General features: G+C 33.6%; 1 protein-coding gene across 5 annotated transcripts; it reads right to left on the minus strand.

Moving 5' to 3' along the window:
* Positions 1-6,753: 6,753 nt before the first annotated feature.
* Positions 6,754-117,449, minus strand: LOC111517846 (hydroxysteroid dehydrogenase-like protein 1). Of its 5 annotated transcripts, XM_023174130.2 has the most exons (8): positions 117,318-117,449; positions 101,561-101,882; positions 39,397-39,571; positions 22,399-22,521; positions 20,423-20,533; positions 12,929-13,149; positions 10,262-10,489; positions 6,755-6,979 (listed from the first exon to the last, which is right to left on the minus strand). In XM_023174130.2, the coding sequence occupies exons 3-8, from the start codon at positions 39,563-39,565 to the stop codon at positions 6,842-6,844; spliced, it is 990 nt and encodes a 329-aa protein (XP_023029898.2). In that variant the 5' UTR covers positions 39,566-39,571; positions 101,561-101,882; positions 117,318-117,449; the 3' UTR covers positions 6,755-6,841. The 5 variants fall into 5 exon arrangements, 4 of the variants coding, with proteins under 4 accessions (XP_023029896.2, XP_023029897.2, XP_023029900.2 ...); XM_023174128.2 differs by lacking the exons at positions 101,561-101,882; positions 117,318-117,449 and adding an exon at positions 45,991-46,283 and having other exon boundaries at positions 6,754-6,979; XM_023174129.2 differs by lacking the exons at positions 101,561-101,882; positions 117,318-117,449 and adding an exon at positions 42,391-42,413 and having other exon boundaries at positions 6,754-6,979.
* Positions 117,450-144,179: the final 26,730 nt, after the last annotated feature.

Genomic DNA, 144,179 nt, shown 5'->3' on the forward strand with positions numbered 1-144,179 from the left:
GGCTGCCTCTTAGCAGTTCTGATGGACTCAGGCCCAGGCGATCAAGCAATAAACCCATGATGGTAATTACTTCACCCTTGTCCCTGGCCATCAGGCTGTCACGCAGTTCCTCCATTCTGCTGTCGAAAAACTCACACCCTTTGATATCCCAAGGGTAGGCGATGAACAGTTCCGTGAAAGTGATAGTTTGAACGCACTCACCAGAAGTCTGGAGGGTCCTTGCGCACTACAACCAAAGCATTTACTAATAGGAGATATGTAACTACTGGTGAATGGCTGATCATCCACCAGAAATAGTCGTATTTGTGGAAAAAACTTCGAAATTGTCGCAGCAAAAAATATTCTGTATGTCAGTTTGACAGCTAACGTCACTATTCACTTATAACATGGTGTGAGGAGTTGTGGTTGATGATGCTGGTGCGCCCTCTCAAATGTATCGGGTCTCGAGGACAGAACACAGCCAGCTGAAACTTCCATAAAAATAAATAATAATAATAATAATCGATCATCTGATAAATTTGTGATCTTTTTTCGATGCCTTCTCAGAAATTTTCGCAAAATCTATAAGCTCGTGTTGATATATTGTTTCATTTCATATTCATCAGCGATAGTTGAAAATAGTGAATTAACCACACTGGCCCGGTCCTGTATAGAATCATACGACTAACTTTAATTTCATTTCCACTCTAGTTGTGATTTTATTTTTTTATTGGTATAATATTGTCTTTGATTTTCAAATATTTCTCAAGTTCATTTATGAAGTCATTTCAATTCAGGGAAGGGTATTTCTATGTAGGGAGAATTCATTTTACTCCTTATTCCGGCAATGAAACATTACAGATTTAGTATATTCGTTATACCTATCTGGCTTAAAAGTTCATCATTCTTTCATTATACCGGTAAATATTTCATATATCCTGGAATGGGAACAATATCATTATTCTTTTATATTCATTATTCTGAAAGAATAATAACATCAAAAGTATAGTCAAATATATTTAAGATAACCTCCAAAAATGTTAAAATATTGTTATGTAATACTGAAGTAGAGGAGTCTGATAGACTTTCTCTCAGAGATGATGAATTATATCTAATTGATTCAGTTTGATTGCTGTATTCAAGAGGAATTACATTTCTTTGTATGTTGATTTTATTTTTTAATTGAATTAGATTCTCTGTTTTTTGTATTACATATATTTTTTTCATAGAAAGAGGAAAACCATTTTCACACTAAAAATTTAATTCAAGAAGCGTTTCACAGTTGGACTCGTCTTACTGTGTAGTGAATCGCGTGAAATTTGTGTAATTATTATCAGGGATAGTTTTATTGATTTTTATCAGGGCATAGTATAAAGATTCTTATTATCTTTATACTATGATCAGGGGAAATAGTTCCCAATCTGTGATTCTGAAAGGCAGACCGTCCTTAATATTTTCGTCTGTATGGCTAGTTGCATATGTAGTAGAGCGATAATTTGCCCTTTGAACTATTAACTTCGATTTCAAACCCTCGAAACTATTTTTTGTACATTCAGGAAAATATTTTTGTTCTTTGCTGGTGGAAGTTGGAACAATCTAATCCTTGCTTTACCGAGCATCAGTTTTATCGCCTTTAATGAATTTAATCTACTTGCATAAATTGTTCGCCCATACGGAAGCGCAGAAGGCCACATATTTTTATAATTTGTTTATTGAAAATGACGACTATGAAACTCGAAATTTCGAGTTCAATCTCGTAATTTTTAGAAGTTGAAATTTTGAGACTAAAGTCGAAATTCCGAGTTTAAATTCATAATTTCGAAATTACGAGATTAAAATTGTAATTTCGAGTAAGGGATATGACTGGAAAAATGTACAGCAAAATGGATTAACGGGGTCTCTCAGTCAAAAAATCAAAAATCAAATCTCTATTCTGTTGCTAAGCTTTCGCTTCTAATGGGAAGCTTCTTCAGGGCCTATGATTTATTGAGTTGTTGGTTTTTTTGCCATCGAAAAACATTAAAATTCATACTTACAGTAAAAATGAGTTAAAAACAATAAATTGAACATATAAACTGACGGAGAAGGTTGAACATGTATAAGATTTTTTGGTTTTGACAAATGTCATACCTTCACATAAATGTCATTTTTCAATGGGTATGATGATTTCATAATCTTTGACTTTAAGAAAGAGTTATTGATTGATACAATTTTCATTATTATCATGTTTTTGATGTAGTTCCAGTAAGTTACTGTATATATTGCTGAGATTATCAATGTCAGTTTTCTTATTCATACAAACAGAAGACTTATTAATTTCAACCATTTCAAGAAAAAGGCATTTAGAAATATTTTTTTCTGTATGTAAAACTTTGATATTAGAGTAATTTGGTTTATGTCCTGTTTCTATAGAATGTTGTGCTAATGCAAAATATATGATAAAAAGTTACAATTCACTATCGAAATAGAAAATAATCAGACCCTTCCTTTTCTTGATACAAGAGTTATCCGTAAAACTGATAATTCCTTGTTTACTGATTGGTTTGCATTAGCACAACATTCTATAGAAACAGGACATGAACCAAATTACTCTAATATCAAAGTTTTACATACAGAAAAAATATTTCTAAACGCCTTTTTCTTGAAATGGTTTAAATTAATAAGTCTTCTGTTTGTATGAATAAGAAAACTGACATTGATAATCTCAGCAATATATACAGTAACTTACTGGAACTACATCAAAAACATGATAATAATGAAAATTGTATCAATCAATAACTCTTTCTTAGAGTCAAAGATTATGAAATCATCATAACCATTGAAAAATGACATTTATGTGAAGGTATGACATTTGTCAAAACCAAAAAATCTTATACATGTTCAACCATCTCCGTCAGTTTATATGTTCAATTTATTGTTTTTAACTCATTTTTACTGTAAGTATGAATTTTAATGATTTTTGATGGCAAAAAACCAACAACTCAATAAATTATAGGCCCTGAAGAAGCACAATTGCCGGAACATCACTTGGATTCTGAAACGAAAGAAGAAATCATCACATCATCCATAGCCATTATTTCAAATATCTAAAAAGGTAAAACTATGAAAACAGCTGCCACTTTATCAAAAAAAAAGATCTTTTTTTAATAAAAACTGTATGAGTATTGGTTTATTCCGTTAACCAATCCAATTGTTGTCTGCATACAAACGACAACCCTCAAAATTTTAAACTTGTCTGAGGTCTTATTGTTTAACATACGATTCCTATCAAGTTGAAAGGTGCTTAAACATTGCTTTATCAGAAATAAATAATCAATTCAAGAGATGTACCTCAAATCCCTTTGAAGTGGACAGAAGTCTTTACAGGAAAATTGTCTTTCAAAATAATAATTTTGGAACCGTTATAGGAATTCAAAGTATTGTGTGAGTATTATTAGAGGATCAATGGACAATATAAAATGTTTCATTTAAAAAATTTGACTCATGATCATACAAACATACTTAAAGGTATATGATTCACTATTTGAATAAAAACATTCACTGTTTTCACGTTTTTGGAAATTCTGTGAGTTTAGTAATATTTCTACTAATTCCTAACATTCCTAAAGGAAATATATTGAATAATTTCAAGCTGAGTAGGGTATATTCAATTTGTTCCCAATGAATAAAAACTTTTCTGAAGTAATTACTGAAAGTAAAGACATTTCGGAATTCAACAAACATTTACATGTTGAGATCAGAAAGTGGCTATCATATGTAGGTGCTTTTTATACCTACTTGTGTCTATTTTGATATTTTTTGTATTATAATTTATTGTCGAAACTATAAGTAACTCTCTCGTTCAATAAAAAATGCATTCGGTCTAAGAAAAAATCAAATTTCATTTAGAGAAAAAGCACTTGTTTAAAACAAGATAAAAGATATGTTCAGAATTTGAATCAACGTGGAGGATTTTTCAGTTCAAATTAATATACACTTGCAGAGCTCGGCAAATGTAATAATGCATGTGTGAAAAATTATGAAGCATTGATATAATGAGGGCAAAATTGAGAGTTGCTGTCAAAGTTTACCACTTTCTGTTCGGTACTAGGTATACAACGCAGTACTTACTGATATAGCGGAGTTTCTTTCTCAAGTAACCCAAACACCTCAATTTTATCCAATTGTAATACTTACCAATGAAAATATCTTCCAACTGTGTAAGACCCCAGTCGTGTAAAATCTGTTCCATTATGGTAGATACAAAATAATCGGAAATAATTGCACTACCTACAGACACCTAACTTCCTCCTTTAAATCACAACACACCAACGTCCTTTTCCAAACAATACTGGCGCGTTCGCGAACACTGTTCTATATTATCAGTTTCTCATAATACTAAATTTAAATTATTTCTGTAATATCTATGTTCAAATAAAACAGTTTTTCTCAAACTGAAATTAATGAAATACTTCTTTAAAAGAAATCCTGTTCATGTTCATTCTATACAAAATTCCTGTTATGTTCAGTCGATCAAATATAGTTTTGTATATAGATTCACAAAACTCTTGTTATAAACGAATTGAGTTATTTGAAGGGATGCAGTTTTGAATTCAAACAAACAATATGTTTTCAGATCAAGCTGATATTGCTCTCTATTTGAAACAGTTTATTTTTCTCTTTGAATAGTAGGTAGATTTTGAGATGATATTATATTTTCTTGATTCGAAATAGTTCATCTTCGCAATAATATAATTAAACGAATGATGTCGTTGAATGGCCAAGAAATTTGATTTCTTCGTTAAAAAAATTGTTTCTCTTGTGGAACATGACGAACATAATTTCTCCAATAGAGATAAATCTAGTTCACACAATCATCGATAATTTGTATTGTCTTTTTTCCACGTTTTGTTTACTTCTTGTGCTTCACACTCTCTCTGTTTCCTGAAACATCTCTTTCGAAAAATCTGGAACCGTATATTCATTGTATCAGGCTGAGAGCATCTTCTGTAACATGTTATATAACGGAATGTAGATCATTTCAGTTCTACTAAATCACCCTTGGAACATTAACAGGAATTGTCAACAAACTTGACATTTGATTATTGAGAAGGTGATTTTATAATTAGTATTTAGGCACTATTTTTTTTCTCGAAATGAGACTGACAGAAATGTGACAAAAATCATTTTGGATGGTTGAAGGATCAAAAATGAATTTCATCCATACCGAATTGAATTACTTCTAGAACTCTCTGAAACGGATTATGGTACCAGAATTCGGTATTGCGAAAATTTATTGAATTCAATTAGCGAAGAACTGAATATTTTGAAATATGTTTAATTTTCTGACTCCACATTAAAAAGTGATTGCATAGTAAATATGCAGTACTACTCAACAAAGAACTCCCATTGGATGAGAGAAGTCGATGACCAAAACAGATAGTCGAAAAATGTTTGGGGACATAAGTGGTCATAGGACCATATTTCTTTGATGACCCTTACAATGGAGAAGTTTATAGAGATTTCCTCTAAAATGATTTATCAAATTTGTTGTAGGCTATACCGATTGATACAAGGTATAGTTTATATTACCAACATTATGGATCGCTTCCCCAAAATTGAAATCGGGTAGGGAGGTTTTTGAATAGGTGACGTTGGAATGAATAGATTGGAAGAAATGGCCAGCACTGTCCCCAGACCTCACGCTCCTAGATTTCTATCTATGGGGATATGCTTAAGAATAGGATTAGAGAAGTGTTTTGATCAATAACATGATCAACTGAAATAGAAGTTCGAAGGAAAACTGTTGATAAACTATATTAATGCATAGCTCAAAATGGGAGATTGTTCGAACATATATTGTGAATTCGAACGTTTTAAAATGATTTGTTTTCATTTTGTTACTTGTTTCTTCCAGCACTGTATTGCTTCTATTCAATGAATTTTCTATACTTTCCTCAAGAATTAGATACATTTCTGGTGGAAATAAAGTAGTCAATCTCTACATTTTCTGAAAGCTTATAGTGTGAACTATTCTGGGATGACTCTATGAACAGTGTTTTCCACTTGAGAAAACTGAAAAAAAAAATTACCCTCAGTTTTGTTCACCCCTTATAGAATGTATGGTTGAAACATGTCGTTTCATTTGATGGAGTAAGAGATATTTGGTGTTTTTGCAATAAATTTCACTATAACTTCTGCACCATCCGTTATAAACCCCAACAACCCCGTATTTTAAGAAGCACTGTGCCCAAGAAATTCAATCGAGTTAAAATATCTGAAGTAAGTATTCTATTAAAAAAAAACTATAAGTTTGGTCTGTCACACAGTTATCGAACACCCTGCATAATAATAATAATTATTGGAATATTCTCTACAACTTTTTTCCGAAAAAGTTTTTGTATGTCTAAATAGGGAATCATCTATCGTCCACCCTCCTATCTCTAAGAAGTATCTGTGAGAAAACAAATAAATTAAGGTGGTTTCGGTTTAAAATAAGGATTTTGTTTCACAGAAATAATCCTTATTATCTTTATTGTCTATGAGTTGAACGTACCTACTTCTTTATAGATATATACATTACATTTGGCACAAAACATATTTTGGACCTCAAACATGATTTTTATAATTATCTATTATCAAAATTTATTTACAAATCATATTTACAAAAAATATCGGCAAATGAAAGAATTTAATCCAAAAAATCTTGTCCATTCATTTTCTGGATCTCAAACATGATTTTTATAATTATCTATTATCAAAATTTATTTACAAATCATATTTACAAAAAATATCGGCAAATGAAAGAATTTAATCCAAAAAATCATGTCCATTCATTTTCTGGATCTCCTTTTTAAGTCTTTCAGTCAACTCTTTGAATTATTCATTCAACTTCAATCTTCTTGATGGAATTGTTATTTGTAGATGCCTTCTCCTCAAAATAATCCTTTCTAAATGAGAGATTCATATGTGCTCCAATATACATTCTTATCCATGCCGGAAGGAACTTGGTGAAGAAGGTCTGAAAGAAGAAAAATATAATAATCACCTTCACAGAAATAATATACTGAAAATATACATATGCATTTGAAAGGTTTTTGATCAAGAATATATTTTGAACGGATACTAATTGGATTCCTCTGAAATTTTGAGTTTGATGCCAAAGACCGTATGCAGACCGTATGCAATTAATCATACATCCGTTCTATTTTTATTTTATGCTATTTGAGAATAAAACCTTCAAGATACATCAGCGATATAGATAAAATCAGGGATGTTTGGAGGTCAGAGAATTCATCAATTAATTGAATATTCGTTGTTATTCAAATTGATAATAACTAGAAAAAATGCAAAATTGACAGACTTTTGGGTTTAGTTGATTGTGGAAAAATATTTGATGTATGGAACAACTTCTTTCCTTTCTTAATTTTTGAGAATATTTTCGAAAGCCTTGGAAGAAACCCTATCACGATATTCAGAACAAATCAAATTTCTGTGTGATGAAGTCAAATAAATATAGATGTCGCAAATATTATTATTTGCGTAAACTGTCGATACCTTTTGCAATATTTTCGACACTTTTATAATGAAATCCCTATTTTCACGGCTATTCCCTATTTTTCGAAAACTAAATTTAAATATATTCAAATTATTCAATACAACTTTCTTTTTTGATATGTACTCTCCATTATTCGAATTGTGTTTGGGGCACTACAATAAAATCTGTTGATATCATCAAAATTATATATCAAAATGAAACAATGAAGTGCATTACCATATACAGGGTGTTTATTAAACATGCGGAAAAAATTTAAAGGACTATTCCTTGCAATTAGGCTATTTTGTACCATGATGATTTTTGATAGGGCGCTTTGTTTCGAAGATACGGAGCGAAGAATAATTTCGACAATAGCAATTCATTATAAGAAATTACATGTAATATTTCTTAATCTACAATTGAACACAGAAAATGCACGTCAAATAGACAAAGTCAGTCAGTTTCAACCTATTCGACTCATACAAATGATCACTTATGAGACATACTATTCAAATTGAATGTCTGCAGCCGTTTGTAGTAATCGGAATTTTGTTGATAGATTCCAACGGAACTGTTATATTTTTTATTACTTGGTAGGCCCAGTGTAGTACGCTATACTTTTATTTCGGCCACGTTAATAATTTTTAAATAACCAAAATTGTTATTGTCGAAATTCTTTTTTGCCCTATCAAAAATCATCAAATGACAGAATATCCTTAGTCCAAGGAATAGTCCCTTAATTTTTGGTCGCATGTTTAATGAATACTCTGAGTTATTGTTCATAATGAAGATCAAGAAAAAAATAGAGATAAAATGAATATTCGAATACTTCGTAAATAATAGTTGGTACTGAAATATTTTTCTCAACTATTAGTTCAGAAATTAACAATTTCAACTGTATTTTTTTGAACTATTTTTCTTTGTCACATGTGATTTCTACACAAAGAAATAGTGATACATTTGAAAATTATTTGAATAAATAATAAACATCAAATTCGAATTTCAACTCATCTACAGAAAAAAGAAACGAAATAGAAAACATGGTTTTGAATGATGTTTCGATGAAGTTGTTTTATTCTCCAGAATGACAATTCAAGTTACAGATAACAATAAGATTATGAAAATCAATTTCTCAAGCTAGATAATTCAGATATTCTAAAAAATATCCAGTGTGTACCAAATCTTCAATGACTTAGAACTTCAAATGCAACTCAGATGCGTGCAAAATACTGTAATGAATTCATGAATAAAACGGAATGTTTTCAAATCTGCATCTTGGCAACACTCCCTCAGTGATACTTAGCTACTGCAGGGGAGCCGAGCTCCCTTACCCTTTTAGCTGATTTTTGTCGAAGAAGGACAAATGGGTTCATGACTGAGGGGATATTGGCGGTATGAAGTCCTCAGACATCAGTACCGCCCTTCACGGGGTACCCAGGGCCGTAGTGAAAAGAAATACCAGGGGGGGGAATCCAAATTTTCCCAACCCCACCAGCAAAACTTTCCAACTTTCGAAAAAATTAAAGCCGAGGGATTAGTTACTACTATAATATATTGATTTTCTTACTTAGCTAACCAAAGGTTGGCTGAATGCTTATGCCATTTAGGGTATGCACAAACAAAAATAAATTTTGGTAATTATAAAAATAATAATTGGAAATATTCTACTTTGAACCAATGTCCTTGATCTTCCACCATATCCACCATGTATAGGAATATTCAATACAAATGAAAGAAAAAAACACATTAATAATATTGTGTTTATTGTTTTCTTCTATTATTTTTTCTATTTTCACGGCACGAAATGTCACAAATTTTCCAAATCTCAAAAACAGCTAAAAGTTGGGAATTTTGTAAAATTGTCACTTCAAAATTCGTAGACTGTTCAGGACTGTTCTCTTACTTGGGAGAAAATAAAACTTTTTTGAAGATTTCAAACAACTCAGAATTTCAAAGTATGAGATCTTCAAGTTATGCATGTTGGCAAATCCCAACCCTCTCCCGGTTCTTTCTCTTTTCTTATTACCTCTCTCTTTCTTTTCTCTCATTTTAATTTTTTTAATTTTCATTCATTTTTTTAGTATTATTTTTTTCTATCTTCACGGCCCAAAATTTTCCAACTTTTCCCCAAGTCGAAAAAGCAGGGGGAGCCAATCCCCCCAAAACCCTCCTCATGACGACGGCCCTGGGGGTACCCCTACGTGGCTGGGGTGGGATGGATCAAAAAATCTGTTCGTCCGTTAACGGGGGACATGAGGGCCTACAGTATAATCTAGCTTCCCTAACTAAATATACTTAGCTAGTGATGAAACCCTGTATTTTCATGATGTTTATCTACCTGTAAATAAATTTTTTATGAAAATAACATAGAGCGCCATCTGCTTCATACAATAATAAGTAAAAAAGGATGAATTGGAATGCAATTTTCTGCAGGCAGTCTCAGCGACTAGATACATTGAGTTCAAGTTGTGCTCATAGATGGCAGCTTTCATCATTAACTTGGCGATATAACAATTATTTGAAATACAGGTGAATGCATTCAAGACATACACCATTTTCAGTAAATTCATTTCCTTGAAGAATATAACACATTCTCTTCGTATAATTTTTCGAAATAATACCTAATAGTAACCTAACACATTGTATTGATAAATCCATTTTTAATCTTAAATAATTTTTTTATTGATGACAACAAAGATTTTTTACACATACTTGAATATAATTGGAAGCGATTACTTGTACGTGGATAATCAAAATAATACCTACTTGTATACCGTGTGTCCAGTACCCAGATGATTCGTCAATTTTTCCCAAAGTCATTACAGCATATCTGGCATATTCCTCAGCATCAGGTACAAAGAAATTGTTTTTCTGAAGTCTCTTGCTGAAGGAATTCATTTTGGTGTTGATAAACATTGGAGCTAGGTGCTGGATCGTTATTCCATGGCCACCGTATTCATATCTGAGAGCTGCTGTGAAACTCTTAACGTAGGCCTGAAAATAAACTGGTTATATTATAAAATTAGGTTCAGATGTCTTGAGTAGTACAAATGAAAATCTTTCTTATTACCAATGTTTTAATTTCACTCAAGGTAGTTCAAAATGAGAAACTTTCACAAAAGAATACTGGTTTATGAATCGAATGAACGATATTTTTCAATTGCAAAGAGTTGTAGAAAAATATTTAAAAAGACACTGAAATTCATATAAAAAAACTACAATTAGCAACAACGTCGTTGTTTTCCAAATATGATTGGTTGAAAAGTGGTCTTGGTATAAAATAGGCTCATTTTGCTTCAGAAAACATCCTCGAAGAAACGGTTCAGCTAAAGAGTACGTGATGTCACCAGATATACAAAATGCGTGATGAAAGTTCAATTACTTATTGGTTGTTTGTATTCATCTATGTCTAAGTATGGAGGACAAAAAGTGTCCAGAAAGTAAATGATACATGGGTGTAATTGATCAATAAGACATGTAACTTTTTCCAGAAATTAAAGAGTTAACAAGGCCTTGCAAATAGCTATGCCAAGAAAGGAGTTCGTTGATAGAACTTATTTTTTGGTGCGAAGAAAAAAAATGAACAGGGTGGACAGATTTCAAACTATGTATGACATACTCCATGAAGAAGCTAAGGGACAGACATTGAATCTGCTGGAGTCGTTGGAGATATATGAGGGTGAACGTTCGGGTTCCCTGCTGAACGACCAACAGGAGGTTGACCATGCACTCACCATCGCCAAAGTTTTCAAATAATACCAAGAAGATTATTCATATTCAAAATTTACCTGATGCATTCGAATATTAAAACACAGATATTATGTTTCAATATATATAAGGATCTACATCTCAAGTTTGGTTTCGAGGAAAACAAATATTAGACGCACAGGTTTGACCGAAATTCCTTTCTCAACTGTACGTGAAATATTCAAAAACAAACCTTATGGATGCAAGACGCGATGTGATACGGGATAACCAAAACCTTTAGGTGTTTATCTAATTAAATAATTAAAAAAAATAATATACTACTAAGGAATATACTACATAAGAAAGAAATTGAATACTTCCGACCATAACGTGAGTTAACAAAAGTCTATAGAATTGGATAAAGAAACTAGGATTTAGATTTAAAATAATGAACAAACGTCAAACAGTTATGAAAAGCAGAAGAATAGTGGAATAGCGTAAAAAATGCTTAGAACAAATAATAAAGAAGAAAAACGGCAAATTTTCTACTTGGACGAAACTTGGTATTCTTTAGTGTTCAGAACTGCCATGGTATTACCTTTATTCGCATATAGTATGACAATCTTCTTGTCAGCATTTAACTATTGAGAGCTGCATTGGTCTACTGCGCCGAAGGGAAGCAAAGACCATAAAAAAAGAGAAGAAGAAGAAGAGAGTTGCACGTTTTATGGCACTGATGTTCGATTTCGGGGGCTTAGCGATGCGATTTGAATTATTGACTACAATGAGCTTTCTGTCCAACGTTTGTGGTGAATCCGACGAGAAGAGACGGTCAAATTTCTTCTTCCGACATTCGGTGTGGCAGACGCTCGGTCTGTGTCAGAATTGAAAGTGATAGGGTCTACCATATCCCAGTCCTTTATGTTCAATGGGTTGCCGAAAAACAGGTAGAGAGACCTATCGAGAAAGTTTCTTAACAGTGCGTCGGTAAATCTGGATTGTATTCTCTTCAATCGTGATTTCGGCTGTGAAAGTATCCATTACTTCTCCATTTTTTTTATTCAATCTTTTGGATTGCGAACACTTTTGAAAACCACTTTAATGTTTGATTTTTCACAAATTTGTACGATCTTATTTTGTTTATTTTGGTTCTGTGGAAGAACTATAACGTTTAATTATAGACTTTTGAAAAAAAACGGGAGTTTACGAAGACACTTTCTGAGTTTTTTGTTTCTTGATGAATTTTTCGTAACTTTCTGTTACTTTCATTTATTTTTTTGTCGTATCTTTCTTTTCTTATATATATATATATATATATATATATATATATATATATATATATATATAATATATATATATATATATATATATATATAATATATATTTATATATATATAATATATATATATATATATATATATATATATATATATATATATATATGTATATATATATATATATATATATATATATATATATATATATATATATGTATATATCTCAAATTCTAAATTCAGGACATTTCTGAAGTGTAAACTTTTTTCTTAGGATATTATATTCATATTAACAAAGTAACTCATCGAAATTTACTCTAGAAGGTTACTCTTTTTAGGCTGATATGGACTTCTTTATTTCCATTTTTTTTAAATTTTGTGAAAAATATCAATCATCAATCACTATCAATCACTAATCACAATCGGTATCAGTAGAATGAAACGTGAATCAAAATAGCTACAAGAAGCATACCTTGGTTGCAGCATAAACAGTCATGAGTGGTAGAGGCTGCAACTCCGATCCAGAAGATACGTTAACTATGGCTCCTCGACCTCTATCCCTCATGTCATTTATAAAGGCACGACACATCAATGTTACAGCACAAATGTTTATGTTGATAATATCGAAGATTTCCTTTTCAGCCACCTCTGTTAGGTACATCGGATACTCGTATTGTTTACCGACGTTGTTGACTGGAAAGAAAAATGTGGATAGATGTATACTTTGTGAATAAAACAGTGAATAAAATGATGATATTTACAATTTTTAGAAATGACAAGGTAATAAACTGATGAAAACACACAAGATAATGAAAATTGGTTCGAAGTGTATCCTGAAGAGATATTTCTATTTTTTCAAGTACTCCTCAGTTTTTTCATAGCTTCATTATATTGAGCGAAACAAATACTTGGGTATGTACAGAAAAAAAAACTTTGAAAAATAATTGTTACGTTAAACGAATTGCAAATAAAATCAAACCCTTTTTGATATATGTTTATTGGAAATTAGATACATTCTATTTCTTCTATTATTCCATAACTCAGAATCAGTCGCAGAAAGCAATAATAGAAAGAATGATGATACCACTACTTATATTTTTCGATATTCTTTGAGAGATGGAAGTAAAATACATTGTATATACAAATGCCACAATTTATTATATTAGTTTGGAAATTTTCTCATAAGACGAAACCGCAGTAACGTTAGTTACAAATAAAAGTGGTGAAAAAAACTTAGAAAGTTTCATTTCTCATTTGTTGTAAGGCAACTGAAGAAAATCACCAACTTCAAGCCTCTACTAGGTTGAAACCTTTGCATTTATGTTATATTAGACGGGTCACTTCTGACAATTGTGTGAAAACTGAATAGTGAATATGATGAACAGTGGAGAAAGAGCGTGATTTTGTATGTTCCCTAGAAATTGAGTTGTATATGAAATAATATGTTTTATAAGTATCTAGTGCAACTTGAACTTTGATTGTTTTTCTTTATTATTATACTTTCTCTTAGAATTGAAATTCTTTGAAATTTTATATTGTGGTTGTGTGTTTCCAAATTTTGTGAAAATGGAATTATCTTCTGCATTTTTTTGTATGAGATCATTCAGTATCATAATTTTATATTGTTTATCGAACCATTCATAGTATTTGTTTTGCATTGCATGCGGCATAAACGTTGGTAAGATATTTTCCATATAAAAGAAATTTATTGTTCTTCCCTTTTTTTTGGAAGTGTCACACAATTTCTGTTTGAAGATGGAGAATCAGAAGGCCATAACCTTTTCCAAAATTATTCTCTCCTGAAAATATTCCCATTTCAAGATGAACCAAGTTGAAGAAAATATTGATTTAAATTTGGATTCATGAAATATATACTGGTGATTGATTCTGAAAATGATATCTCAGATTTATTTTTATTTATGTTGAATTAATTTTAGAATTGAAGTTTATGTTAACTGTCGAATTTTTATGAATTTGTACTAATACACAGTTTTATTAAATTTGTTAACACTTCCAAAATACAAATCATGAAATTATAAAACAACAACAAAAATTAATTGGCGACTTCATTGATTCAAGTGGTGCATTTGCTTTTTCAGCTGCAGAAAAACTCGGAAAAACCTGCAGCACCACATCATCTGAAGATCTTCATCCGCCAATGTCCTCTGTCTCATAAAACAAAATGTATGGTGTCTCCAAAGGCTCTAATGAATTCAAAACATCGCCAGATTACTTGGTGACACAACTATCGTAAAACTTAAACCAGCCCGTTTCGTCTTTGGCTAAGGCGTAATAATGACCAGATTCAACACCAGAACCACTGTGAACAATGACTGCACGAAGATTATATTAGTGATCTGCTAGTTTGAAGTGTTCATCAATTTCGAACCTTCCTAAAAGTTTGGTGCTTCCGTCAGAAGTTGAGTCATATTTGAAGATCATCAGTGTTATCATTAGATTGACTGGTGCCTCAGTTATACTTGTTTTCTTATAACAGTCAGTTAGTTTGACGCATGTTTGGCAATATAGTCGATCATCACCTGTTAAAAGTTCCATTTTTAAATGATTTAACAATAAGCTTTACACGGACTGGTTATTAGTCATATTAGGAGACGCTAGTTGAAGTTCCAGAAATTCACATACGTTTTCTCTACCTATTGAACATTTACTACAAAGTAAACAAGTAAGGATTTTTCCAGCAAAAGATTAACAAACACAAGTCGAGATAAACTGTACGGAATCATTCAATCCCGAGCGGCCAGAAGTATTGATTCTGCTATTGTTTTGCTCACGAAGAGTATTCAACAAGAACCCCAAGAATTCGGAACAATTCTCTTGTTGTCCAAACCAATATCTAGTGGACTTCAAAGATTCCAGGAAATCGGTTGGAGGAAAATATAATACATTCTTATGAAAGTGCATAAGTAGGGAACATTTTCTTTCTCGTTCATCATTAAAACCTCGTTCTTGAAATTCTTAGTCATGAACAACACTTGTAAAATGCTATTCATGTAGGAAGTGTTTCCTAAGTTATCTAATCTAATTTTGTTCTCAAGTTTTTCAGGACAACTTTCTACTGATTCGTAAGGAAGAACATGCCTCACAGAATCTGCATAAAACCATTTCTCAAGCTGCAATCGATCTTTCTTAGAGGGATCGATTCGGCTCTTGCTTCATGAAGCTTTCCCACTATAGTTGATGATTTGTGATTTTTTCCAAACATGAAAGAATACTTCATCGGATACTCCTTGATAGCTAAAAATTTTGTGACCGAGAAAAAGAAATTCTTGTAATTTAATGTAAAACATTATATTTCAGAATATTTTGAACGGTTTCTTGAGATGATAAAGATTCAGATTCAAGAACCAAATAAATAAGAAAAAAAAATACTATCGAGAATTAACTTGGAATAGTACAAACAGTGCAGACTATCATTCAGAGATGCATAATTTATGTATAATGATGATAATTTTCCACAAGTAGCCTCTGACTTTTGACTGTCTTATAAAAATGTTCTTGTAGTATTCATTTTGACAATTTTTCAGTCTGATTTTCATTGTCAATTGAAAATCCCTTATTTAACAGCCTTTTTATGAAAATTCAAACAATTTCATTATTTATTTTTCTGGCCACACTCTGAATCACGATTCGTTCGTTTAAATTGATCATGTGCTGACTAGTTAATAAAATTCCAGTTTGCGTTGTTGAAAAATTATGAATTGTCATTCTACTTGTAGTTTCACACCGAGTAATTTACGATTTGAGAAAAGTTACGCGCCAATAAATAGTTTTAAAGTTATAAATAAACTAGTGAAACAAAGAAAGAGCCATTATTTTGCAAATATTTCAAAAATGATGGTAGATCTTCAAAATTTGAAGTGGAGATCTTCGAAAGAGCAGAAAATTTACTAAGAATAATGTCAACCTCTCGAAACTGTAGCGCGTGAAAATACTTGTTGAATAATCAAACATTTCAATTGTTTTCTTTTCTCTTCGATTAAAAATAATCGATAAGTATATTTTTAATTTCTCATTCTTATTATGTTTATGAGATGAATGATTTTTTGGGAATATTTCAATCTGATAAATAATCAAATGACGATTCGAAAAGTTGACTTTAAAAAGTTTTTATTATACAAAAACGCATATATTGATTATTTATCAATTAATTTTTACGGTAATTATCAATACTGGGAGAAACTTTTTTCCAAAAATCATTATTTCCAGTATTCTTTTGTATTTTTTACAGTATATCAAAGTTGATAAAATCAATTTGTTACTTTGAAACAGAAGTGAATAATAAATAAGTAATGGAATAAATGAGTAATTCAGTACAGGATCCGAGAATACAGTGACTGGAAGTGTTGGTGTAATTCAAACATATTAAAAGAGTTATTTATTATTTAGGTAAACGTACAAACTGTTCGTTTCTCAATATTTGATTATTTAGGTAATCGAAATAGCGTTGATACTTTTTTAACGTAATCACAAACCCATGGAACAAGGACACGTCTGAAGTGATTGGTTCTTATTTCGTTTGTTTGGTATCTAATCTTTTCGATGATTTTCTCACATCTCTGAATGGTTCAGTTCACTCAAAACCCCATAATATCATTTGTTGTTGGTCTGAAACATTTTGATAGCTTCTGTCTCCATCATGCGTACATGTAGATATCATTGAATAATTTTTATATGTAGAGTTTCAAAGCCTACAATATTTTGATTTTTGTGGTGGAAGTTTTGTGATTCAATTGGTAGTTTGTATAGTCGAAGTAATCGATATTGTGCACTCCATAAGTTGGCGGCACTCTTAAACACGAAAAAACCAATACCGGCAGCGAACTATTCCACGTGGACTGTAGACTTGGCAGTTCGTATTGGATAATTTTTACTAACCGAGTTTTATGATTAACTGAAAAGTCATAAAATTAAATTTGAAGCCATGTTACGGTGACGAACAGAAATTGGGGAATATGGGGATGGTTGTCACCGTCGTGTTCAGTACAGGAACTGATCGCGATATGAGTGTTGAAATTCGATATTGGTGCAGTTGTAATTAAAACTTGAAATTTTTGTTATCTGTTTAAAATGTGGCGTCCTTGGACAAGTACTAATAGTAATAACGAGTGTGATAACAACGCAGACTTTTTCCAGTGCAGTGATTCCAATAGCGATGATGAACAATGTGAAAAAGTGAATAAGATTCGGATGCATTTGAATATTGTATTGTATTGTATCTATATTATATAAGTATCTACATCTCAAGTTTGGTTTCGAGGAAAAGAAACTATTACAAGCAACATCAGATTTGACAGAATTTCTTTTCTCAACTGTACATAAAATAGTCAAAAACAAACCTTATGAACGCAAGACGCGATGTGATACAGGATTACCAAAACCTTTAGATGTTCATCTAATAAATTCATTGAAAAAAACGATATACGACTGTTACAAAAGCAATGAGATTCCTACAACTGAAATCATTAGGAAGAAATTGAATACTTCCGGCCATAACGTGAGCTGCTGTGACAAAACCCATGAGAATTGGATGAAGAAACTGGGATTTAGATTTAAAATAACGTCAAACACTTATGGAAAGCAGAAGAATAGTGAAACTTAGAATACTTAGAACAAATAACTAAATATAAATTAGACAACGGCAAATTTTCTATTTGGACGAAACTTGCTATTACACTCACGACAGAGTTACGAAAGGGTGGACTGATAGATTGAGAATGTGTACGCCTGACATGCCTGCAAACAAAGGATCGCGAATAATCATTGTACATTGCGGAGAAAGTAAAAGATGGGTTTCGAATTCTTTGAAATTATGTGAAAAAAACTTGGGGACTGCAATGTTGACTATCATAAGAACATGGAAGATAATATTTTCGAGGAATGGTTTGAGAACACGTTGTTCCCAAATTTGCATGAAAATAGTGTAATAGTTCTTGACAACGCCTCCTATCATTCGCGACAGCTCATCAAAGTACCGAATAAAAATTCGAGGAAAGATGAAATATAAATTTTTTTAATGGATAACAATTTGTATGTTGTAGATTTCTTTACCAAAAATCAACTACTTGAAGTTTTACAGACAAAAACATTTGAAAAAGTGTATGTCCTTGAGAGTATTGTTGAAAAGTATGGACACACCATACTGAGACTTCCCCTCTATTTTTGTGTGTTCAATCCCATCGAGTTGATTTGGGGAAAATTGAAAGAAAGCATCGGACGTAAAAATGATGTTTCAAAATTTGATAAGAAGGTAACAGAGCTATTTGAAGAAGAAGTATGTATTATTACCCAAGAAACTTGGCAGAAAAGGATTAAAAAAGTAATTTTGGTTGAAAAAGACTAACGAATAATGAATAACGAAATTAGTTAGCTCTCTAACTATATTATTGAAAGGGAGCTGTTGGAAGGTATGTTGCACTATATCGTTTACTTCAACTATACATGAAGGCAAGGGTCACACATGTTTGTGAATAGTTCAGTTTCAACTCAAATGCCTTCTTCCTTTTTTCGTGAGTTTCCCATATTTTTTAAATGAAAATCTGTCGAAAGTAATTCTGTTTTTCCGTTAACTAGCTGTCGTCATTCTACAAATATCAACCTTCAAAGGTCAAAACTTGTGCGAGCTAAGGACTAACGAGGTCTTACCTTTTAACATTTGATTCCTAACACAGAAGCAGCATTCCAAATACTTTTCTTCCCAAAAATTAATCTCTTCTAATCATAAAACCCCTTTCCATTTAGTGAGGGTGAATATTATTAAAAGACGTGATGATCATATATTCGTCCATTTTTCCAGTTGCATTTTCGAATGAAAAACGAAAGCAAGAGACATTCCATTTCATAAACTTTTTAAACGAACTGGAGTTTAAAATCCGATAAAATATAAAATATGCATTATGAGAGAAACTTGCATATTTTTGAAAATAACAAGTTAGGAAATAGATGAAGAAACGATTAAATATTTGAGCCGGCGATTAATAAAGATTTGAAAACTAACCGAAACAAATATTCATCCACCGACCCACAACGTGTTTCTTCCGAAACACTGTAATTTATCGGTAGATTGATTTATTAATTCCTACTTCACGGAACTCTGCAATTTCATTCTCGTTATACTTTAATTGTAATATTATGTAAGAGCCAGCACTTTTCTTCTTTCAGCAATATTTTTGACGTTGTCACACCAGGAACTTTTATAACTTTCAATAGGTCTGGCATATTTCATTCGTTTTAAATTTTACGAGTTTTGTAGATGAGTTCTGTATTCGGAATAATAAGATAATAGTCTGTATTTGAAGACAACAAGAATTTTGTCTTTCAAAATAATCTTTAGCATTTCCACACCTTTCAAAAATTGAGATGGATTCATGGATTAGGTTGTATCATTGATTTTCATTAGAAACATTCTCATGTTTTTCAATCTAACACATATTGGCCAACATGAATTATTAAAACTCAAAATTATCAATGTTCAATGATCCATTTTCAGTCACATGAATTCAATTCATCAAGTAAAAAATCCTAGAAATTTCAAATTATCGTAAAATTACTATTTGGAAAAGCAAATTAGTGACTCTTTCCCGAAAATTTGCTGCTCTGAGAAAAATGAATGGAGAGAGAGGATATAGGCAAATCAAGATCTTCAGATGATGTGGTGCTGCAGGTTTTTCCGGGTTTTCTTGCAACTGGAATCAATGAAGTCGCTCCGGAGCGCCAATTAATTTTTGTTGGTAAATACTTCTGAATTCGTTGAGTGATTTAGCTTCGCGTGAAAATACAAATTATAATTTATCTACGAAAGTAATAATTTGAACTTATTGAAGTTTTGAAATTATTTCCTGACCTGGTCGATTAAAAAAAATTGTGAACTTTCAAAATAGAACATTGAAATCATAAAGGTAATACTAGCGAAATGGCACATAGTCATGAAAAACTTACTCAAACTCACCTAGAATATTGATTGGTAAAATACCAACGGCATCTTTTACTGTATCTACTGCTTTCTTGCCCAAAGAGAAGTCAGCAACAATTATTTTTGTTTTAACGAAATATTTCTCTTCTGAAAAATATAAAGACGATTCATTGATTGGTAAATCGGTAAGTAGGACTGAAATGATTTATGAATATAATATGAATTCATAATAACATTAATAGTGGTCAAAAATGTTTCCGAAGATGTAGAGATACGAGGATGGACTGAAAATTTTTTGACCTCAGCGTTTTTCTCTGCAAAGTAATTGTTCACGAAGGTGATTGCCTCTTCATTTGACGAAAATCTCTGTCCTCCTAGCCCAATTTTTAGATGAGGAAACAAAAAGAAAATCGCTTGGGACTAGATCTGGTGTGAGAGGCGGATCGTCAAGCAGTTTTTTTTCTGCGAATGTGGCTGTTTTCCGCCTTCAGCTTGTCAAGTCATGATGCGTACAATGCTCCCGTAATGAATTTTCTTTTTTGAATGCAATTGAATGAAATAACTCCCATGACTATCCCAAAAAAACCGTCGCCTTCATTTTCTCAGCCAAAACAACAGTTTTTAATTTTTTCGGTAACTGTTTCCCCCTTTCTAGTCCACTGTTTGGACTGTTTGTTTAGGGCGTATCACGGTATATCCAAGTTTCATCTACAGAAATTAATCGGCGTCAAATCTCGGATTTATAGCGCCTAAACTGTGCCAACACAGCTTTGGAAATATTCATTCGAACACGTTATTGGTCTAACGTGGGCAAGCGCGGCACCTAACGCGCGGACAACTTCCTCATGCCTGAATGTTAATTCAATAAGTGCCAAAAACTTTCTATTGAAATGTTCATAACCTCTGCTATCTCTCTCAATTTAATTCGGTGGTCGTCTAGCACCATTGGGTGAAAATTGGCGGTGTTTTCGTCGGTAGTTGCAATTTTTGAACGTCCCAAATGTTCATCGTCTCCCAAACTCTTACGGCCATATTCAAATTCAGCTGTCCAAAATTTCACTGCATAAAATGATGGTGCAGAGTCTCCATACACAGGATTCAACTTATCTTTGATTTGCGTAGGCGTATTACCTTTCAAAAACAAATGTTTAATGACAGCTCGATACTCGGTTTAGTCCATTTTCATAAAATCACTCATATCAACTCACTCGAATAATTGTTACATAACAACTGCGCGTCCAAAATAGCTGAAACTTTGATGGGTAACTGTCAACAAAGGAACAACAACAGTGCTGCTATCTTCATGTCGAGGTTGAACACTTTTCAGGCCATCCTCGTACAAAGGCCGGAGCAATTGATATTATTTCAAAAGTTCAAACTGAAACCGACTATATCCATATACATGGTTGAAATGAAAAATCCAGCTTCTAACCGATTCAATGAAAATACTTTTTCGTGCATCAGAAACGTTTTGGCAATCATTATCAAACAGTGATCATTATAATATCTCTTGTTGATGTCAAAATTCGTGTGGGTGGGAAATGTTTTTGACTCCTTTCATTATATTATAATTCATCTGCAATATATCTACCTAACTTGATTCATATTATTGAAAACTATTCACAGGAAAAATCTCATTTCATCAAACCGTCTGCAGACCTAAAATATGTGCGTAAAGCATACATCGGCCTTGTGAAATATTAGACTCTCAGATAGGAAAGTAGATCTGGTTAAAATGTTAATGTAATTAGAGAGTTCTAATCAACATAAATTATTGTTGTACAATATACTTAATTTCAAGATTCTTACTTCAATCATTACAATTTTGGTTTATTCATCACGCCTGAATCACAAATTTACATAGTTGATCAAAGGAGTGAGGTGTATTTTTCAGCAAATAATTAACTGAATGTTAAACAAAATGATTCATTCGTTTTGTGAAATATCAAATCTGAACTTCATTTTGGCCTTAGAGTTTCCATTTCTTCAATACGTAGTTGAGATTTCTGTACCTATTTCTCTTGCTGTATTTTCCAACCTCTTCTCATTTCTGCTTACGAGAACAACGTTTATCCCTCTTTTCGCCAGCTCTTGGGCGTAAGCTTTTCCTATACCATCTGTTGATCCGGTTATCACTGAAATTATGAAAACAGTTCAATTCCTATATGACATATATATACATATACAGTGAGTAACATATGTTACAGATAAATTCATTTTCTACGTTATTAGCCATTTTCAAGAAAAACCTTGAAACACATCCAATTATGTATTCGAAAAGACAGTCTTTGACAAAAAAAATCCTCTTTCCTTCACCCGCTTCAACGTGACAGCCCCACCCCAATTTTTTTAAATGCAAAAGGGGGTCAAGTGATACCTCATTTTGAAGGGTATTCAATTTTCTGTACAGCCATATCTTTATTTTTCAATTTCGTGCATGCGTCATAATGAAACAAAAAATTCAAAGTGTTGAAAGGTATCACGTAGGTATTCAATTGAATCCGTCCGCGGTACAATATGCCATGCACCTTCAATTTTTTTGTTTGTTTTTACCAACCGTTGTTTGTCAACCGTGACAGCTGAGTGAAAAATTTTATGTTTTCTGTGAACTTGCTGAAGAGAAACAGTTTTGCAGTTGTTGTTTGTGTTTCTTGTTCAGTATTTTTAGACAATAGGTTAAAAGTTCTAGCAATGTCTCATTTGACTGAACGTCAAAGAGTAGAAGTGTTGATACTATTAGGATGTAGGGACAATACTAGAATCCAGAAGAATGTAAGTAAAATGATAAATATCCTGCTCATCACATTTCTCAATCTACCGTTAGTAGAATAGAAACGAAATTTCGTGAATTTGGGACTGTCAAAGATATTTCAAACCAGGCAGGAAGAAATTGGATATTTTGGTAGACATCGAGGAGAATCCACATAAACCTACCCGACAACTTGCCGCTGATTACGACATAAGTTAAAGTTCGATATTGCGCGTTTTTAAAAGTGAAAAGTATCACCCTTATAAAGTACAATTGGAACATGAACTCAGCGAAGACGATCCAGATCGCAGAACTGAGTTTTTCGAATCCTCCGTCTGCGGGATCCTTCGTTTAAGAAAAATCTATTGTTTTCCGATGAGTCAACTTTTTTTAAATGAAACCGTCAACAGACAGAACTGTCGATATTGGGGCCGAGAGAATCCCCATTGGATGATGGAGGCCTACACTCAATATCCCAGAAAAGTAAATTTTTGGGCAGGGATTATAAATATTCGCATAATTGGACCATATTTTTTCAACGAAACATCAACCGGTGAACATTACTTGGAGTTTTTGACTAATTTTTCAGTTCCAACGCTGAAAAGACTTTTTTCAGATGATGGAGGAGTATCTGGTATCAGCAAGATGGTGCTCCAACCACATTTTGAAGCTGACATTCGTGCATATCTGAATGAAATTTTTCTCAACAAATGGATTAATAGACGAGGTGCCATAGAGTGGTCAGCCCGTTCTCCCGACATGCCACCGCTTGACTTATTTTTATGGGGTTACCTAAAATCCAAAGTATACGTCAATAGACAAAACAATATTGAAAGTTTGCTAATCAGAATTAGAGAAGAAATAGAACGTATCACTCCCGAAACCATTCAAGATGTTGTTGATAACTTTCAGTAACGTCTTTATTATTTTCAAGAAACAAATGGCTGTCAGTTTGAACATTTGATCTTAAGACTTTCATTAGTTGCACATTGACTGCTAACGCTTTAATAAATGATTTAAATAACACAATTTGTTTTTTTGACGCGTGCACGAAATTAAAAAACAAAGATATGGCTGTACAGAAAATTGAATACCCTTCAAAATGAGGTATCACTTGACCCCCTTTTGCAATTGAAAAAAATTGGGGGAGTGGCTGTTGAGTTGAGGACGGTGAAGGAGGGGGGATTTTTTTTATGTCACAGTGTGTCTTTTCGAATACATAATTCGACGTGTTTCAGGGAAAATGGCTGAAAATGTATGCAATGAATTTATCTGTTACATATGGTGCTCACTGTATACATTCTCATAGTAGTTCAATTCACATTACGAAAAAAGATTTATCAGTAATGTGTGTATGAACAGTTTTTAAACGGTTTATTGAAATCTATCAATAAAAATTACAACATTCTTTGAAGTATAAAATAATGTTTTCATCATAATAGAAGTGATAAAAAGACGAAATACTCTACCAAAAGTTAATTACAGATTAATGGAAACTCATACTTGGGTTTCATCTTGGAGGGAGGTAGAGTGAATGAATTGAGCAGAGTACTCCAGTTCTACGTGAAATCCTCGACTTACGTAGGCCTCATAATTAGAGATGTGGATAATGACATTCATGAAAAAAATATACTTTCTATACTCTAGAAAACGTAAGCTCAATTTTGAAACCTAAATAACATTTGTTAATTGATATCCCAACCTAACATCATACCATATCAATGAACAATTCAGGTTTCTGCGTGCAATCATGGATTTTTCATACACTGGTGAAATTGAATTGCATGTTTTTGCAGTAATATCTGCAGAATATCGATATTTCACTATCCTCACCATACAATCCATAATTCCGGATATTACTTTTTGAATAAACATCAACAAGTTACCGATTCTGATGGAGTACCTTTCATCGCATATGTGTGATTGATAACTTGTTTATTTTGTGGCAATTCATGTGTGATTTCATTAAAGTGACCTTTCATCGCAAGTACCTGTAGACTTCTGAATGTCTCACAGAAAATGACTTTTTTCTAGTTGGAGTTAACTTTATATAGGGTGTTCCAACGAAAATTGACCCCCCCGTAGGTCGGAAACGGACGTGTGATCGAAAATTTCAAAGACAACGTCCACTTTTATTTCTAGGGGGACTAATTCTGATATAGGAATCATACCCAAAACTTCACCTCCCTGCGGTCAGCAACTACCCCCCCTATTTTTTTCAATGGCATGAGGTGTCAAGTGATGCATCATTCGGAAGGTCACTTCTGTAATTTTCTCGAAATTGGTCCATTCGTTATTGAGAAATTAAATGTTCAACGTTTTATTTAACAAAAAACAGAAAATTCGCTGTCGTTCATTTTATTGAGAAATCAACGAAAGTAATATCAATGGCAACACAATCAACGGATAAAGTATTCAAAATGACCTCCATCTAGTTCCATACAATAATACAGCCTACTTTCGCTGTACTCTCTTTACACCAGCGACCTTCCGAGGTCTGAGCGTGTGAAGATATCTCTATACGCCGGCGACACGACTCTCCTCTCATCTTCCATGGGTCGGGAATTCGGTCTACATGCAACATGCATTGGACGACCTCGAGCGCTGGTACCTCGAATGGAAGATCCGAGTGAACCCGGACAAGACTCAGGCGATAACCATGGGAAGATTATTATCTTCTCCGGCCAGAAAAGTGAGAATCTCTGGAAGGGAGATTGACTGGCAAGCGCGGGTAAAGTACCTCGGTCTTCTAATAGACCGTAGGCACCTTGAACCCGGACATTATGTACGTTAAATCAAATATCGAGGGTCGGATAGCTAGTCTGTACCCTCTGATCAACAGAAGATAAAAAATGAGCTTTAAAAACAAAATTACCATCTACAACACGATGTTAAAGCCTGTTATCATGTATGCTTCAGGCGTCTGTGGACAAGCGGCTCCGTCTAACATTTCCATCCTGGAGAGATTACAAAATAAGTTGATACGGATGATTGTGAATGCTCCGTGGTTCGTGCGGAATGAAACCATCCACAGAGATTTGCAGCAACCTGATTGAACTGAGGATGAGCTTGGTCAGTTTACTTTCAAAAGCGTTCCTTATATTATTGAAGATGTCCGGAGTCAGAAATCGGCATTACCGAACAATTCTCTGCCTTGAAATGATTGACACTGTCTTTTTGAATTTGTTTTTGTTGAATCTATTTGTCGCAGAACAAAAAGTAGATAATTGACCACTGTCATTTTTTCACGAATTATTATTCAGCCATCCTTGTTCACTGTGTTCCAATATGGTTTATTCTACTGTAGAAAGATAAAAAATTGTTGCAACCTATTATCGAAATAATGAATGTGCTAAAGCTGCTGCAAGAATTTATAATACGAATCATCCAGACCACAACGTGAACCATCAATACGTTAAACCAGAGGTGGCGTAAGGAGTGGGCGATGTGGGCAACCGCTCACGGCCTCGCGGTGCAAAGGGCCTCGCACCTCAAATTCGAGAGTGAAATAGAAAAATACCTATGGAAAATCCAAAAAGACTTTCATCTTTGGCAGTTTCATCCATTGAAGCAGATATAGCATCAAATATAAATTACTAACCGATAATTAGGAAGTTCAGTAAAACCAAAAGTTGAAAATTTTTGTTTCTTAAATGTATTCTTTTTTTTATTTTCAACTCTGCACGTAAAAAAGAGGGGTGTTATGAGTTCAATACCTGATTTTCTCGGGATGGTTCTCAGATATGTTTTATGAAAATGACAACAGTCGTTTAGAAGTTACCAGCTTGTCTCCAATATTATGAAGAGGAATTATAGTAATAATAGATCCACTTGAGTGATCGAGATGAAATTAGACATTTTCAAGGGTATGTACAATAACATTTTCACTTTGACTTGATGCTGCAACCAATACAGTCTGCAAAGGACCAACTCCTCGACAACTTATAGGAGACGTGACGTGTTTGGGCTCATTTTAAAGGTCTCAATGAGAAAATAGCCGCCGTGTCAGTGACTTTGACTGGGGTTTCGATACTGCGATCTAGACATGTTTTTTTATTACTTTTGAGTCGGGTTTTGTTTTTTAATTTTGTTTTTCAATGTCCCACAAAAGTACATGGTAAAAAGTTTGATAAGTGTTTTTAAGTGAATGGAAAATTGTATTGCACCACCAGAGGGCCTCGCGTAATATACCTTGCCCACATTAAATTCAGGTCTTGCGTCGCCACTGCGTTAAACAGAAGACCTGCAATAGAGAATTGTTCGGGGATGCCGATTTCTGACTCCGGACATCTTCAATAATGTTAGGAACGCTTTCAAAAGAAAAGTGTATTATTGTATGGAACTAGATAGGGATCATTTTGAACACTTTATCCGTTGGCTGTGTTGCCATTGATATGATGTTAGTTTCCTCAATAAAATGTGCGACAGCGAATTTTTTATTTTTCTTAAATAAAAAGTTTAACATTCAGTTGCTCAATAACGAATAAACCAATTCAAATGATGTATCACTCGACCCCCATGCCGTTGAAAAAATTTGGAGGAGTAGTTGCTGAACGCAGAGGATTGAGGTTTCGGGTATGATTTTCATATCAGAATTAGTCCCCCTAGAAATAAAAATTTACGTGTTCTTTGAAATTTTCGATTACACGTCCGTTTCTGACTTACACGGGGGGGACAACTTTTCGTTGGAACGCCATGTATTTAAAATAACTATAGACAGTTGCTTAAGTAGGTATCTAATTTCTCTCCACCAACATGCGAGTTTTTCGAATTTGTTAGCCTTGTTCTCGAACAGAATCATGCACGATATTGTATGACACTTACATAACTCATGTCATCAGTGAAAGTCATCTCTATTATTTGAAATCAAAATCTCACCAGGAAACTAACCGCGAATCTAATTGTAGATTATAATTTATCCACCATTTGGCTGTGAAAGTAGGTCACGGCTGAGGAAATGCAACTGCAGTGTGTTTGTTGTATGTGGTAATGCCATCCATGCACAATGATCGGCGTGATAATGATTTTTAACAACTGACAGATTAAACAATCTCCAGTGAACCGAAAGTGAAATTGGCAAAGACTTTGAATGTTCAGTGGCTTATTTCCCGAATTGGTGCTGATTAATGCATGAATGCATGACTGAAAATCAATTTCAGAGAACATTAGGAAAACAAAAAAATATTCAGTTTACTTATCGTAACATGTACCTACTACAAATTTTTATCGATACTTGAATATTATTGAAGAAAAATTACTTGTTCATAACACTTTTTGTATTAACTGAAATTATTTCACATACAAAGAAAATAATGAACAATGAAATTAAAAGGGAATTTTGTTGATGTGACTTAGTGAAAACTTGTCTTGTGCCACTTGAAAACCTGAATTAACGATTAATAGTGATTAACGGCGATGTCAAAGAACTGGACAATCTCATATCTGTTTAAAAAAATCTGTTTTGCAAATGCAAATAAAGTTGTAGATCGTCAATTGACTTCGAAAGTAATTTTTATAGGACGAAAACAATTTTAGCTTTCTACTTTTCCATCTCCATGTAAAAAATTGTGGGAAACTTTTAAAGGAAGAGAGAAAACAATTGAGTCCAAAATAATTTTTGTTTCCAAGGACTAATCTCCACTAAAAGTATACCCTTTTTTATTTAAATAAGATTCCAATGACTGGAATTGAATCAAATAACCATATTTATGTCTTGTAACATGAGTGTATTAATCTCATTTGTGATATAAAGTCGTAATGTTATTGATGAATAGAGTCCAGAAAGGTGCTGATTAATAAGACAAGCGTCTCATTCTGAAACTTTGAAGTCCGTCATTTAAGATGATAGTATTCCAAGTAAATGTAATTTCATATCATAAGTACTTGGTATATTGATTATATTATGATTATATTCAACACCTGTATCAATTTCCAGCTCTATATGAATAATTGTTTTTAAGTGGGATGCCTATTTTTGAACATATCACTTTCACTTCCTCAGCGGGGTGAAATTCAATTTTGCTCACCAGCATTTTCTACTATTTGGAATTTAATGTAGGTAGGTAGGTCTAAAGTGAGTGAGTTTATTCGACCCTCCACCGCAACCCATAAGGGTTTATTGTGGCTCACACCTATTCACACTCTGCCAAATATACCCAGCTTCTTAACGAAGCCGATTAGTTTGTATGGTGAGTGGTCTTTCAGGTCAGATGGTGAGAGTACGGATCTGCCGAACTCAAAGAACCTGATTCGGTCCCCAGCGGGGCAGGCACAAAGTATAATCTCTGCAGTTTCATCATTTTCCAGACAGAGGCGACACACACTGTCTTCCGACAGTCCAAGTCTCTGCATGTGATGATTCAAATGACAGTGACCTGTAAGAAGGCCTGTTAGACATTGTAGTTCATCCCTACTGCAGTGCAACAACTGTTTGGAATCAAGCTTAGAAGGGTGAATGAACGCCTTGGAGTGAGCCAATCCTGGAAGATTCTGCCAGAAGTCCATAACTCTTCTTGCCATCCATGTGTTAAGTGTTTGTTTGGCAAAGCCCGAAGCGATGCTAATGACAGGTTCTGGTCCAATGAAGCCACTTGCAGCACCCTCCTTTGCAAGAGAGTCAGTAGCTTCATTGCCTTCCAGGCCAGTATGGCCAGGAATCCAGACATCCAGACCAGAGACAATCTGTTTAGTCTTCCTATCGAGGAGAGTCTTTTTTGGCAGTTTGCTACCAATTTAGACGTAGCTCGGAGCCAAGAGCTTCCAACGCCACTTAACTGTCCCAGAATATTTTTATTGACTTGTGAGTGAGGTTGGATTTATCCAATCTCTCCGCACACAATTCAATAGCGTACATTTCCGCCTAAAATACAGTCGCATAAGTTCCTAGGCAGGTAGATAACTCTATCCTGGGTCTGTGACTGAAAACTCCTGAACCAGAACCGGAAGGTGTTTTTGATCCATCTGTGAACCAACAACTATCTGCTCTTAATATTTCCTTCTCCCGCCGGATCCAGTCCTCTCTACTCGGGAATAGTACTTTATAAGGACGTTCGTAGTTGACAGTTGGAGGCATGAAGTCAGAGGTCATTTCCAGAATGCTGTGACTTCCAATGTCAACCAACAGTCTGTTGCACTCTGCATTGAATTGATTTGTGCAATTGGCAATGTGCACAAGTCTGTAAGTAGTCCATCTAGCCTCTCTTTCCAGAAAAATGTGGAGAGGAGATAGATCTAGAAGGATCTCCATGGCCGCTGACGGTGTGGTACTGATGGCACCACTGATAGCCAGACAAACCTGTCTCTGTAAGCCAGAGAGCTTCGCTTGGGCCGTTTTCTGTAAAGCCTTCGGCCACCAAGCAATTGCACCATACGTGATCATTGGGTCTGACAATCATCACATAAATCCAATGGATTTGTTTGGTTGTTTGGGACCTAAACCCCAAGTTTTACCACAAATCCTTCGATATGTCCATAGAGACAGTCTGGCTTTGTGTAAAATTTTTCCAAGTGAGCGTTCCAGGTGAGTCTTTCATCAAGGGCAATGCCGAGATATTTCACCTCCGTTCCAAATGAAATGACCACACCATTGAGGAAAAGTGGCGTTAGATCGTCCAATTTCCCTCTCTTGGTGAAGGGGATTAACACAGTTTTGCTGGGGTTGACAGACATCTGCTTCCTCAGGCACCAACTGTGAACTACGTCCATCGCGCTTTGGAATATATTACAAGCTACCCTCCCCGACGTGGACCTTGCCAGGATGACAAAGTCATCTGCATAAGCTTGCAGATCAACTTTTCTTCTGTCGAGGGCATCAAGCAGACTATCCACCAGGAGCGACCACAGAAGGGGAGATAGTACCCCACCTTGAAGGCAGCCCCTGGTGAACCCTGACCCCTCGCCTTGAAGAGTCGTAGTTGCAGTTCTGTTTACTAGCATGGCATATATCCAGCCAGTTATGGTCGATTCTATACCCTTTCTAGCCAGAGACAATCCTATAGATTTAGATAGTGCATTGTCAAAATGCTCCTTCAATATCAAGAAATACAGCAACCGCAATCTCCTTGTTGTCAAGGGATCGGGAGATTTTCACAACGAGGTTGTTTAATGCTGAATCTGTTGATTTGCCGGTTTGATAAGCATACTGGTGGTTATTCAGTTGGGATGCATATAATGCTACCCTCTTGATACGTCCGTCCAGTATCCTCTCAAGCCCTTTCAGCGCAAATGATGTAAGGCTGTGCCCATAAAGCGCACCAAACAGTCAGTTTTTGTGGATGTAACGGTGTTTTGACATACACTTGAGGATTACCTTTACTCCAAATGCGACAGTTTTGTTTGTTGACGTAGCCATTCAACCAGAAGTGCGCTTCATCGCTAAACAAAATTTGCTTATGAAAATTGGGAACAACGGTAATCTCGTTTTGGGCCCATTCGACGAATCTACGCCTTACAGAACCATTATTTTCGAAATAAAATTGCACTATTTGCAAGCTTTGTTCAGGCGTGAGTCTATTCATGATGAATTGCCAAACCAAACTAAGAATAAATCACTTGACAGCTGTTAAATCGGTCGCCATCTTGAAAAGTAATGCCAACTTAAAGTTCTATACCTCTATAAAAAACACCCATTAGTTGACGCAATTTACAGCAACGTAGGGCTTACAATTGAATTCTTGTTACAAAAAAATTAACGCGCTTCTTGGTATCTTTTGATGAAAATGAATAAAACTGATGGATTATTGAATTCCATTCATTGACATTCTTCACATTGACACTGACAGACACAGTGACCGTAATGAGGATGAGTTGATATTAGAGCAAGATGAAATCAGCTGGATTTTCCACAGAAGAAACGCAATATATGTAAAATGGTTGGAGTTGAAACAAATTTTCAGTTTTATTTTTTGAATCTGAATATACACAACTTCGCAGTTTATTATTATATAACAATTTCGAAGGTACATTTGAGAAATAGGTTCCAATACAATATACCCATAGAAGGAGATTTTCCTTCAAGGCATATTATTGTATCACAAATGGTAGTACCTAGATCAACAATATTTGGAACTATCAGAATCTTATATCTGATACATAATAAAAAAACTTCAATAGTATCTTTGGAAGAAATCTGGCAAATCTGCTAACCTCCGAAATTAGATAAACACTAAAGAACAGTCACCGAGTCACCGTGATGTGAAAGAATGGTGAAAAATTTTCAACTACAGAATGGAGTTATTCAAAAACTTGCAATAACTTTTTTTTTAAACTTGAAAAACCGATGAAGGAAAATAAAGAAAAGGACATGTTCCAAAGTTTCTAACGGCATCAAAAAAAATAAATTTTGTTCAGAAATCAGATATCAGTCAAATAGGGCTGTTTTGCGTCTATCAATTCTAGAAAAATCAGAGTGTAGTTAAAAAAATGCTATTACGTTATTTACTTCGAACACGGCACTAAATCTCATCGAGTAACGGCAATTACTAATTGGTAAATAACTTCAGGTAATGTATGCATTATACAATTCGATAATAATCGCATTGCTGACGATGTAGCCATATACAGAGAAAGTTAGATCGAATATCGATTAACTACGTAGGTGTGTTCTATTCTGTTCTTCAGAAGAAAAATGTCCTTTCAACATTTTAATCACCCATCTATTCCTATTCATACATTGGAGAAATACACATTGAAGAAATATACATTGAAGAAATATTACAACGCTGCAACCAAAATAACTATATTCATTTCAAAGACGTTCAATATCTGGATCACAGAAAAAATATTTTAGTTCATCGAGTTCAGATAGAAACTCAACAAAAACATTTCTCCCTCTCACAAGAGTTGCGTTTATTTAATTGAAGAGAGTAAGGTAGTTTTGACATGTGGGAACATTGTATCATGAAATAAGAGTGAAAAATTGAAGATTTTTGGTGGAAACTGAAAGTTGTGAACAGAGAACTGGGTTGAGCACACAGAAGACGTCAAACAGATTATATCGGTGTATTCTGTTTTGGGTATGATTGAAATACTCAAACTAATGAAATGATTGACAGCAAGTCGAATCATTATATTTCTCATATTTATTTCGTTTCTTTTGGCAGTTAAAAATCCGGGCTATTGAGAGATATATTGACAAGAGATTGAAAAAAGAAGGTGAACTACAGGAACATTCTTAAGGCGGTCAAAGAGCGGTGCCTGTGCGAAAATAGTGATTCACATAGGAGTTTATTCCACTTACACGCAGTTCTCCAAATGAAACAGTTCTTGAACAGTGAAGTTCGAGGTATACTGAGTTGAATCTCAAAACGATGAGCAACCACAGTCCGTCGCGTATTTCTGATACGTACCCCCTGGAATCGAATGTGCCAAGTCACTTGAAAACTTCCCGTGACAGTATCTATAGAAGAGAGACAAATCTCCAACCCTTCTTCAATGTTCCAGACTATAAAGGTTGCAAGTGATATTCGCGTTTTCAATCAGGCGGATGGCTCTCTTGGATGGAATACAGCAGCTTCAGGGTATTCTTAGGGGCGGAGCTCCATACATGAGAACAATACTCCAAAAAAAGTCTGATTTGAGCTTTATAAAGCATCAAATGTTGCTGCAAGACATATTGGTGTCCATTTTAACCCCCCAACAAACTTATTGAAGCAGAAAATGGAATTTCTGACCTGAAATTATTGCATCCGTTTCGAAGACAGTTATCTTTTTGGAGAAAACCGATACCTCGGTTTTTGTGACACTGAATTGAACCTGGTTACTTTCACCCCAATTCGAAATTACTTTTTGATTCTCATTAAGATACGCAACCTCCTGCTGCCGGTGAAGATGTGCATGTGCCGCCGATGTCCTGGAATCCAAATGGAATGACGAAACAAGATTGCTGTCGTCAGCAAAGGAATTTATTGGATTTTTGTTTTTTTTTTCAATAAGTCGTTAATATACCATAGAAAGAGGGTTAGAGGCAATATAGATCCCTGGGGAACACCAGCGTTGACAATAGAAGTATTCGAGAGAACGTTTTTTCAGGAAGCTAACACCAATAAACAAAAATTATCCGACAAGCCATAGCTTTGAAGTTTGGCCAGCAAACCTCATGCCACACACGGTCAAAGGCCTCAGAAATATCCAGCGCTATATATCTTGACTCTCCATGTTTCTCGATTGCGTTATTACAAATATGGGTGACATACGAGAGAAGGTCACCTGTTGATCTTTGTTTCCGAAAGCCATATTGGTGATCGCTTAATATATTGAAGGCTACCAAATATTTAAAGTTATGGTGATTTACGGGTTTCTCCATGATTTTTGATTTCACTGATAGCTAAGCGACTAGTCTCTAGTTATGTGAAAGATGTTTCTTGCCTTTTTTGGGAATAGGTTGAACGCGAGCAATTTTCCAACAAGAACGAAAAACATCCTTCTTGTAAAATAGGTTGAAAAGCCTACAAAATACTGGTGCGCGTTTATTTGCGCACTTTTTAAGTACGATGACGGGCACTTCATCAGGACCAGACGCCTTGTTGATATTGAGCTGTTTCAGAATTCGCCTGACTAGACGTTGTCGAAAAGAAATTTCCGGCATTGTGGAATTTAGTGTGGGAATAGTGGGTGATACCTTCACCAGAAAATCGACTGTGAAGTGGGACGCAAATTGTTCATTTAGTAGATTCACTTTTTCTATGGCTGCTGTTGCAATTGAACCATCCGCTTGTGTTAGTGGTGGAATTGTGGGTTTTGTAATGTTTTGATTTACAGCTTTAGCTACCGACCAGAAGGATCTAGACCTAGTATGATATCAGAATGTTTTATTTGATTTGAGGACCGTCGGCTTGCTGAATCTCTTCCTAATGTTTCGAAAGCACGCATGACTAGCTAATCTAATCTAGCTAATCATGCATGCCCTAATACCTACCCTACAAAAATACTAAAAATAATAAACTAGTGCCGCGAAAACCTAAAAATTTCTTAAAAAGTATTTTTGGTGAATTACTTCAGGTCAGAGTCTATTTTTCATTTTTATTGAAGAGAAAGATTACATTATTCAACTCAAATCCTCTACTGGCCTGAATAACAACTGAATTGCTAGTAACTAATATTTTTCAGTTACACCAAGAAAATAAATAATTTGAACAGAGGAATTCCTGGCTAATAGCAAGACAGACATTGAATTATATCCGACAGATATTCGTGCCAGTTTTTTCACAGAGAAAGTTTATGTGCAGATGCTTCTTTTTGGCCAACAGCAATACCTATCTAGTGTAGGACACATCTTACCACGACAGTATTTATATTTGACACTCAATTAATTTATTCGATGTTCAATCTCTTCGTGGTAAAATCAATAGAAAGACAACGTGAATTTAGATTTCACAGTTCGAGCGTGTGGTAAATGTAGTTGTGAAGTTCTATTTCTCACATATGTTTACTATAACATGAACTCTTGATTGGACTCTAGAAAATAGTTCATCATATACAGTGTGTCGCATTCATTTTCCATGCCATTTTTCGTGTAAGGAATCATACGTTAAAAGGTAAGACCTTGTTAATCCTTAGCTCGCACAAGTTTCGACTTCTGAGGGTTGTCGTTCGTAGAGGTGCAACAGCTGATTAATGGAAAAACAGATTTTTTTTGACAGATATCTGAAGAGTCAGTAATCGATATTCTTGTCGTTATCGAAAAAATAAAAGTTGTTCAGAATAATTCTTCAATTATATATACCAAGTTCAACAATAAAATTTGCATTTCTAGATTTTATACATGAGCTCAATCGTATCTATAATCTATTATTTTTTTCTATCTTCACTTCCCAACTTTTTCCCAAGTCGAAAAAGCAGCCCCATCCCCCGCAATGGCGACGACCCTGACTGCACCAGACAAAATTTTTATTTCACTGCCAAGTAACTTAAAATCACGAAAGTTATGGCAGCGCGCTATGCGGAGGGCCGACTGTGTATCTGCCAAGAGGACGCATTTTCGTTGAGAAGATCATTTAATGTAAGTATGAATAATAATAATAAAAAAAAATATAGTTTCAGGTTGAAACTATACATGTTTATCAAAACTATGAAAGTGGGAAAAATTATATTGAAACCAGGCGTAATTCCGCATATATTTTATTGCTAGATTGATAGACCGACGGTCCATACATCTAAAGCTCCACCGTTTGTTCAAAAAAAGAAAAAACAAATTTTGTTGAATACTTGTAACGAAGATATCGCTGAAAATCAAATCATGTCTGATATAGCAGGTATACAGGAAAAGACCTTTGATATTGGAATTCAATTTAATAAACAGGTTTTTCGAAGATCAAAAGCTACACAAACCGTAAATATTATATATCATCGAAAAAGAAATCGTTCTAAAGAAGTAGAAAATACAGAAAGTTCTACTAAATATAGCACTACTAAAGCTGTCTTCTAATGAACACATAATGGTCCTTAACTTTAATTTTTTTTTTAAACAAAAGAATTCGAAAATACGTAACACGTGGTGTTTTCAAACCAGCAAATGAAACAAACTCCGATGATGGCAGCGATTCATAATCTCCAACAGGTCCGGTTGTCACCGCTCGAAGCTCGTTGCCTGGTGTGACGTCGAGATGTACCGCGGGCGATCTCACATTTTCAATTGCTCGTGCTTAGTTGTTAATTGACATATACACCGGAAAATTTCTTGGGATACGTGGGAGATGATTTCCTTTCATGATATATAATGTTCAATAAAAAATTAAATTAGCCTGAATGAGCCCATTCAATAAGTATGACTCGCAGGGTGATTAGTACACATAGTGATTAGTGTGACAAGCTAGCTCTTTAGATGAAATACCAATTACCGATTTGAAAAATTAACTTGTAATAGGTTAGGGTAATGAAAACATGTGAAAATTTGATATTTAGCGTTATAAGACCGACTTTAAAGTCCCTATTTCAGTTAGTATCAAAAACAATGTGACTTATCGACATATATGTCGATAAGTCACATTCAAAATGCGATTTCTACCAAACAGCGAAAAAGGTGGTCCTTAATGCGACATATTGTATTGTGAAGTCAAAATAAAAAAAAGTGTCAAAATTGATTTTTTACGAATCTGACATTTCCCACACACTATCAGACTGTAACACTCTCTTTGGTGTGCACCTCATCAAACAATATTAATCATCAAGGGATGACCATGAAAGCATGTTGTTAGATAACAACAGGCAACTAGATGCCTATGAGAGTGTAGAAATAAGTAAACACAATGATATTATGAATAACGATGACGGACCTATACCAAAGAGCATACTATATAGCTTGTTAAAATAAAATAAAATAATGTTGGGTTTACTGATTACTACATTGCAAAAATAAATTTGGATAGGCAATATTGTGAAATTAATTTTTATATAGCTGAAAATTGTTTTATATAAACATATATTGTAAAATAATATATAAGGCAAAATTATAAAATTAATTTAGGTTGGTATACCTGTATGGTTGGTATGCCTGGATGGTTTACCTGTATGGGTTACCTTTATAGCATAAATAGGGTTAGCTCGCATCAGTTTCTAGTTTTAATCTTCCTCTTTGAAGATGATCACTTGGTGATCGAAACACTTTGAACAGAGCTTTTTCATAGTCAAATGATCATGCAATATAAAGCCAACACATTCTTTCGAATCATTGCAAATACGATTAAATGCGTTTTTTACAGCAGAACCTTGACATTATTGTGAAAATTTATTGAAGTTGATTCGGTCAATCACAATCGCTCGTCCCAGTTGGATTTTAAAAAATTCTTGAATCAATGATATAATTGTCTTATAGATCAAAGTTCTTCCGCCTAGTCAAACCCAAAAACTAAAGAACGGATTTTATACGTTTTCACCAAATAACAGAGTGATTCAAAAGAAAGGTATAAAATTAATTAAGGTTGGTATACCTGTATGGTTGGTACGCCTGGATGGTTTACCTGTATGGGTTACCTTTATAGCATAAATAGGGTTAGCTCGCATCAGTTTCAAGTTTTAATCTTCCTCTTTGAAGATGATCACTTGGTGATCGAAACACTTTGAACAGAGCTTTTTTATAGTCAAATGCTCATGCAATATGAAGCCAACACATTCTTTCGATAATTTTACAATTTCAGCTAACTCACGCAACTTCACTTTTCGATCATTCAAAACGATTCTCTTGATTTTTTTGTTTTCTGTTGTTACTGCCTCATTTGGACGTCCACTGCTTTCTGCATCATCGATGTCTCTAAGACCACATCGCAATCGTTATTTCTCATCAAGCGGAGCCCTTATAACTATAACACCTTTCAAGCCATTGCTTTGCTTGAACGGTAATTTTTCCCATCAAGAAGCAGTGTGAAACTATAACACGAAATTGTTTTCGATTCACAGTTTCTAAAATAACAAAACTGGTGTCACATGAAATTTCAACAGCTTTCTTTTGAACCAACTAAAACAGTAGTGAATGCAATGAGACTAGCGCCACCTATATGTTAGGCCAGATACTTTTCAGTACATGTAGTAAGTATAATAAGAAAAATGTGTTGAAGGAAAAACGATGATAAAATAGATTTAAGTATGAACAGAAAGTAAGAACAGAAGAAAAAATATGAAATTAAATGTGGACTTTTTCGTTCCAACTTCAAGTTGAGTCGAATGAAGATAATTATGTGAAAAATACTAAATCAGAACAAATATTTAGTGCGAATGTAGATTCTTTGGAAGTCAAACTGAAAATGCAGAACTATTGTTTCACCATGAAAGTTGATTGGAATCAATTTCATTTCCTTGACACTTTGATATAAATCTTCAATTGATAATATGAATGAAGAGCATAAGAATTATTTCTTTACGTTTCAATGAATTCCATAATTTCATTATCAATATCAAGTGATTCTAGACATGCGATTTCACATACATATTTTTCTGTTGAGTAATGTTTGTTTTAATAATTAATTGCAAATCAGTGAGGTATGTTGCAATAATTCACTCGGTCCTGATTTTGAAGTTTGATGATTCATAGATATTTAATTATTCACACTACGATGCATTGGGGAAAGTTTTTCATATGACGAAATATTCAATTGTTTGTATTCATTGACACATTCTCAAACATATCGAGAATTGTATTTCTTAGTTGTCGAGAGAAATTAACACATCATCAACATTTTTGGTTCGTCATTTATATCATTTCATTTTGAATAAAGAAGTCACTATAATATACTCATTTTCCAAAAATTATAGGGAATCGGAAAATACTCACAAGCCCAAGGCCCATATTTTTTTGACAGGGAAGTTTCTTCGTTGGGGATGAATAATGGGGCAAGTATAGCTCTGCACGCTTGTAACAAGCTCCATATTGAATCCAATATGAACATGAACAAGACTACAAATCCGAAAGTTGCCAATGGAAAGGTGTATATTCCCCACATGGTACCCTGAAAAAATATAGGAGTTTTGAAACTTATTTCAAATAGAAAAGTATACAATATGAAAACTAACATAAAGAAAACAAATCTTGACAGGCGATTCTGATAATTTATTTTTAGATCATTTCAATTCTGAAGTCAAAGGAAAGTTGACTTTGACAGGCTTTTATTCCGGTAACGAAATAATAATTCCTTTTCCATTTACTACTTTTGATTTCGTCTCAACCCACAGAATCAAAAATGATTCGACTATATATTGTCAATACTGTCAATGTTACATATGGCAGTTCTTGAGTAATTTTAATCATTCTATTGATGCAGGTTGAACTCCAAAACAGCATCACTATAGAATGATGACTTGAAAACCACTAATTCGATCATAAGTTTTCTTATGATCGAAGTCTATGTATAAAGTGTTCCAGTGAAAACTAACCCCATTTAAAAAAAATCAGTTTTGAGTTCAGAGGTCTTCAACTTTGATATGAAATTCATACCCGGAACTTCAGCTTTAGGGGAAAAGTTTTTATGCTTCTGTGGACTTCACAATTTATACATACTACCATTTAAGAAAAAATTAAAAATTAGTTTTTGTTTTTAATAGTGAAAAAAATCAACAAGGAGAAACATGTGTAGTATTTGGGATGGATTTCACCTTGTAAATGGGAAATTAAAAGTCAAAATGTTGTCAAAGTATTGTTGTCTGTAAAAATGCCAGTTAACAGTTTCTTTTTTCTTCTCTTTGAAGCTCTGCTCATCATTTCCTTTCTCGTACTTCTTCTTTTCTTCATTATTCTGTAGAATTTTGCAACCATCTAAATTTTTTTTTGCTTCACTTTTCTCTTCAGATTCAATTTCCTGAGAATATAATCTCTGAATTGGTCGAATTAGTTCCCCGCATTTCCATTTGACTCTTGCTACTCCATGGATCCCGTCTCTCTCAGGAAATAGTTTTAATTTTTTTCCTAAATGCTAGTCAGTTCGTTTCTTGTTATCTGTTTCGATAAGAATAATATCACCTACTTTCATGATTACCTATTCTTCATCATATGACGTCTATCCACTATGTCCTATTCCACAATCTCCGTATCATAGTTTGTATTGAGAAAGATGGAAGGTGTTATAGGCACTAAATCTTCTTCATCATTAGATACGTACAAAGTCACCCTGATCGACCTCTGGATGTGAAAAGTAATATATTGAAACCCGTTCCCTTGTTTTCGAAAATTGATAAAAAAAAGTTTAGTTGCTGGCTGTTATGGACTATGCGTCCGATGCCAAAAAAAAATTAGATACGTATGTCAGTGGTCGAGAGTTTATAGTTGCCTCGCAATTACATAACATAATTCTACTTTATTTTTCTTGTGTTTGAATATTTTTTCACTTAATTCCGGTTCACTTTTTGCAGTAAATTGATAGTTCCAATGAAGTTTCCACCATTATCCGAGTATATTACTCGAACTTTACCTCTTCTCGCCTGTTTAGAGAGCCATTAAAAATGCATTTGTAGAAAGCAATTTAACCAATTTAAAATGCACCGCTCGGTACACTGCACATGTAGAGTTGACTGGCTAAATCTACACCCGAAACCTGAAATGCTGTTGTTTGTTTTATCCTTTCAATGGGAAAAGGGGCAAAAGGTATATCAAGGGGCAAAAGGTGTTATATCCTTTACATATGCGCCCCGTACATGGTGTTGTTATGAAAAACACCTAATACGGGGCTCAAAAATAACTGATGATGAAGAACATAAATATCTAACAATATGAATGAGAATAAAATTAATGAATATATTTTTCAAAATAACGTTCAAGTTCCATACAAAAAATATTCCTTAAGGAACAGTCCATGTCTGTTTCTGTTTTTTTCTATTAGGCAAAATTCATGAATATGACAAATTACTGATTAATTGGGCTATTTAGTGGTATGAATTATGCAATAACTCTTCCAGGTGAACTTTTCAGTTTGCTCTTCATTACACTTGAGCATATTCTTTATTACTTTATCTTTCTCAGATTGTGGAAGGTGAGAAGCTTCCTTATTTTATTCAAGACGCCCTGTAAACTCTTTGTGAACTTCTGTTCTGGTCCGAAAACTTACACAAAAGATGCTCTAATCTAATGAGAGTTCCAATGTTTTTGAGTTATGGCAATGGAACTCAACAAAATCTATCAGTTGTTCCTCTTGTTGCTGGTAATCAGTAAAAAACTTTTCTCTAGAAGTTTGAATGTTTCGACAACGAGTTTGAAGTTCTAACTCTCCACTACTCTCACTACATATCTTCATGAGAGTTTTATGAGAGTAATAAGGACATTTTTCCTTGAATAGGTACAGATGAGTCCCTGAATGTGTGACGCTCAAAATGGGTGATGTGATATAGTATTCCTGTTGACCTTTTCTACATGCCAATATACAACATCTTGAAAAATTCTGGCTTTGATTAGAGAGATCTGATCAATTACGTTAAGCTTGATATGATATTTGAGCGTGATATGTTAAAGATTTGGGAAGTGATGTTTTTTGAACTTTGCGTAATTAGTAATCAATTTGAGAAATTCTCAAAAGGAATCATTGCAAATACGATTAAATGAGTATTTTGGAGCAGAACCTTGACATTATTGTGAAAATTTATTGAAGTTGATTCGGTCAATCACAATCGCTCGTCCCAGTTGGATTTTAAAAAATTCTTAAATCAATGATATAATTGTCCTATAGATCAAAGTTCTTCCGCCACGACAAACCCAAAAACTAATGAACGGATTTTATACGTTTTCACCAAATAACAGAGTGATTCAAAAGAAAGGTATAAAATGGAACAAGGTATCACTCACCATTACATCACATCCATTGTAGTTTTACTATAATTATTTGTTTGTCAACTGAAATCCTTCCGGTTAGTTACTTCACAAACTTTTATTACCGGTTAGTTCATAATCGTATATTAAAATGAAAATTAAATTGGTTGTATAATAATAAACATGCAGCGCATAAACGAACTAAAATTTGTACTTTCCTTACGGAAATTTGCGTAAATACGAAATATCGGGGTTATTTTGAAATTTTTACAGGAACTCTTTGGGAGTATTTTGGGTATTGTTCGAAAAAATGTAACTCTAATTCTTGTATTTCTCTTACAAGTTTGCCAGAATTGGGCATGCAGATATGACTTGGTTTCTTAATGATGTGTACAATTCACAAACCATTTATTCAGTAAAATTTTCATTAATTTTTTTGTTCTCATGAATCCAGAATACTTTGAGGTTTAAATTAAAAAAGGTATATTATCAGAAAAGAATAATTTTTTGAAAAGGAAGTTTTTGAATTTCTACTTCCCGATTCTACAAAAAATGTGAGAATATTCCAAAGAAAAGAAGAAAGCAATCAGTTTCAAAAAATCATTTCTATATAAAAATATATATACCGTGCAAAGAAGTAACTTTCAAATACAAAGTGGAAGAAAAATCCCTCTCGAAACAGCTACTTTCATATGAAAATTGTTGTTGGAATCAACTTCAATATATATATATATATATATATATATATATATATATATACTTGAATTATGCCTACATCAAACATTGAAACTAATTTCGTTAGTCTAATTTCTGTATGCAATCCTGGTGATGTTAATAATCAATTAGTTGTACCAATGACAAATCTTGAGTGCATAACAAAAGAACTTTCTACGGTGATTTTTTACCGACATCGCTTATATAATCATTGTTTAATGATGATGTTGAATGAGCACGGAGATGACCTTTTGTTGTTGCAAAATTACACAACATTTTAATATTAGCGATAGGTAGCATCAACCTACAATTTCACTATGACTACTAAGCATATTCGCTTACTGGATCGTTGAACTACGAGTATTCGTTACAAACAGTTGATTGAGTAAATTTTCGTCAAGTAAAGTCAGATTTGCAAAACTTTATTCCAGCTATCTTTGTTCAATTTTCAAGAAAATTCAAAGCCTCTGGATGAAATCTAGACATATTTTTTTTTATTTGCAGTGAAACCTGCAGAGAAAACGGATAACTAATTGCATTCGACCGCCTTTGGGAGCTTCGTTCATCATGAATTTACGTGGATTAATTCTTTTGTAGATCCCATTAATGGCGTGTTCTTGTTAAAAAAAATACCATCACCTTTCACTACTCAAACTTATTTTTGAACGATAGTTGCGCTCAGAAATTCGTTCGTGGTTCAGCCTAGTATTACTGGTGAGACCTATGATGGAACAGTGTTGTTCGGTATTTGGATAATAATCAACAAGTTGCCTTGCAATGAAGAAAGAGAACGAATTCGTGGAGTCAATATCGCAGTTTCCTTTCGAAACGGACCGCTATAGGAAACCTTGTTAATCAATAATATATGTGGATAGAGTTTTCCCTCTCGTGTCTTCCCTCAATAACGAAATATGAACATTTAAATAGACCAACAATGAATTTCACTATTTATTGTTTATTTTGAAAACTGACACGGGTCAGAGACGGTGGTGTTTTGTCTTTCCATTTTGTGTTTTCCATCTATGAAAATATTATATGTAGAACATTTCACAACCGAAAAAATTAGAGGTGAAAAATTTCGAACAAAATTACCTTTACAATCAGTGCTACCTACCTAAGAGAATATTAAAATATTTGGAAAATTTGATACAAAAATCTCATTGTTCTAAACATCCTGTATCAATAAATATCAGTATATCATCAGATCTCAGTAAAGGAGGTCCTCTTCAGCAATGAATTCAACACAAATCAAATGATAGAAATAGTTCATTAATGAGTTTAGAACTCGCAAATCGTGATTTTTTACATATTTCAAAAAGTCTTGAAGCATGATACAGAAAATTTCTCTAAAATTATACGTAACATTCGAAAATATACTACTTCATTTTATTTGACGACATTAAATTAAAAAAAAAGTTAACCAATAGATTTAGCTGGCTTGAGGAAAATGATAAGCCTAACGTAACTTCTGAACAAACAATGTTTGTACGTTTGTATGATTTGTAGGATATATTATGGTCTTTCTAACTATCCAACAATCAAGAGATTGGAATTTTCGCTTTATGAATTTTAGAATTGACTTGTTTAATGATTTTTCATGATTAATTTTTTTATAATTCACTTCATTTGCATATTCCACATTGTTCCACATCAATCCACATAATAAAAGGTAAACCGGAACTGAAATTGATGCAATACAAGCACTCTTCTCGATGCCCGTTTCACCAACCAAGTTGGCGTCATCAGGAGATGGGGGGAAAATTAGGAGATAACCGATTAGTTGGAGGTGGAGAGAAGATGAAGGAAAAAGACAAATTATTTCCTTGATCTCCTGAAAACGTCAACCTTGTTGGTGAAATGCGCGTCGAGAGGAATATTACAGTCCAGGTAATTGGAAGAAGTACTTCTTTTAGATTGTATGTATTGGGAATGTATCACATAGAAATAATTGTTATGGTATTGATCGAAACTAGTTGTTTCAGATAGATTTTCCATCTATTTTGTTGTGAATGAAATTTTTGTGCATGATCTTCATATTTTTGAAAATTTTTCAGTGGTACATTAAATTTTTTTCTCCCTTACTTCGAGAGTTCTCTAATATTCATATATTAATGTTGAAAAAAGCAGAAAAAATCTCTAAGGAGAAAATAATCGAGCAAAACACGTGTTGTGGTGTTCTGAAAATTTTGTGCAGTATCAAGTAATATAATTTCAAATAGATGTTTTTCTCATTTATTTTCAAACTAACTAATTGTCCGCCACTTCATTCACGTGGACTTCTTGGTTTTTTCAGATTTCCTGAAATCACAATGATCTCATTTATTTGTCTACCTTTGATTTATCCGAAAATTGGCTTACAAACTTCGAATATAATCAATCGAAGTTTCAACCAAAACAACTGTGAACAATATCTTGATGCAATTTTTTTCAGCTTTTTTATTTATGAAGCTCATCATAACACATAAGTGAACATCGCACTGAAACGAATTGAGCCGTTTCTAAAATTAGCGTGCACAAACGCACAGACGAACAGACAGTGACCAGTTATACTTTTATAATATTCATTGATTATTATTTTGTTTAATTCATGAAAGATAAGAATATTTTCACCCTTTCAGTTATTGATAATGATAACTTTCGTATCAAACACACTAAAAAAAAACAAAATGTAAAAATAGCAGAAACCATCATAAGCAAACAAGAAATCATAAATGGAAAGTAAAGTTTTTGAAATTCCAATATGTAATTTAATATCTATTGTAGAATCCACAATGAAAATAAATTTGAAGGAACCTGCGTTCATAAATTGGTACTATATTCATTACCAATTACAAATGGTACATGGTTAGAGGCATTGTGAAGTATTTGAAGTAAAATATAATTTTGAACTCGAAGGTAAGTTTAAAAATTTAGGGTACTCACCATAAGCACAGTACTTTAAGAGTTAAAAGTGAAACTTATATCCCTAGCATAATTATTATTTAATATTCAGCCCACATCACTGCGTTGGAGAGGAATAGCGGTCGTCAATGAAAAAAGTTGGTTTATTAAGTTTTCCCCAGAAAACTACATGACCGACAATTGAAGAAATGCCCCCCCGATATCTAATCCACGCTCGATGCACTGATAGTAGGAAAGAACTGAATTGTTAGGAGTTAAGAGAGGAACACCATTATTTCTTTGGAGTGGAACCACTGTACACAGCTTTAAATTTGATAATGGGAAAGTTAGATGACTTGGGTAACTCATTATGGATTGCGTTATAATTGTGGAACAAATAGCGTGTGCATTTTTATGTCGATAATGCATTATTATTGATAATGCATAATGCAAGATAAAACAACTATTTTATTTTCAGTACTATTTTATTTTCCTTCTCTACAAAATTATAGGAAACATTTTTTAAAAGTTTTTGGAAAATCTCTTTCTAGCTTTTTACTTCTCAAGCATCATACAAAAAAAGTGGGGAACTTCTGGAATAAAGAAAGAAGAAATTCTCCCAACTACCTACCCCAGGGGTTGACAAGTAGTTTTAGGTGGGGTCCAGTAACTGTGGGAAAATTTTTACGAGGTCCAGAAAAAAACAACTGATGAAAATTAAGTGCTACTAATGTATTATTTTGGTTTCAAATTAAATTCTGAATTATAAAACTCTAGACCTAAAATTGATGTGAGAAATTACATCGACGGTGTTGAACCAGTTTTTTTATAGTCTGGTTCTCGAGAGGAACAGCAAATTCGAAGTGTGTATTCTAGGTGGGCGTCTGTTAATCTCTAACGATATTTGTTTTTCAAAAAATTAATCTCTGAGAAAGATGCAAAAACACATCTTCTTAGAAATCAATAATCTCTATTTGAAGTGATTGCTTCGGCAGCCACATCTGTCCATTCTGCTGCTACATCAACTTCAAATGACAGAGATAGCTTGCCCCTCTCTGAAAAGTCTTAGAATCTTGTAGCAAATTCGTTCTGAGGATAGGTCAGAAATTTTACAAACATAGTTCATAGTTCTCTTTATAATAAAGAATTGTCGGAATATTAATAAATTCTTGTCTTGCAATTTCTTTTTCAAAGATATCTAGCTTGCGACGAAAATCAGACACGTTTTGTATCAGATCACACATGAATTTTCCATTTCCTTGTGAGTATGTGTTGAGATTGGCGTGAAGTTATCCACAGATTTCTGGCCACACATGCTGACGTACAGGAAAATAAAAATCTGTGGTTGGGATACGAAATTATTAGCACCCGCACTAATATCTGTGGCTGGAAATACCTATCACTATAGGTTGAACGAGGAATTATTAAGAATATTTGGTGTATAACTGTTTTATAGAATCTTGAGTTTTCTCATTAACAATACAGATTTAGGGAAGAATAATATTGGAAATATCAGACTTACTTTCCAATAACCCATGTAGAAATGATACCCGATGATGTGCGTTCATCAAAATCATACAACTTCCATAGTTTCTTGGGTAGATCAACATAATGAAAACCGTTTTCTCGTCAGCCATACAGATTTCAAGAATAAAATTGTTAAACCCATTGTAGAAATGGAACCAGATGACGTGCGTGCATAAAAATCGAACAAGTCTTATGGAATCTCGGCTAGATTAATGTAATGATAATAGTTATCTTGTCACCCTTACAGATTTCCAGGAAAAAATGTTGAAACAATTAGACTCACTTTTTAAAACACCTTGTAGAATTGGAACCAGATTATGTGCGTTCATGAAAATCACACAACTATTATTGAATTTCGGGTAGAATAACAGAGTGGAAACCGTTTTCTTGTCACCCATACAGATTTCCAAAACAAAAAATTGTTGCAACAATCAGACTAACTTTTTAAAATCCCTTGTAGAATTGGAACCAGATGATGTGCGTGCATGAAAATCGAAAAAGTCTCATGAAATCTCGGGTAGATTAACATAGTGATACTAATTTTCTTGTCACCCAAACGGATTTCGAAAAAAAAATTGTTGAAACAATCAGACTCATTTTTTGAGATTCCTTGTAGAATTGGAACCAGGAGATGTGCGTTCATGAAAATCACAAAACTCTTATAGAATCTTGGGAAGATCAACATAGTGAAAACCGTTTTCTTGTCACCCATACAGATTTCCATAAAAATTTGTTGCAACAATCAAACTATCTTTTTAAAACCCCTTGTAGAATTGGAACCCGATGATGTGCGTGCATAAAAATCGAACAAGTCTTATCGAATTTGGGGTAGATGGACGAAGCGATAACAGTTATCTTGTCACCCAAACAGATTTCAAAAAAAAATTGTTGAAACAATCAGACTCATTTTTTGGGATTCCTTGTAGAATTGGAACAAGGAGATGTGCGTTCATGAAAATCACGCAACTCTTATAAAATCTTGGGTAGATGAACCTAGTGAAAACCGTTTTCTTATCACCCATACAGAACAATCAGACTAAATTTTTAAAACCCCTTGTAGAACTGGAACCAGATGATGTGCGTGCATAAGAATCGAAAGAGTCTTGTGGAATCTCGGGTAGATTGACGTAGTGATAACAGTTATCCTGTCACCCATACAGATTTCCAGGAAAAATGTTGTAAAAAACAGACTCACTTTTTAAAACACCTTGTAGAATTGGAACCAGGAGATGTGCGTTCATGAAAATCACACAACCCTTATAGAATCTTGGGTAGATCAACACGGTGAAAACCGTTTTCTTGTCACCCATACAGATTTCCATAAAAAATTGTTGAAACAATCAGACTAACTTTTTAAAACCCCTTGTAGAATTGGAAACAGATGATGTGCGTGCATAAAATTCGAACAAGTCTTATGTAATCTTGAGTAGATTGACTTAGTGATAACAGTTTTCTTGTCACTTTGGTAGATTTCAAAAAAAATTGTTGAAATAATCAGACTAATTTTTTGAGATTCCTTGTAGAATTGGAACCAGATGATGTGGTTCATGAAAATCACACAACTCTTATTGAATCTTGGGTAGATCAACGTAATGTGAACTGTTATCTTGTCACCGATACAGATTCCTGGAAAAATTATTGAAAATGTCAGATTTATACTTTCCAATACCCCTCGTAGAATTCAAACCCGATGATTTGCGTTCATCAGAATCTCACAACTTGTCAAGTAGATCAATGTTGTTGAATTCCTTTTCTTCCTTTCATCCATATAGATTACAACAAAAAGATTTTTTTAAATGAATTACGAATGAGTAAGAATATTGCTTCCCTTCCAGTTTGAAGATATTGTAGCAAATTGAAGAATTAACTGTCTTAAACAAATTCATTTCCAACAATATTTCACTGATGAGAAACCAATTTATTTACAATACTTAGCAACTAACGCCTAATTTATTTCCACTATTTAAATTCCCTGTTTAGCCGTTCGATTCACTTTCTGAACTGCCCTCTTGGTTCGGGAAACCGGGCTTATATAATGTAACGGAAATCTGTTATTTGAATATTGAAAATTTCATAAAGTGAATTGGGGTTAGTAATCATCCGGTTCCAATTTTACAAGGAATCGCAAAAATGAGTCTGATTGTTTCAACAGTTTATTTTTCGAAATCTGTTTGGGTAGCAAGAAAACTGTTATCACTACATCAATCTACTCAATATTCCATAAGACTTGTTCGATTTTTAATGCACGCACATCATCTGGTTCCAATTCTACAAGGGGTTTTAAAAAGTCAGTCTGATCGGTTTAACAATTTTATTCTCGAAATCTGTATGTTGATTTTCCCAAGATTCTATAACAGTTTTGTGATTTTTATGTATGTACATCATCTGGTTCCAATTCTACAAGGGGTTTCAAAAAGTTAGTCAGATTGTTGCAACAATTTTTTATGGAAATCTGTATTGGTGACAAAAAAACGGATTTAATTATGTTAATCTTCCCAAGATTCTATAAGAGTTGTGTGATTTTTATGAACGCACATCATCTGGTTCCAATTCTACAACGTGTTTTGAAAAGTTAGTCTGATTTTTACAAAAATTTTTTTCCTGGACATCTGTATGGGTGACAAGATAACTGTTATCACTACGTTAATCTACACAAGATTCCATAAGATTTGTTCGATTTTTATGCACGCACATCATCTGGTTCTAATTCTACAAAGTGTTTTAAAAAGTGAGTCTGATTTTTTACAACATTTTTTTCTGGAAATCTGTATTGGTGACAAGATAACTGTTATCACTACCCAATCTACCCGAGATTCCATAAGACTTTTTCGATTTTTATGCACGCACATCGTCTGGTTCCAATTCTACAAGGGGTTTCAAAAAGTTAGTCTGATTGTTGTAACAATTTTTAATGGAAATCTGTATGGGTGACAAGAAAACAGTTTCCACTATGTTGATCTACCCAAGATTCTATAAGAGTTGTGTGATTTTCATGAACGCACATCATCTGGTTCCAGTTCTACAAGGAATCTCAATAAAGAATCTGATTGTTTCAATAATTTTCTATTTTGAAATCTGTTTAGATGACAAAAAAAGTGTTATCGCCAAGTTAATTTACTCAAGAAACTATGGAAGTTGTGTGATTCTCATGAATGCACATCATCGGGTGTCATTTCCACATGGGGTATTGGAAAGGAAGTCTGATATTTTCAATATTATTCTTTTCTAAATCTGTATTGTTGATGAGAAAACGGTTATCAGCGCGTCAATCTACTCAAGATTCTATAAAAAGTTATACACCAAATAGTCTTAATAATTTCAGTTCAACCTATAGTGAATAGAAATTTCCAGCCACAGATATTAGTATGGATGCTTATAATTTCATATCCCAACCACAGATTTTTATTTTCCTCTACGTCAGCATGTGTGGCCAGAAATCTGTGGATAACTTCACGCCAATTCCAACACATACTCACAAGGAAATGGAAAATTAATGTGTTGAGCGCATTTGAATATTTCAAAATATCTTTTTAAAAAGCCACGACCAGCATATTATGCTTGTTTGTGGTTTCTGGCTCCCTCCGCATCTGAGTTTTGTAAGAAGGAGGTTACTTCTTCTTTTATCACCCAGAAACTTTCAATAACTTGACCTTCACTTAGCCAACGAAGATTTTGTCGTGTTGCAGTTAAGTCAGAATACGCTGTCAGAAAGAAACTCCTTGAAATGTCGGTGTTGAAGAGTAGAATGAGATCGCATAATAATAAATAATAGTAATAAATTAATCAATGACCTTGAATAAATCTTCTTCTCGGCAATATTGCTAGCAACTCTTCCCTAAAAATCTGACACTCAATACCAAGAAATCTCACGAAAACAGACATTTGTTCATCATCAACAATGTTACATGATTCAGCAAGTGCTATGGCGTTGCAAGATTTCTTTTAAAGAAGTTCAAGAAGAGTGTTTTCAATATCAGCAGCAAAAATTTCCGTTTTTCGTATATTACTTCTCGCTGATAATAAAATACTTTGAAATGCAGCGACATCTTTTTTCTTCAAAAAGTGCCGTGAATATTTCTAACATACATTTTTTTACCATCTTAGAATCTGAAAATGGTTTCTGCTGTTTATTAAGCGTCCAGCCCACACGTAGCGCTCTTCTCTGGATTTTTCTTGCTCACTAATGCAATGAACTAGTAATTTTATGCTTTTTTGTGAGAACTGAGATTGAAATTGCTGATAAGTTGTTTCGTAGTGTCGCTTCAAATTAACACTCTCAACAATAGCGACAGTTTTATTGCATATAAGACACACCAGAACCACTTGAGGCCTGTTAGGCAGCGTAAAACAATATTGTTCAGACCATTCTGCCAGAAACTTCTTTTTTTCACTGTCTAATTCACGCTTTTTACAATCCATATTAGTATAGGTACGAAAATATTATGAAAACGCGAAAAATGACAAAACAAATGAATGGTTGCTCCGCGGTTTACGTTACCACTGACAGTTTGCTTCCCCCGTCCGCGCCCACACGCTCGCATCACCGATTTTGATACTCGCTCGCGCTTCTGTCAACAAAACAAAATATTGGCAAGCACAAACACACATACACACAAGGTAGATAGGAATCTAATAAAACCATATCATTTGTAGGTACTTGTAAAACAGGTTGACTAGGCAACTTGAAATAAAATAAGTACATACAGCTTATCAAATATAGGAATAGTTTTAAGAATTCCGTTATGGCCCCTCTCACTAGATCTGTATTCGTTAGAAGACAGTGAGAGTGAGTGAGAGAAAAAAGAGAGAGATTTCTCAAGTCTCTTCCTAGCTGTACTTAGTTGAATTCTATGTGGCTTAAAAATTTCACTTCAATTAATATAGGTATAGTATACCTTATCTACGTATTAATTTTTATATTTGGTATATAACACATTACAATATTTGGCGGTCCGATGTTTGACTTTTCGCGGTTCGCAAGCGGACCGCGGTCCGCCTGTTGCCGACTGTTGACCTACACCGTAGGTTCTGGTAAATGCCTGCCGGAAAAAAAAAACAAGATATCTCACAAACCTTAGTTTCATAGATGTTGTATTCTTCAATATCAGACCACATATTAAATAAACCAGAGGAGAAATATAAGAGGAGAATAGAAATAGAGGAGAAATTGGACCCAAAAAATACACTTCTTTGTTTGAATTGAAAGGATATATTTTTAGGAGGGAATAATAATAGAATAGTGTATGGTTTCCAATTGAAAAAATCGTGGTTCATCAGTTTTTTCGATGTTATGTTTTAGGTAGAAATTTCGACCACCCTGTAGATTATTTTCGAAAATTCGATGGACTTGATGCTTAAGGTGTGATTCTGTGGAATTTTACATTTTCAACTGTTACTGTCTATGAGTTATGATTTTTTCGGAGTGTTGCTGTAACTGACAAATTTTTCAGAGAAAAATTATTATCCCGGAAACTGACAAATTTGGGTATAGGCATTGTTATACAAAGTGGGTCTAAAATGTTCTGAGAAATTCAAAAATTTAATAAAATGCAGGATATTCCATTTGAAATAAGGAAGTTGCCCTCAACTTCCGGTATAACGGAAAGAGACCGGAAGTTGAAAGTATTTTAGTTGAGAAGGCCATTTTGTAAAACTCACTACCACAAAGTTTCAAGTTTTTATTTTGAATCGTTCTCCATATATTCCTAACGAACCCACGTCGTGCGTCTGTATTATATAATATGTTTATTTTCTCATACACTGATGTGAATTACATAGAGTGCTATCGAAAATAAACCAGATAATCACCGGAGCCATAGAAATCTGTAGCTTATTCGTGATGAGACTATATTGTGAATTAAGTGTATAATTACTTTTACATTACATTTACATTTCACTAAAAAATAATTAGCGATCAATCGATTAATAGATAAATGATAAATAAATCTAATAACAGAAACAGTAGTTACAGACAGAATACCTAGTTATTTTCATCTACTCAATAATTGCTTAGGTTAAATTGCTGTTTGGAATAGTGTGATTAATGAAGTCAGAAAAAATGTTCTTTCGGTATTCAGAATAAATTTCTTTACTTCTCTTTTAAACATTGATATTTTTTATTTCTCCTGGTAATATTTGGTATAAGCGTGGTCCCAGATATGTTGCGTTTCTTTGTCCTATAGTTCTGTCACATCGTGGTGTATTTTAGGAGTTTGCCTTTTTCTTAGTATTGTAGGAGTGAATATTTGGCTCTATTTTGATGTTTCTTTTTTCAACATTACTCAGTATGGTCATACAAAAAAGTCGAATATCAGATACATTTGCTTATTCAAGTAAGGACTCAGTTGGAAGAGTTTTTTTTCTATAAAATATAATTTTCAGTATCCATTACTGTATGACATTGAGATTCCTAAGATGACAATCATTTACTCCTCTCCAACCTATTATTGTACCATAGGATAGTTGTGATTATACAAGTGCAAAGTACAATGTTTTCAAATGCTGTTTGTCATGAAAGTTTTTTTAGGCTATTGAACTCAGAAAGTGTACCTCTTAACTTTCTGATTATTTTTTCCATCTGTAGGTGCCATCGAAAATGCCTATCTATAGAGATACCTTCAGGTATTTGATTATTATTTCCTATATTTAAGTATCCCATATTGGGTAATGTACTACAATATGATGTGAATGATAAATATTTGTTTTTTTTTAAATTGATAGTGAGTTAATTGTGACAGAACTATTTTTCATTCTCAATAAAATCTTTTTCTGCAGAAGCTTTTAGTTGGTTCCACAAAGAGTCGGTATACAAGACAGCCGTATCGTCAGCAAAGCTCAAAATTTTACCTTTTGTTGGTATCTGTAGCAGCTTATTTAGATATATTGTGAACAGAATTGGTCCTAGAACCATTCCTTGTGGACACCATGAGTAACAGTTTTGGGAAATCTCATGACTGACCCTCTGTTCTCGGTCACATAAATAGCTTTCAAAAATGTCGTAAGCTTTCCCGCAGATTCCACAGTTTTCTAATTTGCTCTAATTTTCTGACGGTATCGAAAGCTTTGGAAAGATCAACGAAGATGCATATGGCTGGGATTTTTTTATCAAAAGCTCCATAAATGAAAGTTGTTAGATTTTGTATTGCATCTTTCCTCTCTTTCCTCTCTGAATCCATATTGCTGATCAGATATTAATTTGAATTTCCTAGTAAAACACTAATCTTATTTTTAGATTTTTTTTTTGGTTATGTTTGATATTAGTTATACAGCCCTATAGTTACTTACTATTGTTCTGTCTCCACTTTTGAAAATTGACTTTATTATTCCAATTTTGAATATTTTGGGAAAGCAGCCTTTCCGTAAACATTTGTTGATTAGGTAAGTTAATGGCGTTTCAATTTCATTAGCAATCAATTTGATAACTTTGTAAATCTCATTTTCGTCAGTTTCTGACAGAAATATTAAATTCAATAATCTTTGCTTCTTGAAATTAAAATTAGGTCGTTCTTTAATTTTAAGAGCATATTCTTGACAAAGATTCGAATAGTACTCATTAAAATCGTTAAAAATTTGTTGAGTATTTTTTATCACTGTGCCATTCTCTAGTTGAATAATCGATATTTTTGTTCCAGATCTAGATTTATTGCATGTATCATCAACATATTTCCATAATTCTTTTGAATTTTTACTTTTATTTATTATTTTCTGAGCATATTTTTTTGGCAGCTTTCAGTAACCTATTTAATTTATTTTTCAATGAATTATATCCTTCTTTGAGTGTTTCCGGAATATTTCAGTAGAGTTTGATACTTTTTGTTTTTTATATTTATGAGCTCTGTTAACTATGGAGTAATCCAGGAAATTTTTGATTCACATTTTTTCTCAAGATTAGATATAATTGTACTTTTTTCAATAAGATATCGTAATCTGTTCACAAATATTGTTGCAGCATTACCAGCCTCTTCTATTCTATATATATTTTCCCAGTTTCCTGCCAACAAGTCTTTTTTAAGTTTTTCGTAATTAGTGAATTTTTTGTTTCCGTTTCTTTATCGATCTGTCATGTCCATATCGTGTTATGGCAATTGTGTAGTGTTCGGTTATACTCGTTTTGAAGATATAAGAATCAATTTGCAAGATACTATCACTTTTGGTTTAGTTATTTTATTAATATATGAAATGAATCGCTCTGTGTTTCGAAAAATTTTTTCGTTTAATTCAATGTTTATATGAAAATAGCTGTTTTGAAAGGACTTTTTCATCCAGTTTATGTCTGAAAGTTACTTCTTTGCATGATCTACAAATGTAAAGACTTAATTTTTTTTAATTGATTGCTTCCCCCATTTCTTTGGAAGAATCCCATACTTGTATCAAGATGGAGAAGGAGAAAGCCAAAATATTTTTCTTTGTGTTCACAATTTTATTACCAACGTTTCTGCATTCTTTTGTAAATTATATGAAATCCACTTCAATAATAGGAGAATTTTACTAGTTCGGACTTCCATTGTCTACTATATAAAATGATTTGAAATCCCTGAAACAACTAAAAAAGTAGGATTAAAAATGAATAGCTGAAAGTAACAATTATATTGAGCAAAATAAACCTGAAATGAGATAATAGTGAAATAAAATACAAGTAAAAATAGAACAATTGAATAAATAAAAATAAAGAAATGAAAAAAGAAAATAAAAAGTGGAGAGATTTCAAGTCACGTTAGTTCACGACGTTTCGATTGTTAGTATACACAATCGTCATTTTTAATTCTTCTTCTTTAGTTGTCTCAGGGATTTCAAATCATTTTATACAGTAGATAATGTCTGAACTAGTGAAATTCATCATGAAACATTTTCAATCACATTCAATCAATAATAGGTAATGCTGTCACCTATATAAAGTTCGAACCAAGATATTTGTTATAATTTTTTTTTAATATACTTTTTTGAGGAAACTATAGTGAATGTATGGGATGAATTAAAAGATTCATCCTTCCTATACCTGTATGAGGCTTCCTTTCAAGTATAATTTTTCTGATTTTGAGTAGGAAAAAAATTTGAATATATTTGTTTCAATTTTAATAATTTTTCTATTCGAATTGAATATAACACCCAAAACGCAAGTCCTCATTCAGTCATCTTTTCCCAGCGATTTTTCCCAGAGCAAATCCTAGACAAATAAGTAACCTCCGGCCGTCACAAAACTAACAACATTTCGGTCGGGGCGAGTCCGGAAACTCGTTCGCGACCCGGACTCCTATCTCATTCACAGCCAGCGGGTATGCGAGCGCATTACGGATATTTATGGGCCGGAGGATTATCAAGAAAGGGCGGGTTTTCACCAGACATCGATTTTTCACATGTGCCCTCTGTTCAAGTGCACTCCACGATATCCTAACCGTAATTATCGGCTCCGATTATTATGTCAGCACGTCTCACTGGATATTTCATGCAAAATATATTAGAGGGAGATAAAGAGAGTTTTCGGTCCATTGTATCGCTTCGTAAATGATTTTAGAGTAGAAGTTGTGGTTGGAATTTCGAAAATAGGATTTTTGATATCCGAAGTGGAATACTTGACAAACTTACTTCATGTTTTGGGTTTGCTGAATTGAACTTTCGACCAGGGAACTTACTGGAAACTATTTTGTTGAAACTAGTTACATATTTCCTTGTCAGCCGAACCAAGAAGAGCCCAGTGTTTTTTTAGGACTTATTCAATTTTTTCTCCGAACCATCAGTCAATAGAAAAGTTGTATTGGAATAATAATGAAGAAGAGATTCATCCAGGACTTCGGAAGTCAATAGTAAAGGTTTTTTTTCCAACACCAAATCGTTATTTTTATAACCTCGACACGTGTTTCGATCACCAACTGATCATCTTCAAGAGGAAGATTAAACTTCCTCTTCCTCACCAAGTGATCATCTTCAAGATGAAGATTAAACTTCCTCTTGAAGATGATCTCTTGGTGATCGCTTGGGGAAAAAACTCCAGTTATATTCATTACTACACCAAAGGTACCAAACAGTGCATCATAAATATTAAAGGTGATACATTTTTTACCATGCAGCTAGTATAGGCGGGTTTAATACTTTAGTAGGTCCACCCTTTTTTGTATCGCAAAAGGGTCGCAAATAAGAGATTCTATGAGCGTTCGTGTCGTTTTCTACCTGCAGTGGCGTGCGTTTGGGTATTTGATCAGAAATACATGTTTAAACTAATGATTATGTTTGTTTATTTATATACAATTGATATTGTTATAACATTCTTATTAAAATATTTATATAATAATAAACAAGTATGCTTATTCGAAAAAATATTAGGTGCAAGCAAAAATTATGGTGTGTTATCATGAGATAAATCTTCGTTGAACGTTTTGATTGAAGGTTCTAGAATTTTCTCAACTAAATGGTTCAATTACCACAAGATGCCCTCTTTTCTATAACATGTTCAATTCTTATTAGCCATTTTTCGAAATACAGTTTTTTTTGCAACAAAACCTTTTACTTGAGACCCTTATGGTGTTTGTGTTTGGACTGCAAAGAAAAGTTTTGCGAGTTATCTTCAAACTGGGTTACCAAAAAGACGTTAAAACAACATTTATTAATAATAAAACGTTTACATTACCTTCTCTTTACGTCTATTCGTGTATAAATTATGTAAAAAAAATCCTCACTTATATCTAAATTGAAACGATTTTCATTCACATAACACCAGACAATCACAGATTAAAATTGAATTCACAAGACTAAATCACTGCCGTCTTTCGAGAAATTATTATGGTCCTATCTTATTTAATAAACTACAAGAAGATTTACAAATTATATGAAGAATATCTGCCGGGAAAACGCTTTTTATAGTATCGACGAATTCTTATCATTTGACTTCAACACCAACTAATATTTTGAATTTACAATCTATGTAGAAAGTGCTATTTATATTGAAATTGTTCACATCTCATGTCCTTATTTGTTTATGTTTTATTTATTCATTTAGTGTTTTTATGGTATTCTTATGGTATATTTGACAAAACCTTATAATACTATTGTATTTTTTATGGCGAATAAAGTATATATTCTATTCTGAAAAAAAACGAGTTCACTGAGATTAAGTTTGCAATGATAATATTTCGTTTCTGGGGCATGTTGTCGACTACATATTACGTGAAATCAGCTTCATTGTAACATATTATGGAAAATAGTTTTTTCAACATTTCATTGGACATTTTGTCGAAACCACTCAATAAAATTTGCTTTTCTTCATGCATCAGTTGGTATTTTTCCAACTTTTCTGAAATGACAATCTGCATTATCCATCAGAATCACAGGGTTAGGTGGAACGAGGTCTAACGTCTAACGCTCAAAATATTCTTCAAACACATCGTCGTTTATGTCTTCATGGTAATCGCCAGAATGTTTTGATTCTAACATCAATGAATAGCCTTCAACAATATGTGTGACAATCAGTCGCTTTCCTTTTCCAGAAGGCGACTTTAATTCGGTAGACCAGCCTTCTAAAAATGCATGTAATATTTTGGTCTTGTCATATCTTTCCAACAGTATGTCCTTCGTTAAGCCAAGTTTCGTACAAATAATGAAATCTGACTCAATGCCATAACGAATGATTGGAATACGAACTGAATAGAGAAAGGTGTTTTTTGTATAATTCAGTGTTCGTATAAAAGTAACTGTTTCGAAAAACATTTTTTTTTCGTGTAATTCAATGTTTATGTGCCTGAAAGTTACTTCTTTGCATCACCTACACTTCTTTGTATATTTTTTAACGACAAAACTTAAGCACTACAGGAAAATCCTCAAGGCGCTCTTAGAGCGGTGCCTGTGCGAAACTAGTAAATCACTTATGATGCACTGTTTGGAACCTTTGGTGTAGGAATGGATATTACTGGAGTTTTTTCCCAACACCAAATCGTTATTTTCAACACCTCGACACGTGTTCCGGTCACCAAGTGATCTTCTTCAAAGAGGAAGATTAAAACTGAAACAGTTTTAATCTTCTTGGTGTTGGGAAAAAACTCCAGTAATCACTTAGTGATCGAAACACGTGTCGAGGTGTTAAAAATAACGATTTGGTGTTGAGAAAAAACTCCAGTGATATTCTAGTAGATCACATTGGATTAGAATCGTTAGAGACCAAATCCATTTGGAAAAATGTTCTCAGGAAGTTCATTCCACATGAACGCCGTTCTCCAAATGAAAGAGTTCATAAACAGAGAAGTTCGAGGCGTACTGAGTTGAATCTTAAAACGATGCACAGCCACAGTTCGTCGCGTACTTATGATATGTACCGCTCTCAGTGGAATCAAATGTGCCAAGTCACTTGAACACTTCCCGTGAAAATATCTATAGAAGAGAGACAAATCTCCAATCTCGATGTTCCAGACTATCAAAGTTGCAAGTGATGTTCGCGTCTCCAATTAGGCGAGTGGCTCTTTTCTGAATGGAATCCAGCAGCTTCAGGGTATGTTTGGGGGCGGAGCTCCATACATGAGAACAATACTCCAAAGAAGGTCTGGTCTGAGCTTTATAAAGCATCAAAAATTGCTAAGGTGTACATTTTTCTAGTTCAAAACAGTATTCCTAGCTTTTGACAAACAGCTTTTGCAATTCCAGTGACATGATTGTGCCAAGACATATTGGTGTCAATTTCAACCACCTTCAAGCGAATCGAAGTAGAAAACGGAATTGTCTGACCTGACATTATTATATCCGATTCGGGAACATTTATCTTTTTGTAGAAAACCGATGCCTGGATTTTTGTGGCATTGAATTGAACCTGGTTACTTCCACCCCAATTCGAAATGACTTCTAGATCCTCATTGAGATATTCAACTTCCTGCTGCCGGTGAAAATGTGCATCCGCAGCCGATGTCCTGGAATCCAAATGTAATGACGAGACAAGTGTGCTGTCGTCAGCGAAGCAATATATTGGATCCTTGTTTTTTCCAGTAATTCGTTGACATTCAATAAAAAGAGAGTTGGAGACAATATAGATCCCTGGGAAACATCAGCGTGAATGGATAAAGTATTAGAGAGATATCCATTGACGGCCACTTGCAGGGAACGTTCTTTTGGGGAGCTGAAGTTGTCTTTTTAAAATTGATTGTTTCTTCGTTTCTTTGAAAGATTCCCAAATTTTTTGCATGAAGATGGAGAAGTAGAGAGGAATTGAATGGTTTGCTGGATTGAGATTTTAGAGTGTTTCCTTGAAAAATTCATAATAATAAAAACGGACCTCCTTAATATTTCATGAATAATAAATATATATAGTAGATAGGAACGACGATTTCAGTTTTGGAAGATCAATAAATAATTTTTTGATAATTGTACAATCATCCTCATAAATAGAGGATTGCCAATAGATATTTTCTGGGTAATCTTCAGATTTTTAGCACTAATGTCAATTATGTACAAGCAGAAGTGAATGTAGTTTCGAATTGAATTCTAAGTATCTCATTCGATGACAATGTTTCAAATAATTCGAAAACAGTGGTTTTTTTCAAGTAGGTGTTGTGTTGAGAATTAAAAAGCAATATATTGAACAACAATTAATGATATTATGTTCGACAGATATAGATATTGGACGATTCAATCATCAGAATTTGAAATGACTGTGATGCTTAGAGACGAGGAGAATGTGATATTCGTAGTATAGGAATCGGATAATTACATTCCATGGTAATCTTCATATCTTAGCTATATTTAGTACTAAGCAGTATCATATACCCAATTTTTCAAAAAATAGGAACAGTAAGTGGAGACAATACTGAATGAAATATTATATAATGATAAAGAATAATAATAAAAAACAACGACATGGGACCGCTTGGAATGATTATAGTTTTTAAAAAAATTGGAATTTCCCTAAAAATATTTATTCACCAAAAATTTTTTAATTGAATTCAAATAATTAAATTTCTTTTAATTTTCTAATATTTTTTGGTAGATTGTTGAGTATTTCTAGACCCAGTAAACTAGGAAAATTCATTTCGACGTTTGTATTTGGCAAATGGAATATGAAACAAAGGCCCCTGTCTTGTAACTCTCAGTTTTCTGCCCTTCATTCCAAGATCCAAATTCTTCAGTTATTTCACTGTTTTTGATTTTAGAAGAAAATTGATCAATAAATTATTGAAAATATGTAGAAAATATATTGATTCTCAGTTCGGAAAGTTATTGAGAAAAATGTGTAAAATTGAAAAACAATAAATGAATCAAAGTTTCGATTGTTATTATCAACAATCGTCTTTGGGTGATAACTCAACCACCTTCAAAATAAAACTTGTGATTTTCATTGCACAAGTCTAACTGTTTGAGGGGTGACGTTCATTCTCAACCATGCTATCATCGATATGTCAAATAGTGATTCCATAGAGTATCCTGCCCTTTAATACATAAAATTCCTGAGTGCTTTTCATTGCGAACATGATATTAGTCGAATTATCATCAACATTCATTCACATTTCACAATTTCCCAACAGACCAATGTTTAATTCAAAAGGAAACTCATTTGAATTCATTACCAAACTTTTAAAATTGAAAAACATTTTTACTGGTATCACCATTGTGAACGAATGGATGAAAGGATAATTTTTAATCAAGTAAATGGTGCTATAATTACGCTTTAAAGTGAGCTGTCTAACTACGTAAGTAGCTCCAGTATTTCACTAACTGACGAGCTGATATATGCCCCGAAACTTTCGGTTTGCGTTCGATACAAACAATGCTGCAGTGGGTCGTACAGAATTAGGATTTCGATGCAGTGAAAAGTTTCAGGGGTGTATCAGTGTTGAATTCACTCTTCAAAATATGATTTTTCTGTTATTGTACTTGTTGCAAATAATTTCAGAAGTTTGTCCCAGAAAAATTCTGCAGAATTTCAGAAAGAGTCATTTTTCAAATTATGATGACTGTTGACAACGATAACCTAAATAAAAATAGTTTAAAAAACTAAAAAACACGCTTTCGAAGAACATCGAACTGAAAAGCTGAAAATATTTTTTTTTAATACGCTCATAACAATAACGAACGAAAAATACTAGTATCATTGTGAAAAAAGCGATGGGCGCTTGATATACAAAAAATATGGCACAAAGCGCCCACGCTTTTTTCACAATAATACTAGTATTTTTCCTTCGATATTGTTTTAAACTTATTTAAAAAAAATATTTTTAACTTTTTAGTTCGATGTTCTTTGAAAGCGTGTTTTTTAGTTTTTAAACAATACTTATTTTTCGTTTTTTAGTTTCGTATGCTATAAAATCATGACTTTCAGTCTTTTCAAACTATATTTATTTTATCTAAACTTTGGGACCATTGATATTTTCCGATTCCGGAGAGGGATCCTGAAAATTAGCTACCAAGCCCAAGGCAGCAGGCGCGCAAATGAGGGTTATAAATAAGGCAGCAGGCGCGCGTGTTGATAAAATAAATACTTTTTTCAAGTGAAGAAATACATGTAAAGTGAGTTCGAATTATATCAAGGAGGTCACGTACAGCGCCATTTGCCCGCGAATAGATCAAACAATAATGTCGATAATTCTGACAAATACAGATTCGGTATGAAATGGAAAGGAGAGTTACAAACAAACAAACATATATACATACAGGTGAAGCTAATATAAAGAGTGTAAAAAGAATTAAACATTTTTCATGAAAATGATTATTTGGACAAATTCAATTTCGCTGATACCACGATCGGCATTGGATTGAATTTGCCAAACAATTGTGCAAGTTTCGAAATAGAGACAATTTTAACACATGCTGTCCAGTGTCCAGCAACAACTGTGAAATCAAGCCAGTATCGCTTTCAGACCGGTTTCGAAGCATTTCTCCTTACTAGTAAAGGCAAGTAGACCATATCACTTCCTTTGAAGTTTCAACAGCTTTCGAGGTGTGCCTGAATCAGAGCTACCTACAGTTCAACAACAAATTCTATAAACAGGATTCAGGTTAACCAATGGGCTCACCCCTTAGTCCACTTTTAGCAGACACATTTGGTCGGTCGGTAGCCAAGCGGTTCGGCGTGGGTGCTTTGTTCACTCACTTGAATTGACTGCCGTGTAGGTCGGTGGTTCAAGCCCTAGTCTGAACGATCGATTTTCACTTGCTATCGCCCAACCCGTGTTAGGAATCACACGTTAAAAGGTAAGACCTCGTTAAACCTTAGCTCGCACAAGTTTCGACTTCTGAGGGTTGTCGTTCGTAGGGTGCGACAGCTGGTTAACGGAAAAACAGATTTTAAAACAGATTTTTTTTTAAAACAGACATTTATGAACAACTTGGAGACCACTATAGTAAATTCTGACCTGGTTAAAAAACGTATTCATTTTCAGACAGCTGAACCAATTTATGATATTAATGAATAATCTCAATAGCAACATTCAGTTCACACTTGAAACAGAGATAGAGAAACAGATAAATTTCTTAGACCTGACCATTACACACAATCAGAATAAATTTGAGTTCAATGTTTTCAGAAAACCTAGCTATACAGACATCACCATCCCAAGCGATTCTTTCCATCCTGACAGTCATAAATTAGCAGCCTGCAATTATATGTTGCACAGAGCATTCTCACTGCTTTTGTCTGCTAACAATGTAGCTAGAGGAATTGATAGGTCATAATAAAGGTCTCAACGTGGATACTATCCAGGAGTTTATCAGAAAATAAACCCGTAAATTCACTTACATATTATTATAACCTCAGGTCACACAACCAGAAATCAAGAAATGGGTACCTCTAACATATTTTGGAAAACGAACAGAGATAATTGCGGGTTTCTTCAGAAAAAACAATGTGAAAGTGGCATTCAGACCACATGCCAGGTTATCTGATTTCCTTTTCAATGCCAAAGATAAGGTAGACCAGTTGGAGAAATCTGGAGTTCATAAGCTTAAGTGTCTGGAGTGTATTAGTGTATATATGGGGCAATGTGGTCGAAATTTACAAAAACGGTATGCTGAACATGAAAGGTCCTTCAGACTAGGAAAAAATAATTCAAACCAATCCTTGGCATGCAACCACAAGTTTCCGAATCTAAGTGATACGAAAATTTTGCACTCTGTAAGGAAGGGTTACAACCTCAATTATTCAGAATCCTTGGAAATTCACAAGCATAAATATTGCGGGTGTAACCTGTTAAATGATCAAATCGATTTAAATCTAAAGCAAATGGAACTTCAAACGTTCAAGCCAGTCTCTATATACCTACACAGTAGGTTTAATGAACTGACGCCTATCAGAAAACAACTACTCCCCTGGCAAATACCACGAAGGGCGTTGGATTATATCAGACAGGCGTCAGTGCAGGAATCTTCACAGAAAATGTCCTGCATATGCAATTGGCAATACAACTGAAAGAGTCGACCTTCAATTATGGAACGGGCACACTTGCAGACCGGTTTCGGGCTTATTAGCCACTCATCAGTGCAAGATAGTGACCATCATCGACCTAAAGTCAATGATATTCCACAATTGAAAATCGGAATTCTTTCAGAGTATTTCATTCCTCTTCCGAAGTTGGAGCGAACATCAAAAATGTCACTCCATCTAGTGGACGAGGTACTAACCTGTCTGATATAATCCAACGCCCTTCGTGGTATTTGCCAGGGGAGTAGTTGTTTTCTGATAGGCGTCAGTCCATTAAACCTACTGTGTAGGTATATAGAGACTGGCTTGAACGTTTGAAGTTCCATTTGCTTTAGATTTGTTTACTGCCAGTCTTCAAGCATAGCCCATTGACTAATAAGACAAATCGATTTAGTTTACCCATCGGTTTTCAAATTAGCACATCCGCATTGTAAATGCAGGTACTCAATCAAGCCAAGTACCTGAATTATTACCTACAGGGGTGCTATATAAAGGCTCATATAATAAATCATTGTTAGGATACCACGGAGAAAGCTACCGTTACCCCCAGCCAGACTCCTGGGATTGATGGAAGATCCTACGGAGCAGATCAGAATATCTTTGAGGAATATCCATTAGCCATCACAGCCTGGAACACCCTGAGAGCTCAAATGAAATCATCAACACTCCAGACTCAACATAATCCGTACTCCCATGAATAACAGCCAAGAACCAGGACAACTGAATTCACTACCTATACTTATCATTCATGAACCATAACCTTTAACTTATAATTTATAATTCATATTTCAACCACATACTACTACTACTAGTAGCATTAGGTGATAATTCCAATTTCCAGAGTGCCACACCGACTTTTTATTAGGAGTTTGAGATGAGAAACTGTTCGTTAGATATGTGTTGGAATTGGCCGATACTTGATAAAAATGATCAATGTATTAAAATAATACTACATTTTGAGATTTTCAGTAAACATTTTTCAAACCCCCAACACGTGTTTTACTATATAATAGCTTTCTCAGGCGTGCTTCATTAAAAAAAAACGAAGAAAAAATTGTTTTCCAGTTTTTTGATAACTCCACACCTCCGTCTCACATTTCTACTAATGGCTTTCTGAAAAACACTCTATGAATGGGTATATGAATGGAAACAACATGAATCTCAAACCATTTTATTCCCAATATCATTGAGTAAATACATTGTACAAAGGGTTTCGCTTCAAACCTCAACAAATTTCAGATCCAATTATAAACTGTAATACTTGATATTATGTAAATGATGTATATAGTAGGCATGGGCATTTTTCGATAAAGGCCACTATAAATCTAGTGAATACAATATATCGGTCATCCCTTGTATAGAGGGAGTAATGTCTAGCTAAGTAGCTACTCTTAAGTTCACTAGCCAAAATACTTTTGTTGGTGATTGGTGGTATCTTCACAAAAAAGAGATATAGTACATTCATTACTTATGGGATTCTCATATTCATCAATGCATGTTCTGCTTCTCTTATGATACAGATAATTCATTGTCAAGTCTGACAGAACGATGAAAAAAAGTTTTTTGGAGAATATCTGACTCTGTATCGACTTGATTTTCAATTTTTGATTCCAAATCTTGATTTCATAGACTGATGAACTGTTGAAACTGAAACTGATTTGAAGTTCGAGCTATGTCAACTGATCACATATTATTTTGACCCAACAATTGTGAATATTCAATTTTCCGGAGTTTCATTTTTTCTGATACTCTATAAGATACGCGAACAATTTCTTCAACTAAATCATTTCGCTTATTCAGAAAAATAGGCGGATGATTTGCTTTCTGTGAACAAAACACCAAAACCCAACAATTTCTTTAATTTTCTTCAAAATAAGTAGGCCTAGTTAGTAACTTCTATATAAACAGCTATACCTAAAATATTTTTCTGAATTGTTTACAATTGTATGGACTAAGCCAGTACAAGCAGTACCTTACTGTTCCCTGGGCATAAAAGACGGACTAACCCCTTTGTTACGTATATTTGTTCCATGGCTTTATACAGAGCAACCTCAAAAACAAAAACAATCTCAACTTTAATTCTAGCCACTGGAGTTTGAGCGTGTGTGACGGATTATTGATATTTTCGAAGTAGCCCTGGACATAATCTTAGCGTAAAGTTAGGACAAGGTACGCAAAAATGTATAATTTGTATTGAAAATAATTTTTCTACTAAATATTAATAGCTAACTTTCCTATACTCAATAAATATTCCTTACGAACTACTATCAGAGGGCTCAAAAAAATTGTTGTGCTTTTTAATTGTTAGTCAAGCAAAACGAAGCTTCGAATAGCAACCGCGTCAGTGGCGTATCATCCCTATAGTTGTAACTACAATAAACTTTCCATATATACAAATTCAATATATTCAGTATGGTACGCCACTGGATTCTAGGGTGATAGTTTCATCATATTATGGAGAAGTATCCTGTACTTCCTTTGTTCATCTGGACACATCAGTAAACTAGGAAAAGTTCTTCATGAAGACGTCAGGCTGATTCAGAGGCAGCCTTGATCAGGGGCGTGCATTGCAGGGGACAAGTGTTTCTCCAGGTCTAAGATGCAGATGTCCCGGCGGTGTCTGTATCAGTTTGATGATATAACATGTGAACTGAAAAAAAACGAGATTAAAAGAATATCAAGTGAAGAGCCAAACTATCATAACTAAAATTAACAGTTTCAAATCTGGTACTGGAATATAAAAAAATTTAAAAAGAATAGTATATTACATGACTTGAGTTTCAGACATAATGAGATGTACTTATTCCGAAGGAAATGATTATTTTCAAATCAAATAGATTTAAATCTATTTTTTGTATACTAGGTTTACTCAAATTCCGTAAAGTCAAACTGACCTGTTTCTGTTTGAAGAAGTATGATCAACATATTTTCAAGGTATAATGTCCTGGGTGAAAATTTTGAAATGTGGCCTAAAATGGTCAACGAGAAAACTTTTGATTTTTAAACTTTCAAAAGTTTTTCAGACGCATGTTTTCTTTGATCTTCAGCCCCACAAATACAGTGTGCAGTATTGTTCTGTTGAAGAATTGATTGTTTGAGTTTTTCACTCCATTTTCAATATGGGAATATCTTTCAACATCCCTGTTGTAGTTCAAAACTGAAAATGAAAGTGTGAGACAAAAAAGAAGAATGTTCTGGAATGTAAAAACAGTGTTTGTATAGGATCATTTCTACACCAGAGATACTAGTTTTCATTGCAATGATTGTTCAACTAGATTATATTGATGGTGATTCTCAAAATTAGCAATAATCTCCTTCCTAGAAATCGTACGTTAAAGGGTGATACCTTGTTAATTCTTAGCATGCATGCAAGCTCCGACGACAACTGATTAACAGCAACCTTCGCTTTATCATCTCAGAATATCATCTTCAAATTTTTTCAAATAGGTACACGAGAGAATATTACTATGAAAGGCCGTTGAAAGTATAATCTCTAGACGAATCTCTCATAATTCTAGGGCACCTTGTACATATATTTAACGATTTTCCTAGTCTTGACCTATGGCGAGTGGCGGGTCGGTCGCGACGGGAATAGTTTCAGCTGAGTTATTATTAGACGTCTCAGAAGAGCGGCAAAATGGACTTGTCTTGCTGTATTTATTTCTCCGCATCTGGCTGTTTATAAACGGATAATGGATGGAGATGTTTCCCAAATTATCAGAGGTCTTTGCTCACTTTTAGTATAAAATTTTCTGTACGGCACTTTCCTTCTGTTCGTCATTTTTGGCCCCATCTCTACTGCGGAGGGATTATCACAGTAAAATTTTCCATAAACCAATTCCATATCTAGTTGCTGCTAATGATGAATAATAAATCGAAGTTTCCAACAAACTCTATAAGGTCATTCTGCACAGTTCTCAAAGAAAACCAATAATGTAACAGTAACAGTGCGTTTATTATATTCAATTTCAAAAAAACATCTTATGCATCATTCTTCATTAATATTACCTAGAATTGAGGATTGATTACTGAGTTCTATTCTTAACAAGTATCGAATGGTATTCAATAACTTTTTCTTTGCTCAAAGGAGATAAGAAGCTGAAATTAGACTCTAAGGTCACCCTCGATCAAAAGTATATATAAAAAACTCCACTTTGCGAATTATTGTGGTGTAATAGCTTTCTCTATCTTGCAGACCTTTCTGTTGGTGTCTTCATCATCGTGAAATATAGGAATTTCTGACATTCTCACGGTTGACCGTTTCTGATACTTTCTGGTGTTAGGAATCACACTTTGAAAGGTAGGACCTCGTTAATACTTAGCTCGCACAAGTTTCGATTTCTGAGGGTTTTCCTTCGTAAGGGGTGTGATAGCTGGTTAGCGAAAAACAGATTTTAAACATATTTTTAAACAGATTTGGAAACGTTCAGATTCAGCAACCCAGCTTGAAGCAAATGGAGATGCTGACGAATTGGTTGATATTTACTTCTTTTGATCATTGCTTTTTTAGACATTCAATTTTGACATTATTCTAGTTGGTAGACCTGTTGGTCTATTTGAGGTACTTCAATATTAGAAGTGAGTGTACATTTTAGTCAGTTGATAGAGATGTTTTCTCTATTTCAAATGTACTGAATTGTAATATCTGAAATATTTGAGAAATTTGAACTATCTTCTTCCACTGAGCTGAACAGTATTCTGCACTACTTTTTAGTAGAAATATGTCTTGAAATATGTTACGTGTAAACTTGCAGAGCAAATTTGTATTCAGTTTACGAGTATTTTCCCAGATAGTTTTAATGCACACAGCACATATTAGTACGTACCTAATGAAATTATGTCGTACTAGAAATGTTTATGAATAAGAAATATATTATTGCCGGAACCCTGTTTCTGATCTAGAACAACTAGGGTGGCACAAGTTAATGAATAAATTTTTCTAGAATGATCATCTATTCAATAAATGATGAAGATGGCTGTGTACTCGTAGTAGACCTAGATATGTAATTTTTTTTGTTTTTCGGATAATTTCGATTTTGAAATGATGAACTGTGATTATTTCAATATTTGCTAAACATCATTGCTCTGAAAATCTGGAATAGGCGTTGTTCAGAAAAACTTTCATCCATGTGAAGATGTTCGAAAAGTAATTTCTTGGACTGTATATTGTAAAACGGAATTTTTCACACGATTGTGACACGAAACATGAGTATGAAAAATGATTCACAAAAGAGTTGTACACTACACTTTTTCTACGTCTGCACTAATTAACTATTTTGACATAATATTGAAGTGAATTATTCATTATTATTTATTATTTATTATAATTATTCATTATACGTTGAATGAAATTATATATTTTAATATCTATTTTCACTTTTCATTACTAACCCTAATCAATTTCCATTTAGATAAAGATGAAGTATCAACTAATTAGAAATTTTTGAATAAATTGTTGAAGGGATAGTTTATGAATATAAAAATGTATGTAGTTGTCAAAACTTAGTTGAATTCAATTGCTTTTTATATTTCGAAATCTGTTTTCCAGAGCTGTATTCAGGAACTGAGAAAACTATTCCTCTGTCAGAACTTATCATTACTTTGACGTATAATTTCCTGATGTTCGCTTCAGGAAATATTGCAGTTTCATATAGTCGGCACGAATAATACTAAATGTGTTTATTATTTAGAGTATATCAAGCATCGAAAATTATGATCATAATGTGGATGTCTTATATTTCCTAGATAATTTCCCAAAATGAATCACTTTTAGATAATGATTTATTGCTACTTGAATCTCAACTCTGATGAAATTTCTAATAAGCTGTCTTATACATCTATATTTGGAAGTCTGTGGTATTAGCTTTGGCGATGAATTTTTGCCTTTTTATAAGAACCTGGGATTTGTTCCCTTCAATTTTGGATTTTTTTTCAGTTTCGGTGGGAGTACACTCCAATTAAGTTTCAGTTTCATTTTCCCACCCAATACGAACATACTCAAAAATACTTTTGACAGACTAAAAGTGAAAGAGGAAATCAAATGAAAGTTTGTTGGCATTTTGGAGCGTCTATTTACAGCCTCGTTGTATGAATGAAATATCTGGCCAAATTTTTCACACAGTCTGAACCATGCAAACCATGCAAATATAGATATGAAATTAAGCTCATGTGCCTTGTATATTTTGATGTTTTTATGTATGGTAGTTATGAAAAATATTACTGGGAACTAGCTCAAAATATAAATAACAAGTTTCCTCACGAAAGGAAAAGAAATGAATCCCCCTATTTGATTTTGATTCCTCTTCATTTACGTTCCACATACTATTTGTTTTCTCGCTGTAAACAAAATCTACGTATTGATGTTTTGGATTTGATTTTAGCATTGATGTTGATTTTTTAATTGATAAAAGGAAATAATTTTTCAAACTTACTTTATTGAAATGCGAAATTTCTCTTAAAAAAATGAGAAGCTACATTCGTGATAGTCAGTTGGTATCGGACAAAAAACTGATGTTTTGGACACCTGATACTACTTCAGTAGAGCAACTGGCAAGGCTGTAGTCTGAAATGAACTCACCCATTCCTGAAGAGTTATATTTCAGAAGTTTTCCTTGGCCTTTTTTTTCTGCATTTCATTATTGTTATTTGTGATGCACTGTTTGGAACTTTTGATGTACTAATGAATATTACTGTAGTTTTATCCTAACACCAAACTGTTATTTTCAACGACTCGACACGTATTTTGATTACCAAGTGATCATCTTCAAGAGTAACAGCAAACTCTTCTTATTGAAAATTATCACCTGGTGATAGAAACACGTGGCGAGGTGTTGAAAATAACGGTTTGGTGTTAAAACTCCAGCAGTATTCATTATTGTTATTATTCATTGCACTCAGGAAAACTCAAATACTTCACTACTGAGGTGATGGAAAAGTGCACAGATCATATCAGTATGAGTGTGACGATAGTCAAATGTGGAGTAGTAAAGTGAACTCGAGAGGCCTGGGGAGACCTGAAAAAAGATGTGGCTCCATAGAAGTTCAGATTCCCAATTATCACTTCTAGGGTTAGAATGGTCCTGTTTGGAGCATGTGAAGTCATTAGGAATTCAGACACAATTTTCTGTATGGCCTGCGACCATGGTAGAGCAAAAATCGAAGCATTGAAGCAAGTAATTGCCCAAATAGATGACTAACTGTACATTTCATTCTTGCAGCTACAAAGGATATAAGCTAACGAATGAGGTCTTCTTCAACAATATTGAAGACCTCTGTCCATTGAAGTATTTGATCTTTGTTTTGCTCTGTCTATTGAAGCATTCAAGCAAGGAAACCGAGCTGGAGTCGGATTGACATAGGTTCCTATCACCAGGTGCAAGACCTTCGGCGAGGATTCTTGAGCTCTTATACGTTTGCTATCGACACGGTTACCATAAACGGTCTCAGACTATATTGATACACAAAATGCGGCTCTACAAATACTTCATCACTGCGGTATTGTCGAAACACGGGTGATGGAAATTGGATTCTTTGCAGAAAATGAGAAGTGACGGCTTCATTAAAACTATTCAGTTAACAGTCTTAGGCTGATAATAGCTAATAAACTTGATGTAGTTTTTTTAGACGATCAACGTGGAAAGATTTTCTTCCTAGAATTTTAGATCCAAGAGAGGCAGATGTAGAAGGAATAACGGATGAAATATGGAGATATTTCTCTCTCGAAATAATCATTCTGATTATTATAATCTTTTGTAGACTGAATATCTCCTCACTCTTGAACTTCAAGATTATACCGGCTTGTGAGCAGAAATATTGGCAGGATAAATGCGGAAGGCTGTAATTTTTGGTTCATTGCTTCTTCTCAGGGCATAAGATTATCTAATCCAATGACCGGTCACTTCAAGGTGTTGAAAGAGGTCATTGGTAAATGATGTCGGCGCTTCCAACCATTATAGTGAAAAAAAGATCAAGAAGACGAGATTGGCTTACCCTATTGCTTTCGTTGAATTGAATATATTACTGGCCTATTATTCTCAATAATGGTGTCATGTATGAGAGTTGTTGGATTTGATCCGGAGTAACAATCACGTCATGCTAATTTACCGGCAGGAGACAATTGCTCATTGTTTGGACATACCTAATTGTCAAATTTTCTAGAAAAATAAATTTTTACTTTCAGTTTCATGCAAAAACATGTACATGTCTGCTTGAATTTTATAAACTAATTTTGAAGTATACTGTTCCATCACTCATTCATTAAACTTGCTATCCTGCAATTATTTCAGTATATTGAAAATATTGCACTTTCACGGTATATAATAAGCTGAAGTGCGTCAATGATTTGACGCACAACATCAACACGAATTATTTTGAAGGATTTCGGTTCATTCTGAATAATATTTACTGAATAAGTAGTTATATAATAATAGCAACTATCAATATCTGAGAAATCTGTATATGACGGAGAATCCTATTCATAAATCAAACAGTTGCAAGGGATGACCAATCGATATTTCAACGAACAGGAGTTCCTTGGATTCGGTATATCCCTTGGAGCAGACTAATTTTGTGCATCCTCTCACGCAAAATCTGTACTCAGCACCGTCCTGAGAGTATTTATAGATTCTTATTTCAACACATATTTTTCGATTAACATTTACGAACGTCTAAGCTCATGAATTTTCCTCTAGGCTCAACATCAAAGTTATTTAAGGAAAACTACAGTTATTCATATCGTAAATCACGATTTATATGTGAATCATCGAGATTTCTTGTCGTCGATAATTAGAGATTTACCTGAGTTTAATTGGGACTAAAATAGACAACGACGGGTGGAAAATTCGTGATGCGCAATTGAGGCAATGTCGCAGTGTTTACTTTCGGTTCTAAAATGGCCCACAACGAAATATTTTGGTTGAGCGTGCGAAAAAATAAAGTTTGTTGATTTAATAATTCGTTGTTTCAAGGAAAATTTATATATTACGACTTGGACTGTTTTTGGCATCTGAACGATTGAATAATAAGTCTGTGAATGACCTGACGTTCTGGGGTAGTTATTACAAATGAGCTATTTGGCTTTCTACTTTTTCTTTAGTGAACAAAAATATGGTGTACTCTCGAATGAAGAAAAAAATAACGGCAATACAAAATCTTTATAGAAACACGTAAATCAAACAAAGGAGTTTCTTTCTGATACAAACTGGAAGAAAAAAACTTTCGAAACAAATACTTTCACATGAACATTGACTTATACAAAGGAGCTCATCTATTGAGCTCCGACCCTAAGCATACCCTGAAGCAGCTAGATTACATCCAGAAAAGACCCATTGGAGACAAGAACATCACCTACAACCTTGACAGTCAGGAACATCGAATAAAGGTTGGAGATTTGTCTCTATTTATTGATACTTTCACTAAAGGTGTTCAAGTGACTTGGAACATTTGATTCCACCAAGAGTGGTACATATCAGAAATAGGCGACGTACTGTGGCTGCGCATCGTTTTGAGGTTCAACTCTGTACACCTCGAACTTCACTGTAAAAACTCTTCCATTTGGAAAACTGTGTTTATGTTGGATGAATTTCCTGAGAACGTTTTTCCAAATGAATTTAATCTTCAGCGATTCAAATCCAACGTGAATCGCTACTTTCGCACAGGCACCGCTCTAAGAGCGCCTTAAGGATTTCTCTGTAGTGCTTGATTTGTCTTAAAAAAAGACCTATCGGAAAATCTATTTTGATATGAGCATTGAATTATACAAAAATCTTTTTTCCACTCAGGATGTGATAAATATAAAATGCCACTCACATGGAACACTGTCATCCTTAATGGTATATTTCATGGTTTCGGGACAAGACACAAGGTATTTGTTGCAGAAAATAACTCAGTATCTGATAACGAAATTATGCTGAAAAAAGTTACTTTTCTGTAAAAACATACAGAATGAAAGAATCATATTTCTAGAATAACATAAAAAGTGAAATGCTGCACATGTAGTGAATAACATATTTATTAAAAATTCTGACAACAGGATATACAGAAACAAAGAGAGAACTAAAATAAATGGATTGTATAATGTTGATGCTAACGAAATAATGGAAAAATAAGTAAAATTTTTATCCCCCAGGCTTCTTGTAAGTATAAAAACTATCTCTCAATTTCGAAAAACAACGAATTGACATTTAGCATGAAGAGGAAAAGTTTTCTCTCATGATTTTAGTGAGAAAACACATTTATTTCCCAGGCTTCTTGTACGTATTAAAACTATCTTTCCATTTCGAATAACATCGAATTGACATTTACAATGAAGAGGAAGAGTTTAGAGTTTTCTCTCATAATTTTAGTGAGGAAACACAGTAACTTACCGAAAAGTCAAATAAAGGAAGTATAGGTATTTCCATTTGAAATTCACATATTTTTTGCTGTGAAATGATAACACGCAATTTGTAAGTATCACGGACAAATTGATGAATCTCTACCTGAATTCCATTCTAACGTAGTAACATTCGAAAATAGTGAGACAATATAAAAAATGTTTCACGTCTTACATATGACTTAGGGATGAGATTAAATTCAAATGCATGCGAAACGCTTCAGAAACTTCCCTTTAACAATCAGTAGATGTGCGTATGAAGAATGCTTGTGATACAATTACCTGACATAATATTATTTAATGCCTGGTAAGACAGTAAGTGTCTGTTGATGTCCACCTGATATATATATGACTTTAAATATATTATTCAAAACCTTAAATTTTTGAATATCCTTATTGCCTCCATACCGTAATCTACAAGATTGTTTGAAAACAATCAAACAATAAATGGAACCAAAAATTGAAACCCAACATATACCTTTTTCAGAAAGAACAACCTCCTGAACGAAAAAAATAATGAGATTGAACTTTTTAGAAATATGTCGATTTAACCAGATTTGGTTTGATGATAATAATTACCCTGAAACCTTCGCCAAAATCAAACCAGAGATTCATTCAATAAAAATAGTGAAAAATAATAAAGAGCACAGAGTACCTACCAATTTTTTATAAATAATCAAGTTTTCGAAAAGTAGTCCACTGGTTTTCGATGAGTATAGAAATTGATGACAAAATTAATATAGTTTAAAAAACTAAAAAACACGCTTTTAAAGAAGATCGAACTAAAAATTTAAAAATATATATTTTTTAAAATAAGACTAAAACAATAAAGAAGTATTATTGTGGAATAAGCGACGGGCGCTTGATACACAAAAAATATGGCACATAGCGACCACGCTTTTGTCACAATAATACTAGTAATTTTCGTTCGTTATTGTTTTAGGCTTATTAAATAATATTTTTAAGTTTTTAGTTCGATGTTCTTCAAAAGCGTGTTTTTTAGTTTTTCAAACTATATTTATTTTTCATTTTTTAGTTCCGTACGCTACAAAAGCTTGTTTTTTAATCTTTTTAAACTATATTTATTTCATCTAAACTTTGGGATCAATCAGCAGTATATTGTTTAGAAAAATGACCATTGATATTTTCCGATTCTGGAGAGGGAGCCTGAAAATCAGCTACCAAGCGCGCAATATAGGGTTACAAATAAGGCAGCAGGCGCGCGTGTTATTAAAAAAAAATTTCAATAGAAGAAATGCATGTAAGGTGAGTTCGAATTATATCAAGGAGGTTACGTACAGCGCCATCTGTCCGCGAATAGATTAGGCAATAATGTCGATAATTTGGTCAAATACAGATACAGAGCATTCTAACGGGAATAAATATGAAATGAAAAAGAGAGTTACAAACAAATAAACACATACATGCAGGTAAAGCTAATAAAGGCGTGTTAATTAAAAAAAATTACTTGTTTCAAATGAAGAAATACATGTAAAGTGAGTTCGAATTATATCAAGGAGGTTATGTACAGCGCCATATGTCCCCGAATAGATCAAGCAATAATGTCGATAATTCTGGAATTACAAACAAACATACATACATACATACATACAGGTGAAGCTAATAAAAGCGTGTTCAAATGGATTTACTATAAGTATACAGTATACAAAGAATGAAAATCATTGAAACTCAGAAATTAGTATCTCCCAAGAACTGAAAATTTTCATAATCGCAATATCGATGGTACATTATCAATATAATATTTATAAAGTTGGTTATGCTATACGAATTCATTTTGAAGATATTGCACGGCTGTACCTAGAACTTTATATTAGATGTCGCGTAGTGAAACAATGTCGAAATATCAATAGGCGCAGTAATCCAACAAAAATCCAAACCACTATTTAGACATTCTAAGATGAACAAAGTCAATGAAAAGTGGTCGCCTGTTACTATGCAAAACTAGATACTGTTACTTCTGTGGAATTATTGTATAGAATGATTGTTAAAGATGATGGATAAACAACAATTTTTTTACTAGCAATCAATACCGATCTGTATCTGGGAAGGGTGGGTGTAGGCCCACAGCACTTAGGCCACATGTGACCCATTGTACATCCTCTCAAGGAGTTGTCCTCCTAGGTCATCGTCCATCCTGTCCTTTCCAGGAAGGTGGACAGTTATCGGCAGGTGTAAGCCAAGACTCGCCGAACACACACTCTCTTATTGACGATAACTACGGACATTTGCATAGGACATGCCTAACAGTTTCATCTTCCTGTTCACATATCCTGTATAGAGGTGTGTCCACTAGCCCTATATTGTGGAAGTGTTTCCTTAGTTGACAGTGGCCAGTCAGAAATGATACTGTTAAGCGTAGATTTTTTCTGGTCATCGCCAGATATTTTTTCCGGAGCCAGCTTCCCAGGGTCGCCGAGGGTGATCCCGGCTAGATTGCATCCTTTGATTTCATCCCATCTCTTTAGGAATTGAGCATGGGTGTGACGTTCGACTGGTTCCGCAACTGTCGAAGTCATCAGGCCGTAGACGCCTGTTACTATGCAAACCAAATACTGTTACTTCTGTGGAATTATTGAATAGAATGATTGTTAACGATGATGGATAAACAACAATTTCTTTGCTAACAATCAATACCGATATGCGAAAATGAATGAAACTTTTGGGTGCCGTTTTGAATCCTTATTGATGAGAGGAATGATTTTTCTACCTAAACAATGTTGTAATTGAGCTGATATTTCTCAATATCGCTTTAGTTTTCATAGCTTGCCTGATTGTTTATGTTCGTAGCCCATCAGGTTTCTGTCACCTTTACCGTTGAAAATAGCGATGACAAAGTCATATCTCATCATGAAAGTTTTTATTCTCAATTTTCAGATCAACTCATCAAAATTTTTTGCGAATATGGTTTTCATATTCACAAATATGTTTCAATCAGTTCATGAAAATTCATGAAAATTTGAGAACGGAGCACCATTTTCTGTAAGACGGTGACTTCTAATAACTTCAATTGTAATTTATACTATACTGGAAATATTCAGTTTCCAGTTTCTTTAAAGCGAGTATAGTTTTTTGCGAACATGCCAACCTGAGATTTACATAAGAAATAAACACTAAACATAGGTTCTTGCCAATAACGTGAAACTCTTCAAAGTAATCGTCATCAAACACCTTCTTGCCAAAGCAAAATATTAGTTTAAACGCTAACAACTTGTTGAATATCCATTGAACGGTGTTTACTATTATTGGCCATTAAAATCTTGGCCAAGAACAACATGATCCAACAGTAGTTTTGGCGGGAACTCCTTCAATGAGCACCAGATGGCCACTTCACGTGCTTTTTGGCTTGAGTGAGGGTTTTCCTGTTTCAGAAGCCAAGACTCCCTACCAGGTCATTGACATGTGTTGAATATAGATGAATGAATATTTGATTTCGGTGAGGGCTGACTTTTTTCTTCATATTATGTACATCAAAATAAGAAACAAACAAGTACAGGAAGTGCTGAAATTCAGATTATTGAGGTGAATGAACATTTTTACTTAATTTCATATAAATTTTTAAAATAAATTCATACATGATGTTTAACAGATTTATTACTCTCAAAAATTATTATGGTATTGTTACACCATCATGATCTTCACCTAGTTCTATCCATACTGGCTATGCAACACAGATCCTGTGAAATGTTTATGGATACAAGAAAAACAGAAAGGAACATTCTTTCCAAATCTTGACAATTATTGTTACGTCTAACAATAAAACAGCCAATTCAGAAATGAGCCGCTCTATAACCAATAGCAATTAGATCTACTAGACATACTATTAGACACACATAACCATTGAAAGTTAAAATTCACACTTCTGGTGTAGGATAAACCTGATAAAAACACTTTTCCCGTACACTACTATTGTCACTGTGTAGATTATCTAAACTATATCATTTTCTGATGACGCTGATCTGATTATTAAAACGTACGTGGGGAAGAGTTTTATAGTTGTGTGTGTGAAAGATATGTTTTTGTTGGGTAGTAACTTTTTCTACCTTCCAAGTTGATGTCTATGCTGAGCACTTTATAGTCTTTAGCCCAGATTCTTCATTTTCCAATTCCAGTTTCAACTCCAGTCCAATTTTCCCAGTTCAGAAATTTCAATCAATATTTTTTTGAAGAAAAGTATATCGCAAAAAACACAACCACGCATTTCTGGTTTTCCTTATGACTAGTGAACAGTAATCGTTAACCATCTAGAGGAGAATAAAAAATGAAATTTGAATATTTTTATGCCTGAAGTTGCTGTAATTTTCAAAATTTCATAATTCATAGTTATAAAAAATTATTTAGCTGTTTGCCGCTCTTCTAGTCTGACAATAAACCCTTTACTTACCAAACACAACGTAATGTCTTAAAACAGATAACGAGTTGACCTCGCTTGACCATTACAAATCTACACTAGCGCGTATCAGTTGTGACTGACTTTGAATAAGTTTATTATCCGAAACCATAATCTCAAACAAATATATTGTACCATTCCTTTATATGGTCAGTCGTAGAAAAAGTATAGTACCCATCTCGAGGATAAGGTCAATTACGTCTACTCGCGAATTATCGCACTTGGCTGACGCCTCGTGCTCACAATTTTTCGCTGGTGGGTATGGTGGGTAATTGGCTTCTTATCCTACTTGGTACGTGATACATATACTATTATTTTCAAAATGCAAAATTCAAGTAACTAATATCACGAATTCGGCTTGGATTCTATTAGCATATTTCAGGAATCTGTATCACTGGACCATTGAGAAACCTTCGCATAGGCTTTTTTGGAAGATCGTGCAGTTAGTTGTTGATGAAAACAACTTTCTCAAATATTGATCATTCATTCTAGGAGCATTGGGCGTATAGTAATTTTGAAGTGTTTGATGATTTGAACGCCCATTAATGAGAATTTAAACAATACACAAAATTTAAATGAATCTTGTCTAGATAGGTACAGTATTTTCCTTTAAAGAAGTTGGTAGAAAGAGAGAAAACGATGGTTCTGAAGGTCGGTCATAGCAAAGTTATTTTCTAATTCGTTTAGACAGAAAAACAATGAACTTTTTAATTGAGAGTGAGAGATTGATTTTTGAAAAAGAAAAGTTTTGGCTTTGGATTCTCCCAAATAGAAGAAGAAAGCAATACATTTCAAAATAGAATCTATGCAAAGATGTGTAGTTCATGCAAAGAAATAACATTCAGACACAAACTGGAGTCCATAAATGATTGCGAAACAACTACTTTCAATTGAACATTGAATTATACAAAATACACTTTTTTATATTCAATCTGTACTTCAAGCATTCGTTATGTGATTGCTACACAATATAAAATATGAAAGAGGTAAAATTTCATTTCGGTATAAGAAATTTGCCTTTTCAGCACCAATCCAGATAACATTACGAAATAAAGCACTCAATTCATTCATGAAATTACGAAGTTAAATTTACGAGAAATTTACTGATGTCATCTTGAAAGATTTCCACATATTTTTGTATAAAGATGAAGAAGTGGGAAGTCAAAACCTTTTTTTCCAAAAATTATTCTCTCCGAAAAGTATACCCCTTTCAATTTATACTAGATTCCTATGGCTGGGATTGAATCAAACAAGCAAATGCAATGTTGTTCCGTGTAAGCGAAGTTTTACTATATTGTGTAGCAATCCTTCGAATGATATCTGATTCAATTCTTCAACGAATGTTTGGAGTGCAAACTGAATGGAAAAAAGTGTTTTTTTATGATTCAATGTTCATATAGAAGTCGTTGTTCTGAAAGTATAATTCAATGTTTATATGACAGTAAGGTATTTTTTAAAGGTATAGAACTTTCAAGTAGAATAAAACAAAGATGAATTTTTAAAATCACATGAAATTTACTTCATTCGAAAGATAATTTTCTGGCATAATTACAATATGACTTCTGACATATGACCGCCACGGCTGCCTCGGACGTGGTCTTATGTGTAAGTTCAATTTTTGATAATTCTTTCGAATATTTGTGGCCGAATATCGGCAATAACACGGCGAATGTAGTCCTATAAGTGGTCAATCGTTTCGGACTTATCGGCCTAGACTAGCGACTTCCCATATCCCCACAGAAAATAGTCTAGAGACGTTAAATCGCACGATCTTAGAGGGCAATTCACGGGTCCGAAACGTAAAACTATGCGGTTACCAAAAGTTTTCTTCAATAAATCAATTGTGCCACGAGCTCTGTGACATGTTACGCCGTCTTGTTGAAACCACAGCCCCTGCATATCATGATTGTTCAATTGATGAACCAAAAAGTCAGTAATCATGGCCCTATAGCGGGCACTATTGGCTGTTACGTTCTGACCCGCATCGTTTTAAAAAAAGTACGGACCAATGATTCCACCAGCCCATAAAACACACCAAACAGTCAGTTTTTCTGGATGGAACGGTGTCTCAACATACACTTGAGGATTATCATAACTTCAAATACGGCAGTTTTGTTTATTGACGTATCCATTCAAACAAAAGTGAGCTTCATCTCGCTAAACAAAATCCGCTTATAAAGATCGGGATCAACGGCAATCTTGTTTTGGGCCCATTCACCGAATCTACGCCTTGCTAGGTGATTGTGTGGCTTCAATTCTTGCACGAGTTGGAATTTGTAAGTACGCAAACCAAGATCTTTCCGCAAAATCTTCCATAAAGTGGATGAATACATATCCAATTCCTGTGCAGGATGGCGGATAGACTGATTCAATTCTTCCTCTACGCTACGCTCTACAGCAACAATAACTTTTTCTGTACACACTATACGACATCTCTGTGGATGCGTATTATCATTTAGAGTAAACTTGCTGCGGTTATGTTGACCATAAATTGGACAAATTTCAACGAAAAATTACGTAATCTCTAATTTTTAAAAAAAACTAGAACTTACTAGAAATGGAATTGTAATTTCGAAAATCAAAAAATATTTTACGAAATATGAGAAATATTGTGCTACTAGTGTTTGCATCTAGGATCTAGTACGACATTTGATACTAAATGTGAAAATATAATTCAATTCATGTAATTCATTCAGAAATCGAAAAACGATTGAAGTATTACGATTTGCAATTGGTGATTAAATCCTAATTTTGTTCTGATGAGAAGTTACTGTACAAAAAATCATCTAAGAATTTCCTGAAATATGATAGTATGATAGTTGTGATATTACTTTTTCACAAATAACTGTTGAAAAAAAAAATCCTTCCAATGGAAAAACTCATATTGAGTTATAATATAAATATTTGCACCTTTGAATTCGAAAGGAAATATTTTTGACTTTTATTATTTGAATAGATTTTGATTTTTACATTTCGATTATTAGTTTAATATAATTGTCTTCAAATAATGAGATGAATGACGGATATATTTCAGATTTGACTGACATAAGGTCATATATTAGGAGAAAAGCAGTGATAATTTCAATGTTCCAGTGTGTTCTCAGAAACCTTTGTGTTTATTTTATCATATTAGAAATAGCACTTTGAATTGAAAAAATATAACTTGCGCTTGCTTATCATCTTGTATTCGACCTAAGTTACCCCGTAGACGTTTTCAGTCTGTCATGCAATAGTTTTTATTAAATAAATCCGAATTCGTGTCTGATACTTGGTACGGTTTATTTTTGAACAGATAAAAGAAGCAAAAAAGTTTATTATCATTTTGCTAGACGAAATAATTAACAACCCCAATTAAATCTACCAAAAGCTGGAATTTGATTCTTCAGAGAGGTGCTAAGTGCATATCCAGTTGAGGTAAATATCAAACATAAATGCGGAACCTAACTCGACTCGACTGCACTTTCATCGAACTGGCACGGAACGGGGTTGGCTCTGGAAACGTAAACACGGTAGCGTAGTCACTTGTTCGATGTGTTGAAGGAGACACCCCAGTTGGCTCTGGTCGGCAGTCGATTTTTCGCCTGCCAACTGGAGCCCAGTCAATGGACACGCACTTTGGCATGTCGAAGTGTGCGGTAGCCTATGACGTGAGCGTAAGGTGGTTTTGGGATTTTTCCAAAGGTTGCACTTGATTACAACTCTCCGAATTGAAGTGGGTCAATATTGGGAAATGTTACGCGCTGGTTATTTCGATGATCTAGAAAACGCACAGATAACTCTGCATGAATGTTATAAATTAATTTTCAAGTCATATTTTTTGGTACCTACTATGTTTGATGCATCAACTACTAATGCAGGATCTTCTTTCTCGACCATTTTCTTTCTTATAGTTGTTAGTCAAGAAAATGCAAACGTATTTTACTGTGATCGGGATAGAACAGACATATCAACGAGATCACTTGTTCCAATCATTTGGTATAATTTTAAGCTGATATGTGGTTCACGTGCCATTATTATATCTCCATTATCTTTTATAATAAATTGACGTTTACTTACAATATGTAATATTTTCTTTGTAGTATCTAATCCTGCTAATACACACACACACGCATTTTAAATTTTTTCTGTATATATAAATTTATCTAGTTTATACATTTCCTGTTATTGGGTGTTCTTATTCCTATTGGAAATGAAGTACCTACTATCTATCTGAAATGTTTGGTATTTTCACTTCTCCATAAATATATTGAAATTGTGGATTCACAAAAAAAGTACGGTAATACAAAGTACACAAAAATATTGTCGATCCCATAGATATTTCTGCCAGATAAAAACCGGAAGGAGATAATGAAAAACATCTAATTCCTAGAAGAGTTAAGCAATCCAATGTGAATTGTTACTTTCGCACATAAATTCACAAATGAAATAAAATTTATATTATGTTTTATATTATATATCCACTATATTTTTTTTCTCTTGTGTTAGTGAGACACTTTCATATATCATTTTGTTATATCTCATGTTTGTGTAACGATTTTTATGAATTTCGACGTATCTTACATCACCTTGTGATCGTAAAGGATTCATTAAATGATTATTATTATCAATACCATTCTCAAACTCTGGTTTCATGTTTTATTTCATGGTGAATATTTTGAATAACAGTTTACTGAAAATATTTATGAATTATAAAAATGGGAAGGTGAAGTTTTTGTTCAAATGTAACCAATGTAACTAAGTTCTCGAGTAGGTATCCATATTTGCTTTATAATATTCAATCCAGAAGATTCAGATAATTTTTCTCAACGTACAATGATATTTGACCAATAAATCCGGAAAAAATAAGTTGAGAACATACATCGTCTCCCAATTTCAATTCAGACACACTGATATCTCTGTTGTTGAAATTAGAATTTCGACCGTCTATAGATAGTTGGCCAAAATGATACAAATTAATCCCTTAAAATAATTTGCTCACTGTTTTACAAAATTATTGCATCATAATAAAGGGCAATCCTAATCTAATATGGGTTAGAATATATGTATGTATGTGTACAACTTAAATATCAAAATTCGGTTCAAATTTTCATCAAATTTCGAGTGTCAACTATAGCTATATTAATTTTTTGCAATTTTTGCAAGAAGTTTTGCTGCACTGTACTTTTAAATGTCACTGATGATACTCTAACAGCGATTGCAAAATAAAATAATTGCATTGATTTTTCTGAATAACTAAAGGTTGTTGGATTATCAGTTTTCAAAGTCATCGATTTGAATGAAAAAACTGTACCAAAAAATACTTCGGTAAAATAAAAAGTAGTTATGCCTTGAAAGATCGATAAGGGTGGAAGTTAACCTCAAGGCACAATTGTGGGCCCCTCAGTTACCATTATGTATAGGTAACAACTCCATTGCCATATCCAATAATCAAAGCGGTAGTGGTATTTAAACGATATCCAACTGTGTCAGTTATTTGGGACAAAAACACGGGAAAATTGCATCGAAATTGAAAAACATTTTAATGGAATATCAATAAAATATTCAGTATAACTGAAACCAAGTAAATTCGTTTCAAAGAATTCTGTTTCAGTTTGTCTAAAAAAAATATGAGAATCTGATAGATATCGAAAGTTTTAACATTTGCAGGAAGCAGCCAAAACCTATGTGTCATATTGGATATTAAGTTGAGATTCAAGAAACATATTCATCATTGCGAAGCATTTTGCCAACTCAAATAATTTATAATCTCTTATATATTCTGCATAGAAAACTGAAAATTTAATTATGTCTTATCCTGTCTCAATTAGGTAACAGCGACTTCTATGAGGCACATTTTCACAATTGAAAATTATAACTTGCGAATATTCTTGTGATGCACTATTTGAATTCTTTGGTGTGGTAATGAATATAATTGGAGTTTTATCACAACACCAAATCGTCATTTTAACACCTCTACATGTCTTTCGATCACCAAGTGATCATTTGGTGATAATCATCGAGAGAAATATTGTTTTGAAGATGATCACTTGGTGATCGAAACACGTGTCGAGGTGTTAAAATAACGGTTCAGTGTTGGAATAAAACTCCAGTGGCGAATATTCCACAATATAATGGATTATAATAGTTTCTAATACATTAGCGAAAGTGATCACATTTGGATATTAACATCTTTTGTTAAAAAAGAGAAAAATTTATTGATAAACCATTAGTTGCCGCTGAAATCGTAAACAGAAATGAAACAGTGAAATTTATTGAAAATGATAATCGAATGATGATTATGCTAAAGTTTGTGTTGTTTTTGATTCTCAGTGAAAACGGTATGAATATACTTATTATAAATATCACTTCGTCGTCCGCCAGTATTATAAAAAGTAAGCCGCCTCTCACTTTGATTTCAAGACGTATGAAACCTCATACATCAAACAAAAGAAATTGATATCTCATCATTCTGTCTCTCACTCCCCATCTTGAGATAACAATGCATGGAGAGGCGATGTCGTATATAGAACACAATTCAGAATAGAATCTTTTCAGTTGCCTGACCCATTTCTTGCAGCAGTTTACAGCTTCCGATGCTCTCTGGTGCGTCAAATTTAATTTATTTTATAGGTTTACTCTATGGCGTGTTTTATAATATCTCTGTTTTATACGTTCCATGGATAAATTACGAGGCGAGCTCTGCCTTCATGCGGAAAATTTGGATGTTCGGATTGGAGTTTCGGAGTTGTATAAAAAGCAATCGGAACGGAAACATCGATCATTACGAATCAGTGTACTTGTCGGAAAAGGAATGGGTAAAGAATCAATATAACTTCGTAAAAACGTGAAAATAAATTTGGTAAAACTCAAAACCGGAATTGGTTTGATATTATTCAGTTCACAAATGGGAATTTTTCGAATTCTTGAATATATTTAAAAACACTACAGAAGTTCAAAAACTATTTCAATTTTCAGACGATTCACAAAATAAAGCATAAAGAGAATAAGTTTTGTCTACTAAGATTTTTATTTCTTAACACCGGTTTCGGTTTATTAAACCATTCTCAAGTATAGGAAACCGAAACCGGTCGTACAAAATAAAAATCTTGGTAGAAATTAGAGGAAAGTTATTTGAATATATAGTTATGAATTGCTACAACATAATTATCAATCAAACAAGTTTGCTAGAAGGTAGTTGACAATGTATCTTGGTGCATTTCATTAGTTCGGACTTCCATTGTCTAATATGATATAAATTGATTTAAAATACCTGAAAGAATCGTCTTCGGGTGATAACTGGACTTATTCCTCCGAGATTTGACTATTTATAGGTCATTCGAATGCTTTCACATATCCCCTCTTTCGTCTCTCCGCTCCATCGGTTTTAGCGGAAGCTGGCCGTTTGGCGGGAGTTGGTCGTGTTCCGCTTGATTAGAGGTTTCCATATGTTGCGTATCTCTACGCTAGCTTGGCTAAATGCGTTGTTGGACAACATATATGCGGCTTCTTTGAATTTTCTCCTGAACCCGTGTTCTTCCTTGTGGATGATTTCAGCTTGAGCCCACTTTATGTTATGTTGATGAGTCCAAACGTGGTTTGCTACTACTGATTTGCTGGTTTCTCCTCGTTGTGTGTGTTTCTTATGCTCGGCAATGTGAACTGTCAATATATGTATGATTCTCTGCACTCGCAGGGTAACCGGTAAATGCAATTCTTGGAATCGTAGTCCGAGTTTGGTGGCCTGGTTTTTGTGAGGCTGCTATGGATAGTGTTCCAAGATCTGAAGCAGGTTCTGATGTTATACTCGGACAAACTCCTTTTCATTCTTTCCGACAATCCTCTGATGTAGGCTTCTCTTCCTTGTGGAGCTCTTGCTGTCTTCTAGTTAAAGCCTGTTCCACCATCACTTTGGAGTAACCATTTCGTTGAAGATCATTTTTGATGATGCCTAGTTCCTTTTCGAGACCTTATTTTCTATTACAGAGCCCGAAAGCACGGTCTAGTAGAGTGTTGATGATTCCTCTCATAGTCGATTGATGGTGGTTGGATTCCTGATACTGTCCTGTGTGAGTGATTTTTCGATACACAGATTCCCATTCCGATTTCGTGTCGGTTCTCTCCACCAATACGTCTAATAATGGCAATTCGTTGTGGACTTAATTGTTGATATGCTTCAGGAAGGTGTCTAGTTCTGTTTCCATATTATGAAGGTGTCGTCTACGTATCTCAACCAGACTCGGTGCTTCTTGTGGGCTTCTTCAATGGCCAGAGTGAAGTAACTTCATCTCGTGTTGAGAATTTATATTTTTTTGATTTTTTGGTTATTGTTTGTAATTCATTTCATTGTAATTTCAGTGTTTTTTCTTAATATAATTATTATTTTTCAGCTCATCTCGTTTTAATTTTTTTAGAGATTCTTTCAGGTATTTCAAATCAATGTATATCATACTAGACAATGGAAGACCGAACCAATGAAATGAATCAAACAAGTTGATTGACAGTATCATATCAACATTGCCATTTTTCCTGCCATCTTTCTGTAATGATGTAACTGCTCTTTTCACTTGACGAATGAACCTACATTAGAAATGATAAAAAGCCTACTGGATAAGGTTTAAACTTCATTGATGATATAGTTTTGAATGGCTCAAATGTAGCAGATTATCTGAAAAATTTATAGAAAGTTTTTCAAAGATTACAGATCAGACATACTATTAAAGAAGAAATGAAATATCTTATTACAACGGAATTCGATTATGAGGTCATATAGAATGATCATTCCAAAGAGTACTAGCAGAACTTCAAATATATAATTTTGGAAAGGTTGTCGAAATGAAAACTACAGCCATATCATTACTACATTGGCCCAACATAGACAAGAATGTCAAACACATGTTTGATATCTTGGAAATCAAGCAAGATCCTCCCAAGGCAGAACCATTAACCTGACTTTCAAAGTCCTTTTGGGAGGTGCTTATTGACTTGTTGGAACCCATAAGAAGTAGTTTATATTCATTCACCAATATATAAAGTAATAGGGAACAATTTTTCAATAAGAAAACGTTTATTTTATATTAACTGACTTCCATTCTAAAGCATATACCTACTTTGTGCCTGCCCCGCTGCTGATCGAATCAGGTTTTCAAAGTTTGGTAGAATCACACTTCTACCATCTGATCTGAAAGATCACTCACCATATAAACTAATCGGCTTCGTCAATAAGTTGGTTTCATTTGGTCGAATTTGAATAGGCGTGAGCCACAATAAACCCTTGCGGGTTGCGGTGGGGGTCGAATAGGTCCACTTACTTTTGACCTAACCTAACATATTTTGAAAAACTAATCAATATAGTTTATTGTATGATTTCCACTATAAGGGTTTTACAAAAACCGCGACACGTGTTTTGCTATACAATAGCTTCTTCAAGCATAACAATACGTGTTTCGCTATACAATAGCTTCTTCAAGCATAACAGTTATGAATTATTCAGAATATTTTTCTACATGTACAACATCCTTATTGAAAGTTCAGTATCTGATTTTCCGAAACAGATAACGGAAAAACAGGCAATTGAACTTTTGATGATGATTTGTACGTGTGAAGAGATATTCTGGTAGGTATTTCAATTGGATCAATTTCAATGATTTTTTTAAGTGAAGCAGTACAAGTATTTTTTGACCAAGCGTCTTCATTTCAATCAGGATAAAGCTCAGCTCCCTTACCCTTTCAGCTGGGTTTCGTCGAAGAAGGACAAATGGTTCATGACTGAGGGGATGTAGTACAAGTATTAGTCGAGTGAAAACGTATGTTTGAAATGGTTTCTTTTTTTAGTTTTCCAGTTATGAATTTTTATTTATTTTTTTTCCAAATTTTTCTCCGATTCAGATTAGGTTGACAAAGAATCAGTATTCAGAAAACACTTTCTTGTGTTCCTTCATACAGTAGCTTTCTCAGAACGTTTTGGATTCTCATTAAGTATCGTTCAATTACGTCACATATAAAAAATAGTAGGTTGTTAGAGTTCTATTGTTACATCATCAATATAACTAGCTGTTCTTCCACATCCAAATTATTTAGTATCGGTAGCCACGCGGTTTGACGTGGGTGTTTCGCTTGCTATCGTCCAACTCGTGTTAGGAATCACACGTTGAAAAGTAAGACCTCGTTAGTCCTTAGCTAACACCAGTTTCGACTTCTGAGGGTTGTCGTCGTGCGACAGCTGGTTAACGGAAAAACAGTTTTTTTAAAACAGCTATCTGAAGAAGTCATATATTGCCTGGGATATGCTGACCATCTGTTGATAGTCATAAAAGGAAAAATTGCAGGCGTCATCTTACAGCGTATGCAAAGAGCCTTGAACATCGTCGGCAGATGGTGCGAGCATGATAATTGATAGATTGGTGGAATAAGCTCCCAGGAATGAGGCACGCGAAAGAGTTCATAAAGAAACCATCGCCCAGATTCACGGAAGACTAGATATAAAAAAAATGATAAAATTCTCATAAAACATTGAGAAATGCACAAGTCTGAAGCTAAATCAGATAACATATATATGTATACCCTTTTATGTAAGAGATCCAAATATTTTCATTAAAATCCCCGTTTTCACTGCCCTTTCTATTAGCGTTAGTTATTTTACATAATCAAACTCTTTTATTTTCGAATCTGTTATATATTTTCTTACCACTTGACGTGTGAATTCTTTTCAAGGTTGAACTAATTGAAATACGTCAAACTGTAACTAGTGAATTATATTATGTTGTTACGAATGTATCCATATGATTTGTGCTCAAAAATCATTGGACATTTATTTCGAGATATTCACTCCACAATGAACATTAATTCCCAAAGTTTTATTCTCCGAACCAGTGGGTACTCTCCTTGAAATATTATTCAGGCTGTGTTCGGACCTATAAATAATTCTGGTTGCATCTGTTCTTTGCTTGGTGCTTAATGATTTACCACGTAACATCATGTCGATGTATTTTTAGGATCAAACTATGTAAAGGTTGTTTTGTTAATGACTGAATGTCTCGAGTATTAGCAGGAAGAAGATAAAATTATTTTTTTGTTCAACATGAACGATAATTTATTTTGTTATGCCTCAAAAGCTTCACAAATAAAATGCTATCGTTGGTCAATCAAGTACCATTTGATTCTAAGGCATACTGAACTCCGTATTCTACAAAAGAAGATATAGGGGAGACTGGAGTAAAGCGGCCACTCCAAAGAATAACGTTTGACAGTGAATTTTATGAATTAAATTCGTTCACATAAGTATTTATTCTATCATCAAATCAATTCTTTCTCGAATTATATGTCTGATTTCTCCAGTTCTTGCAAGCATTGCCATAGTATGAGGTACCTCAAAGTAGAAGTACCTCATAATATGTATGTAATATGTAGGAGTATAAAATTCTAATATTTAGGACTTCCATTATCTATAATATGATTTGAAATCTTGGAAATAATCAATAAAATAAAAAATTGAAATGAATTGCTGAAAATAACAATTATATTCAGCAATAAATACAATAAAATGAAAATAAGCAAAACATTGAAAATCGAACAATTTGAAATTGAATAAAACTAAAGAGGATTCCAAACCAAGTTTGTAAATTGGTTTGAAATCAAGTTCGTTAAAATGAAATAGAAATTAAAAGTATTTCAAGCCAAGTTTTTATATTGATGGAAACATTACATATAAGCAATGACATACTATATTAGCCAAACTGCATTGGCCCATTATGATATATATTTATAATACATCCATGTTTGAATAAGCAATTGATAAGACCCTGTCTAACTTCACAGTACTGGCCATATTAAGAAAATTGAGAAATCTTATCAAGCGATTAATATTAAATGATCGATATATTCGAAATCCACCACATACGTAAAACCTGAAATAAATTTACCTTATCATTTTTAAAGAAAAATCGAACATTATTTCACGAATGTATACAATGTATATAAACTCTCAAACCTATAATTGGGGTTTCAATCAACAAAGTAAACAATGAGTGATTATAGGAATAGAAGTAATTAGATCTCATCTATATTTTCACAATATCGCAGACATCAGCCTGTTGTTTACTATTAGAATTTAATTCAATACTCTGGGACTCAGTCAATCAAATTAATTCGAAAATAGTTCTATTTGACACTCTACCGTGAGTATTAGATGAATTTCAGTATATTCATTATAGTCAATCTTATTTTGATATAGTTTAATGAATAATAGCCGAATAAACAAAGGCTGCAGAAACATCCCCATTTTGATAATTTTTTAAATTTTTTTTAATATCTTATTCGAAATCTGAAATCTCTTCCAGCCAGATCATAAATATCTTTATTCTTCAAGCAATACGTATGATATTCATTTGAAAAATTATGTGTTGTTCTTCTTCATTAATTAGTACAACAGTAGATAAGATATTTACGTAATAACAATGGCAGCAACGTTAATGTTGATTTTGATGAATATATTGACGATGAAACTTAAGTATTCGGGGAAAATAATAACAACAATAACGTAATAACTATGGTAATGATAATGTTGTTTTTGATGAATATATCAATGATGAAACTGAATTATCGGATGGATCATTCAATTGCACCATCTGCTCTTTAATTAGTACAACAGTAGATAAGATATTTACGTAATAACAATGGCACCAACGTTAATGTTGATTCTGATGAATATATTGACCATGAATATATCAATGATGAAACTGAAGTATCGGAAGAAAAATTTTTTGCAAACAACAGAGATGAAAATGATAATGATTAGAGTCAAGCAGTGTCAATGATGGATCATTCAATTGCACCATCTGCTCTAGATAATAAGTTTCATAATTGAACGAAAGTCATTATTTTGTGAAGGAAATCAGAGTATTTTATTGACGTCTTTCGGATTTGTTGACCTTTCACAATCTGAAAAATATTGTTACGTTTTTGTCCACTAAACTTGACTTCCCGATGTTGGTGTGGGACGCGCTTATATACGGCAAACAAACTATCCCGAAACTGGTAGAGAAATCCTCAGGAATCCATCGAAGCCGATAAGTTACTGCATGAATTCAAAATATTTTTCAACAAGAAAAATATTCCATTCATCAGTAACATGTCATATTCAATAACTTTGCCAATCAAGAAGAGAGATAAGATACTATACAGATACTTATTTTCAGAGGTTAAAATCTGTTTTCGTCTGCAGAATTGGAAAAAAAATCTAATGAATCTTTCGTCAACAGAAGTGACTCACCTACAACTGTATAAAGTTCTTCATAAGAATTTTTATATTTTCCAGATTGTGAAAGGCGAACAAATCCAAGAATGGCCCATAAAAAATGTTCATGATGCTGTGGTAATGTCACTGATGATAGAAAAATGTTTTTCAAAACACTCAAAAATAATGCCTTGCAAGCTTATTCGACAAAAGCCATATTGATGAAATCAACATGTATTACAACAAATCATCTCACTAGATGTAATGATAAAACTACATTTGCCTTTAATAATGAAAAAAAAAAAGTTCTTACATTGAAATCTGTAATAACTTTTCAGAATATCACGTGCATCAGTTGAAACTATCATGGTTGTAGAACCAAGTGAATAAGTACTTTCTGATGAAAGTATTCATTATATTCTCACAATGTATGGTGCCAAAAGTACAAAAAGTTTAAATGAATGTTTCCTACCATTACCTTCCAAGAACAAGAGGTTGAAGTGTTTTCGGAGATATACCGAATAGACAATCTGATCCTGAATAATCAAGGCAGCAGGGATTTCCTCGACATAGCTTGAAGGGAATATGTGCAAACAAATTCGCATTATAATTACCAGAAAACAAAGGCACATGTATTTATAATATTTAACTTCAATCCTTATCGAACCCCTACAGCTTGGTTTAATCATTCCATTAATTGTCAATTTGGTATATCTCTGAAAGCTATACAAGTGGGTTCATCACCTAAGACACAGTACGCAGCAAAATAACCTATCAAAAGAATTCACTCGCAAGTTCAATAATGGGAAAATAATACTGTCATAACGCGTGAGGAATGGGGTTGTCAAAAAACTAATTAATATCAATCAAAATGGCGCAATCTGCAGTTCTTTTTGATTTGCAGTTGTCTTCTAAAAATGTTTGTTCAGAAACAAATATTCTTGAAACAAACCGATTGAAGTATAACTGGGATTTATCTCATGGATGATTATTATATCCTTAAAAACCAACTTAAATGTCAGTTTCATAGTTGTTACGAACTATTCTTCAAATAGATCAAGGGAAAATCAACCAAAAACACTTTTTCACAATAATGTATGTTATGCGAACGAACTCATAACTCATCATCATTATGACGATGATATTGCTGAATCTTTTTCATTCACAAGAGAATGGAAAGAATCGTTGGAGAAATATGTTTATCATAATGGACCTCAGTTCAAAATATCTAAATAAACACCAATATTCATGTTGGAAAAGATGTTCCGCATGTAAACAACTCAAAAAATCTTTAGCCGTTTGATTTTCATATAAGATCATTAGCGATGTTTTTGAATAATTTGTCTGGTCCATATTATATTTTGACAGTTGTTTGCAGATTAGCCTAAAGACACACGAGGTGGTTTTTGCCGAACTGGCCCCAGAGGCAGCTGCCGCTTTGATCAAAATTTATCAAGAGTCGTGATGTAGCAGTTTTACATTGTGATCCACAAAGTATTCTTCATAATTCAGTTTTGTGAATATCAACAGATAATTTCAATAACAACAATTTTAAGTTGTCAACTAAGTGATTCGTAAATGATGAATTTCATGAACAGATTTCTCCAAATCCGTAATCCTTGATAGTTATAACATTTATTGTAATCTCTAAGTTTGTATGAAGAACATATTTATTAACAATAATTGCACTGACTTGTTTCTCATGCTGAAAACTGATTACCACACTGATGTGTGGAAAAAAGAAGTATCGGTGTATTCAAAAAACACGTCAATCTGGGATTTCCACTTGAAAGTTTACAAAACCGCGACACGTGTTTCGCGAAACATATGACAAAACACGTGTCTCGGTTTTGTATATTTTCAAGTGGAAATCTCAAATTGAAGTGTATTTTTGAATATGTTATAATGGATTTTCATCAAGTATCGGTCAAGTTCTATCATAGGTATGAGTGTATTTTTGGCATTGTACTCAATTCTAATACGATTATTCATCTTGTAAGGTTGGTACACGTTTTCTCAACAAATTAATGTCCAATTTTCAGAGTAGCTGCCTCATCTGATTATCAGCCTTAGTTTGAATAAAATAAAAGAAAATAATATATTATTAACCCATAACAATGAACATACTAACAAAACATTGAAAAGGTCACAAGATCCTTTTTTTGGAACTTCTTTCCGAAGGCATCGAAATTTATGATTCAGGGTTCATTCGCTTCGGAATGACCTCTAGAAACTTTTTGAAAAGTTTCAAGAGATATCCAAAATTTGAAAAAAGATTCTTAAAGAGGAGAAAATTTTCTGAAAAAAAAGTTTCATCTCACGGAACTCTATCACTAATATTTATAATTTTGATTCAGAGGCGGAAATAGCGCTGAAAGCGGGAGATACGCTTCCCGCAAGCGTTGACCGATACGAACCTTTGAACAATAAAAATTATTTTAACAAATTTAATATCATTATCAAGAAAAATAAAATTCGCATACTTTCTGGACACTTGAATAAACGAAAATCCATGGGAAAAAGTTTTTGTCGTGATTATTTTATTAGACCAATATTTTGAAGTTTTGAATTTACATACGAACCCTAATAATGTTTAAACTAAAAACCTCAAATTTTGTTCACTTCTTCGAGCTTTTTTTGAAAGCCTTCAGAAAAGATTCCTGTTGGAAATATTGAAAAATTTTGATGATCCACTATGTTAATAATAATCAAAAACGTTAAAAAGTGAAAAATTCAATTGAAGCAATGAAATTCAAATTTATTCATATTCTTATCATTCAAAGTTACATAAGAATGATTTTTCATAATTTTTAGATCTATTCGTTTGAAAAATTGCTAAAAACAAATGTATTGTTTATAAGATATTTGAAATGATAAATATTATGATTTTCAATAACGGCATCGTTTTTTAAAAAAATGTAATGCTCAAGAACGCATTTGTTGATTGACAACTTTTAGAGCTACTAAATATGAATATTGAGGAACGATTTTTTTTTAATCATAATTTCTATTTCTCTCTGATATTCTGATAAATAACTTTTTTAAATTCATATTTTCTTTATTTATATAAAAAAAATTGTTTAAACAAATTAATTCTTACGATAATTTTTTTTCTCAAATACTACCAAACAAAACAAAAACAACCATGAGTCCGTTTTTGTGTAAAAAAAAAGAATATTGAAAAATTTCTAAAAAATTGAGAAAAAATTTTTACACAAAAAGTGACACATGATTGTCTTTGTTTTTTTTTTGGTAGTATTTGGAAAAAATTTATCGTGAAAATTCATTTGTTTGAAACAAACTGTTTATTAAATGAATAAGGAGAATATAAATTGAAAATTTTTTTTTCTGAATATCAAAGGGAAATAGAAATTATGATTTGAAAAATATTGTTTCTATTCATATTCATATTCATCATATATTCATATTTAGTAGCAAAAAAAAATTGTTAATCAATAAATGCGTTTTCAAACAATACATCATAATATTCATCACTAATAAAAATCCCTCCAAATGAATTTCAAATATCTCATGAACAATAATTTGTTTATAACAATTTCTTAAACAAATAAAGCTGAAAATTATGAAAAATAATTTTCATGTAACTTCAAATGATGAGAAAACGAATAAATTTGAATATTGAAAAAAATCATTTCTTCAATTGAATTTTCCACTTTTTAAAGTCTTTAATTATTAATAACAAAGTGGATTTTTTAAAAAATTTTCCAACAGGAATCTTTTTTGAAGGCTCTCAACAAAAGCTTCAAGAAGTGAACGAAATTTGAGGTTTTTATATTAAAAATTATCAGGGTTTTTATGTTAATTTAAAACTTAGTTGATTACTGGAGTATATCTAATAAATTGATCACGAGAAATTTTTTTCCATGAATTTTCATTTATTCAAGTGTCTAGAAAGTATGTGATTTTTTTTTGTCAATAATAATATTTAATGGGTTAGAATCATTTTTATTGTTCAAAGGTCTGTGGGAAATTTCCTTTTTTCAAGGATCTTTTTTCAAATTTTGTATATCTCCTTTCTTTACTAAATTGTTTATAACTATTGCAATTTTTTCGAGCTACTCTTGAAATTTTTCAAAAAGTTGCTAGAGGTCATTCCGAATTGAATTAGCTCTGGATAAGAATTTTCAGTGCCATTGGACAAAACTTCCAAAAAAAGGATCTTGTGATCCACACTATTGAATATCATTTTGAATAAATTAAAATCAACAGAATAATACTAATATTTCCTACTTAAGTAAGTAAGCAAGTGAGACTTTATTTCCTTAATGACAAAATAATTTGTATAGGATTAGTCAATGTCCTGAAAGTAGAATAATATCTAGTCTAAATTTGAGTCTACAAACATTAATAGCACAAAAGAGGAACATAAATATATCTGTTATATCTGAAATTAGTGCAAAAATATTCGTCTTAAGAATAAAAAACTTGATTCAATAAAAACTCTTTCAATGGTAATTTGAATAATTTTAGTTCATTTCATAGTCAATAGTAATTTATTGAAAATCCTTTGGCCAATTATTGATGGAGAATTGAAAAGAATATTCATTTTAAAAAGGTACATGTAGATCATTATGTTATTTGGTATTGACTCAATGCACTTGAGCATCAGTTTCAAAATGTTTTAGATTGTATACAAACTGTTTGTAATCGATACACCAGCAATACAACGAATGACTTTTTTGTGGAAGATAAAAACATCATTGAATTTTGATGACATTGCCCAAAAGACAATGCCATATCTTAAGCGAGATTCTGTCTGGGCAAAGTACAGCATAATTAACTGGTCATGAGTAATTACACATCTAAAATTGAGAAGCATATAAATAAAAGAATTCATATCTGAAACGACTGCCCCAAAATATCTCATCCTGTCAAGACACCCGACGACATGTATACCTTAAAGTTTCACACATGATACCTTGCTAATTTGATGATTTCCAATTTTAATATCAATATTAGCTACCTGTTTTCGTTTATTATGAACGTGTACTGCATGTGTTTTTTCTGCTTTGAGATAAAAAGAATTCCTGCAGAACCACTGGTAAAGATTCGACAATATATTATTTGATTGTATTTCTGATGCTGCATTTGCTTTGTTAGATATCAGAATAGAAGTGTCATCTGCATAAATTTCGAAAAGCAAAGCATGCTACGAAAACAAATTGGAGAATAAAAAAATATCATATTTAGATGTTTACGAAACTTAACATTGAATGTTAAAAAATGAACAAATGCACAAAAAATGTACATCAGTGACGTACATTTTTTTGTCAATAATACTGGCTAAACTGTGTCCTGAGACGCCACTGGACTCATCAATTTGTATATACTTAAGGCTACATGAACATCTTAACACTGATAATAAAACTGCCAAAGTTCACCAATGTTGGATAAGGGATATTCACAATATTAATGAAAATTAATTTTTCAGAGAAGTTTAACATCCTGTGTCTTGAAAGCAATGCATTTTCGTATAAAAGAATTTTTTCATTAGTTCACGCTTCTACATTTCTTTACTGCAATTGGGAAACACCCTATATATCATACGAATTAAGTTCATGTGGATATGAAAAATACTCGAAATATACTTTTAAGATTATTGTAGTTTGAGCTCCACGGCCTTCAAATAATTTTGACTCACGATCAAATGAACAGAAGGTAAACAATGTTTCAGTTGTCATCAATTATTGTTTGGAATATATAACATATATCTTTTTCTATGAACTATTGGTTATGCAATAAATAAATATTTTATAAGCATCAGATGCAGACTTGTAATGGCATAAATAAATTTCGATTATTCTTAGTTATAATAAAACAAAATCTGACTGTTATTTGAAAACAGTTGCAGTTGAGGGTATGGATGAGATGTTTACAGTATCCATAACAAGCACTGAAGACGCCAACTTGGTTGGTGAAAGGCGCGAGAAGAGTTTTGAGTTTTGGTGTGCTTGTTTAAGTGCTTGATAAAGATTTATGCTTCGCCAGAGTTTCCAGTTTCACCTTTGAACTCAAGTTCATATTCTTTTTAAAACAAAAATCTGTTTTTCCGTTAATGAGTTGTCGCACCCATACGAACATCAAGTCTCAGAAGTTGAGAAACTTGGGCGAGCTAAGAACTAACGAGGTCTTACCTTTCAACGTGTGATTCCTAGACTGGTTTTCTATTCAGTATAAAATGCCATATTGATCGTTCAAGAAGTATTGAAGAATAGTAAATTATTTTTCAACCATCTATCTGTGGTGTTAATCTAGCAGAAGATGAATTGTTAAACATTGTGGACCAGTACAAAGATGTTCGGTTATCTTTCGTATGACTGACTATTTCTCCCTACGTATGCTATCAAGATGGAATTTTTAAACAGAATTCTGCCCAGTTTCAAAAATTTTGATCACTTATTGATGAGAATATGAAAGGAATGTCAGTGTGGAAGAATTTTTTGTTTTACCCAAAACTCAATTCATGACAGAATGTTATTCAACTGAAAATTGCATCATAACCAGAAGAGTGTTCATTTTTGAATTTATGTATTTGATAAACATAGATCACTTCTTGTTCAGTATCTCCAGATACCATAATTTTTTTACATTAACTACTTGGATGAGTTATTTTGTTGATGAATATTACTGGAGTTCTTTCCCCACACCAAGCCGTTATTTTAAAACCTCGACACTTTTTTCGATCACTAAGTGATCGTCTTCAAGAGAAAGATCAAACTCTTCCAAACCGTTATTTCAAGACCTCGACACGTGTTTCGATTACTAAGTAATCATCCTCAAGAGGAAGAGTATGATCTTCCTCATGAAGGTGATCACTCGGTGATCGAAACATGTGTCGAGGGGTATAAATAACGGTGTGGTGTTGGGAAAAAGCTCCGGTAATATTCATTACTACACCATAGGTTCCAAACAGTGCATCAAAAGTATTTTGTTGATAACAACCTAGAAAACAAACTCCTAATTCTACCAGTTTGGTGATTTCCAAATACCAGAATTATATGTCTTCAGTAGAAGTATTGAGAAGAGAATGACAGCCTTGTATGAGTAGCCGGTATTAGTTGGAGTTAAGAGACCGGAAAATATATCTTTCCTCTTGGGTAAGTTTTGTGAAATATCTGTTTAAAATTTGTTCGAAATCTGTTTTTCCGTTAATCAGTTGCCACACCAGAAGTCGAAACTTGTGCGAGCTAAGAACTAACGAGGTCTTACCTTTTAACGTGTGATTCCTAACACGGTATGTATGAAGAGTAAATTCTGAAACTTCATGCAAAGTGGTCTTCATTGAAGACGTTTTGTTGAACAGAGGGTGTTTGGGCCACCTCGTTTGATATTGAAAACCAGATCCAGCTCTATCTATGATATGATTATGATCATGACACTATAAATTTCATTCAAATGATATTGTATTATAATTGTTTTACCTGTAATAATCATTCGTTTGATATAGTTTTATAACTACCTACTGTTATAAATAAAACATTGTAGAATAGTTTGATGTCAGTGTCACTATTTTCATTCGGGTTTGAAAGCCGTCGATTTTTGGAATCGAGGAAGGAAGGAATTTCAAAAACAGGGTCACTGTATTCATAATTGAAATCTACTTCATTGGCTGCAGTGGTACTTTAATTCCTCCTTTTCCACATAATTCAAACCCCAGATATCTCCTCAGACTCCAATCAGGATCATTGTTATGTAAGCATTCCATACTCCAAAGCCTATAGCATCCATGTTGTCGGGGCAGTGTAATCATGGAACGAACCATGTAGGTTGCAAACTCCAGTGAAGATGTAATATCTTATGGTTCTTCAGGTTGAGTTGATATAATTTCCCCGCGTCTCCCTCATTACTCCAAAACAATTTTTACAGATAGAAACCTCAAGCATGTTTATGAAAACAATTTTGTGCTTCTCCAACTGTATTTATTTACTAATAGAGTGTTCCGAGTATAATTAATATGAAAAGCAGGCCATGGTCATGTAACTGCCAAAGAATTGACGAAATATTGATTCTAATAGGTAACAAATGACGTTGAATGATGAGTTTTCATGTTACATTTGGTTGAATGCCAATGCAAAATTCGTTTTGAGCTGAAAGTACTGATGAAAACATTTCCTGGACTTCCACCGGTAGTTATTGGTTTTATGAATGAAATAAAAATGAAATAATATATGTGGATTTTCCTTCATTTTGATACTGAATTGCATAATAAAGTGTTGTTATTTACAATTTGACAAGACAACTTCAAGTAATCCTAGTTTTGGAAAATTTTCTTCTTCAACAAGATTCCATAATCGTATTTTTGCACCATTCAGTTGTCCAAAATGAACCAGATTTTCAACTGACAGAAAAAGCAGGGAGAAATAATAGTTATCCATCCAATTTTTAGATCTTATTTTACAAAAATTTCATAATGAGTAACAATGAATAATATATAAAATAACTGAACTTCCTATTTCTTTCAAAGCATGACACGTATTTAAAATCTATTAAAATTCATTTAAAAAACTTCAACATTGAAAAAATTAAGTATTGAGGAAATATTCCACTTTCGCAAGTATTTCATCTTCTTTAAATATCCTCACTTTCTAGATGTACAATGCAAGTTGCATCATTAACTTTTTCCGACATCCGCGTCGAGATTCAAATTCAAAAATAAACACTTGGAATTCAGAAATATAAAACACGACTCACCTTGAAGATAATTCTCCACACCCGTGGTAGTTGTCATTCGAGGCTCATCCTTAAGAACTACTCAGAATACAAGCGAAAAGTTACATATTTGTTATTTTTATTATTTCAAGAGCTGCAAGATATGCGAGCCAGCCAAGATCGGCCCTCGTGCCGAACTGCCGCTGCATAGTCGTCTGGACGCGCTCCAAGCGTCCCACCGCGACGTCATGCGTCCAGGGGCGTACTGCGGATTTGTTGCCGGACGACGAGAGACAAGGTTTCTACTATGCTTCAACGAACAGCAGGATCGGATTTTGGTACTGATGGTGGAAAATCCAGAATTCTGATGAGAAAAATATATTAGCGTCTGTTTTAAGATTGTACAAGACGTCTGAAGTCTCAAAATTTACAAAAGTTTGCCTTACTTTAAAATAAGAAGGGAATATTTTTTGAAGAGATCAGTTTTTTCGGAAACTTTTTGTCTTTCTACTACTCCATCAATTAACATAAAATGTGGGAAACTCCAAAAGAAAGAAAAAAAAGGAATGAAATAAAAACTCTATACACTGAAGTTTATTTCAGATATAATCGGATTTTGAAACAGCAACTTTCACATGAATTTTGAGTTTCGAACAATTACTTTCATACGAAAATTAATTACACGAACATACTTTGTACTACATACATTATAGAATTGAAAGAGATATTATTCATAGGAACGTTACATAATATGATATATGAAAGAGTATTGATATGAAATGTCAGTTAAATGCTACCTTATCATCCTCAATGGTTTACTTCGAAGTTTCGGGATGAGGCAGTTGTCTAATGACATCATTAGAACCGTTTTGGAGAACAATACAATACGAATCACTCATTTCTTTCATACGCATACCAATTCATACGGCTAGTTGATCACAGACATAAAAATTTCATTTGAATTGCAAAAGTAATACCTTTAGGGAATATCAGTTTTTGGCGAAAAGCTTTCTGGCCCTATCATTCTCCACCATTAAACACAAAGTATGGGAAACTCTTCATAAAGTAGTTGTTTCGAAACTGTTTTTTCTTCCAGTTTGTATCTGGAAGAAACTTTTGCGAATGCACCAAGTTTTAAAATCTGTTTTTCCGTTAACCAGCTGTCGCACCCCTACGAACGACAACCCTCAGAAGTCGAAACTTGTGCAAGCTAAGGACTAACGAGGTCTCACCTTTCAACGTGTGATTCCTAACACGGGTTGGATGATAGCAACTGAAAATCGATCGGTCAGCCTGGGTCTTGAACCACCGACCAACACGATGGTCGATTTGAATGAGTGACTAACCGACGGGCTACCGACCGACTATGTACATCATAAAGTTTTTATTGTAGTTAATTTTTTCTTTCTTCCTTTGGAAGACATTTTTGTTTAATGGTGAAGAAGTAGAGAACCAAAAGGCTGTTTGCCCTACTCATTTATGAATTTTAACAATAGTTTATCAATCGTTTTCACTTCAACTTGCCTACTAGCAACTGTCACAGTACTGCTGAAAAATAACAAATTACAGAAATAGAGATTAAAATAATAAAAAAATACCAAAATGAGTCGATAATGAATATTAATAACTGAATCTAAATTAAAGTAAAACATATTTACTTCAATCTTTTACATTATACTTCCTAAACGACGACATTCAGATATTTGATTTTTTCAAATTTCGGATAATCAAATTAACTAAGTGATCAATTTAATGAAAATATGCTTCTCAAATTTGTTTTATAGAATTGTAGTAAGAGACCATAAATGTCTACATTGCTACAGTACTCATAGAAAGTTTCAGTAATTCTGATTGTGATAGAATTATTCCTTATATATGAGGAATATACTTAAGAAGATAATCATCTATATGATACAAGTGTTACGTGTAGGTACATAAAAAATTATCAGAGATGATATAGACAGAAAATTGAAAACGGCGTTCAGAACTTTGAAGATGAAAATCCGATCAGTAACCATTCCAAGAATATTCCAGTATATTCTACTATTACATTATATAAAAATAAAGTGAATCAGTGAAACTACAAATATCCTTAGATTTTTCCAATTCTGAAAACTGAGGCAGATTTCAGCTTCCGAAACGTTAAGCTTGGTGACTATATTATTTTGAGTCATTTCTTCATAGGCAAATTTATTGACTATGATGAGTTACTTATAAATGAAAAAATACTTTGAATTTACGCAATAACTCATCGGGTGACCTGAAATGTTTGCTCTTTCTGTACGAATAAGAAATTCTTAATGAAAATTTTCATATTTTCTCAGATTGTGGAAGGTGAAAATGCCCAAAGAAGGTCAATGAAAACTCGCGCACTACACGAAAAATGACGTTCACTCAATATTTTACACATAATAAGTATTATTAAGTTTAAGTATTTTCTTTTTGTTTGTGTTTTGTCCTCAATAAAAAGTTTTTTTTTGGTGGAGTCAGGGATTTTTGGACAACGAAAGAAATCCAATGCAAATAAATTATAGAAAAGTTGCCATTATGAATATGTATACAATAATCCTAAATAGCTGGTATTCGCATAAAATGTAAATTTCTTCGACTTAATTTAAAAACTATGTTTTGGTGAAAAACAATGTATTATTTTCTGGGCATAGACACAGAGAGATGATGTTTATACGGATTTCATGTTCAATTCATCCGTTGTGTATTTATGTTTGAATTTACTACTTTTGATTATATAAAAATTTTGAAAGTCATATAGTATTGCAAGGTTTTGTAAGTCATGTAGAAAAGAGTCAAATGTTTGAAATGTCAATCATAATTCAAGTTCATATTAATATTTTGGAAATTCTGTAAAAGTTTGTCTCAATAAATTTGTGGAAGTTTCTCTTATAGATTTCCGCATTACGAATTCTGAATGACAGATCACAAAGAAGTTCCATTTCTTTTCCTGTGATGATGATCCCTTTTTTTAATTTTTTTGTCGAACACAGATTACATCTTTTGGACCACTTTTCTATTACCCGAAAACAATTTACCCCAATGAGGTAGTCTGGGATCCGGCCCAGGGTTCTCTTGATGTGAGGAAGGGATAGTTCTGGTTGTAATGGCTTCTATTACTTGAGAGCTTCTTGTCGTCTTCTGAACACTGTTCTATCAGATTTGTGGACTATCGATTCTGTTGATTCTCAACTTTGCTTTGCAGACTTGCAGGCTGTATTGATGGTGGTTGGTTTTATAGTTCAGGTATTATTCCGCGTGACTGAGACTCACTTCTGTAGACTTGTAGGTAGCCTTCACATCAATTCTAGAAATAACAGTTCATTATAGAATTTCGTCTCCATTGTAAATTTTACGGGGGTGTGCCAGAAAGGCGTCTAGTTTAATGTTTCTGTATATAGTCCACTTCATGTATAATTGAGTTGACTATCACCAGTGAAACAGGCGTTTTCATTAACCGACTTCTTGCATGATGAATTAGTCCTTCTACTAGAAATTGTAGTTATAACAGATCAGCACTCAGTATTCCTCTAGAAGTCTAGATGATCCGAAGAGCCTACTTCATAGGATCAATAATGATATCGAATTGATCTATCGTTCCGTGATTTTAACTTCGGAAGTGTGCTTTGAGATTTTCTTGCATGAACCAAATAACTGGCAGCAGATATCTTGATGAATTTCGAGTGGTCTTGTGAATTTTAGGCGATCCATACCCATGAGGAGGTTCACTTGACTACGGTGTTGGTGTTGATCTCTCTTCATCAGAAGAGAAAATTCCATGTCTATTATCGATATGGTACATCTCTTTTTATCGAAATGGTTAAATTTCATAGCTCTTCTGAACAACGTCTTCAACATTCTAGTGCTAGATATATTCCTATCAAAATTTCAACATTTCTCTTTTTGGTAGGTAGAATTCTTATGACATTAACTGTCCATAGACAATTTAGGAGATTTCGTTCTCCACATACAGGATGGTTCTCGATTTTCAAATTGAATTTTTTTGAATCGGTCTGATCTATGAGGGAACTTTTTATTTGTGAAATTATAAAACAACGATAAAAATAAAAACAACAATCAAAATTTGTTGGCGCTACGGGGCGACTTCATTGATTCCAGTGGCGCATTTGCTTTTTCAGCTGCGGGAAAACTCGGAAAAACCTGCAGCATCATAGCGTCTGAAGATCTTGATCTGCCAATCTCCTCTCTCTCATAAAACAAAATGTAGGGTGTCTCCAGAGGATCCAAAAGATTCAATACACCGCTGGAACTGTTGGATTGAAGGAGTCGCAACTTAATAATTTTTGACATTTCGGCATTAACCCCACAGCCAGACTGGCCGATCCATAGATAATTTTCAGAACGCCATTTCGTAAGTTTATCAAATCATGAATCTATCGATGGGGGATCTTTTATTGTCTTCACACCCCTCTATCAATTCCGTCTCTGTCCCATTTCCATGGCCTTCTCATCGTACTCCAGAACGTTGCAGTCTAGCGGCGTGCGCTCTGACACAATATGCATGCATCATTGTTTATGTTCAGGATATGTTGGCATGCTTGAGCGGCTTCACTTAATGAGAACGTTATCCTGGCCTCGTAAGGACAATCTGCTATTATAAAGGAGTTAGGGAAATTTAGTGGTGTCATACACTAAGTAGATTTGTAAGGGCGCTTTGCAGGATGACGGGGTTCGTTGGAAATTATATCGCGACCGATGACACCTCATTTCTGAAAGAACATTCTGTTCTATTATGAACAATTTTGTTTACAAGAAGGTTATATAGTTTTGGATTTTGGATGCAATGGCCAATAAAGAAACTGTTCAGGGTTTCGGTAATCCTGGTAACCTGGAAGTGTTTCGTTTTATATTACATTCTTTATTTATGGTACTTACTTATTTATTGCAAGGAAGAGCAATTGAGTGATGACTTGTCATCATGCAAATTGAACTTTTATCTTCATATATTCAAAGATAATAGAGACGATATTATTATATTATTATTTCAGTATTTTCGGTTTTCCAATATCTACAGTTTTTGTTCTGTTTCTTACCAGATGAAATTTTCCAAACATTCACTTCTCCAAAACTTTTTCACACTGTAGAATTTGGTACACGCATGGTAATCAAACTGTTCAACCGCTTGATACCATGCTGGACATTGAATGGGCTTGTTTCATGATTTTTGGTTTATAGTCCACTTGATAGAAATTTCAAATTGAAAAACAGCTCACTTTGTCTCATCCCTCTAAATGCCGTAGTTTTCCCGTAATTAATCATTAAAAATCGAATGTGATAGGGTGTTGACGTCACGATCCTATTACCGCTTCTTGTTTGATTGGCCAATAGAAACAATAGAAATAATCAACATTGCCAAATCGTAAAATTTACGTAGCCTATAATTATCAGTTTAATTATGGAAGTGTATATGAACCCGTGAACGTTTCAATTAATGAAAAATTCTCCACATGGAATAAAATGTACACGATAAATCATGTTTGGAAGTAAGTTCTATATCTAAAATCAGTACACAAAGTCGATAAATCACAAAATATTTACCTAAACTATGATTTTATGCGTTATTTAATAACTTACAGTTATGAAATTCAAAAAATATAGCAAACTGGATTAAAGAATCATTTCAAATATTCAATTCATTCTACAATCCTCAATCTGTACAACTGCAATTTATTACAAAAAAAAACGATTCCTGCATACGTACCTCTTTCGAATATAGCTGCTAAATTCAAGCAAAACTTGAGAGGAAGGTTGAATGAGGTAAAGTATAGACAGAATTGATTGTACCCGAACTGATCCAACAAAAACTTCCGAGGTAATACCATTACTCATACGATAAAATTTAATGAAGTGAAGTGTATCATACTTTCATCGACAGTATTAACTTCAGATAATACTTTCTGTGGAGAATACTTGAAGTTGAAATGAAAAACTTAAAAATGAAAATTCAATATTTTCGTCTCTGTTTCATTTATAGTCACTTTTTAAATGATTTCTATAAAGTCTTGAAAGAGTAGAAGGATTGTAGTTCTTTTTTTTCACTACTTTCACCAATTTTTTTTCATCATTTTATCCTTTGGGAACCTGTCCTCATTATATGAAATAACTCATCTATAAACCAATGCGCTTTCTGTTTCATTGTGCCTTTCCGTACAATTAAAATCAGCACAAGAATGCACCATATTAATATTCAAAGATATCTCTAAAACACTTTTGAAACACACACAAACTAAACTCGAAGAAAAAAACGAATTGTTTCTACGCGAGCTGTCAGCTAAGAAAAAGTTGAAACTCAATGTTGCAATAATAAGCAGAATGGATCCGAATAAACCAATAAATTGTGATATGTGTAAGTACTCCATTTTTCTGAGAAAATGAACGACCAATTAAAATTTTCTGTAATTATTCATTCACTTTTTTTAAAGAATGAAGCCAGCAAACGAATAAATATACAATAATAAGATCGCTCGAATCCACGAATTAAGCATAAAAATGGACAATAATATTTGCCTTGATAAATGATATCAAATGGTTTTCGAATGCTCATGAACCCTAATAAAATAAATCAAATATCCATTCATGCTACCCACCAAAAATAAGAAATTCAACATTACTGGTATATTAGCCATATTGTCATCCAGTCAGCCAGCGTCTTCTGTAGTGAATGCGACAATGTGCTCTTTCTAATGTCAACGGTTTCCACAAACTTATTCTTGTTGAAATAATTTCTAATTGAATGTTGAGCACAAACTACTTACTCTATTGTTTGTGATGTTGAGCCTAGTTTTGTTAAAGCTGACTCCCGACAACTTACCAAGAGTCGATTTTGAAATAATCGATGAATTTTACTTGAAAAATTTGTATTTGGTACTGAAATGAAGAATGAAAAATTGAAACGGTAGGTGGTAGATTTAGTAGGTCCCTTTTATTTATATGACATTCATTTCAGCCTTTGTCTTTTATCGAAGGATGGAAAGGTTCGATTTAATTTTTATTTTATCTCGGCCAAGGAGCAGTGACTGGTGACTGAAAAGAGAAGCAAAATAGAAATACTCCAGAACATATCAATCCAAAAATAGCCTGAAAAAATATTTTTCGGAATGTAAACTAATGGCAGGGAATTCGCAGCAAAATAGGTACTCACCGAGACCTACCTTTTACAAAAAAACGTTCTTCAATTAGATAATTGTAACAGTTGTATTCAACCGAGTTGACAGCAATAACAGCAAAAATGGCGTCTGTCAAATTGGATCATCGGATCTGTGATTGGATATTGAAAACCATTACACTTGGCAACTCCGCTCTAGACACGATCAATTTTATTGGTCAACAGACACGCGGCAAATTTAAATTCTTTCTTTTCGAATTATTCTTTTTTCTGCAAATATAAAGAGATTTTGGGACCGATTAGGCTTGATAAGTATAATATACCCCTAACTCGATCAGTCTATGAGCAAACCAGTATCATTTTTCATAGCATGAAACAAGCCCATTGTATCCTACAGATATATATATATATATATATATATATATATATATATATATATATATATATATGTCAGTTTCCTTACTGAGTTTTTGTTCGTCCAACACCATGAACTCACTGAAATACTCAGTTTTTTATTTTTCTGACACCGTCTATTCTACTATTTCTTGGTGATCTTTATTTTTTGCTTTTTTCCTGTCATCTCATTTCAGACACTCGTTTCTATGTGTTACTTGAAACAGTGTGTGATCCCAAACTATCGGTTTGGTTCTATCAGTACACTTCTGCCCAACGTAACACAAGTCGATCAATTCCGGCATGAAAATTGTGTTCTCGGGATTCGACGAAGGCCGTTATTCCCTGGTCCTGATTGGCGAAGGTTTTACCGGCGAGAAAGTTAACGAAGTGCTTGGAGAGATGGTGGTAGTCGGTTATTCGTGAAACTTGCAGACGGGAGTTGTCGTGGAGCAGGATCAAACCTCTTTTGTTAACAAGGATCAGCTGCTGCTGACGCAATTTTCAGTACATTTCTTCGATTTCCTCACAATAAAACTCTGCTGTGGTGGTTTTCCCGGTTGCCATACTATGTATGTGAGACAACCTTTTAGAGACCATTTCGCAAGATTGCGACACAACTTAATTGATGGCGGTCAATAAAAAAAAAGCCGAAATTATATGAATTAAATGGGGCTGTTGAAAATGATCCCAAAACGTAAACGCGAAATTTGAAAATATCAACAAGCCTTCCAAGAACTAACGTTGGGAGAATTTTGAAAAAACGCAAACTGGACCAGAAGAGTTCATCATCTCAAACCAGGAGATTTTGAACGCCGCATGGCTTTTTGCCAGAGGTCCCTGGAAAGTTGTAACCAAGTGCGTAATTTTTCATTGAATTATATTTGGACAAATGAAGCTTATGTGAGCAGTGTCGGTTTTTTCACCGGCTACAGTTCTTACAATTGGGCAAAACAAAATCTTCATTCTGTTGTGTGGTAGAGAAGTCAAGGAAGATTTGGATTTAGTGTGTGAGTAGATGTTTTCAGGGGTAGAAATATCGACCCGTTCATTATTAATGGCACTCTCACATTTCAGAGGTATTTAGAAATATTGAGGCAAAATATTGAACTCCTTTTTGAACTGCCACTGATGAAGCTCGAAAAAATATATTTTCAACAAGACGGGGCTTCGGCTCACGACAATTATCACCAATTGTTGAACTGCAAACTTTGGTAATAATTGAATAGCCAACCAAGGACCCAACCGTTGGCCGGCCAGGTCACCTGATGTATATGGACTTCTATCTCTGGGGAAGGTTGAAAGATCTTATTTTTGAATTGCCAGCCAATTCTAGATACTGATTTGAAGCGGCAGTGATGCAAAGTTTCCCTTCTCTCTCTCTATCATTGAATTGATTAATTCAGCAAAAATAGTTCCGAAAATGTGTCGCTTGTATATAGGAGGAGCTGATAGACATTTCGAACACCTTCTCTGAAGAAATATATTTAATTTTTTGTCCTTTATCATTATTATCATTGTTGAAGTTTTATTTATTGGTAGTGAATATAGTATAAATTAAAACTATGTATTTAAATCATTTCTGTGGAAGGCTTCCTCAACATTTGATAGCTACTATTGATGAATTTTTTTCTGTTTTATATAACGCCGTTCGCCACTGGTAGCCAAAAACCAATTGTGACGTAGCTAACAGCGCGCGAATGTACGATGTTCGTTGCCGCTCTGGATGTAGCGAGAATAATGCTACCAATTTCGATGGAATTTCGGCAAAATTTTCTATTGCATTCGATTACGATATATAAACGCTAGCCACGATTATATCAACACAGTTGAGTGGTAGTTACAGTGCGGTATGCAAAGTGATCGAGTAAGGTGATAGACATTCAAGTAATAGTTGAAGTTTCAGTTGAAGTGTTTGTTGTATTTGAAAATTAAGTTAGATTACTCAGTGTAGTCCATTATTGGTCAACCCACTAGGACAAATGTAACATGAAATTTTATGAAAAAACATAAAAGTTCTGTATTTCAAAGATGACTCTAGAAAACATCAAATGTACTACATTTTTGGAAATGTAATTTTAATCTCTATAAAAATATGCAGGAATATCCACGGTGTCTCATTGAAAAAAATAAGCTCTTACATCAATAACTATCGATATCTCATTCGAAAAAATAAGCTTTTCACACCAATGCAAATGTGCATTTTCGAAAAATGTGTTTCAACTCACAAACGATGATAGATATCGATATGCGGTTTTCACCATTGAGTTCGTCATAGAATTTGACCGCCAGAAATAGCCATCAGTTTCCATCTATCTAGTTTGAAAACAGAAAACAAAAGTGTCCAATTTGGCCCACTCTGTACCAGTCCATCTGATGACGCTACCGTGAACTTACGTTCATTGTGAAACCATTAACAGCGCAGTCTTGTGGATTCTATATTTTTTAAAATTTTTGTTGGAATCTTATCATATACTTACTTGTAGTTCTGTAACGAAAAATATAATAATATTAAATTTTTTTCTTCACATTCATTATTACTCGTCTTTGATCTTTTGGCACCTAATTTTCTTGAACTCGACTTCAGAATACTTCCTTTTGCTAGCAAATTCAGCGATGCGATTCCAAGAAAATTAGAGTAAACGAACAAACGAAGTGATGTTGTGGAGAGAAAAAGTACCTCAATTCAAAGTGGGGACTATCGCGACTTCTTAGATGCGGCAATTTCTATGCACGGAGCTATAACGTAGTTAGTAGGTAATATTCTGGTCTGTCTCAAGATTGTTCATATTCACGCGACTACCTTTTGTATGTGAATCAATGAAACACGTTTCCATACTTCATTCTCGGTAAATAGTATTATATTTTATTGTTGTTTTTATTTTTATCGTTGTTTTAATGAAAATTTGTATTATATTTGAACTCAGAATGAACACACTGTAAATTGACGATATACCAATCGGTTAAAAAAATAGGATAAAATGCATTGAAGAATAGTTTAATGTATCAGCTCAACTGAGAGAGCTACTGTGTAGCGAAACGTGAAGATTATTTTGTTAGCACAGATTGTTGCGAAAAAGTTTGTATCTGAATGGAGAATAATTTGCATTGCAGGAACTTTCTTTTAAAACGATCGAACTTTAGATGTCTTGGGAGGTAAAAGCTTATGGAAATTGCCATTCATATGAATAATGAGAAGATGGCCTCAAAATAGACCCTTTTGGTATTCCATGATCCATATCCACTATATTTGATGAATTGCAAATACTGCTAGTTCTTTAGAAGAAACATACGATTGGGAAAACTACAAATTGGCTTTTCTAAAGTAGTAAATGATAGATAATACAGTGAATAGAGAAATATTCACGTCAACATCGGTGAATATTTTGCCTCCGGAAGTATTCTCGTATATATCCCAGATCATTTCGGAACGATCAGGGGAATTATATGATGTGGTAGCTCTTCATTTCCAATTCAATAAGGTTGCTCCCATTTTTTCCTGAAATTTTTTTGGCGATATAAGGGCAGTCCAGATCATTCTTAAGTAGTCTAAAGCATTCCTCAAAATTCAATATCATAACGGAATATTCTGGAATATTCAAGAATAGCCCAGGTGAAACTTTCCAGAATGATTCAGAATGTTCTGAAACATTCAGGACCTTTCGAAGCCCACTGCTCCTTTCAATCCAACTGCCACACAAAGTTATATTAACTCTCTGAGCGGATCCGGGTATCCCTATGTTAACAACTAAAAATTTCAATGAGCCTTTTTCCTGAGAATAGTGCAGCAAACGTGTCACGAGAGGCAGCACTATCAGTAGGGACAAACATAAACTATTCACATGTGAAACAGTGTTATTTACGTAATATTAATTTATTATTTAAAAATATAAATCTGATATAAAAAATTATTTTGCGCTAGTATAATGCCAATAAAGCATTGCTGTTTTGCGAATTGTACGTCGGATAATCGATATCCGGGAGGAAACGTGTTTTTATACCATTTATAAAACCTCAGATTAATGAGGTTAGATGCAAGAATTGGATACATTCTTCGAGGAGAGTGGATTTAACAGTGCAGAAAATAAATGAATATTCATATGTATGCTCTAAACATGAAATGAATAGTAAGTTTTTCATAGTTAATTGATACCATTGATTAGAATGAGATATAACCTCAATCGTTTATTGAATTAAATTCATTTATTATATTTCATTGAATTTATTTCACTACCATCTATATTTGATTCATATTCCACTTGAAAATAAATCTTAAATTCATAATCATTTTAAATCTCTTTTATTACAGTTTGAATCTACCGCTACTCTTTTACTAGAATCTGTATACTAACCTGTCTATTAATTCACTTTTTTTCCCAGTTACTTTTAAATTACGGAATGCAAGCCAACGTTTCAATGTTACAACATTGTTATCCTTTACAGTTGTAAATTTTAGTTTTGCTCCAGGAACATTTTCTTCTGTTAAAAACGTTATTTTTTGATTGTACCTACTTCACCATATGTTTATATGAGGATTAGGCAGTGTTTGTTCCTACCGGACTACTAGCGCTGCTAGTGAGTGATTTTTCGTACTTCAGGAAAAAGGTTCATTCAAAACACAAAACAAAAATTCAACATTAGCCTTTGAAATTGTTCATGTTGCATCGATTTGGCCGGTCGCTAAAATTTTTTTTGGGCGGCAGTTTCATTTTTCGATAACTCCTACGATAATAATTTAAATTGTATAGTGTGAAAAGTGATTGTAATATGCATCAAAGACAACTAACGTAATGATAAGGATTGATATCGTATATGCGTCAAAATTGCTTTACAATTACGACAATATATGTAACCAATAAAGCTATCCTCAAAAGATAGACATATGTCATAGCGGAATTTTTGGTGGTCCTATGAAAATAGAACAATATGAACCCTTCCTTTGAATCATACCGTCCATTGGTGAAAACAGTTTGAAAATCAATTCGGTAGTTTTTGAGTTTATCGTGTTCAGACAGACAGATAAAAATGGTGGAGCACTTCAGTTTATAATAGCTTCCTTCGTTTTCAACGTAAAAGTTTTCATCAGTTTCATCATCAAAGTTTCCATAGAACTCAATATTTCAAATCCTTTTGGTTCATTTCGTGAATAAATTGAAGAATTGCGTTACATAAATATTTGCAAGTGAAATCTGTACTTATCGACTATTGAAACATAAAATTGTAATTTTCACTCTTTCCCGTTACATACATTTTCTTAATATTCATCCACAAATGTTCCGTATGCCGCAAGTCTCAAATGAAATCCCAAGAAAACTTGTGCACATACTCTTGATATGACAGACGTAAAAAGAAATGGGCATAATAGGAGTTTTGTCGAGTTGGAGTGGAATTGCATTTTTATATTCTACCAAGTTAGAGCCATTCATATATATTCCAGAACTTCTTTTGAATACAAAGCACCTGGAATTTGATTTTCAAATTTTGGGATATGGAGTTTCCTAATATATTGTTTAGTAGCGATCTACCCCGCTTTTCATGGGTGGTATCTACGACCCGGTTTCGCACGGATATCATATCTCAATCAATTTACTCAAAATTTCAATTACACATAAACGTTTCTTTTGAACCACTTCAAATCACTCCGTTTATTGATGAAAACCATACGTGATGGAATTGGCTGCTACTTGATGAAAATCTATTGCGTATTCAAGTTACAGGTGAGATTGACCCTGAATAGTTGACAAAACCGCAACACGTGTTTCGCTATATACAACTGGAATCAATATGAAACTTCATGAAATATGAATCAATACTTTTGTTTCAAATTAAATATTTGTGAATGCAAAATGAAGTGGAACAATGTACAAGTTACATAAAAATAAAAAGAAAGGATAATAAAAGGAAATGAACATAGTTTAAAAAACTAAAAAACCCGCTTTTGAAGAATATCGAACTAAAAAGTTGAAAATATTGTTTTTAATTAGCTTAAAACAATAACAAACGAAAAAGACTATTATTATTGTGAAACGTTTACCATATATATATATATATATATATATATATATATATATATATATATATATATATATATAATATATATATATATATATATATATAAATATCTGTTTATATATTCATATAGATATGTTATTTTGTTTATATGGCATTTATATTGCATATAAACAATGTTTTTCAGAAAATGTGATATTAAAGATATTTAGATATTTTTATCAATCTACTTGTTTATATTCTGATTTCATGCACTTGACAATGTTTTATCTTTCTCAAAATGTTCACTAAAACTTCGTCCAATATGAGTTTTTCTTTGGACAATAAAGCATATTCATTATTATTATTACAAACATATATACAGGTGGAACTAATATAAAGCATGTGAAAAATGGATTTTAGCATTACTAGTTAAATATGTTAATGAGAAAAATAGTCTATATTTACAATTGAAGAGAAATCCATAGAACGCAACTTTGACAAATGAATATTATAAAACTAAAATCAATGAAAACAAATACAACCCTCAAAATCTGTGGAGGAACATGAATGAAATAATGAATCATAATGAAAATGAAAGAGATGATATCAAGATCATAAAAACTGAAGACGGAAATATAAGTCATGATATAAAGAGAATAGCAGACATCTTCAAAAATACAACCCTAAAAGTCTGTGGAGAAACATGAATGAAATAATGAATGATAATGAAAATAAAAGAGAGTGTATATTGCTGAAACCCACCACCCCAATCGTTTCAAATATAATTAGGGAACTCAAAAGTATCGTGGATTGATAACGTCGAAAGCAAAACACTTAAACTAGTTGTACAATATGTTGTGGAACCCATATCACAAATTTTTAAACGAATAATAGAAATAGGGAACTTTCAGACTTTTCTCAAAATATCTACAGTCACTCCGATTTTCAAAAGTGGGGCTAGAGACGAAGTAATAAACTATAGACCAGTATCCCTAATAACTAGTCTCAGCAAGATTTTGGAAAAATCATTGAGAGTAAGACAAAAATCCTTTCTTAAAGAGCACAAAGCACAAATTCACAATTTGGATTCAAAGACGAAAAATCTACTCAAAATGCCCTAATGAATTCAACAGATCACATTTACAAAGCACTGGATAAGAGCGAGCCCACAATAGGTGTGTTTTTAGATTTATCGAAAGCATTCGATACTGTTAATAACTCGATTTTGCTGTCATGTCTAGAAAACATCGGTTTTCAAAACATATCTGGTAAATAGGAAACAAGAAATAAAAATCGAAAACATTAAAAGCAGCGGAAAAATAATTGAATGTGGGATACCCCAGGCAACGATTCTGGGACCAATATTCTGCATATATTTGAATCGAATATTTTCAGCTCTGTTCAGCTCATCTGGGCACATTTTCAGTTTTGCAGACGATATTGATATAGTTTACTCTGGAGAAACATGGTCAGTGGTGAAGGACCAGGCAGAAAAAGAACTAGAAATAATCAAAGATTGGTTTGATTACAGACAACTGTCATTGTTATAATAGAGTTATAATAGACCTACATTTGAGAATTACTGAAAGTAATTCATAGAAAGTTTTTAAAAACAATTATGAATGAACTTTTCCATTATTCTAGTCATAAACTACATGAAGAAGGTGGTATTCTTGATTTGAGACAGGTATTTTACAAAACTCCTGTGTTATACCAACACAAAGACAAAATTGATTGAGCAAGCCTAAACACGAACACAATACACGCAACGATAAGAGGGTCGAATAGATCCACTCACTTTGGACCTAAGTCTAAAGGACAGAAATCATTCAGTATTCTAGGACCGATTACCCTGAAGAGGAATACGCCTATAGCAGGGCCCCACACAAAATACATTCACAATATTTTGTAATTAATCTTAAAGCTGATAAAAATTTTTGACTTGACTAGGACCGATTGTCTACAACTCTTTACCGGATAAAAAAAAACTGTAAATGATTTCCAAAAATGAAAAAAAAAAACTCTCACACTTCATTTCTAGTCTACCACAAGAAAAAATTATTGAAATTTTTGATCTTGTTCGCTTAAAAAATAATTAGATTCATTTTACTACCATATTCGTTGCGAAAAGACTGTTTATTACTTCTATCCTTGACACGTGACGTGACCGTGCAAAGTACAAATATTTCAGACTTCCTTTTGGACATTTGACTACGTATCAGGACTGTAATATTGTTTTATTTATTTTATCTACTTGGTTTCATTGAAAAACGCACTTACCAAAGAATTCTCGACACACTCTATTCACCTAACACCCATATCATTTTCCTTGTTATATTTGTAATTATTGAGGTTGTTTGTAATGTTCAATGTTGAAATATCAAATCGATAATTTTATTCATATGTACACTTTGATAAGATTTTACATTTTATATTCTTTATCAGATTTATAGACTTCATTCAATATTTCCGATGTTAGGTATATTTTATATTTCAGTTTTTATATTCAGGCATGTTTTTCACCACATACACAGAGAATTTCATGTTATGGTTTTATTACTAGTTACGAACTAATGTAAAATGACAGAGCAAAATGTAGTCATAAATGTTCTGCTACCCGTGCGCAACCGGGTCGGATCGCTAGTCACGAACAACAAAATCGTTTTATTTTCCCAAAATGAAGCTCGCTCAGAATCCAATTCTTATCTCTCGTAGGCGTTTCCAAGAAAAACAAAATATGATGACAAAACGAATGGGGCGCCAAGTATAATGATCACATAATGGAGAGTCGCTGAAATACGATTGACAAAGTATCCCATTGAGGAAAAAAATCATATTTTACTTTGATATGATGTGGTTTCGAAGCTGCACATAATAAAGGAATATGGACACTTTTTAATATTCAAACATATGTTGATTTAGAGATTTCTTCTTCATTTTTTATATCACTCTAGCGTGACTCTGATTACAACTAGTTGCCACGTAGTGGAAACTGCTGTGGAAACCAAAAGACGAATCTTTTTGGGGGTCGATGTCGATGATTGACTTTGAAACTGACTGCCTTGGGGAGCCATGATAGATGGCTTCTCCATAAGGGAAGATGTTATCGCCTCTACTGACTCAGGCTCATTGTTCAAAGACACGAGTCCAGAAAAACATTCGTTTAATTTTTTCAGCTCGTGCTGATGGTTCAATTTTTTTTAATTAGTTTGGTTGTTGCTTGCATGTTATTTCAGTGTAATTTCAGTTTTTTGCTTAATAAAATTGTTATTTTCAGCTAATCTTTTTAATTTTTTCAAGGATTTCAAATCGATTTATATCATATTAGAAAATGGAAGACCAAACTGATGAAATACACCACGAAACATTGCAACCACCTTCAATTAAAACAATTGTTGTTCAGCCCAGCACTGCTGATGGGAACTATGGCAAAACGAAATAGCCTTATTTGTTGTTGGATTACGAATGCTCAATTTTTGGGCTCTGGTTACAATTACTCTCATTGAAGCAATAAGTTACTAGTTATAAAACAATATTTTCCTCATCCTACAAGCTGAATTTAACCGAAGGATTCGAACATTCCAGCTTCTGACTATATGCGAACGACCTCAAGATTTATCGAACCATCAAAGAAATCCAGGACTGCAATGTTATTTTGATGCACCTGCGGAAATCTGTCGCAATAAAAGTCTATACTCAAATCACGGTAAGTGACACAATATAACTTTGACCAGAAATAGAAATCCCATAGATTTTCAATACCAAATAGGAAATCATTCAATTAAAACGGTGAATGAAGTACCCGATTTAGGAGTAATAATGGTTTTCACAATGATGTTTAAATCTCATATAGAGAAAACCGTTAATATGTATAATCGTTCTGTTGTAAATCATGCCCTGAAAAAAAAAACGTCGGTCGACGCTAGTAGCCATAAACCAGGCGTGACGTGGCTAAGAGCACACGAGTGTACGATGATTCCCCGCCACCCTAAAAACAGCGAGAATAATGCTGCCGATTTGGCGAAATTTATACGGCATTCGATTACGATATTTGAAGGCTGGCCACGAGGATATCGACACAGAGAGTGATGGACTACTTCTCCAAATGACCTGAAGTAGTAGCTTTACCCAACCAAGAGGCTAAAACGGTGGTAGAGGCCATGTTGCAGAACGTAATTGTCAGACACGGAGTACCCCAAGAACTACACTCGGATCAGGGCCGCAACTTCGAATCGGATTTACGGAAGGAAATGATGACTCTGTTGGGAATAAATAAGACAAGAACAACTGCTCTTCACCCAAGATCCGATGGAATGGTCGAAAGGCATAATCGCACCATCAATAAATACCTCTCGATGTTTGTCTCCAAAAACCAAAGAGACTGGGATAAATAGGTTCCTCTTTTTCTGTTGGCATACAGGAGCTCCCAATTGAACTGAACTGAAGCTTCCGATAGATGTTTTGTGTGGCAGTCCTTTCGATGAATCTCAATAGGTACCTCTTTCAGAGTATGTGAATGACCTGAAGGAGAGACTGGAAATTATACGCTAGTTTGCCAAATTACAGCTTTCCAAATTACAGCTTTCCAGCGACAGGATGAAGATAAGATTTGACAAAAAGTCGCTGCCAGAGGGCTTCAAGAAGGGCGATGTAGTGTGGCAAAGACCTTACTTGGTAACCAAAAAGATAAACGATCTAGTGTACAGAATCCAATTGTCACCCAGAAGCAAGCCTAAAGTTTTCCACATTGAGAAGCTGAGTCCTTACATGGGTCGTGATGTCCCCTCTTGGAATGTTGTTCGGGGCGAACAACCTCAGGGAAGAGAATGCCCGAAAGAAAATAACGCCGGCCGCCGCTGGTAGCCATGAACCAGGCGTGACGTAGCTTAGAGAGCGCGAGTGTACGATGATTCCCTGCCATTCTAGAAGCAGCGAGAATAATGCTGCCGATTTCGGCGGAACTTTGGCGAAATTTCTACGGCATTTGATTACGATATTTGAAGGCTAACAACGAGGATATTGACACAGTCAAATAGACGTTACAGTGCGGTACGCGAAGTGATCTAGTGAGGCGATAGACATTCAAATAATAGTTGGAGTTTTAGTTGTTGCATTTAAAGTGAAATAAAGTTGAGTTTGATTATTCAGTATAGTCAATTATTGGTCAACCCACGGGAAAAAACCCTAACAGTTCATTGGAATTCATTATCAGAAATACAAGACATTTCAAAACCGCAAAAACTCTGCTGAATCTATATTACTCTCGTTATTCTCGAACATGTATACACAGTCGTTTGGATTTTGCATTTGTCGTTTAGAGTCCGCAGTATACGATTTTCCAACAGAAAATTGAAAGTGTTCAAAGTGCAGTTCTCTCAGCGGAAATCACGTGACAAAGTGAGAGAAATGTCAGAACTTCAAAAATTGAAAATAAAATTAATTATTTTGGATTGAATTCAACAGATAGAATTTGTACAACACTATCAATCAGAAATGATATTGTATCTGTTGTGTAAAATTAGAAGAGATAATAAAATCATTGGAATTAATTGAAAATCGAATTTTGAACTTGTGACAATTAGTATAGTTGGTATCCAGGAAAAGTAAATGAGATTCAAGTTTTTTGTCAACAAGAGGATTTTTCTCCTAGCCTCGAAGAAAGAAGCCACGCTATTTTCATGCTCCATAAACTATTGAATATCAAGTCAAAAACAACTGGAATACTAGTATTGTACTAGTAATAAATTATAATTAAACTAAATCCAATACGACCTACCTTCAGAAGCCACTCCATGAAGTAAATGAATCAAGAAAGTTTTTTGTAGCAGATTTTCGTTTTTCCAAGTCCAGTTTCCATTGGCTTTCATCAAACAACTTTATTGGTACAACATAATTTCACACGTAAAGAAGAGAAACCAGGTATTTATATCAATAATTTTAGAAGTTCGAACTTTTCCTGAATAAAATATATGCATTTGAAAGATCTGTCCGAATAGATAAGAAAGACAATGAATTTAAATATTTTCATAAGAATTTCTTACAGATAGGCAGATAGATAAAGGTGATTCATGCAAGAACTAAAATACCTTTCGTATTTCTTTCACGGCCATATTTTTAAGTCTTATTCGATGTTCTGAGGGTTTTTTTAAATAATTTTTCAAACCTTCATCATTCATCAAAACATTGTCAACCACTTTCAAATAATCACTCCTCACTACCAAAATGAACTTCGTATTTTGCTTTCCCTTTAAATCGTGGGATGAAATCTGAAAATTAAGTGTTTTCACAAAGTTACGAGTATAACAATTACGTATATCAAGAATATACTAAATTATTCAAATATTATTACAAAACCTCTACCAGTAAGAAAAAACTTCACCTCAACATAAGCTACTTCACCGCAATTACCATTTTTGTCGCTCCATATAAGCAAACACAAAGAACAAGGAGGTAATGCAGATTGTAAATATCTTCATTCACAACAACTACGTGTGGCGTATTAAGTGCAATGGGGAATATGTAGTCCTGAGTCGTGGTCCTGGCCGTTTAAAGGCAAGACTAATGGCCTGGATTAACGTAACAGCTACGTTGCGGTTATCTCTCGTCGTAACTGTAAACACTACCGCCTCCTGGCCTGCAATTATTGTCACCAGGCATGGCGGAGCTGTTTTAGCGCTTCTGCCAATTCTGGAGGTTTCGACAAAGATAGAATATCTGGATAAAGTGTCGATGAGCGGATATAATTGAATTTTATCTAACTGGGAATGTGCCATATATAAATGAATTGGAGGTTAACATAAATAAAATGAATAGAAACGAACCGGAGAAATTCAGTAGAACTTTCCAGTTCTTGACCAGATTTTGACCTTGCTAACTATGATTGTGATTGGTTTGATATGTTGTGGACTTCTGCAAACATTTCACATCATTCAAGATTAATTTTAGTGGCTTGGAAGGATGAATAAGAAACATATCAGGTGAAATAAGGAGGAATCTGGGTATTTTGTGTTGACATATTACTTACGCAAAATAAGTACTGTCAACTAGAAGCTGTAAGGGACGTATGTTCAAGTTCGCGTGTTGGAAACATATACGAGTATATCTATCAATTCTGATAAGGATAATGAAGAAAGCTTATTTGAAACCATTATATGAGAAAAAAGTAATAAACCAAGTTGAGCATTATTTTCAATGCATAAATCCCATGGTCCCACAAGAGGATAACCAGTGGCATCCATTTAGTACCATTTGGTTGCGTATAGGCTTCACTACTTTTCTATTACCCAACTCCTAGTACCATTTTCGAACAGCTACATTAACAGATCAGGGTAGATCCGTACAAACATGTTATGGATATTTATTGTTCTAATATAGTTTTGGTACCAAAGTTTCCAGCCCATAAAGAATTGAGTGTCCTAATTTAATAAAGTTTAGTGTGCTTATGAATTCCCCGTTTAAGTTACTGCGCCAAGCCATCCTCGGATTTGATCTTGTCCTTTTTGTTGTGGAACTTTGTAGTGGATGATGTAGACTCTAGACCATGATGGATATGAAATATTGGGCTATGTGACGACTGAGGCATCACAAATATATTGTTTAGGCCTTGAATATTAAAATGAGTTAGACTCAGCAAAAAGGGACCCATCCAAATCAATCGTAATATGAGCATTCACCTACAGGGCCAAGAGAAGAAACGTTGAATATCTGGGAGGTGCTACCAGATCCTTAACTAACCTGGAAAGAATACTTAGACATGCTAGATCGACAGAGAGAGAAAGATAGATATCGATTGAACTTTTTGGTGTACAATCAATTAATTCAGAATTCAGAAGATTAGAGTGAGATTGGTCAGAATGAGTTCTACGATATATTACAAGAAACTACATGAAAGTGCTTATACAAGCATTGAAAAATATTAAAAATCATATATTGAAAACACTGAAAAATGGTTAAAAAGCTGGTTAAAGGGCAGGCGCATGATCTATATACTCCTTCGTAGAATAATAGGCGTGAGCAGATGAATAGCCTTTCATGTTTCTTTTTGAAAGTTTCAAGATTTACATTGGTTGAACTATTTTTTGACCTTTGAAGCCTGAATTTGCATGGTCCAATCAACTGACAGCCTCGAATGTTGAATCTGTGAGAGTTGGCATTCATTGCATATTCATCTCTATTTTCATGTGATTTCTAATAAAAAGTAATTTGTGTGAAGACAAGGTAGAGTCATTTCTAATTTCTGTATCCCACATTTTTTTGTATCAGAAATGTTTCATAATCAGAGTGAGCACTATCACACCAAAATATTGTGGAAAACGATAACAGAGAGTGAAAAAAAACATAATATGTTGTTGATAAAGCTTGTAAACTGAGAATATATTTCCGTTTTCTGAGTAGGAATGGGCATTTGGACATTTTTTGGCGAAGTTGGTCGATACGAACTGACCAACACCCAACAAGTCAGCCCCTCATATATGACTACTGTCATATATGGATACAGGTTATGGATAACTTGTAGGACAAGGCGTGCACTGCACGCATTCGACAAGTCCAAGGGGGCGGCAAATTGAGCGACTCATCACCTATTATTCAAAGTCATTGTCTTATCAAATAGCCACCCCACCTAGACCTTAAGAAACGTCACGTTGTTGACGTGCTTCAGAAAGGTGTCTAGTTCAGTATTCCCATGGTTCCATACCATGGAGGAGTTGTCAACGTATCTCAACCAGACTCGGAGCTTCTTGTGGGATTTTTCAATGACCAGAGTTTCAAATCACTCCATATATATCTTGGCTATAACTGGTGAATGTTGCGATCCTATTGGTAGTCCCTCATCTTGCGTAAAGAATTCGTCCTTCAGTTGGAAATAGCAGTTCCGTATACAGAATACAAGTAAGTTCATGATTACTTTCATAGGCTAGTTTGTTTTATCTTTCAGGTTCCAGTCTTTGGATAGCTCACTCTGTATGATTTGAAGTGATTCTTTGACTGAAACGTTGGTGTAAAGGCTCTCCAAATTGAAACTGATTATTAAATCTAGCTCCGTGACTTCAATTGTCTCTTGTCAGAGTTAGATGTTAGATGTTGAGACTGGTTCTCGATCTAGTTGTTCGCTGAATTCTTCTGCCTCGGTCCGACCAACCTTATTGGTCTGAGGCAATTCAAAACAGGCACATTGATAAATATACCAGTTATATGTTAACTCCTATGACAACTCTACAATATCCAGATATACCCCTAGACAATTATATCAATTGCAGGTATCAGTTAACAACATTAATGTCAACCAATCAGAAAATCTACCGAGTTACAAGTCTACCCAATTACAACTCTACTAGTTTGAAACTACCAAGTGAAAAGATATCCTAAGAATCTCGATTCTGGTAGTGATGAACATCACCTGAAAATATTGATATAATTTGATTCTGGTATAAAATAAATATAACTGGTAGACCTATCAATGTGCCAACTTGGCATATATGTAGTCGTAGGGCAGTATAATCGGTATTGCAACTAGCAGCAGGCCTGAATTAATAATACTGAAAAATTATTTATTGGATTGTCTTTATAATTTCACAACGAAATGAGTTTTTTCCAGTATCGACATCCAACATAGAGAAAAGTCTTCCAGTTATGAAACGTGGGAATATAGAAGTGAGAAGAGTTGATTGCTTAATGAAGAATATTATGTTGGAGCAGTCTCCTCAAACTATCTTCAATAATTAACATTTTGTTGCAAGTATTAAATGCTTGAGTTATTCGCTCAATAACAGGAAATTCCATAGCATTTATCAGGACAGTGAACTCCGATATATTCGATATTATCAATCAGAATAACAAATTACATTATGCACCAGCGATGTGAATATCTAAAGTTGCATTCATTTTTCAGATTCAAAGTTGAATCACGTTTCTTTTTGTTGTCTTATCTGTTTGAAATAGGGTGCGCGAAGTTACGTGAAGAATGGCAAATGCAAATAAATAACGTCGATGTAATTCTAAAATCTTACATACATGATTCAAATTTGTCAAAAATGCTATTGAAATTTGTGCACATAACATATATTGGGGAATTGAGCATAATGTTAGTTCTTGCTCTGAGAAGTCTAAAAATGGATTGAGATCGTGAAGCTGGCCGTGGTACACTGAAGTTAATTTGTTCAAGAATTTTAGGACAGTCAATTCTCTCATTCACTAACTTGAATAAAAATATGAGCGACGCATATTTTCTGCGATGCTCTAAACTAAAAAGTTCCAAACGTTCATATATGACATCATTACTGATACTTCTCTCAGGATAAGAACCATCTATTCTGAAAATTAGAAATTTACAAAACTTCCTTTGAACTCTTTCAAAGGCTATGTTATGAATCTCATAGAATGGAATCCAGACGATACTTGCATATTCTATCTTCGAACGTACGTAGGTGAAATACAACAGATTCATGGTTTCAATATTATGAAAGTTTCTGCAATTTCTAACAATGAAACCATAAGCTCTGAGAGATTCTGAAACTTTTTGTGAAATATGTCTATCAAATGTTAATTTATGATCGAATATTACCCCTAAGTCTTTGATCTCATTACATCTCAGCAGATCTGAATCCTATATTACATACGGGAATGTATAAACCTCTTTTTTCAAACTATAACTCACTACTCTACATTTCTCCACATTGAGTTTCAATTTATTATTGCTACACCAAGCAACAAGAAATTCTAATTGAGATTGAAGATTTACACAATTACCTGCTTCCTTAATTATAGAAAATAATTTCAAGTCATCCGCGAAGCATAATCGCTCACAAGCTAAACTTTCACATAATAATAATAATAATAATAATAATAATAATGTTTATTCATAAATAGCGAAAAAAAATACAGACCTTCTATTGTTACAAAATCAAATGTCTTATAAAAAAAACTTAGTAATATGAGCCTTAAAATAAACAAAAATCCACCGAAGCTGATATTATCAGCTTGTGTGTGGTGACATATTATTCTGGTGTGATGTTGATGAATCAAATGTAATGCAGTCAAATTAATGGAAAAGAAAACAAGGGTAAAAATGAGATTATAGGTTAACCAAAAGAATGTGTTTTCAACTAGCTTGAGAGTTTCGGATATAGCTTAATTATAAAAAGAACAGTAGACGAAAGTTGGAACAAAAATGGCTTAAGAAAAGTGTAAACAATATAATTTTTTTCAAAGAAATAATACTATATAATAATACCAAAAATTTCATGAAAATAAAATTACTATTCAGGATATCATAACGATAAGATTGAGAGTATTCACAGAATATATGAATTCTAACTATAATTTGTTGTGAAATAAGGATAATTAGTACAAAAGAATAGTTTTAGACGTTTTAATGACATAAGTCATTATTAAACAATAAAAACAAAAGAGAACCTAGGTTGGAGCCCTGAGGCACACCAGAAGAAACTATATATGTTCTAGATTTATAACCGTTATAGGAGACGAATTGTTTTCTACATGTCAGATAGGATTGCATCAGCTGACAGGCAGTATTCGAAAAACCAAAACTCATCAGTTTATTGAGTAAGATACCATGATCAATTTTATCAAATGCTTTAGAGAAATCCGTGTATACAACATAAACTTGGCCATTGTTATCTAATGCCTCGGAAATAAATTGAGTAATAATGACTAGATTTGTAACAGTAGAACGCTTAGTAACAAATCCATGTTGATGTTGAGGTAGTTGCCGTTGAACAAAAGCATATATGCGATTATATAAAATAATCTCGAACATTTCAGATAACATACATAAAATAGATATGGGTCTATAATTCTCTCTATATGATTTTTCACCACTTTTTTTATACAGCAGATACTTTAGCTAATTTCCAAATATCTGGGAATGTTCCAGATGTCAGACATGAATTAAAAAATCTCGTTAAAGGTTTTGCCAATGCTCCTGCACAATCCTTCAACAAAAATGATGGGATCATACCTGGGCCTGATGTCAGTTTGTCCTTTAGTGTTTTAGTTGCAGATATAACCTCATTTTCTTGAATGGGGTAAAAATGAATATGAACATTTTTATTCACTGTACAAACTTTGTTCAAAAGTGAGCCAGATTTTGAATACACCTCACTGAAAGAATTACTGAAGGCATCAACAATATCTTGAGGATTGTCGAGTTTGTTTCCTAAGTAGGTTACTGATCCTGGTATTCTTGTGCTGTTATTCTTAGAGTGAACATATGACCAGAATCTGCTAGGATCTCTAGACAACATTGTTTGTATGTTTGCAACATAGTTGTCATGTGAGGTTTTTATTTGGCTTTTAATCAAAGCACGCCATCGTTGGAATTCAAATCTATCCTCATCACGTCTAAATTTCCTGAACTTTTTTCTGAATTTAGCCTTCTGTTTAATGTTCTTTATGATATCAGAATAAATCGTTTAGGATAAACATGACTAAAATTTTTGAATTTGGGTATATGATCTTCAAAAATGCCATATAAAATTGAATATAGGTTATTGACTAATTTATACGTTAGGTACGTCCTTGGACGTACCTAAATTACTCCAATGTTTCCTCTATCTCTCTATACACTGGAATGTGGGTACAGATGGAAAGTTTGCTTTCCTAAAGTTATAATAATAATAATAATATTTATTTGACTACGTTACATAATACAATATGTTTGTAGAAAGTCATGTTTGGCTTTACATTTGGAATTACAAGTTAAAATTTACACAACATTCACTAATTAAAATCTACACAACAATCACATATGTAAAAACTTTGAAAATCAAAAAGAAGTAGTGACTTGTATGTTACCACAAAAATGTGTTCTGAAGTCATCGACAGAATAGAAGCAATGCCTCAACAAATAATTTTTTAGTTTTCGCTTGTATGTGTTCAGACTGAGTTCTTTGAAATCTTGGGGCAAAATATTGTACAGAGAGTAATCTATGGAATTTTTTTGCGAAAAGTGAAGACGAAATCGATTTAATCTAATGTGGTGAGCGTTTCGTGTGTTATGTTTGTGGATGTGACATTGTTTCGTCAAGGACGATTTCTTTTTTTGGATTTCAATCAAGACGTAATATAGATATAAAGTTGGCAATGGCATAATTCTGAGTTTTTTGAAATATTCTTGACATGTGATGTTTGATTGTTTTAACTTGAAATTCTTTTCTTTGATGTGTATATCAGCTATTTTGATACTTAATGGAGGATGGTGGTTATCTTCAGGTACAAAAGACAAATTTTCATGGGTACCATAACAAGAAAAAGGTGAAAAAACTAGGTCTACCATTCCGTTCAGGTGATTAGTTATACAGTGTGATTGTTTATACTCAAGCATGTCAAAGTAGTTAAAGGTTATACGCGATTTTGGATCATTAACATCACTTTCGATTAACTTCGGAACATTGAAATCGCCAAAAAAAATTAAATTACCCTCATATAAATAATCCAACTGTTCCAAGGCATCAAAAAAACATTCAAATTCAACTAATCCAATCGTATCAGGTATATACAAAGCTATTAAGGAGAATGTTTTATGCTCCAAATTACATTTAACTATTAAGATATCAATCAAAGGAAACTGTATATTAAATGTATAAATTCTGAATATATGAAGTCCCTTGAAGCAATTAATACACCTCCCCATGTTACCTTATCCACCATTTCCAGTTTGTGATCTTTTCGATGTACACAGTAAGGGCTTGTAAAGAGTTCACAATTTGAAACATCCTCACGCAGCCAGGTTTCAGTTAACACTATCAAATCAAATTCACAATTACTGACAGCTGCGTTGAATGAGTCAATTTTACTGTTGAGACCTTTCACATTCTGATAATAACAAAAGATGCTGCGTTGGTTTGGTTCACTATAACTGCTAGACGCATTTAGTTTGAAGCTTCAACTATTCTGGGGTTACCATTAACATTCTTAATTATATACTTCTGTAGATCCTCGGCATTTCTTGCATTAATTTCCCCCTTCAGCTTCCTGTAATTTCAATTTGTCTACGGGTGCGATCAAATGAAATAGATATTAAGATTTTTTTTCCATGAAATCCACCCAGTCCAATTAGTTTCAAATTCTGTTGTTGGAAGTTTGGATGAACTGTCTTCAGTACTTCACATTCATCGGAAACATCTTTATCTAAACGATTTTGAGGCTGATCTGATTTATTTTATTTTGGTAAACCAAATATTCACCAAATATACGTTGAAATATATTCAGCTATAATTTATTTTTTTCTATACCACTGTTTTCATTCTTATTTCTCATTCTTAATGGTTCAGAAGTGATATACGTACATCTGAATACAGTGATCACAAATTATCTTTTTTTTTTGAGATAATGCAGGTCTACCAAATGGTTCGGTTGAAAAAGTCTTCAACTGAAAATTTTACATTTTTAAATATATTTTCAATTGAATTTGATGAAACTTCCCAAAAGAAGTAACATTTGTGCACCTTTTTTGGAAAACAATACGATAGTAAGTCTTCGAATACCATTTGAACATTCATGTAAAATACTAGCAAGTGCTTCATTCTTCTTCTGGAGTTTGTCTATTATCTCAATATGGAATATTGTGAAAGTTATCAGTTATCACTTGAAGACGACATTGAGACATCGTGTAGTAGCTTTATTTGAAAACTTCTTATTCTTTTTCATATTCTTATCATTTTTTATTTTGTCATGTATATCATCTATATCTATAGTCACTTCATTCCAATTTAAGGTAAGGCAGAAATGAGTAGGGTGAGGGGAACCAAACTTCCCCAAAAGCCTCTGCGAAACATGCCAACTTGGACCAGCCTACCCCAAGCTAAGGTGTAAGGAATCGTGCCGACAGCTGAATGGCCGCAGAGTGATATGCGCTTACGAACGGATCTCCTTGGGGAACCGGGCGAAACCTCATTGTAATCAGCCTTCCTTTGGTAATGCGGGGCTCTGCCAGCGTAACCAACTCTTCCCCTGCTACTCGTGAGAACACACAGGAATGAAACAACAGAAACAACATAAACCAATCCCGAGGCTGGACAGAAATGCTCACCTCAATCTAAGGCGGTAGCTGGGGATGAACAGAAATTTCCATCCCAATCTACCGCTCGGAATGAGGCTGGACATGGCAGATCACCTCGTGATATAATACAAAGGCCAAGGCGTAAGCGCATTTGCGGCGCCGAGGCTAAAAGGAGAAAAAGAGCAAAAGAGGCAGGAGTGGCAGCAACTATAAGTGCACCCTCCTCCTCCCCCATTACACTTCCAACAGCAAGGGCACTTCCTGCGGCGGGCCAAGAGCTCCGCTTTGAATAATGACAAGGAACCGGCTGCCCCTGCAGGAAAGCGCCCTTACTTGAGCACCTCCATGGAGGGAACCCCAAGAAGGTTGAAGAAGCCGTGCAACAATAGTAATGTCGCTGCACTTTCCAAAACCTTCACGAAGGCCGCCATGAGACACCTCAAAGTTGCCAAAGAGAGTGTGTGTTCTGCGAGTCTTGGCCTTCACATGCCGATATAAAGGGGATGTTTCCTAGAGACCTGTCCACCTTCCTGGAAAGGACAGAGTGGACGATGACCTAGGAGGACAACTCTTCGGGAGGATGTACAATGGGTCACATGTGGCCTGAGTGCTGTGGGTCTACACTCAGCCTCCCTACTCTACAGATATAGAGACTTATACATTTTATATTCATTGTTCATTTTTTTCCTGTTATTTATTTTTTCGACTGACGAACGGAATATTTTGCTCATAGTAATTTCAATATTCCCTTCTTTTTTTTTATTTCAATAATATTCGTTGGATATTGCACTAAGATTATTGTTTCGAGTATTATAGATATTCGTTAATTGATCACCGTGCATGATGTTTATAAAATATTCCTGATATAAATCTAACAAATAGACATTGAACATAGACTAAACAAATTTCAAGAATCATAAACGAAAGAAAACAGATAACTGAAAATATATTCCGATGATATATGTGAAGAAGTATATCCGCCAGACCGCTACATTACTGCATTACAAAAATTAATTTCATGGAGAAACACGAAATATGCTGAAGGGTTTCGGCGAGACAAATGTATCGACTTAATTTCCAATATTTCAAAACAGCCTTTCCGAGGCTAGATGTGCTCTCCCCTAGCAGTTTCACAATTCTTGAAACAGATAAGCATGAGAAAAATATACATGAATATATCGAAATGTAGCTTTTCCATATGTCTGATTCTTCGTGCAGTGGAGTACAGTACAAATGTCCACATTGCAGAAAAAATGTTTAATATGCATTGTTATTGACATTGATGTATATATTGTTTGAATGTTATATTGAAATATGTTACCTACGCATAATTATGGTACCTGACAAAGACACCACATGTTCCACAAATGAGCAAATCGGTTTGTCAGCGATCATTTTCATATTTAGCACCCAAGGCGTTCAATTTTATTCCTGACCATATAAAAGAATTAATGAACTTTAACATGTCATTTACATAACTATTACTTATTCCAAAATGTTTGTACTTTTAAAATGTTTTTAATAATGTGTTTACTTTTTTAATATATATTTTTTAAGCGTATTGCTTTTTTCTTCGTGTTCTTGTATTGGACTGAATATTTATTAGGTAGTTAAGTAACGTACTTTTATCTCGACACATATCACTTATATATATATATATATATATATATATATATATATATATATATATATATATATAAAGGAGTTTTTCAATCGGACATAGCACTCAAGGAAGTGGCAAACCATAGACACGTGTTTCGGGCTTTTGGCCCATCATCAGTATGGTGCAGCCAAGTGTAAGGATGGGCAACATTTGGTTACCAGAAGAAATAAATACAAATGCACGGAGCCGAAACACGTGTCTATGGTTTGCCACTTCCTTGAGTGCTATGTCCGATTGAAAAACTCCTTTATCTATATCAAGACACTCGATAACCTTCGTATTTATATTATTTCCTGGACCCGGATGTCACGCAGGTAGCTATAGCTGCCTCCGTGGTGATTTTGATAGTTTTCTTGTAAACACAAGATCTATTAAGTGAAACCACAAATGTTCGGCTGGCTCCTGCTGGTGGCTCCGTGCATTTGTATTTATTTCTTCTGGTAACCAAGTGTTGCCCATCCTTACACTTGGCTGCACCATACTGATGATGGGCCAAAAGCCCGAAACACGTGTCTATGGTTTGCCACTTCCTTGAGTGCTATGTCCGATTGAAAAACTCCTTTATCTATATCAAGACACTCGATAACCTTCGTATTTATATATATATATATATATATATATATATATATATATATATATATATATATATATATATGATGAAAAAGAATGGTTCAGATACGTTGACGATGGACTGTACATATCACAAAACAATGGAATAAGAATAGATCAAATGAAAAAAAAAATAACGAAATAAATCAAAAACTGTATTTCAGCATTGAGGAAGAACAGAACTCAAAACTCAACTACCTGGACATAACCATAGGATATAACCACAACAAAACACAATTTCAAATGGTAATTTACAGGAAACCTACACAAACAAGTTCCATCATACCCGCAAGTTCAAACCATCCATCATCACACAAAATGGCTGCCTATAATGCATTCATATATAGAATGTTAAGGATACCACTTAGCAATCAAGCCCGAAACAAAGAACTGAAAGTCATATACCAAATAGTGAACGAAAACGGATACACCCAAAAGACAATAGATAAACTAGAAAACAGAATTAAACAAAAAATACAGAACAAGGATCAAGCCACCTCAACAGACAAAACAACACAACGATGGACAGCATTTACGTACGTAGGACACCAAACCAAAAAACTAACAAACGTCTTCAAACCACTGAACATCAACATCACATACAAGCCAAACACGAAGATAACACAAAAAATAAGCAACTATGAAAAAGAAGAAGACAAAGACCAAAACGGGATCTACAGTATACCTACAATGCTCGGACTGCAACTACATCAAAAACTTTATATTATGCTTTCGTCAGATCAAAATTAGAATATTCTACAAAAACTGAATTTCAATGTACCTAAACCAACCTCTAGAGTTGTTAATCCTTTTTATCTGCCAACACCACATACAAATATTCTGAAACGTTCACCTTTGCATAACATGTGTATCAAATGCAATTCTGCAAGTTGTCAGCTCGACATTTTTTACTGTTCCATCTCTAATATCAGGTATTTTTATCTCAGGTAAGTCTATATGTATTGTTTTTATCTTATAACTTATTATAATTGTATTGTATTGTGATTTGACCTTAATCCCTGTTCTGTAGTTGGGTGACCTCTCTAGAACAGTGCATAAATAAATAAGATTTTTTTGTATGATTTACTCAGTTCATGAATTTAAATTTAGTTATTCAGTTCTCCTCATTTTGGGATATATAGTATCAAAATCTCGGTCATGATGAAGGTGCACTCTGCCAAATATGTTTGAGAAAAAAAACATTAATGTCTCGTTTTTTTATCATACAACCCCTTTTTCTACCCCCAACTCTACTTTCGACATTCCAGTTTTGTTGTCTGTTTCAAATAGGAAATACCGCTGTATTTCATTTGCAAACGTGGGAAATAATTGAAGCAGCAACCACTGAAAAGGATGTATCCGTTCGCGAGTTTTTCGATTCAAAGCTTTTTGCTTTTGTTTCAAACCATTGTCGAGCGTCGGTTTAATGAAACAATTAGGCGTTTTTGGGGTTGAAAATAACTGGAAATAAATTTCTTGAATGAGATCAACTGAGAATAATATGCCTTATGGCATGAATGGATAAATTATATGAACAGGTTTACTTGTTTTAGTAGAAAGAAAAACATTAATAACCGATTACTTTGAATAGAGTGAAAGGATCAGTATTGAAGTACGAAATAATGTTTCTCAGTTCATCAGTTCATTTTTTGAATTTTTTTTGTGGAAAAATTCATTCTTAAGAAATTTCGAAGATTCAGTTCAATTCCATTTTAGGAGTAAAGATAGACTGTATCAAAATGAAAAGAATGTGACAATAAAATGAAATGATCTGTTTGGAAATTATTACTATCAAATTAATTCGAATAATACTAACTGTAGATTTCCATAAGGCACATCTGACGATTTCCGCAAGCCGAAATAACAAAAATTGGTCGATAAAGTTTAATGCGTGCAGCTGTGTGATACCTATATTTTCCTCTCCGAGTTTCTATTCCTCTATTTTCTATTCTCTTTTCTTCTATCTATTACTCTCTCACTCTGTCCCCACTCTGAATTCTGTTGCCATGCAGTAACTAACGTTACTGCAGTTTCGTCCTATGAGCACATTTTCAAACTTATACAATATATAAGGACATATTCAAACTTATACAATATATAAGTTTGAAAATGTCCTTATAGGACGGAACTGAAGTAACGTTAGTTACAAATAGAAGTGGTAAAAAACATTACATTTCTTGATTATATAATCAATTGATTATAAAAATTACATTTTTTTGAGCATTTTTCAAAATTATTTTGTCATCAATACAAGTATTCTACTTAAAAAACATACACTTATTCATTTGCATGCTATTTCCTGGGCTTTTTAATTAATTAGGTTCAATGAATTAAAAAAAATATTTTTGTCAGGTTAAGCGAATCCCTCTAGATAACCGTCAGATTATGGGACAGCACGTCTAAAACATAAAGATGAACCATATATATCTTAATCTGACGCGCTTGAGTATTTTAAAATGGCGAATTTTTTTGCACATTATAATAATGGCCGCGAGTTTGCGTCAGATCAAAACCGTCAGATTATTGAATGAGAGCTTTTTTTTTGTTGCACTCAACACCCCCTTAGAAAATCTGACGCGCTCGATTAATTTTGTTTCCTTTTCACTTTTAACCCTTACGCCCTTATGCACACGATCAGATTAACATACCAACATTATTAAAAATACGTAGGACATTGATGCTATCAATATCTGACGCGCTCGAGTATGTCCATGCAACAGTATTTTTTCACATATTTTAAAATCTATAGCCGCGTCCCGCACCGATGAAAAGGTATATATTATATAGCATTTTTTTCTTCTTATCATATAAGCTTTGCAACCTAATATGTCTCAATGACGCTCAAGTAAATCCCCATTTTGCATCGTTGGCTCCTCTGCCGTAATACATCGATGGTGCTAGTCTTATTGCATTCACCGCTTTCTCAGTTAGTACTGGCTTTAAAAAAGCTGTTGAAATTTCATGATACTTATGAGTTATTGTGTCAAGAGAGACAATACTTTTGTTATTTTGAAAACAACGGATCAAAAACAATGTCGTGTTTCAATTTGATGATGAAAAAAATACCGTTCAAAAGTGTTATAAGGACTCTGCTCCATCAGAAACAACTTCAAACGTGGTCGTAGAGACACCGATGACGCAGAAGGCAGTAGATGTCCAAATGAGGCATTATAAAAAATCCACAAAGTTGTTTTGAATGATCAAAATAGTGAAGTTGAGTGAGTCAGCTGATATTGTAAGGATATCGAATAAACGTGTTGGCTTTATATTGTATGAGAATTTGACTATGACCTCGGTATTTTGGGATGCGCATGGTGTTATATTCACTGAAAGACAATATAATCCGGTCAATCTACACATTGGAAGGTACATAATTTACAACAAGCTGCAAACGCGTGTACTTGTTCAAAACATAGTTAAAAATTAGATTTTAAAATTCCGGATGATTGCGATGCCTGTAAAAAAATTATTCGAAGTCAAAGGTCAAAAATGTCAAAAAAATTGGTTTTTCGCTATTTTCAGGAAAACGGTCAGTTTTATCATAAAATAACTTCAGATAAAAATTGTAGACCATAAAATTTTCTACAAAAAATGTGCCAATATTTTTTTCTTAGAGCCACCGTTTCTGAGATACGACGAGTCAAAAAGTTGTAAAAGTTGTAATCGTCATTATACGCACATGTTTCCACGCCACCTATGAGGTAGTGTACTTCGCGCGTTTTTTTAACGTGTTTTACCCAGTAGTCCTATTCCACATGTCTGTTGTGATTCTGTCAAATTGAAAACTTGCATAATAAAATATATTAGGAAGGGTTGGAAATTATAAAAACGATTGAAATTTAAAAAATGTAACATTTTATTCATCTGAGTCATTACCTTAAAATACTTCTTGTCGTTCAGCATTAGAACATGACTGGCTTTGACAATGTGTACATGCCAGAGAACACAACAGTCCAACTTTTTTACAACCACATTTAGCGCTGCATCCCTTTTTACAGTTGCAAAAAATTGTGTTCAGCAGTTTATCTGGCGCAGGTGGGAGTAAAGTCTGAATAGGTTCTAATACATTCTCGACCAATTTCCCACCCCAGTCTTTTGGGTCTAGCTGATGCAAGCCACACTTGACCTTGGTATTATACCCAGAAAAGATGTTGATGAGCAACTGAGGTTGGAGGAAGACAAGCTAATTGCACCTGTTTCTCATTTTTAGTGTTTTTGACACTTATCTAAGCAGGTGTTTTTTTTTCGGAGCTTTGTACATAGAAAGAAGAAATTGAATCCCGTTGGTGATAATTTCCTGTTGAGTTGAATTACTTTTTTTGAAAACTTCAGCACATTGAACTAAATCGTATTTTTCAAACATTTTAAAGTATGTTGCTTTACCCCTCCTGTAAAATACTGACGTCGTATCACAGCCAGTTATTGCGTGTGAAAATAGTAAATGATTTTGACTCTTTGCAAAAGTAGATGAACTTCTTGACGAATTTATTTTGGTTTGACTTTGAGCTTTTCCTGGCTTTAGAAAGAAAATAGTTTTTTCAGGTGGAGTTTGAGCAGTAAGAAGTACCAGTAAGTCTACATCTTCACCAACAACAATAGTTGTATTTGTCAAATCAAATTGCTCTATAGCTATTTCAATAATCAGTACGTCGGCATCGTTATTAGCCTGTTTAACCAATATATTTTCGCCAAGAAACTTATCCTTCAACATCGAAATAAACCGAGATTTGTTGTGAGTATTTGCAAGAAATTTCTGTTGACTGGTAGGAACTCTCATAAGTTCATAAGTTTACAACTTTTTGACTCGTCGTATCTCAGAAACGGTGTCTCTAAGAGAAAAAAGTATTGATATATTTTTTGTAGAGAATTTTATGTTCCACAATTTTCATCTGAAGTTATTCAATGATAAAATTTACCGTTTTCCTGAAAATCGCAAAACACCAATTTTTTTCGAGATTTTTGACTTTTGACCTCGAATAAATTTTTTTCCAGGCATCGCAATCATTTGGAATTTTGAAATATCATTTTCAACTATGTTTTGAACAATTATACGTGTTTGCAGCTTGTTGTACATTTATGTACCTTCACTCTTATTTTTTAGTCTAATTTGACCGGACTAATTCCATCAATAGGGAATATTATAGCGTTATTTGAGTGTTTGAAGGCCGAAATTGCGAAAAAACAACCTCATATGGCAGAGAAAAAATGTGTTATTTAAAGCGACGCTGTTGGAACGGATTGTGTGGCTCTTGATGGAGATTACGTTGATGAATAAAGTCAATTTTGAAAAAAAAAGCTAACGCGTTTTCTGTCTTAAGCCCGGTATTTTTCAGCCCAGGATTGCCTCTTTCAGGTTAAAACTATCAATGGTTGTGAAAAATATAATTGAACAACAAGACTCGTTCTGGTGTCCCTCAAGAAAACATGTTGGCTACCAGTTTTGAGATATATTAACAGTTTAATAACTTTGAAATATGAGGTCAGACGATAGTGCCACACTATTATACGTATAGGGCGAAAAATGGGATTTGTTAAAATCATCGAATGAAAAGGACATGAAAAGATTAATGAATGGTAACAAGCTTACAAGTTGACTGGATAAGGGCAAAAGCAGATGTTTACTTCTGTTCCTCATGCATGTAGTCTTCCGAATGAAAGCGCTATAAGAATTCATGAAACATTCCAGAATTATTTCCTGGACATCTATTATTGATGAAATTGGAAAATTGATAACTATTCTTCAATAATATTACCCCTTTTCTGAAGGTATCCTCGGCTGGGGAGGTGTGAGTGACGAACATGTTGAGAAACTGAACAACGATGGATTTCAAAAACTAATTTTGGGATAACACGAAACTATCCGACCAATGATTTATTTGATGAAGCTCGAATCGGCCTGGATAGCTACAGGTTGTCTCAGATCACACTTTTGCCAACTCAAGTGGACGAACCAACTGAAGTGGACGAACACTCAGCAAATTAAGTATGCGGGTTCGTTTATTTGTTTGAGTTTGAATAAGTGTGAGCGTGTTGAAGTGGACAACACTTCGTATCTACTTACCTACCTTTTCATTCACTCGTGAAAATATTTGATAATATGTATTCACAGTGGAGAAACTACACTACTTGATACGTCCCAGATTTTCAGGAATAATATTAGGGTTCACTGGTAAAGTGCGTGAACGAATCCCTATATCTAAGATTTTCCAATTATATGAGGGCCATTCTCATAATAGTTTTCATCACAAAATGATGAGGATATTTACTCTTTTTTCAAACAAATTTTCGATATCTGAATGGCAATGTTGATATAGTTTCTTGAACGTTTCTAATCAAAAATGCAGTTTTTCAACTCTTGGTCAATGACACTGTGTTCATCATAGAATTTTGTATTGTATGCTTCTATAGAAAGTTTTCTAGGGAATGTAACTCAGATGACTTTCTAGTAAGGTTCATTGAGCAATCTCATGTTTTCGAATAAGTGGGAAAATAACATTCGATATAATTCCCAAAACAGTTCAATTACTCAGGATACATAAAACACAGTCTACTGCAGTCAATTGAAATCATTTAAAATATATTTTCATTAGAAACAGGAATAATCTACACAAGATAACCTTTCCACAATTAATTTCCAACAAAAAAATATCTAAAAAAAAACTAATAAATAGAGTTTATTTTATGATTTTCACTATAAGGGTTTTACAAAAACCGCGACACGTGTTTCGCTAGTTTTTTTAAATATGGATTTTCATCAAGTATCAGCCAGTTCTATTCAATTAAAAAAATATCTTCTTGTGGAATAAATTTTCTGATTAGGTATTTTAACGTTCATTTGTAATATTTTCCTTATGAATAGTAGGTACTGAATATTTCTCTGGAGGTAAACTGAAAAAAATTCAAATTTGAATGGGGCGTCATCTGTTCAGAATTTCTGAAAGTTTCTCTTAGTCACTAATTCTGAGTAAAAAATTTCAGCGTTATTTGAAGAGAGGTAAGATTGCAGCTCTGTATATAGACTAACCATTGTCTAAGATCCAAGACAATGGACTAACCATTGTGGCGAAATTATTTCGACTTTAATTACGAGTGCCATCTGTATGAAGGAAACTCAAACTTATGTTTGGCATCTATTATAGGAAATTCGAGGCTAATAAAATTATTGTATAGAACCCTAGAAGCTCTCTACATAAAAATGACTGGCTCCATATATTACGTTGCCTAGTTTAGCTATTGCATACTAGGTGGCGAACATATTACTATTCTGATACTGTCCTGGAAATTAAAAGTGCAATTATGCACACTTTGCAAGGAACAAGTAACAAACACGATGGCATTTATGCATTCCCAATTATATTGCCACAATAAAATATCATGCAACCGATAAGCTTTTGAATTTTATCGGATAAAAGAATATCTGGCCAATAAGGAAAGTACATTTTTTTAAATGAACCATAGAATTTGTTTTAACGTCAGATTTAATTGTAGCTTCGACAATTACATATTGAAAGGAAAGCCATAATGTAAAACACGGATATTCTTGATAAAAGAATATCTGGGCAATAATGAAAGTACATTTTTTAAAATGAACCATAGAATTTGTTTAAACGTCAGATTTAAATGTAGCTTCGACAATTACATATTGAAAGGAAAGCCATAATGTAAGAGACGGATATTCGTTTGGGAAAATTACCAAAGAACTTTAGTCCAAAAATATAGAATTTTCATGAACTCTTCATTATAGTACCTTCTTCAAAGTGCAAAAATTGCATATTTTGCATCATTCCTCAACATCTCAGTAACATACTTGTCGAAATTGTACCAAGGATCGTTTTATTCTGAAGTGTCAAGGAAGTTTCGGAAAATTATCTTCTCCCAACGTTTCTATGAAGTAGAATCTGATAACTACCTACCGCAAAACGACTATTTCCTCGGCTAATGCTACGATGGATATTGAATCGTAATTTCATGTTGGAATATTTATTTTTTGCGTGTCTGTATCCCAATTCAACTCAGTCATCAGACTGATTTTGAATTCTCTTAGACTGTTAGATGTTACTAGTTAACAAATCTTTCTCTCAGACGAAGGGTTCATATATACAGTCAAACCACGATGATATTATTCGAGTCCTGGTTCGCTGGACAATTTTCATTTATTCATTTATCCTGAATATATACAGACAGAGTCCAATTACATATACACAGTACCTAAACTACACTAAACCTAACACATATATAGATAAAAAGATACAATTGACAATAAAATTATTATAAATATAAAATCCCTATAATGAAATATATGAAATCATTGCAAATAGGTGTTAAAAAATATAGGAAATAGATACGGGCTAGTGTGTAAATTCATAATATATATGTCATATCTTTAAAAATAAAAGAAACATGTAACATTAATTCATTCTTATTGAATAGTGAATAACAGAGATCTGAGATTGGTTGGGGTAATGTTTAAAATATCGATGTCAGTGTTTTCAACTAATTTGTTTGTAGTTATCAAGGAGCAATCAACTGGAGAATTTACGTTGAAGTTATGAAATATGCAATCTCTTCGCCTCAGGCGGATATCTGGTATACTGAAATTGATGGAAGCGAGTACATCGGGAAGAAAAATGTTGTTTCGTAATAAATTGAATATGAATAATATTTGAAAATTTTCTCGACGTTTCTTAAGGGTGCTTAAATTAAAATCTTCCATTTGTTTTACATAGGATATCATAAAAGGGTATATTCCATATTTTTTTAGATACATTGACCTGAGATATCGTTTTTGTACCTTTTCCAGCATATCAGAATGCGTCAGCGTTTGGGGTGACCATATTACACACGCATATTCGAGTTTTGAACGAATGTAAGAATTAAAAAGTACTTCATAAGTCTTAAAGGTGAATTCATGACAAGTCCTGAGGATGAATCCAAGCCGTCTGAAACATTCCGCTTGCAGTCTTTCAATATGTTCATTGAAGTTGAAGTTTGAAGTAAACACTACACCTAGATCCTTGATTTCATTGACTCTCTCGATAGGAATATTATCAATGTTATAGAGTCTCTTGAAAGGGTTTCTTTTCCTGGTAAAAGTTATTATTCTACATTTGGATACATTCAAAGCCAGGTCATTATCCTTACAGAAAGCAGATATGGAGATAATGTCATTTTGTATGAAATCAGTATCTTCAAATGATTTGATGGATCTGTAAATTTTCAAGTCATCAGCGTATAACACAAATTTTGTATACCTAATATAATTAGATATATCGTTGACAAACATAACAAAGAGCAAAGGACCTAGTATTGAGCCCTGTGGTACACCCGAAGATGTTACGAAGGTATTTGATTTTCTATCGTTGAATTTCACAAAATTCTCGCGATTCGAAAGATACGACTTGAGTAAAGATAATAAGTTTTCTGAAAAAGAATATGCATGCAATTTCTTTATCAAGATATTGTGGTTGACCTTATCAAAGGCTTTTGCTAAGTCGGTATATATCGTGTCAACTTGAAATTCAATATTATTACCAATATAATCACTAATGAGGATTAAATTTGTAATAGTTGATTTTTTTGGTACAAAACCATGTTGTTCGTTAATTATGACTGGAGACACATGATGATATATCCGATTATATAAAACTTTTTCAAAGATTTTTGATGGCGATGGCAGAACTGTAATGGGCCTATAGTTACAAACTAAACTAGTGTTTCCTGATTTATGTATGGGTGTTATGCGACCAATTTTAAACTTGTCTGGGAATATCTTGTTTCTTATTGAGGCGTTGAATATTTTCTGTAGTGGTATTAAAAGACTGTCAGTATAGGCTTTAAAGAAATAAGCAGGAATACCATCAACACCTATAGCAGACCTAGGCTTCAATGTTTTAATGGCTTCGGCTATTTCAGACTGAGTAATATTTGAAATGTTCAAATGATCTAAGTCATAACTCTGGTAATGCAGATCAGTTGGTGGTGGGGCACTATCAGTGTAAACAGACTTGAAGTAATCAGCAAATGCATTAGCGATATCGACTTCATTATCAAAATACTGATTTTCATAAGAAAATCTGTAGGCAATATTAGAGTTTTGTCGCTTATTTTTTATGTGGTTCCAGAAATTATTCGGATTATTATTGATGTCTTCTTCAATATTTGATAGGTAGTTAGAGTAATTTTCTTTTATAGCCAATTTAACATCTTTTCTCAACTCTTGGTATCTAAGTAAATAAGAAGAATTTTTTTTCGATTTTTTGAAATATTTGCTTTTTAATTTTATTTTCTCAATCAAATCTCTTGTATACCAGACCGGATATTTGTTGTTATCGAGTTTTTTCTTGACAGGTACGCATTGATCAAGAATGTCATATAGAATTTTATAAAACTGATCTACACACAGGTTAGGATTGTCTGCGGAAGTAATTTGAGACCAATCACAATTGCTCAATAATGGATATAACTTTATATAGTCTCCTTTTTTAAAATTATAGTTGTGAAGATTTTGATCCTTACCATTACTATTAAAAACAGGCTTAACAGTTAAATTAAAATATATTTCTAATGGGGGATGGTAATTATCCACGCTTACGAGGGGTGTCTGTGATTTTGTCACCTTTGCTTCTGTTACATTCGTCAATACCAGATCTAATGTGTTATTCGTGTAATTTAAAATGTCATTCAAAGAGTACAAATCATACCGGCTGACTATATCATGAATAATTTTAGCTTTGGTTGACCCCTGATTAAGTGAATAAGATGCTCCATCAATTTCAGGAACGTTGAAATCACCTACAACAAACAGATTGCAAACTTGTAAGTCGTCATGTTGCTCTAAAAAATTTAAAAATTTTTCATACACTGATAGGTTCGAACCAGATTTTATATAAATACAACATATCACCAGAAATGTTCCATTTATATTCAACTTTGTACAAATAGACTGAAAGTCTACATTATCACTTTTCAGAGTCAATGTTGGTTTATATTTCTTTTTTACGCAGCACATTACGCCGCCTCCTCGTTTTACTCCAGCCTCTTCATAATTTCTATCATTCCTGAATATAATATATCGTTCGTCACACATCTCAAAGTCATAAACAGAGTCATTGAGCCACGTCTCTGATAAACAAATGACATCGAAGTTATTTGCCAAGGAATTCTCATAAAATTCCTTAGTTTTAGTTCTCAATCCTCTTACATTTTGATAAAAAATCAGGATATGTTTGTGATTATTAATAATCTGGTCTAGGTCTGGATGACTTCTGTTATTCGATAATCTAAAAAAGATGGTCTTGCCTCTTCAACATTGTTGACATTTTCATTATTTGATTCAGGGTTGCCCAGACCACTGTTTATTACATCTCTAATGTTATATTTCTCGTAATATTTATTGAAATCAAACCTTCGGTAGTGCACGCCTCGCGGCCAGAAATTGGGGTTATATAACGTGTTTTTATATTTAAAATCTGTTACAACTAGAAAGCATTTGTATTTTCTATTGGTTGGTTGTAAAAGCCTCACGATAAACTCTTTTTTATTATCATCGGTTTTGTATCTGAGAAAAGATAATATATCTTCCTCTATTACGTCACCTCCTACTTTGTATAAATAAATGTAGCATTTTGGGTTTGCACCTTTGAAGTTGCCACTATGTTCCTCAGACTGTCCTACATTTTTCCTAGTTGATTTTTTACGCTTCCTCCTCTGCACTGTCCATTCCTCATGGGTATCACTCGCTATTGTCTGAGATTCTAGGTTTATGATGTCTGTCATTATAGCTCTTTGATGTTTTTCTATATCAGTGAAGGTTTGACTTACTGATGGCGCTGAAATAGGATTTTTTTGTTGT

This window comes from Leptinotarsa decemlineata, unplaced genomic scaffold (genome assembly GCF_025532065.1).
Source record: "Leptinotarsa decemlineata unplaced genomic scaffold, Ldec_3_MD MMD2_tig00000505_RagTag_RagTag, whole genome shotgun sequence".
Lineage (NCBI taxonomy): Eukaryota > Metazoa > Arthropoda > Insecta > Coleoptera > Chrysomelidae > Leptinotarsa > Leptinotarsa decemlineata.

Coding starts and splice junctions, on each gene's coding strand:
- LOC111517846 (XM_023174128.2), bottom strand. Junction 10,490..12,928: donor CTGTTTATGCTGCAACCAAG/GTATGCTTCTTG, acceptor GTTTATTTTCAG/GCCTACGTTAAGAGTTTCAC. Junction 6,980..10,261: donor ACTGGACACACGGTATACAA/GTAGGTATTATT, acceptor TTCTTCTTTCAG/ACCTTCTTCACCAAGTTCCT.